We start from the raw sequence: 121896 nt of genomic DNA, 5'->3' as shown, positions 1-121896 counted from the left end.
TTATTTCAAATACAATCACACCAAATAACCAAATTACATACAAACATATTTTTTCAACTTTGCTTTAAAATATATATAAATATTTATATATATATATATATATATATTGAAAAAAAGTAACATTTACACACATACGTGCATATAAATACATTTACATGTGTAAACAATTTTTGTTATTATTCTCATTGAATTTGCTTTTGCTACAATAGTATATATTTGCTATGTGTATAGTCTCTTGGTTAAATCAAATATCTAGTTGCAGGTTAAGCATACCTTCATTGATGGAAATATTAATAATCAATGATAAAAAAAAAAAATGATATCATATAAATATTGACAAAAATCATTTTAAAACAGAATGGAGAATAGAAGATATAGGATATGGGTCTTTATGTGCCCACTGATTTATCACATTCTGGCTGTGTTTCAGTTTGGAACTGGAATTTTTTATTCAGATTTATTGATTGGCCAGAAAAACAAAGACACACACATTTCTTTCTTCTTATAGTATTTAAAATGTGACATTCGTATACTTTTATAAACATAGAAAATTGATGATCAAAACCGGATAATAAAAGTTTTATTACTGGTGGAACTTTTAAAAAATAATCAATAAAAAACAGTATCAACTGTGATATAGTTCATCTGCCATAAAAGTTAGCTCAGACATATCTTTTCAACTGTAATGAATATATTCATTAGTTCACGTATACTCTCTATGCCATTAAACCTTTGCTCTAAAATATCGTATTAATTGTAATATATGCATACTCCATGTGCAGGCGCTAATGCATTGTTCCTGCATTAAAATTAAGAGTTCCTTATTACGAATCTGACATTAACCCCTTTTGCATAAAGTTTTGATCTAAACTGATCCTAATGCATTTGTCATTGTCGATTTCCAAATGTAAGTCAAGATATGAAGCTGACTTAACTAACTGTATGTTTGTCATCTATTATTCGAATTTCGATAGGATACATCCATTCAACATAGTAATCAAACTTTAAATTATTTAGCAAAAGGACATCAACTATATAGCTGATTTTGAACTTTTTATTTTTCATAGAAGCTCTCGAATAAAGGACGAAGTCGACAAGATTGGGGGAAACATTCCAGTAGGAATTGCAATTGATTATTAAAAAAACATCCCTGCAAATGTTACAATTATACATTCAATAAAAAAATCAAACCTTTTGATGAGGAGAAATTCGAACTATTTCTTGATTGAATCAGAGTGGATTCACACGAAGCATGATTTATCTCGTCAGAAAACTACATCGTTGTATCTACGTTAGTAATTTTGTTACGAAAAGAGGTTGGACATATTCTTTGCATCTCTACTTAAATATATAAAAAATAAGAAGATCATATGATTGCCAATGAGACAACTCTCCATCAGAAACCAAATGACATAGAGGTGAACATCAATAGGTCCCTATACGGCCTTCAACAATGAGCAACATTCATATTGCAAAGTCATCCATAAAAGGCCCCGAAATGACAAATGTAAAACAATTCATACGAGAATACTAACGGCCTAATTTATGTACAACACAATGAACGAAAAAGAAATATGAGATAAACAAACGACAACCACAGAATTATAGTGTTCCCGACATAGGATTAGCAAACACAGGTTGTGGCTGTGTTAAACATATATGCGGGCGCCCAATCCCCTCCCCATAGCCTTGAACAGTGGTGAAACAGTTTAGAAGAAGAACAAACTATAAATAATCACTCGAAGAAGGCCTAAATTATCAGATCCATACACAGCAGAAAAGCAACTAACAAAAACACAGACCGGACTTAGCAAGGTGTTTATACATTCTCACAGTTAGAAAGACCCTTAGGACAGATCTGAGAGTACTCGAAGTTACTGACAGCTAGTTCAAAGCCAATACCAACTAATCAAAAAATCATGTTTCTTAGACTAAAGTATCAATCAGTACACCTCCAACATTAAATTGATTTAGTGTAAAGACGTCATTAGCTGTCAGAGAAAAACACGACTTTGTGCAATGCTTGAATAAAAGTATCGACTGATTGTAGAACCGTGAATGTGCATGTATATAACAATGTTATAAGTTTGGTTTTAAATTAATGATAACAAAGTCAATATCTATACAAATAAAAACAATGTTTAAAGATCTAATTAGAGTGTTGAATGTGTGACCTTTTAGAATAAGTTTATTTAAAGGATCGATTTACTCGGTTTGTATCTGAATTTCCGGACCCGGTAAGCAACATCTCCCTAAAAAATAGGATATGCTATCCTGTTTGAAATAAGTTTTCTACATGAACAGCCAAGACTTAGTTCATAATAGGGAAATTCACTATGTTCGTAGACTTAAACTGGCATACAGTATATTATCAAAATAGAAATATGTAGGACTCGAACCGCTATGGTCACGCTGAAATGCAATAGCATAAACGGTACCAATGTTTCTGCTCCAGATGCGCATTTCGACAATCTATGTCTTTTCAGTGATGCTCGAGGCCAAAATATTTGAAAATCCAAAACGTATTAAAATGATGAAGAGCTATAAACCAAAAAGGACAAAAAAGTATAGCCAAAGCAGGGCAAGGAATCAGAGCTTTGCAAGAGGGAGATACATTCCTTAATTTTAAATAATTTCAAAAATTTTGAAGCAGGAAATTTTAATAACACATAATCCGTATTTTCATGCCAGTACCGACGTAATGTGGCATTGTGATGCTATCTTGTTGTTTGCTACACCGAAGTGCTATATAATACATGTTTTCTATATTTTGCAAGTTCTCATGCCGATGTAGAAATCGATTTGTTTGTCAGTAGTAGCTTCTTTTTTTAAGTAAAGCATTTAATTTAAACAGTAATGGTAAACAGTCATTGCATTTCCATTCCCAACTGTAACGTTGGAATGTACTCAGTGAATAGTTTAGAAAAAAACCTTCGTTCATAAATTGATCACTATAGAAGCTACATACAAAGGTTATTTTCCTTTTAAACCAGTACTAATTACAATGACTGAAAACGTGGAAGTTGTTGGAAATGCAAATACTACTTGATTAGTCAAAACGAAACAAAATTAGCTAAACATCTTTACGGCTGCTGTCAATGAGAACAAGGAATAAGATAGATCATCAGGTTAATTGTTTTTTCTTCAACTGGAGAACATTTTGAATGTTAGGTATCTATATATACAAATTAATAAAAAAAGAATTAAACTCTAATAAAAATTGGTTATCTGTAGATTTAAAACTCGTTTTATAGACTATCGCGCATCAGTAAAAGGACCATCGCCAGAATATGGCATGTCATGGGGACCATCGCACTTCAGCGTCCCGATCGAACCTATATATAAACACAAACAGTATAGGCCGGTTAAAGATATCATTTCCGACCTGTTAAAAAATTTCTATTCCAAATGATTTTTTAAAACTTTGAATGTTGGGCCAAATTTTCCGACCCTATAAAGGGCTTTAAGCAGTCTCAGAACTGTCGGTTTTGGAAATTTATTCTGCCTCCATTTGATGAATACTTTTCTATTCTGTTCCAGAAGTTTGTTTTTAAGATCATGCTGAATCTGCTGTAAATAAGATAAATCCACCTCTAACTCGATGGCAAGCTGCATTGTGCTGTTCCCGATGTGGTTTGACAAATCATGAAGCGCATCGACAGACGGAATTTTGTTCAGTTTCTCGTCTGCCATATCTAAAACAATAAAACAGACAACTGGTATTTTTTATAGTGTTTATATATTAAATTATAAAATAAATCAAAATCAACACGAATGCTACAAATTGTACTTTACCAGAAGCACATTTCGACAATCAATGTCTCTATTCTGATGCAATTATTTGTAAAAGAGTTGATAAATAAAAATAGGACCAAGTAAGTTTACAGGACAACCGTAAAGGTCTATGGGTATAAAAACTTCTTATACATCTTCGATGCAATGTACTTAAACACGTTGTCGTATCTATCCATTACGCTCTTAATCAGGTCATATTCAAACACTTAAGAAAAATATTTTCCTTATCATTTGTAAGTTATCTGTAATTTTGGAATTCGTTTATAGATATAAGAAATTCTGATGAAGTTTATTTGAATAATAGAATTAAGTTCAAAATTCGTTTTTGTTTTATTCCTGTTTAGGAATTATTTACCCAGTTGCACTTGATCGCGATGGTCTCAATTTTCATGACTTTCTGGAATGATGTAAAATTGAGAATGGAAACGGGAAATATGTCAAAGTGACAACAACCCGACCAAAGAGCAGAAAACAGCACAAGGTCACGAATGGGTCTTCACCACAGCGAGAAAATCCTGCACCCGGAGGCGGGCTTCAGCTGGCCCCTTAACAAAAACGTGTACTAATTCAGTGAAAATGGCCGTCACACTGAACTACGAAACATATAATTTAACTAAAATTAAAAACAAAAAACGTACAAGAGGCTCCTGCGGGGTTAAACATGTTTTGAGAGATCTCAACCCTCCTCCTATACCTCTAGCCAATGTAAAATAAATAAACAGACAGCAATGCGCACAGTAAAACTCAGTTTAAAAGAAGTCCGAGTTCGATGTTAGAATAGGTAACAGAAGAAACTTAGCAATATGACAATGATATATAAATTAACAAAGAACTACTAGCAGTTACTGACATGCCAGCTCCAGACCTCAATTAAACTGATTGAAAGATTATGTCTTCATCATATGAAAATCAAGCACAATCCCACTCGTTAGGGGTTTAGTATCATACTATCATAAAATATATGAGAAAACATAACCCCCTATCATGCCAACAGCTGGTTTTAGAATAAATGTGTTTATTTCCGATGCAAAGACCATATTAGTGAAACAATATTAATTCCAAAATAAAAATCATCATTAATGACCTAAAACAGTATCGTTACTATAGCCCTTCTAAATAAGTCTGTTTAAAGGTTTGGTTAGCTTTTGAGGTGAATGACGACATTTTTGTGCTTTGTTTAGAATATTACCATGAAGGATTGGATGTGAAATACCTGAAAGTATAATATGTCTGCATGCTGATTTATATTTACGACTGATTTCCTAGTATCGATGATAAGATTAAGTAAATGTTTTGACTAGTTTGTGATATCGAAAACCCTGGTGTAATAATTTGTCAGTAATACATAAATTTCTTTCGTTAAAATAAAATACTTTGTAACATACACAAGCGAATCGAACCCTTTGAGATATACAAACAACATAAGATGGTGACAACGGAACGTCCCCATCTAAAAATGGATAATCAACAATAGGAAATGAAAAATCATATCTTTATCGTAAATTGTTCTATTAAGCTTCCCGCTAACGAAATAGATATCAAGATCCAAGAAAGGGCATTGATCATTGTTAGTCTTAGCTTTATTTAAAGTTAGTTCAGCAGTATAAATCTCTTAAGCGTAAAACCTGAAGTCGTCATTATTGAGAGCCTATATATCATCCAAACATCTAAAAGTATCAGATGTTGTTTCGATGGGTCTTTTCTGATTTTAGTCATAAGTTGTAACTCAAGACAATACAGACACAGGTCCGCAATAAGTGGTGCACAGTTAGTCCCCTATGTCTACTTTTAAATACAGCAGTCGGTATTTTAACATAAGTGACAATAAAGCCCTATCATCAAAGCACGTTTTTTTAGCTGTCAGTTTTTCATTCAAGTGTATATGATATTGTTTGGTTTCTAGTGCTTTATTGATTTTGTGTACTTTACAAGCGAGAATTATCAATCCGAATAAAAATAGTAGGACAAATATCCGGTATCGATTTCTTGTTAAAATGCGTACAACTTTCCAAAAAATTACAACAAGAAAAAAAGAGTTGACTTACCAGAAACATCTATCACCACATCTCTGAACACCTAATAAAATAAATGCAATTTGTTCATCAAATAGGCATTTCAATATCAGATGCTATGAATTAAGTAAATTATCTATGAGAAACATTTAAAAAAACAATCCCACAACTTAAACCGAAGAAAAGAGAGGCTTTCAACAATTTTTTGAGAAATAAAATTGTTCACAAAGATACCAGGAAAATATGTTTCAAAATCTTGGCAAAATATGTTATTGTCTTAAGCCAAAATACCGCGTTTCTCATGGGAAGAAACAAACTCCAATTTGAAATATTCGCTCTAACAAATAAGCATATATACAAATACAAAAGCTCAAGACGAGCATGCTACAATAACAATACGACGAATGTTTTCTTGGTCATTTTAATATCATGACATTTCTCCACTTTAATTTTTGTTTAGCTTTCATTCTTGTTTCTCTATTTGCCTAATGTAAGGTTCCGTTTTTTTTTTGTATAAAAAAACAAAGATGTTGTTTAGAGGTATCAGATTGATGCTATCAATTTTAATATAACTTCATTTCTTTAAACGTTCAAGATTATACCTGACAGAGTAAATGAGCACTCAGTCCTTTGTCTTCTAGAACATTTTTCAGGTCATGGAAACTACAATTCTTTCTCTTAAGTATACTAGACCATAATGCCATAAATTTAAGGTCATTTGACGTTTGGTGCTGGAATTGGTGTTCTAAATCATGCCATTCTTCTGCCTGAAATCCTAACAAAATGGCGATCTCACGGATCTCCACAGGAGAGAGTCGGGCAGCTAGCCTCACAATATGCTGTGGTAAAGGACACTGTTCACTTTCTAATCTCCCAAGTCCTAAAACATTGATTAAGAGTCTTGTCATATATTACATATAGAAGAAGATTAAACACGATCGGATATATATATTTATGATTAAAAAGGAATTAATTCCTCATACTGGACACATTTATGACATTTCTAGTACGTAACGAAATGAAGTAAATGAAAAAGTACTCAGTTTATATTACCACATTTGGATTCCTCGGAAAAACCAGATAAATCTATGTTCGTATGTTTTATTGAATATGTATAAAGATCCTATTTCCATGATTGCATCCTTATATAATGTTTATGATATGCTACTATAGAAGTGTCTAATTAACTTTTACTTAAATTACTTTAATTGTGTGTCTTATGGCATTTTTGTTATTTAGAGATTTTTGTGTTGATTATAGATTTTGATTGCTATTTTAGCTAAAAGCAAATGTTAATTTAGCTCATGTATAAGAAACGTTGGTAACATTTAATATCTATCTTTGTTTCTTATAGAAACTACAATTATATATAATCTGTATTGAAATAGCAAGTACAATACAGGCACAACTGCATAATACTTTATCGTGATTTTATTTAAGAAAGGCATTATATGTTTAAACCCGCTGCATTTGTTTGCACCTGTCTTTAGTCAGAAACCTGATGTTCAGTAGTTGTCGTTTGTTGATGTGGTTCATAAGTGTTTCTCGTTTTTCGTTTTTTATATAGATTAGACTGTTGGTTTTCCTGTTTGAATGGTTTTACACTAGTCATTTTTGGGGCCCTTTATAGCTTGCTGTGCGGTGTGAGCCAAGGCTCCGTGTAAAAGGCCGTACTTTGACCTATAATGGTTTTCTTTTACAAATTGTGTCTTGGATGGAGAGTTGTCTCATTGGCACTCATACCACATCTTCTTATATCCATTTACACTTACCGTCGCATGATATTTTACACACATTACATGGTTCCTGTAAAATAAGTAATTTTGTTGATAACAATCACAAATAAAACGAATTAAAAAACAATGCATTGCGTAAAACACTTACTGAATTAATCATGACGATCATAGAATCCCGAAATCATCAATTAACTTAGATGATATTAATTGCCAAATATCTCTCTCTCTCTCTCTCTCTCTCTCTCTCTCTCTCTCTCTCTATATATATATATATATATATAAAGGCTACCAATATAACTTTACTCAAATCATTTATCAACACCTTAAGAAGCACAATCATCCTATTAAATATTTAGCAGTTCAACCTTTAGAAGTAGTAAATAAGCAGCCTGGTGAATTTCATTCAAAGTTTGTATGATCGCGGAAAATAGTTGAATTAAATTGGATTAAAAAATTACAGACAGTCTACCCTCTCGGTCTTAATGATAATATCATGGGAATTGGTAATATATCAAGAACCGATTCTGTTAACATTTTGGATATAGTTTCTAAAACTGTTCGTAAAAACCGTTCTCATGGTCGTAGAAAAAATCGCAATCAAAGAAAATTTCAGACCAATCATACCAATATTTCGGACCTAATTTCTATTTCAAAAAACAACGGCAGACATTATCTGTTAACAAAGCTCTGTTCATTACCGGTTAATAAGTTAAATAAAATTTTAGAGGATTGCAACACAATTTCATATAGCAGTCCTAAGTATGAAATCGTTCAAATTATAATGGCATATTGTTATTCTAAACTGTTTCCCAAAATTGATCGCCCTGAAGATCATAAAAAACAGTTTATTAAAATAAAGTATGTCAATACTGGTTTTGATTTTGTAAATATTGACGGTATTTTTAACGACCATTCTGTTAAGGAACAAATTCCGGGATATTTTGATAATACTGAGCTCCCTCTTATTTGTTATATTTACAAGAAATCTACCCGGAAATTTGTGTTTAATTATAGCCAATTGTGTAAAGATGTTAATATCAGTGAAAATACACCTACTTCATGTAATTGCAGTAATTCCGAATACATTTATGGACCCATTTCCCATGTTATCACAGGAGATCTTAACATCGTTCAAGACCGAGAGTTAAAATCATTCCTCAGTAAAGGACCTAAATATCGTCCCCCGTCAATTATTAATTGGAACGAGTGTCGTAATATCATCCACGACTCACTCCATACTTACTGTTTGAAATGGATAAAACGGGAAAAAGCTGACAAAAAATCTTTGGACTCTTTTTTTAAATCAGTAATGAACATAGTTGATATACGTATTCAACATTTCAAAGAACATTTTACTCTTAACAATAACCACAATAAACCTATTTCTCGTATCAAACATAAACTAAAAGAACTAGCCAAGGAATTTGTTTTTGTCCCGGCCGATAAAGCTGCTAATAATATTATTATTGTTTGACGTAAATTTTACATTGAGGTTCTGAAAAAAGAAATCACCAATTCACCAACATTCCAACTGACTCCATTTTCAGAAAACGACATCTGTAACAAACATAAACTTTTAGCTACCGCTTTACAAGCAGAACCAAATACAATGAAAGTCCCAACTATGTATTGGCTTCCGAAGCTACACAAAACACCTTACAAATATAGATTCATTTCGTCTTCAAGCCATTGTTCCACTACTAAATTGTCTATTCTTCTTACCAGTACACTTGGTACAATAAAAAACCTGATAATAAATTGTTCAAATAAGGCCTTCGAAAATAGTGGAATTAATTACTTTTGGAGTGTCAAGAACTCGTTGGAAGTACTTGATAAATTGCATGCATATATTGGTGATTTTGAATCTGTTCAAAGTTTTGATTTTTCTACCCTATATACCACATTGCCTCACATTCTCATTAAGAAAAAATTCACACACCTAATTAAATGGGCATTTAAAAAGTCAGAATGTGAATATATATGTTCAAACTCTTTTAGGTCATTTTTTATTGGCAATAAACAAAAAAACTATGTCAATTGGACATGCTTTGATACTATATATGCCCTTGAATTTTTACTAGATAACATTTTTGTTCGCTTTGGAGATTCCGTATATCGTCAGGTTATCGGAATTCCAATGGGGACTAACTGTGCACCACTTATTGCGGACCTTTTTTTGTATTGCTATGAGTTACAATTTATGACAAAAATCAGCAAAGACCCATCGAAACAACATCTGATACACAAATTTAATAATACTTTTATTTATTTGGATGATATTTTGGCTCTCAATAATGACGACTTTAGTATGTAAACTAAAGAAATTTATCCTGTTGAACTTACTTTAAATAAAGCTAATACTAACAATGACCACTGCCCTTTCCTCGATCTTGATATCTATATCATTAACGGAAAGCTTAATACTAAAATATATGATAAAAGAGATGATTTTTCATTTCCTATCGTTAATTATCCATTTTTAGATGGTGACGTTCCCTTGTCACCATCTTACGGTGTTTATATATCTTAACTTGTACGATTCGCTCGTGTATGTAACAATGTTTTAGATTTTAACGAGAGAAATTTATGTATTACTGAAAAATTATTACACCAGGGTTTTCGATATCACAAACTAGTCAAAACATTTACTAAATTTTATCATCGGTATAGGGACATCATTCGTAAATATAGCTCAACATGCAGACTTCTTATACGTTCAGGTATTTCACATCCAATTTTTTATGGAAATATTCTTTATAAAGCACAAAAATGTCAGTATTCACCTCTGAAGCTAACAAAACCTTTAAATAGACTTATTTAGAAGGGATATAGTTACGATACTGTTGTCAGGTCATTAAAGATTGCATATTTTGGCGTTAATATTGATTCACTTATAGGGTCTTTGCATCGGCACTAAACACATTTATTTAAAAACCAGTTGTTGTCATGACACGGGTTATGTTCTTCTCATATATGTTATGATGGTATGATACTAAACCCCTAACGGGAAGGATTGTGCCTGATATTCATATGATGAAGACATAATCTTTCAATCAGTTTAATTGAAGTCTGGAGCTGGCATGTCAGTTATCTGCTAGTAGTCTGTTGTTATTTATGTATTATTGTCATTTTGTTTATTTTCTTTTCTTTTATTGTCTTCTGACATCAGACTCGGACTTCTCTTGAACTGAATTTTAATGTGCGTATTGTTATGCGTTTACTTTTCTACATTGGCTAGAGGTATAGGGGGAGGGTCTCATAAACATGTTTAACCCCGCCGCATTTTTGCGCCTGTCCCAAGTCAGGAGCCTCTAGCCTTTGTCAGCCTTGTATTATTTTTAATTTTAGTTTCTTGTGTACAATTTGGAGTTTTGAATGGCGTTCATTATCACTGAACTAGTATATATATTTGTTTAGGGGCCAGCTGAAGGACGCCTCCGGGTGCGGGAATTTCTCGCTGCATTGAAGACCTGTTGGTGACCTTCTGCTGTTGTCTGTTCTATTGTCGGGTTGTTGTCTCTTTGACACATTCCCCATTTCCATTCTCAATTTTATGATAAAATTGAGAATGGAAATGGGGAATATGTCAACGAGACAACAACCCGACCAAAGAGCAGACAACAGCCGAAGGCCACCTATGGGTCTTCAATGCAGCGAGAAAATTCCGCACCCGGAGGTGGTCCTCAGCTGGCCCCTAAATATAATTGTGTGCTAGTTCAGTGAAAATAGACGTCACACTAAACTCCAAAACATATAAATGAACTAAAATTAAAAAACATACTAGATTAAAAAGGTCAGAGGCTCCTGACTTGGGACAGGCGCAAAAATGCGGCGGGGTTAAAAATGTTTTGTGAGATCTCAACCCTCTCCCTATACCTCTAGCCAATGTAGAATAAAGAAACACATAGCAATACGCACATTAAAACTCAGTTTAAAAGAAGTCCGAATCCGATGTCAGAAAAGGTAACAAAAGAAAATAAGTAAAATGACAATGATACATAAATGAACAAAGGACTACTAGCAGTTACTGACATGCCAGCTTCATACCTCAATTAAACTGATTAAAAGATTAATATATTTTAAAACCTTCAAATACTTTGCAGATGAATTTATTTTCTACTCATACTTTACCTTTGAGGAAAACCAAGCACTAAGGTTTTTAGTTGCATGTCGTTGCTTGTGCTTTTTACAAATCCATACGGCTTCATCAGTTGATAAATGCATCTCATTGTGATCAAAGAAACACATTTTTGATTTGCAGAATACTCCAAATTCAATGTTGAACGGTAGGACTGTACTTGCATTCGCAGATGTTATGTCTTCGGATAACACTGAGTAGAATTCGGATATTCTTACTATTGCCGCTGTAAGACATTCTTGAAGAGAAGAAGCAAGAGTTGGAATTATATCTTCTTTTGTCTTGGCATGGATAAGGGAGACAATGACTCTATTTGTTTCCACTTGGACTGCTACGTCATGAGAGCTATCAATCGTGACAATAGCAAGATCACTGAAAAACATTCTTTTTTCTCTGTTTCTTCCTTTATAATTCTTTATATCCCACGATGTGATTAAAGAACTCAAAAAGCGATATGACAAGGCTGGAGGTATAACCTGTTCAGTAAACGAATAAGCTAGAATGATGGAATTATTCGAATTCCGAAACTTTTTAAGGTACATGGTGTCATTTCCTTTTGTTACCATACAGGGGACCATAAAGCGAGAAACATCGTTTATCGGAATGTTTACACCTCCAAAGCTAGTCCTAGGTGCAATTATAACATCAAGATGTACAAGGATTTGAATCATATATTCCTTGTATGGCAGAATTTGGTTGAAGTCGTCCTGTTCCCAGAGAAAGTAGATATCATTCCGTTCAATCATTCCAGTTTCCTGAAGATTACTCAAAATTCTAGAAAACAACTCTCCTTTAGGCCAGAACTGGATTTCTCTGACTATAGATCGCAGGACTTCTACTAAGTATGCTGGTGATATAATGATAAAATGACGTAGGTTTTCTAAATCAAAGTACAACAGTTTCCCAAGTGAATGTTGAACCTTCAGAAATGTTTCTATCTGCTTATCTGATAAAACCATTGACTCATTTTTAGAATTTAATGCCAATAGTTGATCACGGGAAATAATATTTGTGCCTTCTGCCGATTTCTGGGCCAACTGTAACTCCAATGGAATCCATCTTGTTGGCATTGATTCGCCCCATCTAGGATGTTCTGTTGCCCTTTGCATCAGCCTTTCTCTTAGATCTTCAATTTCAGGATCTTCTGGGTTTGTGGCATCAACAAATATCAACGGTTTAAATTCCAAATGCTTCAAACCAGAATGTGTTTCAAACAACTGTTGCAGCTCATCTTCGAGTTGGTTTCTTCGAGCTTCTTGTGTCCACTGTAAATCAGACTATATATTGTTACCAGCAGAACATGTTTACGAATTTAAAACTCATGTATAATATCACTGTATACATCAGGTACATACATATAAATATATTGAATTCAATAAATTATTATGAATCAAATAAATATAATGAAAGTCCTGCCATTAAAACGGGTCTGCATTTAAGGACAAAGGTGTCAATACAATACTACTTCATCTAGCATGTTTTTCTCATTTATTTTTTGTTTAGTTACATACATCTGTTTGTGCAGTATCGTCAATTTTGTACGATACGATAAATAATACATTTGCAGATTGATTCCTATCTTAAGACTCTTGCGTGTGTATATATATATATACGCATAAAAAGTGAACAAATCAACACCAATATTAAAAAAAAGAAACATTAAAAGTATTATCTGTAAATCTTTCGGATAACAGATATACTTCATCAGTATGATTATGATGTAAAATAAACCATATCAATCAATCTATTCTAATTTAACTATAACAATCTTGAATTTTATACAACTAAAACCGAACACAACAACGCTTGTACAATTCTAAAATTTCAAAAATGACATAGGTAAGGCATTTACAAAAGAGTCTGCACAGATATGCTACTAACAAAAATAGTAATGTGCAATATGAACAGGTATATTTCTAAAATTTCAGCAGTTTGATAATGACTAAAAAGAATAATAACAATTTTGAAACAGGTTAAGTAATTGAACGTGGCTGCGTACTTAAACATCCAAAATGAATACATCTTGCGATTTAAACTGGTACAATTCTAGAATTTTAGAGTTGACAAAAGTAAAGGAATAGCAACAGAGACTGCGTAGTAATATGAAATATAATCCAAATAAAAAATCGTTCGCGAATTAGAACTACACCTGTTCATTGATCCCATTTGGTGCCAAAGTATTTGATTTTCTTATCCAAAATCTTTCCCGAGCGAGTATATCTTCCCAAGACAAAGCAGTGTTGTGGTCTATGATTGCAATGATCAGTTGATTGAGATCTGCCAGAGTGTGACCAGGGGATCTCAGGGGATCTCGACTGAGAGGAAGGTCTGGCTTGCATTCATAGCCGCTAAGATGGCCGTTCAAACATTTATGAAATGGCTGTTCTGACTCGCCAACATAATGTTTACCACATTTACACTGTAGGAGATACACAGCATTTTTAGTCTTGCAATTAACATTGCAAAATATGGTGTAATCCGTACCAGTGGAGTGACTGTTAAAAGCCTAGGTATTCAGTATGTGCTTGCAAGTCAGACATCGTTTGTTTCCGCATCCCTTGGAAGGGCCCACAAACGAAGAGCCTTATTTAAAGGATAAATCAGCTCTCACCAGCAGGTTTTTAAGGCTTTTGGGCTTACGGAATGCCAGTACAGGTGGCTCGGGAAAGATCGTGGATAGTTTGGATTGAAAAGGTGTAGTTCTAATTCGCGCAGTGCTTTTCATTTGGGTTATATTTCATATTACTACGTAGTCTCTGTTGCTATTCCTTTACCTTTGTCAACTCTAAAATTCTAGAATTATACCAGTTTAGTCGCAGGGTGTATTTAGAATGTATAAGTATGCAGCCACGTTCAATTACTTAACCTGTTTCAAAATTATTATTTTTTTTAATCATTATCAAACTGCTGAAATTTTAAAAATGTACCTGTTCATATCGCACATTACTATTTTTGTTAGTAGAATATCTGTGCAGTCTCAGTTGTAAATACCTTATACCCCCATCATACTAGGACTACGATCCCGATACGATCTCAGAAATGATGAAAAATTTTGAAAGTCGTAGTAAGATCGTGGTGGTCGTGGTTAGGTCGTAGTAATGGCGTGCCAAGTCTTCATGATCGTGGAGGTCCACGAACAACTTTGAACATGCTCAAAATATTCATAGTACAGTCGTCGCCAAAATTCGTCGTAGTAGAAGCGTAGGAAGGTCGCAGTAAGAACGTAGTAAGATCAGGATGGGCGTAGAAGCATCGTATTAGAAACAAGGTGCAATCGGAGAAGCCAATGGAAAATATTTTGCTGCGACCTAACTACGATTTCAATGCGACTATCCCGATTTCACCACGTCTTTATAACGCTTCTACTACGATATTGATACGATTATACTACGATGAGGATGACAATAATACGCTGCTACTACTCGCTCGTCGTCCTCAGTACGACCTCACTACGATTCTACTACATCCTAGCCACGATAATTGCACGACCTTATTCTGTTGATACCTCTTTTTTTAGCACCACGACCTCAAAGGTTTTAAATACCTTTAGTGGCATATTCTCTCAAGGAAACTGATGTGTACAATAGGAAAGTCAAGATATTTATAGGGACGAGGAGCGTAGTGACAACGAAGTTGAAATGTAGTGGAGTCGTGGTTCGATCGTAGTAGACTCGTATTGAAATTGTAATGCGATCGGGGAGATCTTCTACGACAACACTGCCTAGCATTGCGCAGACGCCTTAGTTGAATTTTAGGCATTTTATTAATATTCTAACGCCTGGTATTTCTTAATCATAAGAAATCCGATGGACAAGGTATAATTTACAGTTGTCACTACACATAGGCAGACATACATATATATAAATTTACAGTGATTGTATGATCTAACAATAGAACAACACCCTGTAATTATACTCAAGAGATGCGTAGATGATCATTTCTGTACACTTAAAAATACTTTATGTATTGCGTTAGATGTCCTTGTTTAGTTCCTATGAGAAGGTAACACCTCCCGAAACGAAAGCTGATTTTTATCGGCTATAGCTAGAGGTGGGGATAACGGTTGCAATAGATGTTTTTCATAACGAGATTGTCGGCTTGTGGGACCCCGCCTCTCTGTACGGATAAACCAATCAGAACCCTCAGTAAAAGATCGCCGTCGGAAACATGCTTGTGGTTTACAGAATGGAAAGCACCTTGCAGCGGAAATTATTTTAACTTCTACGTGAAAATCAAACAAGAAATATAAGTGTAAGACACCTGATATGAAAATTTTATGAAACATACGTTGTTTCTTTTGTTAATCATTCGTTTCAGAATGCAAACAAAATGGCACATTATAAGAAAAAAAAAACAAGTTCAGTGTTGGTAAGCATGGAATACATGTGGTCAAAACGAGACTAGACTGCAAAAAATATATGAAATTTGAATAATTATTAGAATCCAGACAGTAAATAAACAGAGTATCAAATGAAATAAGTTCACTGCATCTTGTCTAGATCCATTCTCATCATTCACCCTGAAATTCGTTCATATTTTACGTTTTGCAGGCATCCTGTCGGGGTAAATTTTAACACTGCCACTGACTCCACAGTTCCTTGCGAGCCCGGAGCCCACGTTGCTGGAGTCAAAATTAAAAAGAAAAAATAGGGCACTGAAATTCAGCAACAGGATTTATTAACAGAAAAGGTCCAGAGAAAGCGTTTGACTAGTATTGGGTAAACCAATCTTTCATCTTTTTAATGTTGGGTGGTGGGGGTAGGATCTATCTAGATACAATCAATTTTTATCTGGCTATATATACAATGTTAATTTCTTTTTTGTCGAATCACGAAGCAGAGCTACATGTACCACCCTGTTAAGTCTCAGCGTGAATACGAACAATCTAGGCTTGCTTTATTTTGGGTAGCTGTAAATTGCTTTTAGTTTTTTCTTAATTTTATATAGTTGTTGGAAAACCCAAACTCTATAGGCCACACAGACTGACAAATTTACAGAATAAATTTATACAAGTACATAATATACAGTGACATACATAGTTGCTAACATCTACATTATTTTATCTCTAGTGGATAGTTGTCTCATTGGTAATTAAACCACATTTTATTTTTATATTAAAACAAAAAACCTGCGCGCTAAAATTTCCTAAATCATGAGGCCTTGAAATATCCTTAAATTGATTTTGTGCTGCCATATAACATGTATAAAAAAACAAAAGTCAGAAAATTTTGGACTTTACAATGAATCGTAAAATTTGTGCTTTAATTTTTTGTTGAATGGTTTTAAAAAAATGTAGTACTTTTTTATAAATGTTTATAGGGGCTTGGAGTTTTTCCTTAAATCTTAGTAAAGATTGTTTCCTTAAACGTGCTAATTACTTTGGACACAGGAATTTCAAATTTCTGTGTGTGTTTTTGTATGCCCCACCTTAAGCAACGGGGGCAAGCCAAGCCCAGTTTTAGTTACCGCACTAACTAGTTTGTTTCATGCAAATTGTATGAAACTCAACAACACTTACCGTTATCTTGATGATATTTTTTTCGTTAAATAATCAAGAATTTTCTAAACATACTGCCGAAATTTACCCAAAGGAACTTACTTTAAATAAATCACATATAAACGGTAATAACTGTCCTTTCCTAGATTTAGATATTTCAGTTTTACACGAGAAAGTCCACACTAAAATTTACGACAAAAGGGACGAGTTTTCGTTCCCATTGTGATTTTTCTTTTTTTGGATGGTGATGTTCCTTTGGCACCATCTTATGGTGTTTATATATCGCAACTCGTTCGCTATGCCCGTGTCTGTTGTGACGTTTTGGATTATAACGAACGTAATCTATGATAGGGATTTCGTAACCACAAATTACTTAAAACTTTACTTAATTCTTTAATAGATATAAAATTTTGGTTTTGAAGTTTGGTTGTACCTGTAGAACACTTATTTCAAACGGGATAGCCTCATTTTTACAGAGATGTGCCAGGAAATTTAGAAACGATCTTGGTAAACTTATCGACCCTTTAAACAAACTTATCCTAAAGGTTACCAATTCAACACTGTAATCAGATCTTTGAATATTGCTTTTATTGATATTAATATTATTTTGTTATCAGTAAATTAAAAGCAAAATAAATATTATTGTTATATAACAAAGCATATTAATGGTTCTAAATTCTGTCGATACCTGTATCTTGGCATTGCACAAGGTCATATTTTTCTCTGACTGTTCTTTTCTAAACCCATTGGATGTTGGATGTGTACTGATTGATAATTTAGTCTTAGATGCATGTTTTTTTTATTAGTTGTTATTGGCTTTGAAATAGCAGACAGTATCTGCGAGTACTCTCGGATCTGTACTTAGTGTCCTTTTGTCTTTGGGATGTACAAGTACCCGGCCACGTCCACTCTGTGTTTTTGTTAGATATATTTCTATTTGTATCCATCTGGTGAGTTAAGCCTTTTTCAACTGATTTTTATAGTTTGTTCTTATGTTGTACTGTCAAACCACTATCCCAGGTTAGGGGGAGGGTTGGACACCCGCTAACATGTTTAACCCCGCCACATTCTATATGTGTCTGTCCCAAGTCAGGAGCCTGTGTTTGAGTGGTTGTTGTTTGTTGCTGTTGATCATATGTGTTGTTTGTTTGGTTTTTTTTTGTACCCCGCCACATTCTGTATGTGCCTGTCCCAAGTCAGGAGCCTGTAATTCAGTGGTTGTCGTTTGTTGCTGTGTTACATATTTGTTTTTCATTCATTATTTTGTACATAAATTAGGCTGTTAGTTTTCTCGTTTGAAATGTTTTACATTTGTCATTTCGGGGCCTTTTATAGATGACTATGCGGTATGGGCTTTGCTCATTGTTGAAGGCCTTACGGTGACCTAAAGTTGGTAATTCCTGTGTCATTTAATCTCTTGTGAAGAGTTGTCTCATTGGCAATCATACCACATCTTCTTTTTTTATATGTAATGCTAAAAACAGTTTGTTTCATGCAAATTTTTTAAAACTCGTACACTATGTTAAAAACAACAACACGCAGACAGAGTTCGAATTTGGGTTGTGGGTCATTTACCGTTATGGCCCTTTTTAAAACTTGGAAAATTGCAAAGCTTGAGCAAGGGCATTCTTGTCCTCAGACACATTCTTTTATTGTAGATTGATTTTTGTTCCAAAATGATCTCTAGTATAGACATGGTTCATGTGAACAAATGACAAATGAAGACGGGACATATTGAGTGTCTACCAATGTCTATCTGTCTGTCAACACTTTTGTAAGAAAACTTAAATTTGATGTAATGTGATCAAAACAACAAAATTTTGGCTGTGTCATTCCAGACTTTAAGAGGGTAGAAAATGGGGTACCCCACATGACGAATGACAATAACATATTTGTTTAGATAACGTTTAAGATAAAAAAATTCCTCCATTGGACGCTAACCGTAGCTACAAAATGTAGATATGAGGATGAAAAATTAAGGCTCATTTGACAGTAACGGTAGCAAAAAAAAGACGTTTTACACTTGAAGATAAAGAGCATTCATAGCCTCCTTTGACAGTTTGAATTAAGGCTAATTTTTCACATATGTACCAACTTCAGTATGCTCAATACATGTACTTTACCGTGTTTACATTATTGTTGACATTGATAAAAAGAAGCTCCCTCTCATTTGTTTTTATTTTCTGCTCTTTATTTGCAGAGTTACACAGCATTAATTGTCAATATCAATTTCAATTTTATATGAACCATGAAACGTGGTAGAATAATCATGGTGTCAATGTTACATTATATTTACTCACTAGTCTATTTTTTTAAATATAAATATAAGAATAAAATTGTTTGTTCAAAAACCATTTTTATGATTACTTTGCATATGTCGTATTAGATGTAAGGTAACAGAATAGAGCTTGAAACCTCTCATTCTGAAACCATATTGGAAATATACTGAATATACACAGGATTTTTTCTAGCCAGTATAAACAACACAAAAACTAGAATCAACATAAAGCATGTTGAAACCTTACTGTTTTGATTAGAAAATTATTTATACTTGCCGTGGTTTTATATCAAATATATATTTTAACAAAGGTTGGCGTAGAGTTTAATTTGTACAAATACTAAAACGTAAAAATACAACATATCTCAAAAAGTGATTGACCGAAGGTTTTGACCACCAATAAGTTTTAAAGGACTAACGCAAGTTTTGTATTTTGAAATAGAAATAAAAGTGAAAACCAGCAGATTGTCTTTAAGGACCACCAGGGAAAAAAGATTTCTAGAACTGTTTCCCTTGTCCAGTTGTCAGTGTCTAAATTAAACCATGACAGCCATGCAATCAGATTCTGTCAATTCTTAATGGACAAATTGGAATATTTGAAACGAATCAATTAGAAATGTTCAAAATAAAGCCTGCAGTCATTATACATGTACGTATGTCTTTAAAGACGGGACTTATTATAGTATAGAGTTGTCTGTCCGTCCTTCTGTCGTCAACACTTAAGACAATAACTCAAATCGCTTTCACATATTATGCGATTTAATCATAAAAAATGGGGAATTTTCCAGTTTTCTTACTATACCTCAAGCATGTCAAAAATACTTTCATCAATTTTCATTGTGTGTGCATATTTGATTTTTTTCTTTTTTTTTTGGGGGGGGGGGGGGGGGGGGTTGAGCAGTGCTCGAAGTATTTATTTTTAGTTAATTGTATAAATTGATTTAAAGCATAAAGACGAGATAAAAGGACGGCCTGCATATCATGCATTCATAGCACAGCACTTCATTATGAATATGATAAAGCACATGTTCTACAAAACCAAGAAAAAAATGTGCATAATTTCTATGAAGGAAACCCAGATATCAATATAGGGTTGCTGTAATTTCTTTATTAAATATATTATATTTGTTTATGTGTGATTCATTTTTAATTAATCTGCCCATTGTGTAAACAAGAAAGTATCTGTTTTTGTATTAAATAATTACTTCTCTTGTTTGTAGTTGACCTGTCAAATACAAGATACAGAGTGTCCTTCCGGCTTTGATTAAATATAAAGCAATAGTTGGAATTAGGAAGGTTTATTATTCAAACAGGTAAATTGATGCATTTTTTAAATTTTTTTTCTTTTAGCTCCTTAATAAAACTGGTTATCCTTTGTTTCTGTATATCATATTTGTATCGTGTATTGTACTGTACATAATAAATCAGGCTGTACAGTGACCTATATTGTTAAGTTCTATGTCAATTTGTCTCTGGTAAAGAGTTGTCTCATTGGCAATCATACGACATGTTCTTATTGTTTATATATGCATATATGAAGCATCACATTCATATAAAAATAGTTATATAAGAAAATCAAGAAGACCACCAAAGACCAAATGATGTAGATGTAAGCATCTATATATAGGTTGCTTTGCTGTCTTCAACAATAAGCAAAACCCATGCCATAGTAAGCTTTAAAAGGCCTTGACACAAATGTAACCCCCCCCCCCCCCCCCCCCCTCCCCTATTACTTTTACCTTGGACAGTTGGTCACAGTACAACATAAGAACAAACTGTAAACAATGGTAAAAGTTAGTGAAAAAGGCTCAACCTCTTCAGATCAACACATAGCACAAAAAGGCAAAATTTACTTGCAGTTACTGAAAGCTAGTTCAAATATAACTATAACTTATGGAGAAGTCATGTTTCTAAGACAAAAAAAAAATCATTGGTACACATTCAATGGATTTAGTTTAAATTCAGAAGCCCATAATAATATTATTGAACTTATTACTATACAAAAACAGGTGTACAGATAATCTGAAGGGATAAACATATAGTATAGGAATATATAATCTAATGGTATCCTGCTTCTGCTTGGAAACAGTCATGTTCAAATTGCTTTTTATTTTAATTTTCAATCATGGGTTCTCTTTGCAATCCCCATTAAAGCCAATGCTATGAAATAGGAGAAATGCTATGCGAGCATTGTTTTTCTTCCTGTTTTATAAGTTGTGTAAATACAATGTATGCTGTAAGTTCAGAAATTTTTGTGAGATTTTTATAAATGTGAATAATGCAACTGTATGAGAATCACATTCTGATATCCAATACATATAACTATGCATATTTTCCTGAAATAGCAATAATAAAAACATTGCATTTTTGTTCTGGTTCAATAGTTGCAATAATTAAATTAATGCAATTAAATTGAATTTACATTATTATATACATAGGCTCCTCAAATAGGAATGCTCAAATCTGGTTTAGGATAAGATTTTTTACAGTTGTTTGCAATTGCAAATGTATCTAAATTGTTTTTTTTTTATTTTAGGAAACGGATATGAATGAATGAAGATTTGTTTCCCTCTTCAATTATTCTGAAAGATGAAAGGCTGATGATTGAACGGTCTTGAAAAAAAAATGTTCATAAGGAGTCAGATGTGCTAGTGCATTCATTTCCAGAATCTGGACTAAGTAATTGTTTCACGGTAAGAAAATTAATAGTTCTAATTTTATGGAAAATTAAAAGAAAATCAAAATCATTAATATATATCAACTATGTATCTGCATGTATTGTTAAAGAACAAAGTAGTAAAGTTCTCATTAAAAAACTGCAACCATGTGAATGACAAACCATGTACATGTAGCATGAATAAGTTCACCAAATTTAAAACAAATGACAAAGTTCAAATTCCGGTCATTTGAGGAAAATATAAAAAAGAAAATGAATCCTGATAAAACGTACAACAGCAACATATTTATTTATGCCTTTTATAATGTAAAAAATTCTAGTCTTAAAAACGAAATCTTGCTAAATGAACAAACCACCAATCCTTTGTAGTACAATACCCTATGACTGACATTGGTAGAACAATTACTTCTCTCTCTGACTCTTCTTTGAATGGGGCATAACACTAACAGTTTTGGTTAATTTTTTAATGCATTATTGACACAGTTCGTCAGTTGCCTAGTTTTTACTTTTATGTAAAGACTGCTGTACTTATATTCTGGTTATTGCTTGTGTGATAATGTTCTGTGTTCTAGTTTATGTGATTAATATTTTTGTTTCTATTTCAGCTTTATTCAATACCTGAGTGTACCTTTCCAGTTACTATTTACAATGATTGATGTGTTGCCTAAATTTTATATTGTTACATTTTTTCGTCACTGGTCAGATAGAATTAGACATATCGCCAGAGAAGAAAAAAATGTTTGTAACATTCAAGACAGAATTAATGAAAAGGATCAAGAACTAAGACAACTTAATGCATGTAGTACAGATGAACATTTTTATGAAATGTTTCATACTGAAGCTTCACTTTATAGCTTTTCGAAAATATATTCAACCAGGAGACATATTACCTACAATTCAGTTTTAGGATGACACTGGACATTCTTAGATGATATTACTCAATGAATAATCCAATAGCACAAGTTATTGTTACCTTATTCATCTGTTCTTATGATAGATACTTCATTGTCAAAAAAGTGCATTAGAATTTGTTTATGATCAATGCTTCAGAAAAACAGTGTTTGTTTGTTTTCGTTAGAAAATTTGAGACCAAGAATCTTTGAAATGATTGAAGACTTGAAATAGAAATCCATGGATATTCTTTTCTTTATGGAGTAAAAGGGTATATCAAGTATATGTTGTATGATGGCCAATGAGACAACTATTCACAAGAGACCAAATGACACAGAAATCAAAAGCTATAGGTCACTGTACGGTCTTCAACAATGCGCAAAACCCATACCTCTTAGTCCTGCTTAAAGTATATCGTCTTTGAAATTTTTTATTGATATTGGTTGGGCATGAAAATAAGAAGGTTATATGAATGTAGCTGAGTTGTGATTGTTAAGTTGCTCAAGATGTGTAGTTGCTAAATATACATTGAAGTATAATATAAATATATATACATAGTCTCAAAATGAAAAAAAAAAAATTTGTACATGGCATATACACAGGTATAATTTGAATTCTGGCCTGCCATTTCTATCATGTTAGAGCTGAGTGACAACAACATTATGTTTTGTTCTCCATATACTGCAAAGGTTAAAACTTCAAAAGAAATTTTTGGTCAGAAATCAACAATTTTGAATTCGAATCTGACAACATTAAACTATCTGCAAACCTGCATTGTCTCACAACATCAAACATAAAACTTTACAGAAGCACATCAACATCACAAATAGTATAAAAAGAAAGAGATGTTACGTCATTGCCATTGTAACAACTACCCAAGCCACTAGAGTTCTAATATAGTAAATGTAAGCTATTATACTTGGCCAGCATATAGCCTTCAACAATGAGAATAACCCATACTGTATAATCGACTATAAAAGGCCCAAAACTAGAAAATGTGATACCATTCCAACAAGACAGACATTAACCAACGACAACCACAACTAACGGCACGTGACTTGAGACAGACACATAAAGAATGTGGCGGAGTTAAACAGTTGTGTGTGCTCAACCCTCCTCTAACCTATGACTAATGCAACACAGCATACAACAAAGCAAAAATCAGTTGCTATATAAATTTCACTTGCATTTTGATACTTATTTTCAGTATGTGAATGAAATTCCTGAGCAGTGTAAATTTTGCTGGATCAGTGGACTAAAGAAAAGAACAAAAATTTGCTCCCGCAAATTTGCAGATTTAACATTGCTATGCTGATATTTAGAGTAATTATAAATAAAATATGTGTTTTCAGCCGTGTATCACCTTCACTGGTGATCTAATGGATAAATATGTCGTATAGTTGTCACTTGTTAAGACGTATTTATATAATAATTAATTCTGTGACTGAATCTTACGATCCTTTACGACAGATAATTTAGCTTATCTGCAGTCAATTTTATCTTCATGCCTTATATATTATGTACTGTGGTACAACTCTAGATTCTACTGACGGGGAAAGGTAACAGTAGGCAACCGAAAGCTGAATTTTTAGTTCAGTCTAGGTGGCCAAGTGGTCTAGAGCGCTTGACACAGTGCAGGCGGTGTTGTCACGATATCCAAATAGCATGAGTTCAAATCCCGGCGAGGGAAAAACAAAATTTTGCTTCCTCAAATTTGCAGATTTAGCATTGTTGTGCTGATATTTAGAGTAATTATGTATATATATTTATATATATAAACGCCTAAAAAGTCTACAAAACAACACCAATATTAAAATAAAAAGGAAACATGAAATGTAATTATCTATAAATATTTCGGATAACAGATATCCTTCATCAGTATCATAATAATGTAAATTAAATCATATCTATTCATTCTGATTTAAATATAACAATTTTGAAATTTATACAATTAAAACCGAAAACAACAACGTTTGTTCAATTCTAAAATTTAAAAAAATGACGTAGGTTAAGTATTTACAACAGAGAATGCATAGATATGCTTCTAACAAAATAGTAATGTGCGATATGAACTGGTACATTTCTAAAATTTCACAGGGGACGAAAGTTAACATATTACAACAAAGACTTCGTAGAAATACATTCCCAATGAACAGCAATGACCGATTTCAGCTGGTGTAATACTCGAATTAAAAATTTGACGACGGTAAAGTAATTACAATAGAGGATGCGTATTTACATATCCGCAAATAAATAGTTTTGATAATGATTAAAAATTTTAATTTTGACAAAGGTCAAGTAATTGAAAGTGGCTGCGTTCTTATACATCTCAAATGAATAGCACCCTGCAATTTAAACTGATATAATTTTAGAGTTGACAAAGGTAACGAAATAGTAACAGGGACTGCGTAGTAATATGTAATATTACCCAAATTAAGAGCACTTTGCACGAATTGGAACTAACTTTTCATTGATCCCATTTGGTGCCAACGTTTTTGATTTTCTTATCCAAAATTTTTCCCGAGTGAGTCATTCCTTTCTAGAACAAGCAGTGTTGGGATCAATGATTGTAATGGTCAGTCGATTGAGATTAAATTTTTATTTACCTGGAACCACTTGTCATCTTTATGCGTAGCTACGAAGATTATTCGCGGAAAACCACCATCTGTCCTCTTGCAGTATGTCAAAATTGAATTAACCCAGTGCAGCAGATAAACTGGAAAAATTATAATGATATATTAGAGGCAACAGTAGTTTACGGATGTACAAATCTCATTAATCCAGTCACAACATGAACTATGAAAGAAGCGCGACCGGGTGCGTCGACAGGTTAATATAACATGAAATAAGTTCACATTTTAACGATAAAAATATGTTGTTTTTATTACACCTCAGTATGTTTTTTCTATATAAAAAAGAATGAAATAGTTGTGCTATTTCATTTCACAGACTTTACCAGTCAATAGTTTTAAAGGCTATTACCCCGGTCAATAGTTTTATAAACATATTTCTCGTACCTTTTGATACTAATTTTCATTGGATAACAATTCCGTCAATGGCTATTCTGCTTGGATGTGTGCGCTTGGCAACGTTAAACTCTGTATGAGTTTGTCGACGTTATTTCAAATTAGTATATTACTTACCAGAAGCAATTAAAAAAGAAAACGAAAATCTACGTGACATATTCTAAGAACTAAAACATAACAAATATGGGTGTGTCGTCGTCTTCATAATCTGGGATTGAGTACGGCGGTAATATATGATAGCTAGCGTTTATTATTATATGCACGGGAATTTATGCACAAGGATTCCTGGTCTTGATTACGGTAAATGAAATATTGACAAATACCACACGAACAAAAAAAAAAACCTGATAGTTCACATTGTGCATGTTTATTTGACTATTTATTTTTTTTCAAGTGGTATATGTAGCTTTTTAGAATGTTGTTATGTTCGGTAAAATAAAACACTTAATGACTGGTTATGAGTGTAATAGCAAGTTTGTTGTCCCTTTGAAACTAACTATTGCTCGAGTCACCCTTGGCAGTTTGTTTTTGACCACTTTACGATTGTAACGATCTATATGATCGATAACGATTGAACATCATTTGTCGAATCAATCAACTCAATTTGTGTATGATGAAGACTCAATCGTAACTATCGATACGATCGGTAAAGACTGAATAACATTTGTCAAATAAATCAACTCAAATGAATTACTCGTTAGTAGAATCAATCAACTCAATTTGTTCGTGATGAAGACTCAATTGTAACGATAGATACGATCGATAACGATTGAACATTATATGTCAAATCAATCAACCTAATTTGTTTAAGACGAAGTCTCAATTGTAACTTGTGTATTTGTGTTAAAAGTTAGGTTAAGTTAGAGTTAGATTTAGGGTAAGGCTGTATCAAATATGCCATCTAGCACCAAAGACTATGTCAATGTGCCTTCTAGCATCATAGGCTGTGTCAGTGTGCCATCTAGCACCGTATGCTGTGTCAATGTGCCTTCTAGCGCCGTATGCTGTGTCAATGTGCCTTCTTGTGCCATATACTATGTTATTTTGCGACATATATATATATAGTGCGGTAGTCTGTGTCCATGAGTTAGAGTTATGGTAGGGTTAGAATTAAAGTTAGGGTGAGGATTAGGTTGTATCAAATATGACATCTAGCGCCGTTGGTTGTGTCCTTGGTTTCATGTTGTGCAGTTTTCTTACACAAAACAGAATTGTCTCAGTTGATCAATCGTATACCATCGTTTATAATATGAAGATACAGTTGATTATATTGATCTACCGTGGTAAAATCGTATCATTGAATACTTGCCAATTACAGATCCATTAATGTACAAACAAAAAACTAGATAGTAAGATAATTTTTGGGTTCCAATCAACTGTATATTTAAATGTTTTTAGGTTTTATTCTGTATATTTGAAATAGTTCTTGTCTTTTATTAATACAAATAAGGAGATATAATATGATTGCAATGTGAGACAACTATCCAACAAGAAGCAATACTGTAAACAGCTAGTGTAAGTTTTGTACACATACATTGGTGTTCCACAAGAATACTTTTAAGATATAGTTGATAAGATCGTGCTCCATTCATAATATTGATATATAGTTAACTGACTTGATTAAATTTGTTTGTTTTTGTATTTTTACTTAAACCGGTTGTTTTGTCATTTATTGGAGATAAACAAAAAGCAGGATATATGGCATACGTTCCATTACATACAAACTGAAACAAAATATAACAATCGAAAAAAAAAGTTAAAATTTTGTTCAATTGAGCTTTATTACATCAGAAGTTACGGTACCAATTTTACTGTACTAGATTTGCAATTTGACTATTAATGTCCTTCCTTAATACTTGAGGTAAACATAGGTAAATATCCAAAACCTTATACAAACGTGGATGAGCTGATAAAGTTTTGATCAAAATAGTAAAAGAGGTACATGTGTTGAAATCGAAAACAAATTAAAAAACAAGCAACAAACAATCCACTAAGTCATCATGAAAAACAAAAATTGAACAAAACGAACCCACCCATAATCGGTTGAGAAATTAATCTATCAATGACAGACACTGAAAAATGAAAACAAACAGTGAACTATGTCGATGGAAACAACACTAACATTGATCAAATAATTTCCAACTTTGATTGAAAACATCAAATATCGTATCAATAAATTTATCATAAAGCTTATAAAATAAATGACTTTTTCAAACTCCACAGGAAAAATATGGCAAATGTTTTCTAATAAGCAAAATAGCAGGATCAAGTGTTACTTGTTGTGTATGGGGGTAAAAGCTATGCTTTCGTAAAGCGGACGTATTAATAGTCAATCAAAGGTTACATATAGAAAGTATTTTGTGCGATTACTGTACCTGCAACTGTTGGTTTTCCAAAATGTCCTGGAAGAAAGCTTAGGTCTGGCATATGTTTGTTAAGATCAACAGACCCATTAAACATCAACACAAATATTCCTCTGCTTGTGATGAACAACTGGTGGGTCATATAATAATCCTTCTGGCCCCCAAAGTCCCAGATGTCTATTGGTACAACCATCTGTCTGTATTTACCTTCCTCAACTGCTTTCACAATTAGCTCATGTATTTTGTCTGCAGACATATCGCTTGTTATTTGGTTCCTCCATTCACTCGCTGAATCATCAGATACAACCAGGACACGTTGTTTTTTCTCTTTAGTTATTTTAATCTCCGACGCATCTTTATGTTTTTGATTACTTAATGTTTCAAAATCACATTCTGAAGAAGTATTATCATCGATGTGATCTGCCGATTTGGAATTGCCGGATAATTTGAAAGTTTCTGTCTCTTCTTTAAAACTAACTGTTGAACGTTTAACTGTTGTTATATTTTCATTTAGAGGGACATCATCAAGTCTATCTTCGGTGGAATTTCCTTTTTCATTTGTTGACATAGACATCAGCATGTTTGTCAGTACCTCTGTAATTGCGTTACCTTTAAAACAATATATCATGCAATTTATTGAAAGAGAATAATTTTACAGGCTTATACGAAATCTTCAAAAGTTAAGTATTGTTCAATATGTAAAAGTTATGTGCACGATATATGACATGTCAATAACAGAAGATGTTGGCCAATGTGAATGATAGCATCTCGTCAACACAAAAATGACAATAAACATCTATAGAGCAACTTACGGTCTTCATAAATACATAAATGTATATACCGTGTAGACATTAAACCAAGTTCTAACCGGTAATATAGATCAAAGAGCAGAAATATATAAGTACTTCCATTGTAACTTTAGAGGCATGTTCCAGGGACCCAGATCACGCTAAAGATAAAAATAGGAATGTGCCAAAGTGAACACCAACACAAATATGATAGTGAAATTGATTAGTAACATTGAAATGTTTGTCAAACACACAAACCTTTTGGGAAAAATACCCATTCCATCTTGTCAATGTTCATTCCAGCTTTTCCCCTGTATATCCATATACCATCAGTAGACTGCCTTATTATTGGGACTGGTTCACCAACAAGAATTTTTGCTAAACAGCTTTTCCCGACAGAATATGGACCAACCAAATAAACCCGATTCCAAAAACACCTCTGGTAATTTTCGTGCAAGATCTCTTGTAAATCAATAACATTTTCAAGACCAAGTGCTCTCAGCTGTTCTTCGACTTCTTGTTTTTGCAACCTTTTCGCTGAATCGACAAAAAATATAGGTAATGTACTGGTAATTGGTAACTAAAGTAATAAAACAATAATTTAAGACTGAACAATTAATCCAAGGTACTTTTCTTATTCAGTACGCCAGACGAAAAAAGATAAAATAGGACGCATCTGAAGCCCTTTAGTCAAATCCGCTTTAATAGCCAAGTGAATTTTGAAGTTGCAGTTGAAGAATGAAACATATAAAATCCTTAAGGTTTGATCAAATTTAGCTTTCATGTATGGTTGATAATACCTTCGGTAGAAGCGTCGACCGACTAGCTCGTCTGTATACATTTTACGTGTGTTTTCATCTCCAGCACACTGAGTAACTATCTGCCTTTTTTGTGATTAGTTATGAATATTATTTTGGCATTGGATTAATCACATTAATGACAAAAGTAGTTTACAATTATCTCATCAAACAATTCAGAATATACAAATCATGAAAAGAAACAAAATAAACGAGGAACCCAAATTAACTCCAAAGGGACCGAATAAATGTGTCCTCGAATATCTAGACGACCCGGCTATAATCAATTGTTCATTTAGAATAAAAGGAAATTTTCGTCGTTCTTTTTCATTTTAATACGAAGAGAGAAAACTATATTCTATAGAATCTTATTTTTCTTGGGTTTTTGATAAAGGCACATACTTTACCGTTTATATATGTACAGTAACCATAACAGGTTTTTGGAATAAAAATATCTTTCGATATAAGTATGATGGCATTTTTTTTTTGCAACTCAGGGTAGATTTACTAGAATAATCATGACAATTGAAAGAATTTATAATGTACAGTTACGAAAATTATGGTCGGCTTTAATTCAGGATGCCCATATGACTGTTTACTTTTATTCAAAATATCTAAGGATTGATTGTATAACAAATATGATTTGATTGAGTAATGCAAATGACAGCCATATTGGTACGCAATAACTACAAAATCTTGTCTGAATAAAATAATAGCGCCAACATTTCCTCTTTTGATTCAAAATACTGAGCTTTCATTGAAAATCTGTAGTTTTCATATCTCTAGCATAAGAACAAACTATAAAAATCAGTTAAAAAGGGATTAACACATCAGATTGTTACAAAGTTTTGTTCACATCAATTAAGAATGCTAAAATTTCATCTTTTTTCATACCAAATACTGAATCATCATTAAAAACTAGTACTTTTCATATCTCTGGAGATTTTGTCACTAAAATTGGAAAAAATCGACCTATTTACAAACTTGACATACGGATTAAATTTTCAAGTAGTTTTAGAGAAAAATGTTTTATAAATGTTACTCCATTATTGTTGTCTGTTTATATTTTGATATTGCTATTTAGTCATACCACTTTTTTTGGTGTGAAATCGCAATCATGATAATCCTATATTTGCTTAAGAACGTTCAAAATGTCGAACGTAATCTTCCATAAGGAGAAAAAAAAACATTAAAATAAATCACCTCCAAGATGAAAACATCAAGATGAAAAATAAATCAAGAAATAATATATATTTCGTAATTAAAGAAGCTCACAGAAAGTACACAACGACAACCGAATTTTATCTGCTTCAAGTTAGAACAGAATGAATTGTATGATATAAAGGACAACAGAATTGGAACACATTTACTACCCAATTTTGTTCTCAAAAAATGATTATATACCAGATGAATCACTATATGGGTCATTATAAAAAAAACATGCAAAACTGTGTTATTTTGGTTTTTTTAAGTCACAGACATGAAAATATATCAAAATAACACTTGCATATGTTAGATATGAATGTTTTGTGATACACTTTATACAGTTTACAGTATAAAATGTTATAAACACATCCTTAATGTTTTCTTAAACCCTTGGATATAGCCAGAATTTACTGTTAATTTTTTTTACTAAAATACCTTTCAGACCTGAAATAGGACTATTATTCATATCATTTGTTCTTATGATTTATCACTATTTATTGCATTTTGATACATACGAACATTTTTTAATGATTTGGGAGGTGTATGTTTGTTTTATAATAAAAATTTTCAACAAAAAGAAGAGTCTCATTCTTTTAAGTCACTGGTGTAACCAAAAGACAAATTGGTTGGGTAAGAGTTATCTTTCTCAAGATTTTAGCATTTGCAATAGTTTCTCCCCTACCAATGTTAACTGTAAGCATGTTATGAAAAAGGAAAAATAAAGAAATGTTGAAAATTTAGTGAAAAAATCTTTAAAGTAAGTAAAAGCTATATCGTAAAAGAAAATAGTGTCCATGATGTACCCTTATAAAAATCATTTTCCGAAAGATTTCCTGAACTTTGATTTATGAAAAGATATTGATTGTAGAAACATGCACCAGGAACAACCTATAAAATAGGGGAATGTAACACTTATTTTGTAACTAAATCTAAAAATACACCTGGAAATCATTGGTGTTACTGTCAATGGTTAGACCACTTTAATAAAATAACACAACTTACCAGTTTAGTAACACCACTGAATATATTATGACAATCAGCATTTTTTTGTGTTTCTTTCATGTTTAACAAGCGAAAAAGCATATCATTTATGAAATATAGCACTTATTTATGAATGTTTTAACAATATAATGTATTACATCTACAAAGTTTTCACAAACTGGTGTATGCTGGTAACACCAATGACACTATTTAGTAACACTATTGACATTTTTAGTTATTGATGTTATGTTATATAATTTAAGATTTTTTAGCCTAAGAATTATTTTTTTTTCTTTTTCTTTTGCTCAATTTTCTTTGTTTTGTGTTCAGTACTTAATAAAAGTAAAATTTGAAATGTGTTGTCAATGGTGATACTTTTGTGTAATTTTAGTTACGGAAGGGTCAGTGGTGTTACTATATAAAAATTAATTAACTTTTATTTCTTATTAACAAATGAAAGTGTTTTTCGGACGTATACGAAGGATAAAGTATTATCTAACCATTCAGTCTTAAACATTTTACATTTATTCAGTTTAAGTGTATTTTTAAGCCATAATTAGGACAGCAAACTTTTTTACAACAATTTACTATGAAATTTATATTTAAATAGAATGCATACCTATGAAAACAATGTCAATAAGTAGTAATTTTAACCTTAACAACAAATTGGAACAGTTGTTTGATATCTAACAATATTTTTCTAGTAACTAAATGCATGTTTTATATTGGTAACACCATTGTCATGGTTCTATCAGAGGATGACTTAAATTTGTTAAATTTGAAGGAACTCTTCATTTTTCCCATTGCATATATCTGAATATAGTTGCTACCATATTATTTTTCCAAATTTTCCCTCATCGAAATTTGAATGTTTTTTTGATAATGACCCATATATTAAAACATGATAATTTAAAGATTATGTTATTCCTTTACTTGCTTACTTTGTAATTTGTTGATCATCCATCAAAGACATACGTAACATACATACTTGAAAAAGGTTTACCATACTATTCTTACCTTCCGCTTGCTCTTCCTACAAAGCAATATGGTATACAATATTATATGATAATCTCGTCTACATTTCATGCTGTAACTCATCGTAGAGTGTGTTCACGGAGTCTAAATGAGCACATAAACATTGGAAAAAATGTTTTTTTTTATTTTATTTAATAAAGTGTACATAATACATTGTTCCTTATAGTTACACAATCAACATATCTAAGCAACATAAATCGAACTTTTTCTACTAGACCCAGAACATCGTATAACTTCTCCAACGTTAACCTTGGTTAAGGCAGGAGGATTGAACTGGACTGAGGGTAGCGTCACTATGACTTTCTGTTATTTTCCCTAAAGTTATCTAAATTACCGAGGAATTCTAAAAATTGAATTTTTTATACAGATATGAAACCACACTGCTTGTCATATTCTGTTGTTGGCTTAATATTTTAATGACTTCGTTTCTCCATTTTGTTTAGAATACCCTTGAAAATTGTTTGTTAACTATATTTGTTCTAGTTACCTTAGATTTATGAATAACATCAAATCGGGATGTTGAAACGATAGTTGCGTGCTTCACAGTGGAGGGTCAATCTTCGATACCGTATTATTGCTAAATAATCTCCTATACTTAAGGTCCCTTTTTCGGTAATATCAGCTTTTTATTTTTATTCTAAAAACATTTTAAATGGCTAATGCTATTTAGCATGAATGTGCATTCTGATAAGTCGGTGTGTTGCCAATCATCATGACATTCAAATGGCATTGAACTTTGACCTCAAGATCAAACTAATTGATTTATTTACATTTTTGTCACATGGGCTTTTGATATTTGACACATATTGCAGCACCTCAACTTGATATGTCACATATTTTGAACGCTGATATTTACTATGGAATTTCAAGGCCAAATAAAAGTTCTCAATTACAACATGTTTGAATACACCATGTATGTGTTAGCTGGGGATCATGTCCTTTGTAGACACTGGTCAGATCCTAACCCCTAAACCAAATATATGTATATGTGTCATGACAAGACCATTAGAGTGCACCACGTATTTGTCCCTTATATCATAAAGTATTAAATATTTTGATAACAGTTCAGATCACCATGCCTTGTAATACAAGTGAGAGGTTTAGCTAGCTATAAAACCACGTTTGATCCACCATTTTCTACATAATGACATGCCTGTATCAAGTTAGGAATATGACAGTTGTTTTTCATTTATTCAATGTTTTTGAGCTTTTGATTTTGTCATTTAATAAGGGAGTTTCCGTTTTAAATTTTCTTTGGAATTCGGTATTTTTGTTATTATTCTTTTGACCATACAAGGACCAAACGCAGAAATTTTATGTTGATAGTCCCTAACTTAACTTTTTAGTGTAAGTAACACATATATTTTCAATAATGCATGAAAATGAGTTGTAGGTCAGAAAAACCCAGCCAGACAGATATGTAAACCTATCAATAATTCCATACACCAAATATAGTTGACCTACTGCTTATAGTATACAAGAATAAAAACATGAATACTTAACACTGACCAACATGACCAATGCACCATGAAAAAGAGGTCAAGACAGACATGTTCACCTTACATGAATTCCATACGCCAAATATAGGTGACCTATTGGTCTGAGACGACTCTCTGCCAGAGACCACATGACATAGAAGTGACAACTATAGGTCACCGTATGGCAATTAACAATGAGCAAAACCTATACCGCACAGTAAGCTATAAAAGGCCCCGAAAGGAAAAATGTACAACAACTCAAACTAGAAAACTAACGGCCTGATTTATGTACAAAACAATATACAAAAACAAATATGACACATACAGAATATTGCAGGGTTGAACATGTTTGAAGTCGCAAACCCTCTCCTTATCAGGGACAATCGTGCAACGGAATAACACAAGAACAAGAACATGGTGTTAAACATGTTTGCTGGGGTCAAACCCTCCACGTAACCTGGGACAGTGGTAAAACAGTACAACAGAAGAACAAACTATGAAAACCAGACCAAAATGAAGTATTATGTAACATTGTTTTTTTTTTCAGTGCTTGGTCCTTAGATTAAGCATGAACTGTACATTTCAGTCTGACAGTTGAAATCTCAGTTTGACAACATTTTGACAGTTTAATAAATCCTAAAATTAAGAATGGAAACGGGGAATGTGTCAAAGAATCAACAAGACGACCAAAGAACAGAAAACAACCCAAAGCCAGCAATGGGTCTTCAATACAACGTTAGAATCCCACTACCGGAGGAGGGCTGCAACTGGCCCCCTAAAAAATAATGTGTACTAGTTCAGCGAAAAATGACGTCACACTAAACTCCGCAACATATAAATGAACCAAAAATGAAAAAACGTACAACACTAATAAAGGCCTGAGGTTCCTGACTTGGGACATTTGCTAACATGAAGCAGGGCTAACATGTTTTGGAGATCTCAACCCTACCCTGATACCTCTAGCCAATGTGGAATAAACCAACACACAACAATACGCACAGTAAAACTCAGTTTAAAAGAAGTCCGAGTTCGATTTAAGAATAGGCAACAGAAGAAACTAAGAAAATGACATTGATCAACGTAAATAATCAAAGGACTACTGACATTCCAGCTCAATTCTCAATTAAACAAATTGAAAGATTATGTCTTCATCATATGAACATCCAGCACAATCCCTCCCGTTAGGAGTTTAGTTTTACCATCATGAAATATACGAGAAATACACAACCCATATCATGCCAACAACTGGTTTTAAAATAAATGTGTATTTTTCCGATGAAAAGACCCTATAAGTGAATCAATATCAATTAAAGAATAAATCCATCTTCAGTGACATGACAACAGTACCGTAACTATGTCCTTTCTTGATAAGTCTGTTTGGCTAACTTTTGAGATGAATGACGCCATGTGTGTTCCTTGTATAAAATATTACCATAAAAGATGGTACGTGAAATACCTGAACGTATTAGATGTCTGCACGTTGATTAATATTTACGAATGACGTTCTTGTACTGATGATATATTTTAGTAATTTTTTGACAAGTTTGTGATATCGAAAACCCTGGGACAATATTTTTTCAGTAATACAGACTTTTTTTCAGTTAAAATCAAATACTTTGCTACAAACACGATCGAGCCGAACATGTTGGGACATATAAACACGATAAGATGGTGCCAAGGGAATGTCACATCTAAAAATGGTCTACGTTTTGTATAATTACCAGGTTTTCATCTAATGAAAGAGATCGCCCAATTATTCAAATATAGTTTCTGAAATAATTTACACTGTAGGAACATGTAGATTTTATATCCTTTTCCTTTGTTTTATTTACCTGCCTTAACAATACCCCTCGCAAACAAAGTTTGTGGCGTATTTTGGAATCACCATGTCCATCTGTCTGTCCCTCCGTCACGCTACGTTTCCGTTGCATAACTTTTGTATTGTAAAACTTAGGTGAATCAAATTTGGTATGGAGTTGCATCGCTGGCTTAAGCTTGTTTTGTGATATATACTAAACTCAAGTCATTCTGTCATTGACCTCAACCTTTTACCACTATTATAGTTATTGTTTATTCAATTCGTGTCCGGCTCATAACATTTGTACTTAAAGTTTAACAAAACTTGGTATGCAGCTACATATGCATTGGTTATGTTTCAAATATAAAATTTAGGTTACTCTGACCTTGACTTTGTCTTCTGATCCCTATCATAGTAAAAACTTATCTAATTCGTTTTCGGCTCATATTTTTATTGCAACGTATAAATTAAATTAACAAAATTTGGAATACTATTGCATCATGGGCTTTGGGTGTGTTTTATACTAAAGTCAGGTCACTCTGACATTTCACCCCTATGATAGTTGAACCTTGTCTGAGTTGTGTTCTGTGCATAACTGCTATACCATATAACATAGGTTGACCAATCTTGGTATGCTGATACATCTAGGGATTGAGTGTGTCATATAACAAAGTATGCTCACTCCTGACAAGGGGCGCGTAAACATTATACAATTAGGGATGTGTTATAATTGCCAATCAGACAACTTTCTACTAGAGCCCAAATCACTAGTATTGAACAGCCTTCAACGAGAACCATAACCCATACCGTAAATGCAACTGTAAAAATCCCCGATATGACAAAAAAAAAAAAAAAACAAAAACAAAAAGCAACGGTCTGAGTTTTGAAAAAAACAATAACTGAAAATAAAGCAAAAATGACAGACAACAACCAGCGAAAGCATTTAGATAAAGGCTTCTAACATGGGAGAGGCATATGTAGAATATAGTTAGATCTAACATATGTGTGATTCCCTAACCACCCCTCTTTACCTGGAACAGTGGTGTAACCGCACAACATACGCACAAACTGTTAATAGCAGTTTGAAATGACTTGACTTATCATATAGGCCCTAACAACTAAAGGCAACTAACATAATGACAAAAGACACAAAGAAATGTTTTACGAGTTCTCGCATTTACTTTTGGATCATCAATGCTCCTAATGGTCTTCAATTACGTTTTATTATTCGAGCATCATTGATTAGTCTTTTGTAAACGAAACGCGAGTCAGGTGCACACAATGTTAAACCTGGTATCTCTGATAAGTTATTTTTATAGTTTGTCGCTAATGGTTTCTTTATAAAAAGTATGTTGTTTTCCTAGGGGACTATTTGTAAGTTCCCAAATAACCCATTTGAAACCCTTGTTAACTTGTCTAAAATAAACTTCAGATTTTGTGATGACTTTTTATTCAATTAAAGCCTACATGTTATTTGATATTAAGAGTTGCAAAAGTGTTTGGATTCTTTGGTACCACAACAATTCATTTCCTATGATAGATAGGATTTTCAAGAATACAATTCATTTCCTATCATAGATAGGATTTTCAGTACTACAATTACATATCAACCAATTATACAAATTCGTTTATTTTATGTATAGATTAAAATGTTTTTAACAAAAGACCATCGGAGGAATAGAACTATACATTTGCTATGATGGTTCAATGTTATGATTAAATTAGTTGAATTTCATCCATCTTCGTAAAATTTGAAAACAAACGTTTTTGGATGAGAAAGATTTGTTATAACAGTACAAAATGTATTAAAACATTTATATTTCAGTCATTATATATAATGGAATTTGACATAACTTAATCCCTTAGCAAAGTAAAACATAACTGCGGAATGGAAACCAGACCATCCGAGAACAATATCATTATATATTTTTCCAACCGTTCCAGCATTTGAAGAAAAAAGACAAATCAGCTTATTCCGTATTTTGATGGCGTATAATGTATATTTTTTTCTTGATGAGACAATTATAGGTTAAAATTTCTAATTCAAAACTGTTCGCTCAGATATATATCTCGCATGTCTGTTATTTTGATAGTGAAATACAATGTTGAAATGAAAATGACAATAAATTAACATGTTTAACATGGAAACCATGCAAATATTAGCATTAGCATGCAATGAACCATGACCGAAGTGCTTGGCCAAATTATATTCCCCGGAATAAGCCAGTAGCCCAAGACTGAGGAGACATTCATGTAGCCACAAATATCCATGGAAATAAGATATGCCAATGATGAAACAACTGCACAACAATTGTTATTGACTCATCGAACCTTAAACCTTTACATGCAATTCTGGAAAGTTTCAAAGTCAATAACCAGACTCAAGGGCAAATAATAATACAACTACATCCCACATATCATTGACTTACCATTAGTTGTTAATCTTACACTGACTTACTTTAAACTATGCTAAAGTTTCAAAATCAATGAACCATGACTATGGGGACGGAGTCATAAAATCTCCATACATATGATATAGCGTATTTACCTGACGATATTAGGATATAGGAAGTTGTGATAATATTACAAAACCGACACGGATAAAAAAATAAACAATGTCAAGCTTTAATTAAATCTTTATTTGGATAAGTTGATGCAAGTATACGATCTCTATTGTGTCGTGTCCTGTAAGAGGCTTATAACGTTTAACAACCGTATTGTATTAATGTGTAAACACGTTAATTATTAACTATGAAAGTCAAGAAGTTCGTGCATTTTCCCCGAGTAGGTTTAACAAGATTTCAAACAAATATACTTTACTGTGGGTTAGCATTCATAAGCTGTCACTATCCTATAGATTAACAATTGTTGGTTATATTGATTATTTTAATTTGTCATTGAAGATGGAGCACGAAAGTTGTGTTAATTAATTCGTTTAATGTGTCATTTGTATGCAAGAGTGACATCCCTTTGTACTATGTTAAATTCCAAAAATCTATCGATTTAATGCGTGTATTGTCTCCCTTGAACATGTTTACAGTTTCATCTTCAAATTTAATTGATTTGAATTTAAATCATTACAAAATTCATAAATTTAACAGATCTAAGTATTTTTCAGTGGTTAATTAAAGACATTTATGTATACCGATAATTTTATTTAATTGTTTTGAAACGTTTAAAATTATTATATACTAATATAAAGAACACTTCATAATTATATAAATATTATTTAGTTACATAGTAGGTTACTTTTTTTTGCCGACCGTGCAAGACCCTCATGGGTAGGCAAGGACGTTAATTACCCCCCCCCCCCCCCCCCCCCCCCACCACCCCCCATAGTCGTAAGTTACTTTTAAAACCGACCATGCAGGACCCCCATGGGTAGACAGGTTAATTAAAAACAGAATTTTACAGTTGTAGTTCTATATTTGAAAAAAAAAACTTGTGGATAAAAGAAACTGTGTATCCGAGTTAACAGTTCGATACTAATCGACTTCATACAAATTTTGGAATCTGGTAGTAATATAAATGAAAAAAAACAAACATAGAATTGAAACTTTCATATGAAATGTTCATATTAGATAGAAATGACAAAAAAATCAAACCTAAAGAATTGAAACTCAAATATATTCAAGACATGATTAATAAAGATATATTTCCAAAATATAAAAACAAATTGCAAGAAATTTTTCGGCACGAATCTAAATGTTAAATAGTATGGGACAATCTGAAAAAAAAAACTAATATCGGCAATGAAATAAACGAATTCCAATGGAAATGCATTCACATTATTATATATACGGAAAGTAGGCTTAAAAAATTAGATTGTCAAACTGAAAATGTCATTTTTGTCAAACGGTTTATACTACTGAAAATTTGCAACATTCATTTTTCGATTGCACTACAACCACATTAATCATTAGTAAAATCAAAGATATTTTCATATTATCGAAATTTCAATTAAATTATGAAAATTTAGAACATTTTATGCTTTTGAGAGATAACAGTGGTCAATCGAACCAACATTTACTTGTATGTATATCTCTTTTTTATTTTGACAAAATGGTCCTTGTGGAAACTAAGAAACAAAATAAAAAATGATGGGATAAAAATGTCATCTACAGTTATTTTGAATCTTTGGAAATCATATATGATACCCAATCTGAAATCTGAACCCGTCTATTTATCTAATAAAACAATAGGCAAAAAAAAAAATATACACATTAATTAATAATATATAATAATAACTAACCTTATAGGAGAAAACAGTCACGATGTTATGTGGTCTGCCTTTTATGTCTCTTTTAATTTGTATTAGGTAATCTATTGTTTACAGGTGCACTCGATTATGTTATAATGTTATCTTATTTATTATCACATTCTAGAAAGATGTTCATTTTCATTAATTGTCAAATAAAAGAATATTTATTATTATAATACTATTTTTTCTGGTAATAAAGTGAAATCTTTTTTAGCCTCCTGCTTCCCGAGAAGTGGGTTTTATTGTAAACGGGGATCCGTAGTCTGCATCCTGGGCAACCGAGGAAATTGTAAACAGGACATTTTTTGAATAAACAAGTATCGATTTAAAAAAAGGTCATTGAAAACCCCTCTCGGCGGTAAGATACTTAGTTTAATGAGGCAAACTACTGCAAAATACAGATAGTGCATCTGCTTCAAATTAATACTGATCCTGGAATTGTTTATTTTTAAAGCCGTATTATGGTTATACAATATATAAAAAGCAATCTGTCTTCTTTTAATTTGAAGTAAAATATCAAGGTGAATGACAAATAAATGTCTGAAGTGTAACAACCCCTAACACAAACACACAAAAGATATACATACGCACAAACACAAAATCAGAACACCATAAACACAACTTTATTCCAGAAACTTAAAACTTATGTCAAGTGCTTTATTGAGAAATTATGATTGTAACCTAAATAAAACATTTTAACTTTTTGGAAAAAAACAATAAATGAAAACCGAATTATATTATCTTCCCATAATGACAACATGTTGGGAAAATTAACCAGAGTTATCTTACATTAATCACAGAAAGGGCTAGCACATAATTTCTAATTAGAGCTTAATTAACATAAAAAAAAATTCCATTATAAATGAATGTTACTTTAATCAAATATAAGGATTTAGTTAGCCAAATCTACTAATTTTATTTGATATTATGAATTTTCATGACAATAGATAAACATGCCATATGATACGAGCTGGTTATCCTACTCACTTACATATAGCGAGGTATAATCTATATCATTACAAATTTCCAACACCAAATTATGAAAGAAAATTTAAATCAATACAATTCATACGTAACACCTATTGTTGGTATAGGTTATACTAAAACATTTATGTCATTTTATGAAATACCAACCTGGTTTTCAAATACCCTTTTAAGTTTGGATCCGCTTTTAATTAATTGACGAACTGTGATTGTATATCCATCTTTAGCGGCATAATCAAGTGGTGTACTTCCCTGGAAGAAAATACTATTTCAATAATAGTCCTAAATATAATATTTTGAACGTTAGCGACTTCATGAGCAGTGTATTTACATTATGCTACCCTTCGCTACCATTATCTTACTTTGAAGCTAAATCAGTTATTCTGGTTCCTTACGGAAAAGGCACACATACTTCTTCTATATAATTCAATAAACTTTTATTTGATATTTCACTGAAGGTCTTAGTTAGGTTTTTATGAATACAAGTTTTCCTCATTCCATAGTTTCCTTTCCAAGTATTCTAGTTTCAAATTAATGTCAGTTATTAGATTATATATATATAGGTGTCTGAATCAAATATAAACCTTTACCCCATTTAACTAATTTCATTATGGTTTATGAAATGCATGCATGAAGTGATCTCCTTAACCGTAGAAATATCTTAAAGTAGATCTACTGTCAAATATAGAAATATAATCTGGATGTTTTGTTTTGTTTTTATCTCTATCTCATTTCGAATATTAAATGATTGTTCTATTCTCAAATATGATCTTGTGTCGAATTCAATACAGTTTAAATCTGAAAAATCCAAAAAAACTAGTTTTACTGTACAATGCATATGTTACACATAAAAAAAAATATTAACTTCAATTATAGGTCATTGTCTTATGCTGAGTATAATATTGGCATGACAACAGACTATAAATGGTTGAGTCTCTAAACTGTTCAATCAATAAAAATTATAAAAGAAAATAAACATTCCATATTGTGTGTATACATTATACATGTATATGTTAATGACTGTTGTATCCTTAAACTCTCAGTAAAAATTGTAGTGTGCTAATCCAGTTCTTGAATTGACATGCACATGTTTAGTTGGTTGATGCATGGTTATGGAAGAGAATTTACCTCATAGTGAATAAGATTGCTTTTATTAATCTGATTTACAAGGTTTGGAAATTGCATCAGATACTTTACGAATTCCTACTGGAAGCAATCCTTATGATATTAAATAATGTCCTCCCACATTTCATCCTCAATTGTATGTACTGATTGGTCATTTCATGACTGTATTATGCTGTATTTTATTTAATATTTATCATTGGGCTCATGATTGGTAAATAAATAAATTCTATTTGTATAATTTAAAAAATTCGTCAAGAACATAATTAACTATAAACATGGTTATTACTTAGGTTATTTAATATCATTTGTCTAACTAACTGACTTACACTGTTATCTTCCACATTTGGGTCTAACCCCCTATTGAGTAATTCAGAAACTATGTTCAATGATCCTTTCTTAGCTGCGCAGTGAAGTGCTGTCTGTCCCTGTTTAAAAGTACGATTTGTTTGACAATGTATCAATACTTTAAAAGTTTTACTTTTAAATATGAATAAACTGTTTGTCAATATATACTTATACGCATGCACACGTATAAAAATTGCGGTTTTTATCCAACGCAATCATAGGTTTGAACGTTGTTTTCAATTTAGACTTGTTTATATTTTTTTGTTTTGGGCTTGTATTATATTTTCCTTCGGGTTTATATGATCCGTTCATCCTATTTCGACTCTTTAAAATTCAAGAGTCTATCCTAAATTGAGGTAAATTGTATGACCTTTCAAATACCGTTTCGATCCCTAACATCACTGAGGAGACATTGATTGTCGAAATCCGGATATGTTGTACAAATTTTTGCACCTCATGTTTGCGGTATACAATCTTTTTCGCAAGTTTATTGTTTTCTGTTTGATATTAAATATATTAAGATCCATTTCGTTAGATCTGGTGATCAATTTATTTGGCAATCGCCAATGGCAGTCAGCAGGGTTTAAGAACATCAGTTGTTCCACCTGTTAGTCAAATGCGTTTTGTTAAAATATACTTTTTCACTTTTTTGGTCTTTTGGAAAATATTGTTTGTGCTGTATTTAGACCCCTCTACCAAGAAATTTGTTTTACATGCATACGTATAGAAATTGCGGTTTTTATCCAACGCAATCATAGGTTTGAACGTTGTTCTCAATTTAGACTTGTATATATTTTTTCGTTTGGGCTTGTATTATATTTTACTTCGGGTTTATATGATCCGTTAATCCTATTTCGACTCTTTAAAATTCAAGAGTCTATCCTAAATTGAGGTAAATTATATGGCCTTCCAAATACCGTTTCGATCCCTTACATCACTGAGGAGACATTGATTGTCGAAATCCGGATATGTTGTACAAATTTTTGCACCTCATGTTTGCGGTATACAATCTTTTTCGCAAGTTTATTGTTTTCTGTTTGATATTAAATATATTAAGATCCATTTCGTTAGATCTGGTGATCAATTTATTTGGCAATCGCCAATGGCAGTCAGCAGGGTTTAAGAACATCAGTTGTTCCACCTGTTAGTCAAATGCGTTTTGTTAAAATATACTTTTTCACTTTTTTGGTCTTTTGAAAAATATTGTTTGTGCTGTATTTAGACCCCTCTACCAAGAAATTTGTTTTACATGCATACGTATAGAAATTGCGGTTTTTATCCAACGCAATCATAGGTTTGAACGTTGTTCTCAATTTAGACTTGTATATATATATATATATATATATAGAAGTCTATAAAAAGGACGAACCAGCAAATTTACTATGTACCGGATCGTCTAGAATAGACGATACTGTGCAGATAAGGAAAAAAATTATATAAGTCTAGAGATTTGCACAACGATACTAATATAAGATTGTATTATACGAAGATGTTGTTAATAAATCGTGTTGACAAATATTTCGGCTTAACAAATAGCCTTCTTCGGTGTCAATTATTTTAACAATACTGATAATATGTATAAAAATAGCTCAATAATACAGGTAAGTTTTGGTCTATTGATTTAATCCAAAATCCTGAACATCATAATATAAAACAAAACTCAATACTCAAATATACGTGATTGTGTATATTTACAACCCAAAATGAGTGAAAAATAAAACTTAGTATTTTTTATTGATGCCGTTTGGATGATGTACATTTAGTTCCTTTATCCAAAAGCTTTCCCGAACCTGTCGCTGGGCATCACTCCAGTGAATGTTCTGTTCAATCACTAGGATCTTCATGCGGTTAAAGTCATCAAGTGTGTGACCAGACTGTCTGAAATGCTGAGAAACTGGGAGACGTGGCTTCTTAGAGATATCCCTAAACCGAGCAAAAATGCCACCTTGGAATCATTTATTGACAATTTTAAGTCGGACATTATTAGAAATACTAGAAATAACAATAAACCTTTTGACAATCTTACCAATGAAGAACGAACTGCACTGAAAAACTTACGATCTAACGACAATATCGTCATTAAACCTGCAGACAAAGGCAGTGCAGTGGTTGTCATGGATAAATCTGCCTATATTCAAGAGGCTGAACGACAACTTGGCGATGCAAGGTTCTACCAAAAACTAGACTCTGATCCTACAACATCTTTTAGCAGAGAAATAACTGATAGTTTGGTAGAAATGCACAACGATGGTTTCATCGATGAAAAGACTCTAGAATATTTGAAACCAGAAAATCCAAAACCGGGCAGATTTTATCTTTTACCTAAAATTCATAAGGCCAATAACCCAGGAAGACCTATAGTTTCAGCGAACGGTCATCCGACGGAAAAAATATCGGAATTCGTTGACTTCCATCTTCGTCAACATGTTGAGGACTTACCATCTCACATCAAAGATACTACCGATTATCTTAGAAAATTGCAGGCCTTAAATCCACTCCCCTCCGACACGACACTTGTCTCTATGGACGTCACCTCCCTCTACACGAATATTCCACATGCAGATGGCATTGATGCATGTAAAGAAGTTTGGAATTCCCGACCAGTGAAATATCCACCTACTGAATGCCTGGTCAAAATGCTCACGCTGGTACTCAAAAACAACAACTTCACTTTTGATGGAGACCATTATCTGCAAGTTAATGGAACTGCTATGGGCACCAAAATGGCTCCATCATATGCCAACATATTTATGGGCAAATTAGAAAAACAACTCCTTGAATCTTCCATCGAAAAACCGCTTTCCTGGTTTAGATTTATAGATGATGTGGATATGAAATGGAATAAAAGTGACGAGAATTTAGATACATTCATCACTCATGCCAACAACATACATCCAAGTATCAAATTTACTCATGAGAAATCTGAATCCAAAATCACCTTCCTCGATACCTCCAGCTCGCTCACAGATGGCATCATATCCACTGATCTATATTCTAAGCCTACTGACACTCACCAATATCTGTCCCCTAAAAGTTGCCATCCTGCTCATTGTACTAAGAGCATCCCGTACAGTCAGGCACTCAGAGTCAAGCGAATATGTTCCAACTCAGAAACAACTAAAAAACAACTACGTCAACTCGAAACCCGCTTGAAGAGAAGGGGCTACAAACACAAAACTATCCAAAAAGGCTTTCAGAAAGCGGAAACTATTCCAAGGAGTAAACTGTTAGAATACAAATATAAAAAGAAAAATAAAAGGACTCCATGTGTTCTTACTTACCACCCATCTCTCAAAAACAGCTTCGGTGTCATTCGTGAGCATTGGAAAACAGTTGAAAAGAATTCCAAACTATCCAAGATTTTTCCCGAGCCTCCCATGATAGCTTTTAGGCAACCCAATAGTCTGGGTAACCTGCTGGTGCGGGCTGAAGTGTCTGATAATAGAAGTAATTCTGGAGAATGTCGTTCGTGTGATGAAAAACGCTGCAAATGCTGCCTGCAGATGCATCACTCATCAACTTTTCACAGTAAGGCAACCGAAAATAACTATAAGATATTTTGCAATGTTAACTGCAAAAGTATGAATGTTATTTACATTCTAGAATGTTCGGTTTGTGGCCTCCAATATGTTGGTGAGTCAAAGCAGCCTTTCCACAAACGCCTCAATGGCCATAGGAGTGATATCTCTAAGAAGCCACTTCTCCCAGTTTCTCAGCATTTCAGACAGTCTGGTCACACACTTGATGACTTTAACCGCATGAAGATCCTAGTGATTGAACAGAACATTCACTGGAGTGATGCCCAGCGACAGGTTCGGGAAAGCTTTTGGATAAAGGAACTAAATGTACATCATCCAAACGGCATCAATAAAAAATACTAAGTTTTATTTTTCACTCATTTTGGGTTGTAAATATACACAGTCACGTATATTTGAGTATTGAGTTTTGTTTTATATTATGATGTTCAGGATTTCGGATTAAATCAATAGACCAAAACTTACCTGTATTATTGAGCTATTTTTATACATATTATCAGTATTGTTAAAATAATTGACACCGAAGAAGGCTATTTGTTAAGCCGAAATATTTGTCAACACGATTTATTAACAACATCTTCGTATAATACCATCTTATATTAGTATCGTTGTGCAAATCTCTAGACTTATATAATTTTTTTCCTTATCTGCACAGTATCGTCTATTCTAGACGATCCGGTACATAGTAAATTTGCTGGTTGGTCCTTTTTATAGACTTCTATATATATATATATATATATATATATATATATAAGTCTAAATTGAGAACAACGTTCAAACCTATGATTGCGTTGGATAAAAACCGCAATTTCTATACGTATGCATGTAAAACAAATTTCTTGGTAGAGGGGTCTAAATACAGCACAAACAATATTTTTCAAAAGACCAAAAAAGTGAAAAAGTATATTTTAACAAAACGCATTTGACTAACAGGTGGAACAACTGATGTTCTTAAACCCTGCTGACTGCCATTGGCGATTGCCAAATAAATTGATTACCAGATGTAAAAAAAGGATCTTAGATATTAATCTAATACCAAACAGAAAACAATAAACATGCGGAAAAGATTGTATACCGCAAACATGAGGTGCAAAAATTTGTACACCATATCCGGATTTCGACAATCAATGTCTCTTCAGTGATGTAAGGGATCTAAACGGTATTTGGAAGGCCATATAATTTACCTCAATTTAGGATAGACTCTTGAATTTTAAAGAGTCGAAATAGGATTAACGGATCATATAAACCCGAAGTAAAATATAATACAAGCCCAAACGAAAAAATATATACAAGTCTAAATTGAGAACATATCTTGAAGGGGCTATAAATACAGCACAAACAACATTTTCCAAAAGACCAAAAAAGTGAAAAAGTATATTTTAACAAAACGCATTTGACTAACAGGTCGAACAACAAATGTTCTTAAATCCTGCTGACTGCCATTGGCGATTGCCAAATAAACGGATCACAAGGTGTAATAAATGGATCATAACTATAAATTCAATACCAAACAGAAAACAATAAACTTGCGGCCAAGATGGTATACCGCAAACAAAGGTTCAACGATTTTTTGTACACCATATCCGGATTTCGACAATTAATGTCTCTTCAGTGATGTTAGGAATCGAAACGGTATTTGGAAGGCCATATAATTTACCTCAATTTAGGATAGACTCTTGAATTTTGAAAGAGTCAAAATAGGAAGAACGGATCATATAAACCCGAAGGCAAATATAATACAAGCCCAGACGAAAAAATATAAACAAGTCTAAATTGAAAACAACGTTCAAACCTATGATTGCGTTGGATAAAAACCGCAATTTTTATACGTGTGCATGCAAAACAAATTTCTTGGTAGAGGGGTCTAAATACAGCACAAACAACATTTTCCAAAAGGCCAAAAAAGTGGAAAAGTATATTTTAACAGTTTGACTATATCTTGTTTCTGCTATCACGCTAGTTACAATAATCATGATAATGTATTGGTGTTGAAATAACGAGAGTTGATTTGTTTACAAATTGTATTGCTGAAAGTTGCTTTGATTACTGTAATACAGTTAAAAGTTAGGAAAGTCGGGAATATACCAATGAGGTTATGAATAGTTGAAGGAAAAAAAATGGGACAAACAGAGTCAACAATACAAAACATGTAAAACTAATAATTAAGCAACTAAAACTGTAAGCAGCAAAAATAGTAAACGATATCAGATTCCCTGACAGGACAGCTTTTACTTGTTTACAAGTGCGTTCACGTGTAGAAAATAACAAGTCGTTTTCCGGTGTCTAGTCAATTTATATGATGTCACGGTGAAGGAAATGAAGATGGGAATTTGATTGTGTCCATGCCCTTGATATTCTATCACCGTTAACCGCACAATTGCTTAGCGACATTTTAACGTTATAAGTAAACTTGTGATTTATTTCGTATCGAAAAGCAGACTTGTAATCAAATTAACTTGAACGACGTAAGCCTTGGTGAAACAGACATTTTCTCAAATTAGTTGTTATCTAAAATGGTGTTGAAGATAACATTAATGTGCTTACATAAATCATAATCCCTGCATACACATTTTAGACAGACAATTTGATAGATACTAAAGCAACACTTGATATATACTCAGTAAAAATTTAAATTGTTCTACATTAACAAAAGAAATATCTCAACCCCAATTCACTTTCATTTTAAAGCTAATCTAAGAATAGAAAATAAGTAAAATATTGTATCACAATCATTATTGTAGATTTTTTAAGCTGCAGTATAAAACACAAAAGCCATTTCAGTAAGATGTAAACTTTTGTTTGGTACAGATTAAGGAAGGACTTTGTTAACCTCGCTCTCCGTGGTTTTTAATCTTCATACAAACACTTGACACGATATTGCATATATACAGCAACGATATTTAGAATATTGCTCTTTTTATAGATATTATCTTATTATCAAAAATATATCAAACATAGATTAATTGCAAATTTTGCATTCCGCTTTAGAAAGGTATACATGTTTCAATAGTACAGCCGCTACTTTCAGGGTGTGGCATTCTGTACTTGAGTATGCCTATGCTTTCTATTATATCGTTATTTTGAGTATACTCATTTTATACTAATTTTATTTTACTTTTTTAGGTTTTCTTCCTAGTTCGTCGATCGAGACCCAAAGTTGTGTTGATTTAAAAAAAAAATTGCCCCCTAAAATGTTCGTATGCTTTATAAAAGTCGTGGCCTTTTCGAGTAGATGTTATTCGTTATTGATATTATAAAATAATCTAAACGTTACGTACATTTTTATCCATCAGTCCTAGAGATGATCCTCTGTTTAGTAATTCAACAACCACCTCTGTTGTTTTATTCATTTCTGCTGCACAATGAAGTGGTGTCTGTCCCTGTTGAAATCGAAAAAGATTTGGGTTTGCCACCTTCATTTGCATAACAGGCCGAAACTCAATGTTTATTTTTCAAGTGTATGGTGTACGAATTTACAAGGGGTCATCTATTGAGACTAAATAAATGCTAAACAACTTTAAACCAGAGTGATAAATTAATGAAACATAGACATGATGGATAATTACATCTTTTGGAAACAATACAACAAATCACACGAGATATGAAAATTGTCTAAAACAGTACATCACGAACGAAATAATAATGGAACAAACTAAACTGCATGCATACACCATGCAAATTAAGGGAATGTCTGCAAGAGTAAATATTGCCTGCTTGACCTTTTACCTTAGTCTTGTGCATGTTGTGGATTATGATAAACAAAAATTCGCATTATTTGATGCACAGACATTGAAACTATAACACGGTTGTGAATACGCAAATCACACAAAAAATCCCTTTTAAGTAAGCCATATGCTCTTTTTACTTGTATGAATACACTATTTTTTATAATCATAATACAATACCCACATTTTTGTCTGTGGTGTTTGGATTTAATCCTCTGTTAATTAGTTCAGAAACTGCGAATATAGCTTCATACATCGCTGCATAGTGAAGATGTGTCATGCCCTGTAATGAATGTTAACTCATTACTTGCATTTACAAAATTACAGATAACAAACCATTTACCTCTTATTTAAAGTCATTGCTTTTGTCAATCAATCTTTTTGTATTTTATCATTTGTTATGCATGGGGGAAAACAAATCATGCAAACTATTTGATTTTTGTTTTATATGTCTTAATTGGAGTAGTTAAACGTGTTGAATTGCATTGTAGGTTATGTTTAAGATATTTGAACCAAGTCGAATTTCTGTCCTTTTCATGGGATCTGATGGTATTTACTCTATTATGAACGTTTTTTTTTCTAAATTTCTAGTAACGTTGTGGTATGTATGTTTCTGATCGCTTACAGACCAACACTGGCCATCAGTTTATACAGCATCTATATCATCCCATCCTATAGTAGTCGTTGTTAAGGTTCATTTATATGAAGTCGGTACATTTATGGACTTCACGGTAGTTTCTTTAAGGAATAAAATTCCTTATTCATGTTATTTTAGATTAAAAAAAAATCCATATGATTAATTGTAGAATAGTGCAGATTTAATTACTCCACTAAATCAAAGCAATGCTATACAAGAACATTATTTAAATTCAGGTTGTTGTTTACCGAATAAATAAAAAGAATTACGTGTTTATCTACGACACTTGGATCTGATCCTCTGTTAAGTAGTTGAGAAACTATGAGGTTCTGATTATATATAATTGCGTAATGAAGTGGTCTCTGTCCCTGATTATATAATAAAAAAAAGATATGGTAAATATATTTATGTTAACTTGGTATTGTTTTATAAACTTAAATCTAAATTCCGATGTAACATTAATTTTGTTGAATATTTCTTGAGGTATAACCTTATAATTGATGTTCAGTTGATACAATAGCTAAAATCTTTTGTTGAATGCTTGACACTGAATTTGTTAAAGGAAGTAAAGTTTTACCCAAAAAAGTATTCTATTGACAGGAACTTCAACGAAAAAGTAATAAATTTCCATCCCCACTGATTTCTTTAGAAAAAAAAGGTTCCGATTCAGTTTGTCAGGTACGTTATAACTCTTTGTGGGGTATCTTTTATTCCGTCATCGCTTGTTCCGTTATACGAAGCTATTTTGATCACGTGGTTTTGATGTCGAATTTCTTATCTACTACAAATGTAAATCAAAACACGGAAACTCCCTTTTATATTTTTGTTTGATATGTTTTAATCCTTGGAACTTTTAAATCGATAAATGTCCGATAATAAACATTACAGGTACACGAAGAAGAATGTTTGCAGGAAATAATTTGATGAACATTTAACGTGCAGGATGGCGAAGGTTAACTCAAATTTAAATCAAATGTTGTCAATTTTTATCGCGAGTTACGAAAATATAAATGTTTTTCTCTATCTTCACATTGTAGAAAAATGTAAACGTGTTTTACTGTATAATACCCACACGGCAGGACCTTTACATTACACTTTGGGATTTTATAACACAAGGTGGATAACATTATACACCTATTTAAATCACAGATAGTTATAATCATAATTAGGAAATTTATATTATTTATTTTTTTATTTAAAGAAAATATTTAATGTGGAAAAATAAGTAAACGTGCCTCAGCTGTTTTTAGGTAAATATCAAAATCATAAGACAAGTTTAAAGCAACTTCAAACTATGGATGGTTTAACGTTTATTTTAAATTTAAATGCTAGATATATCTGTTTTGCTAAAGGATGGTCATGATTAATGGACCACAACTTTGTAATAAGTTTTGGTTCTTTTGATTGTATCATGTTCACCAGAGGGATATATCCACGGTTCCGCGGAAGGGCTGACGTAATAGGCCAAAATGGAAGAATTAAGCCTATAGCAAAGCAAAACGAAAAGTTTCGAACCATTTTCATTATGCCAAAATATTTGTTCTCAATCAAAGACCTTTAACAACCCCTCCTGAATGCTCTACATGTAACCAAATTTTGAATTAAATTTTTTGTTGAAGATTCATGAAATATTTTTGCGCTTGACATTCAGTAAACACTTAATTTAAATATCTGTCAAAATGAGCAGTATTCCTCAATGATAATTGCAGATAATAACTTTTCAGTTTACTTTTTACAAGAAATTAATGATTTGCAAGACTAGCATGTATACATGCATGTTTAGCCACCCGCATGAATAAAAATCTGACGATTACAATTAATTGTCCTAAAACTGAAATGTTCATGGTTTGTGAGAATTTCTTCTTCTTAGTTTTTTGTTGTTGTTCGGTTTTCTTTTCTATCTTTTTATTCGTTTAAACGCAGCAAAACCCGTAGAAACTGACATATTTCATGTATTTGTCATTTAGTGACATGATCGTTTAAGGTTATTTCCTTGACAATTAAGAACACATCCGGTTATTTCTGTATATTAGGCAATTACGATCATTGACCAGGTTAAAAAAGAAATGATGAACCAATGCATCGATTTGACATGTCGAGTTGATTAATTAATTCTTAACGATTTTGCGGCAACGCACTATAAACGTTTGAAGTTGGTTTATTGGAGTTCCTGTCAATATAATACTTCCATGGTTTGCATAACAAAAGAAAGCAAGAACAAAATATTTATTGGTTTAAATTGATGACTTTATTTCTCAATTAGACATAGGAATAAAAACAAACACGTATGCCTATTAAATCATGATCAACCTTTAATTGTTTGGTAAAATTAACGAACAATTTCTAGCCTAAGACATAATTTTGAAACGTTTTTATTTATTGTTTGAGATAAAACTCCAGCCTGAATATTACATTCATTTTCAGGATGATGTTGAACGAGAGGCGAAAGATACCTAAAGGACATTAAAACTCGAAATCCGAAAATACACTGTCTTAAAAAGAAAAAGAAAAAGACAAATAGACAAACAACAAAGCACAAAACACAATATAGAAAACTAAAGACTGAGCAACACGAACCTCATCCTTAAATGGAATAATAACATGTCTATTTTGGTTCAATACTGTCACAATCAGTCGGGTCTTGATTATGCGAATATATGGATCCAGTATTCTGACTCAAATCTTCCAAGTCGTTTCTCTTACTCCAGAAGTCCTCATGCTTGAGGGGAGAATCAGCAAATAACCATCTTAAAGTCATTGGCTTGATCTTTCCAAGAAAAAAACCGATACCCTTCCGCATCTAAGGCGAGGACAAAAGCACCCCCTAAGTGAGACGTGTTTTCCATTGTTCTGACTATTTTATCGTTGATAATACTTTCAGTAAAATTAATAATATGTTAAAATATGTTGTACTGCTCCCGTGGTTATGGTTATGATTTTCACATAAATATTGTAACACCTCCAAATTAGACTTAAATGCAACTGTATAACTGACATGACAAAACAAGACACTACTCCTTTTTGCCTAGAATAAATGGCTTTCTTTGAAATGTACACGCATATATTTTAACTTAACAACATACTTATATCAAATGATCATATCCAACAAGCATCCACGTCTCTTTGAAATATAAGTTGCCCATATTTAATGCTTTTAATTGCTTTTAAAAGAGGGGCGAAAGATACCAGAGAGACAGTCACACTCATAAATCGAAAATAAACTGACAACGCCATGGCTAAAAAAAAAGACAAACAGACACACAATGTACACACAACACAACATACAAAACTAAAGACGAAGCAACACGAACCCCACCAAATACTGAGGGTGATCTCAGGTGCTCCGGAAGGGTAAGCAGATCCTGTTCCACATATGGCACCCGTCGTGTTGCTCATGTTGGTACACACCCGGTAAATAGTCTAATTCGGTAGATCACATTCGTGAAAAGGTTTTAAGTTAAGCAACATTATTCATTATTGTTTAATAATTAAACTGCATTCATGATGAAAATAAATAGAAAACTTAATGTTTACGTATATTTTTTGTCAATATTCTTAATATAGATAATATCTATACTCGTACTAAGTCAGGAGCCTGTTGTTCAGTGGTTGTCGTTTGTTGGTGTGGTTCATAGGTGTTTCTCGTTTCTCGTTTTTGATATAGATTAGACCGTTGGTTTTCCTGTTTAAATTGTTTTACACTAGTCATTTAGGGGCCTATAGAGCTTGCTGTTCGGTGTGAGCCAAGGCTCCGTGTTGAAGGCCGTTCTTTGACCTATAATTGTTATTTTGTTATACATTGTGACTTGGATGGATAGTTGTCTCATTTGCACTGATACCACATCTTCTTTTATATAATAAAGATATAGCTCAAGTAATACATAACTTACGAATATATCTTTCACATTAAGATTTGCCCCTTTATCCAGTAATTCAGAAACTATGTTGGGATGTTTATTTCCAGCTGCATAATGAAGTGGGGTCTTTCCCTATGCAATATTAATATGTAATTAAAACAAATAATGGTGTTAATATATATATTGTAATTAAAGACATGCAAAATGTTCAAACTTTCTTTCCAAGTCTTCAGTACATGTTAAGTAAAATATCGTATACGAGTACAGTGGTAATATCATGTTCTGTGCCGTTAGCAAAATATTAAACCCCTTGTGGTAAGGGCAGTTCTGTTCTGTTCTTTCAAGCTTCCGGAAAGTATATTGAAACAATATTGTAATTTTTACAACCTTGGTATTTTCTCAGGTTTAGATTGTACTTCACTTAGACTAGAGGAAATTGAGACAGCTGTTTTCAGTTCTAAGTACTTAACTGTGATAGAATTTTCGAGCAACTATACAAATAATGTTATTAATCATATTAATCTTAGAAAAAGCACTTTTGATACATGTATTTTTATATTGTTTTATAGAACTAAAAAAACATTCGTTATTATCAATTTAATATATTGAGTTAATTAAATACCTTAATAATAGAATGTCAATCATTTAAATCATTTAACCTATGTAAGTCAAAAGACATAAAATATTATCCGAACGACCCAAGAGAAGTGAATTTTGGACCAAATGCTAGATTATTTGGTCATATGCTTAGGAAATAACCGCATACTCATTAATTGCACTGAAAAAGGTGTGGTACTGTCAGGTTTAATCACGATCACAAGAAAGCTCCCAAGAAACAAGCAAAAAAAAAAAAAAAAAAAAAAATGGCGTAAAGTACCGATCTAAGAGTAACAAAAATAACTGTGTTATCAAGCAAATAACAAAGTATGTAAGTAATGTCAGATGTCGTTTTTTTTACTTACAGTATTTGGTTGTCCTTCGGAAAAGTACATACACGAATAAAAATTAAAACCCGGGGATATAAATAACATTTAATAAACATATTTTAGATAACATAATTAGATAAATATAACTAAAATCGGTACAAAATAACTCCAATATTGTAATATGCGCAAACTGCACGAAAAAGATGCATTACGGATATTGCACACATAATTAACGATGCACCGCCAGTTTCGATATATGAATCTTTGTTGATAGTCTTTTAAACAATACTTGTCAGGTCCCATCAAAAGCGTGGGCATACTGATAATTGTACACATACTCTTTAGTTGAAACGATAGTTATTTTTTCTGTGCCTGCAACTGAATTGTTTTAAGAAAGAAATGTTAACCATACATAAAGAAAGCAAGGGGAAACAAATGTATGGTTAAAAGTGATGACTAGTTTACTGTGATCATAGATATAATAGCCATAGATAAATTACTCAGAATATTAATGAATATGTCCAACTAAGCCCCATGAAGTTTCCTTTGAAATATGAAAAGCATGGCACTGCGCGTAGTGGCCTGTGATGTAGATGATATTTGCCGACATCCTCCCAATGGACTAATTATTTATCATAATTATATTTAAATTATCAGACACTCGTCATATCAGCCGATTATTAATGTGCGTTACCTGTCTCAAGTAAAAATGTTGCCAGGAGGTGGAAGCACAAAAGGCGTCTAGTTGAAAAAGTTGTTTGGTTTTAATTTATTCGGAGAAAATTGGTCAACAAATGAGAAGGTTATGCCGTTGTTGAAATAATAAAATAGAGAAATCAAGGAAAATTTAAATGGACTTATCAAGTATATAAAATTAAATTGTCATAGCACTTGCATCGGTTGCACTCGGGAAATAAGACCTGTATGATTGACAAGAGGAGGCATATCGTTTACTGATAGTATACGTGGTTAAGAGGTCGAACCGAGTTGAATTTTTCTATGGCGATTTAGAGAAAAAAGTTTTTATCGAGATTCAAAAGAGAGAAATCATATTTTATGTCAGAAAGAAGAAATTAACATTTTTTTCAAGTAAAGAAAATAATTTTTACAAGTTTTGAAACTTTCTGTCGTTACGGTAACACGAAGTTTTTGAAAATAAAGAGGAAAAAAGAAATACATTTTAAACTTATTAAATGTCTGCACTGTGGATTATACAAGCTTGAACTAGCTGCTTAAATATATGTACATAAGAAAGTTCCATGTCACTTGATTTTACTGAATGTTTCGGTAAAACCTGGGACTATTTTACTGTTAGTATAATTACCGAAGAATGAAATATTACTCTCCCGATTCACAATTTATTAGATATTGATCGACAGCAATTGCAAATGAAGGCTAATTAACAGCAGGCGTAATATATATATAATGTGGGCTCAGTACTTTATCTATGGCTATTATATCTATGCGTGATATACATGTAATCTGTATTTCTCAATTAGACCTTAGAACATAACAGGACACTTATGCGGAAAAATCGTGAGCAACCTTTAATTGTTTGGTAAAAGTATGAGGGGAGAACTTATAAATGCATAAATTCAATTACTCTCTAACTTTACAAATACAATTATATTAAGTTAATTACACATTAATTACACAAAATTATGGGTGGCCTATATTGTTTAATCACTTTTATGTTATGTCCCAATTATTTTTACTTGTAAATTAGATAAAACTGCATTCAGAAAAGTAATGCAATTGAACAGAAAACTTAATTTATATGTATACTTCTTATTAATTTTCTTAATATAGAAAATAAAATGTAAGTCAAGTAATCCATAACTTACGAATATATCAGCCACATTAAGATCTGCCCCTCTATCAAGCAATTCAGAAACTATTTTGGCATGTTCATTTTCAGCTGCATAATGTAGTGGTGTCTTTCCCTATGTAATATTAATATGTAACAAACATATAAAGACATGAGAGAAGTGGATATTACCGAAAGGTAGTCCAAAGCTAATTATAACTAAAACATACAATTCATGTTTTCCGAGATTTAAAAATCAATCAGTACATGTCCATTTGATAATCATTGAAGACTTGCAAAACAGTCGTAGAAAAAAATGGTCGTTGGCAATGCAAATACATGAGTATCGATATGTTTTAGGACCAAACGTGTCAAAACGTGTAAGCTATTTTATAGCAACACTTACTTAGTTTATTTTTTTTTCACTTAATTTTGAACAAAATTAATGTTAGTACCGATAAAAATCTTACACACAGACTGAAAGATTTTGCTAACCAACGAGTTTCTTCTAAGAATCAACAACATTTACGTGGTTTATTAAAAATTTCACCGTACAAATGAGGATACGATATTCCGTTTGTTATAATGTCTACAGAGAACAGGAACAGTCTAACTTTCAACCTAAATATTTTTATCTACACATACAATTTGTTAAAATATTAAGTAATTCGTTATAACGAAATTCCTCACTTAGTAACTTTCTAGTGATACACAGATGAAGTATATATGTGAAGTTAGCGATCGGTTCGTTATTCGTTTTTCGATATTCAATATCCAACCGGCTGCTAGCATTCGGTTCGATATTCAAATTTTCTTAGCTGAATGTACGTCCGAAAAAGAAAAAAAAAGAGCAACAAAGGAACACGAAAGCGTTTGTTTTGTCTTAAAGTTATTAATAGACTTTTCCATTTGTAATTATATTAAGGAAATGTAGATAAGAAAAAGCATGTTGTAAACATTAAAATGCATTACATCTTATACATATATATATTGCCAATGGTTTTAGCCAACAAACAAGTATGACCTCGCCATATTTTGTATGTGTTGTCCCAAGTAAGTAGCCTGTACTTTAATGGTTGTCGTTTGTTGTTGTATATCATATTTGTTTTTCGTTCATTATTTGGAACATAAATCAGGCCGTTAGTTTTCTCGTTTGAGCAGTTTTACATTTTTTATTTCGAGGCCATTTAAAACTTACAATGCGGTATGGGGTTTACTCATTGTTGAATGCCGTACGGTGACCTATAGTTATCAATTTCTGTGTCATTTGGTTTTTGTTGACTGTTGTCTCATTTGCATTCACACCACATCTTTTTTATTTTTACATTGGCATTGATGGTTGGTTAAGAATAAAAAAAATTAGCAAATAAAATCATCATAGATACCAGGATTGAAATTTTGAACGTCAGACGCGCTTTCCGTATACAACAAACTCATCAGTGACGCTCGAATCAAAAAGTTTTAAAAAGCCAAATATAGTAAGAAATTGAAAAGCACTGAGGACCCTACATTTTGCAAAGTTTTACCGGATACAGCTAAGGTTTATCTATTCCTGTGGTAGAATATCCTTAGTATTTTGAATAGTTAAATTTTTACTTATGACCATATTGATGATAATCCAAGTCAAATCAGAAGGGCTGACTACTGGGCTGGTTATACCCTGGGGGAGCAAAACTCGACCATAGATCATTATCTGTAACATTCCGGCAGCACGTGCATATGGAGTATATATTTACTAGTTTAAAGCTTGCGCTTGCGTTCATTATGATCTTCTTTTACTTTAGAGGACTTGATATTCATATATTTTACTTTGGGTGATTTTGTCCATAAAAATACATTTTTCGTAATTATCAACCTTGTGTAATGGTTTTGCATTGTTACTGTCAATTTTATGGGAGCCGTCATTTTAAGAACCGTCAATAACAGGTGCGTAAGAAAAACGCTGTATTAATTTTTAACGAATGACGTTAATACTGTAACGTTCATGTGCGTTAGAAAACTTGGGATTTATTATTCACTGTTCGACGTATGATCATTCAATCATTTCAATGCAAGTTCGCCTCATCGAAAAAAATATACCACATGACTAAACATCCTCATGTTGCAACACATCTCCGTCGACATTCGGGAGCTGCGACACCATTTGGTGGCATCGAAAAAACTTATGGTATAAGTATTCTATAACCTTCTGCAATTTATACAAAAGCCGTTTAGAATCATCACATTTGCACAAAGATCTATTCACTGTCCCTGTACTGTCACTGTTATAAACGTCATTCTTTTTATGACTTATGGAAACCTCCATTCAAACCCATACAAACTTACAGCTATCTCGGATATTGCCAGTCAAACACTTTACAGACCAGTTCGCATTGGAAAAAGTGAAAAGGAGATAAGATTCTGTCTGAAACTTTCCAATGCCAACAAAGGTCTCGTTGTCATCAACTTGGTCAATATCATTCATCATAAATCAGTTCACTCGAAAACATATCCCCTTTTTTAAAGATCAGTTTGTACCTATCATTTCTTATTCCTATACCAAACCTATTGCAACTAAGATTATATAACCTTTCCGAATGGATTAAGGCTGTGAGGTCGTTGATACAAAAATTACAAAGTTTAACCTATATTTTTCAATTATTACAAAAAGAAACATATTTTTAAGCGTCCCCTCATATTTTAAATGTGTAAAGTTTCGTTTTAGTAAACGAAGGCATTTCTTATAATGCCTTCTTTAATAGAGGTCGCTGGTTTCAAGAAGTCCTTGAACCTTCTATTTCTGCGGATGAAGTAAAAGTCCTCGCACCAAAAGTTTCCGAAACAGTTGGTTTACCATAACCGAATATCTGTGTCACATATGACCACGGATATTATCTAATTGTTGTAATTACAATCCTGTCCTCTTTTCCTCGATTGTCACACTGTGACACCACCAAATGAGACTTATCGGCGGACCTGTATTTTCATCAGCAATACTAAGGATGACACATATGAAACAGGAACTGCTTACCCTTCCGGAGCACCTAAGTTCACTCTCTTTTTTAGTGGTGTTCGTAATTGGCAGTCGTTTTTTCGTTATAGTAGCGAGTTGTATTTTCGACATATGATATTTTTATTTACCAATATAAAACATGTGTCCATGATAGACATGTATATACTACTATTCAAATCGATCAAATCTACAAAGTTTATGTAAAAATAAACAGAAATAAAAACAAGTCATAACATTTATAACAACCAAACAACGATAAAAACACTCTTTTGCATTTCAAGTCGTGTTTTTTCGTTGTAAATCAAAAAAACATCTATCTTTTTTTATTAATGCAATCGTGATTGCTATGTTTATCGCTGTTAATAATTTTATAAAATATTTTAGTACATCTAACAAGCAAAATTAATAACGAATATACTTTATACATTTCATTTGACACAGAAAACATGTTCAATCCTTAAAATTTCAAATTTAGATCATTTTTGTAACATATACAAGACAAAACTCACTAATTGATCAGGCAGATTTGTGTCTGCCCCTTCGTCGATTAATTTTAATACAACTTCCTTGTGTCCTCCTTTGGCTGCATAACGAATTGCTGTTGTTGCCTATACAATATCATAATATTGTCAATACATACAATGTTATTGTAAGTAGTACGTTGATTTTCAAATGCATTAACAGCCGAATAATAACATCAGAGAGAGAGAGAGAGAGTGAGAGAGGGAGAGAGAGAGAGAGAGATATAGAGAGAGGAAAAGAAAGGAAACTTCATAACAATGATAATTTACAATATTACAAAGGTATTATGTGTATCAGTTAGTGGTATTGATTTGCTTAATCGTCATTAAAAATTAAACATTATGATTGTTAAGCTACAATTTTCTTATTATCTGTTTGTTTTTATTAAATGTACACGATGCCATTATTACAATGATTTCATGGAGTTGACTACCAAGGACTACATAGGACATATACGATATTTCCAATATATATAGAATACAGAAATTTTTGTTTTTGATACTGACTTCGGGCTCACATGATATTTTACCGTGATAAAGTCAGTATCAAAAACAAAATGTCCTTTATACTATATATACATATACATGTGGAGCAGGATCTGCTTACCCTTCCGGATAATCTAAGACCAACCAAGGTTTTAGGGGGAGTTCGTGTTCCTCAGTCTTTTGCTTTCTATGCTGGTTTTTCTATACTGTTTTTTTGTCTTTTGGTCTTTTTTGTTTGCCATGACGTTGTATTTCCAATATATATAGAATAAAGAAATTTTGGTTTTTGATACTGACCTCGGGCTCACATGATATTTTACCGTGATAAAGTCAGTATCAAAAACAAAAAGTCCTTTATTCTATATATATTGAAAATATCGTATATGTCCTATGTAGTCCTTGGTAGTCAACTCCTTTATTCTTTTTAACGGTAATTATGAAAAATAAAAATCAGTTTAATAAAAGAGAAAATAACAAACGAACTACTTTATCTCGTTGAATTACGGCAAATCACTCTTGACGTTACAGGTTTCATTGCGTCATTTGAAAAATTGTCACAGTGCAGTTAACATGGCGTTCTCTTGCAAAACGTATTGAAAATGAATAATTATTGCTTGCGTTTCATTATTTTGCTTTGAACATACATTAAACAATGCAGAATATAATGGTAACATACTAGTAAGTCCAATTTCTTTATTTTTTACATAACAAAGTAAGTATGATACGATCTGAATCAGCAGAGTTGACATTATTTCAGAAGTTCAAGTCAATCTTTTTCAAATGCATCAACAGCGGAATAATAACATCAGAGAGAGAGACAGAGATAGAGAGAGAGAGAGAGAGAAAGAGAGAGAGAGAGAGAGAGAGAGAGAGAGGGAGAGAGATAGGAGAATAAAAGAAACTTCATAACAATGATAATTTACAATATTCCAAAGGTATTACATGTATGCGTATCAGTTAGTGGTATTGATTTGCTTAACCGTCATTGAAAATTTAACATTTTGATTGTTAAGTTACAATTTCCTCTATATCTGTATACGTATCTCTTACATATATAGATTTTGCCACTGCATCGAGTGTGGTACGATATTTCGCTACTCGAGGCAGTGAAATTTTCAAATTTGAATATGAATTCTTTAATTGGGAACTCTTTTACATGAAAATCGAGAAATTTGATTTATTCAATCAAATGTAATTGATGCAATACAAATTATATTGGCCAAACAGGACAAACATTACTTAAAAGATTTACTGTTTACCATGAGAATATCCGACACTGAGAAACTAGGATGATTCACGTTAGTGTACACCTAGATTTATTTTGCAGCCAATGAATTACCAAAATACCTTTTTTTCCATTTACTCATGTGAGACGACCAGTTTACTGAAGAAATGCGAATCAATAAATAAAACAAGTACGAACCAAGCTTAGATCGATAAAACAGAAGCAAATTATAAAAGGTTGCGTCTCTTTCTATGTATTATTATCGTGACGTTACGTTACCATTGACTTTATTTACGATGTCATCCATAATTATCACAAAGTTGTGAAAACGGTTGGAATAAAATGTTGTTAATCAAAGGAATTTTAGTGTATTTTGATCTTTTTTTTTCTTTATTTCTCCTTGTGTGGATGCAGATTTGTCTTTGATCAAAAATAGTATTATCTATGGTTTGCCAATTTTTCATAAACGCCTCCAAATTTAAAATGCTATTTCAAAACAACGGGACGAATGTATATCTAAGGACACACCAAAGGACTAAAAGTTCAGACCTATTGTTAACAGACCACATTGTCAAAATCAGGGGAAAAACTAGGGAACAAAACTTGGTAAAAAACCTTAGTTTTGTTAAAAGATCACAATTGTTTTGCCTTTTGTGCTAAGATATCAACAACAAAACATGATATATAGTTACATGAGTTTTAATATGCTATTCCAAATTGTTTACTGGTTTCACAAATGTACACTAGTGAAAAAAATGAAACAGATCGGCAATAATGTATACTAGTTAAAATTAAAGTAAAATCAATTGCAAGTGCCATAAATTAAACAAAACAAAAACTGCGTATGAAAGAAGCATTAGCTACGTAGTTGATGAAAAATCAAAATATAATCTTTTTTGTTTCAAACATTTATAAAAGCGGAATTGTGAATTATATTTCGCTATAAGCAGTTACTTTGGTTCAATTTTGTCAAAAAAGCTCAAAAACATTGGCTTGCACGTCAATATTTCAACTTTGCTGTAATCCGAATTCGTGCGACCTGAAATTTGACCCTTAATTTGGGATGGATTACGCATATGCTATTGGTGTTTTGTAATTAAAAAGTGAATAATGTCAACTTGAAAGTGAAACAATGCAGCCAACGTGAAGAACACATTCTTTGACTGGTTTTGCCCGCCAAAAAAAAATCATTCTTAAAACAGGTAAAACGATTATTTACACATTTCTCAACCTATGAGAATTTATGTAAATTTGACGGACGCCATCACGAGTTGGTTAACCGTTATTGAATATCTGTTTCACAGATGACGACGGATATGTTCCAATTGTCGTTATGGGTTTGTAATTACGTGAGCAACACGACAGGTTCCACATGGGGCAGGATCTGCTAACCCTTCCGGAGTACCTGAGATCACCCCCAGTTTTTGGTGGGGTTCGTGTTGCTCAGTCATTGGTTTTCTATGTTGTGTTCTGTGTACTGGTGTGTCTGTTTGCGTTTTTCTTTTTTAGCCATAGCGTTGTCAGTTTATTTTCGACTTTGAATGTCCCTTTGGTATCCTTCGCCTCTCTCTTTTTTCTTCTATGACATGGAACGAAAAAATCAGAATTCTGATGGATGTTATCTCGATGTTTAATAAGATGTCGTCTAGTCTAAAATACACACGCAATGTTGATACATAAAACTTGTCCATGCGTTATTCATAGTGTCTTTAGGACGTTATGTAATTTGGATAGACGTTTTAGTATGTATTAAATCAAATATAAGAATTTGAGTCGAATCGGCATGATTGTGAACATAAATTTGGCATGTAATGTTCTTTGATTATTTATTTTTAATTTTTTAGAAGAATCTTTCAATGTCCTCAACAACTCTTGATATGTAGGTGGCAGGATGAGTTTGGAAATTAATATTCTGACAAAAATGAGTCTAAAATAATCGCGCAAAAGAAATTAGACATACTATCATTAAGTGAAGTGAATATAAGGTCAGAAATAAAAATAATATCAAATGATCAACCTTTAAATCAGACGGTTCGGACGTCACATTATGCTATTCGGGGCCTTTTGTAGCTACCTATACGGTACGGTATAATTTGAACTCACTGATGAAGGCTAAACGGTGACCTATAGTTGCTTATATCGACATTTTCAGTCCCTGGTAGAATGCTGTCCTATTTGTAATCATATGTCCTCTCTTTAAATCAATCAAGTAAGGCGTGAGTAACAAAAATTTGCCAGAGTATGGTTCCTGGTGACCCATAAGATCGTATGCTAAACCCCGATTTGAAGAGTAAACTAGCGGAGTTATTTTTGGAATTGATCTAGATAACATTTAACACATTATCATTCTGAATATTCGTGTAATATTGGCTGTTGTGCCTAAGTCATCAAATATTATAATCTTAGATTTCCAACCATTTTAAAGTTAATAGTATAGATCATGCAACCTTATTGTTAAGATTATTAGAGTCTTTTTCATTCGTCGAATGTATCTCTGATTCGAATAGAATTGGTTTGAAAATCATTCTTTAAAAATTAAAGGGCGTCCTAGTTTTCCAATCAGTACTTACCCTCCTTTTTATGGAATACAGTATTAATATCCTTGTTTAGCAATGTTGATACATTATAACTTGTCCATGCGTTATTCATAGTGTCTTTAGGACGTTATGTAATTTGGATAGACGTTTTAGTATGTATTAAATCAAATATAAGAATTTGAGTCGAATCGGCATGATTGGTGAACATAAATTTGGCATGTAATGCTCTTTGATTAATTATTTTTATTTTTTTAGAAGAATCCTTCTTACCCTCCTTTTTATGGAATACAGTATTAATATCATTGTTTAGCATCTGCGGTATTTTTCATTGTAAAATATACATTTTTAATCCTTGAATACTTAAATTTAACATATTTTCTATTATAGATACTAACAAGAAAATTTAAAACTCTTTATTTCATTATTCACCTTGAATTATTCAGAAGTCATGCAGTTAATTTTTTCCATATTAACTTCGTAATTGAAAACTGCTTTACACATTAATACAACAAACCATGCTGACATTATTCTATTTCTATGACTATGAAATAAAACATGCAAACATTGTTATTTTATGAAATGAAAAATACTCAGTACTGAAAAGAAAATTTTAATTCAGATAGAATAGAGAATGAAGACGGGGAATGATTCAAAGAGACAATAACTCGATCATAGAGCAGAAAGCAACCCAAGGTCACCAATGGGTCTTCAATGCATCTAGAAAATCCCGCAACCGAAGAGACAGGCTTCAGTTGGCCCCTAATCAGTAATGTATGTTAGTTCAGCAAAATGGACGCCACACTAAATTCCGGAACATACAAATGAACAAAAATAAAAATAAACACAAGATTAACAGAGGCTGGAGGTTCCTGACTTAGGACAGGCGCAAACATGCGGCAGGGTTAAACATTTTTTTTCGGGTGATCTTAACCTTCCCCCTATACCTCTAGCTGATGTGGAATAAACAAACACACATCAATACACACAGTAAACTCGGTTTAAAGAAGTCAGAGTCTGATGTAAGAATAGGTAACATAAAAAGATAAAAAAAATGACAAAGATCAACATAAATTAACAAAGAACTTCTAGCAGTTACTGACATGCCAGCTCCAGACCTCAGTTAAACTAATCAAAATATTATAACATCTTTTTTCGATTTAGTTTGATAACATAAAAAGTAAAAACACTTTTTGGTATCTAATTAACCAAGACTGTGAAAATATGCCAGTTGAATGACAGACACATCGTATTGGAAAACCCATTAGTCATGATTACCGTAAAACTTATGAAATGTCGATTTTAGTCGTAAATCTGGAATAGCAGTGTTTGTGCCAAATCAAAATATGTGGCGATTGCTTATTGGAAATGAAAAACAGATGATATCAATTGTTTTACACAGTATATATTTAAAATAAGCTCACGATAGACTCTATTTAAAGTTGCTACAGTTTACTAAATAACTGTTTATGTAAAACCAATTATATATAAATATTAAGACTAATGGAAAAAACACATTCGACGTTTGCTTTCTAATAGTGTGTGTATTGATTCAGATGTAGCAGGTAACAGTACACCTGTTTCAATAAACGATACGCCATCGGCAATGTTCGATGAACATGGATACATAAATATGACCATTCGACCTCAAGTGGCGTTAACGTGGATGCCAACTAGTGGATTAAGGTAAACAACGAATTTGAATCTTAAACGAATTATCAATTTTCTATTGCTTTGTATGCAGAATCTGGCAAATTCACGAAAAAAAAACCATATCAACAAATACAAACATTTTCCTCAATTCACGGAAATTGGTAGCCACGAAAATTAATGAATTCATAGTAAGTTGTATACATATCATGAGTTACTCATGTTGTTTTCACCTTGGTTATTAAACTTATCTTTATCAGCAATAAGTGTTGTATTATAGTTATCAGATTCATAGATGATGATTTCATTGTTGTGTATGAGTTTTTACGGTCTTGATTTGTTTATACGATACTTTAGTTCTTTTCTGAAATATTTGTGTATATTTCAATTTTAAGTCTTTTATATGATTTTCTAGAGCTGCATATCTTGTGTATGACCTGTCATGGAAAACAAACTTACGAATTTATCATCGATACTTGAGGGTTTAGCTTCACTGATTAAGTCCGAAACTATATCCATGTGTCCTCTCTCAGCTGCAAAGTCAATTGCTCTCTTTTCCTATTCAATAGTGGGAAAAGTATAAATACAATGATTATAATCTCTTAATGTCTTATACTTAATAAGAAATGATCGTTGTACATACTTGGGCATACATAACAATACAAAAAAAAATACTTCTTTTCGTTGTTATCAACAAAGGTAGCAATAGTTTAAAAAACACCAAACCAAACCCGCACACACAAAAATAAAGAACGTGTTGACGTCAACAAATAAATGATCAATACCAAACCAATGTTAATGACAATAACAATGTCACAACCGCGCAGAGAAAATAAAGGTATTAAAATAATGATAATAAAAAAAAAACAATATGTCTGAAACTTGATAAGCTTTTAAAAAATACAGAGACAAAAATTGTAATATATCGGTTTAATAAAAAGATGTAGACACCCCTTTTGAAAGTGGTCGATAAAGCATAAAAAGAATTGCAAAATATACATATACAACAAAAAGAGTAAGAGTCTGTTGCATACATTTGTACTACCTCCGGAATAACGAAGATATACAAATATGAAATTCATCAGATTGGTGGATAAAACTCTGTTTTAAGATTTATAACCAAATACTAAATACACACACACAGGTTAGGGAGAGCACAAACATGCAAACCACATTCTGTATGTGCCTGCCCCAAGTCAAGAGCCTATATTTCAGCAGTTGTTGTTTGTTGCTCTATATTATATTTGTTTTTCGTAAATTGTCTTGTACATAAATAGGCCGTTAGTTTTCTCGTTTGCATTGTTTTACATTTGTCATTTCCGGGCATTTTATAGCTGACTATGCGGTTTGGGTTTTGCGCATAGTTGAAGGCCGTACGGTGATCTATAATTGTTGAATTCTATGGCAAGTCGACTCTGGTAGAAAGTTGTCTCATTGGCAATCATACGACATCTTTTTATTTTTCTTCAAACTATAAATTCATTAAAAATTGATACACTTTTTTTTGGAGACTTAGAAAAATCAGAATATAATAAAATAACATAAAAGCTACTTGAAGGTCTTTCTACCTAGTATATAAATGTTTATTCATATAGTATGCCGAAAAACTAATTTTAAATACAAAAAAAAAGAACACTCGTAAACAGAAAAGAAGATAGAAGATAACTAATCTAACACAGATTACACAAATATACAGTTTGTAGTTCTTTCATTTGAAATAAGGGAGAGTATCATCTACTTCCGGTTTTAAATAATCACTTTTGGTGTCATCAGCTTACTTTTTACTGATTCAAAAATTTTATGTTTTTTTTTTTATTTACCTTTGCAATAAGGGAGATAATTTGCTAATCCTGGTATACAAAATGTTACTTCCGGTGTCATATGATAGCTTTCATTTCACGGGTTCGAAAGAAATATATAGTTTCTATATACTTTAGCTTGAAAAAAGGAGATAACTGACGACTTCCTCTTTTAAAAAGTTGATTCACACTGATTTTGAAAATATATGGTTGCTAGGTTCTAGTGCAAAAAAAAACTACTTTCGGTTAACACAAGGTCACTTTCGGCTGACTTTTGCAAGGACATGTGTCGTCTAGCCAAATACAATAGACCTTACGGCTTAATAATATACTATTATGAAGTTACAGCTAAGGACAAGTTTTAGAATGTCAAATTATTACTTTGACTTTCACTTCGATTTCTAGGTCAACGGTTTTTTATCTTAAATAAAAAAACCCATAATAAAAAATAAGGAGATGTGGTTTCATTGCCAAGGAAACAACTATCCACCAGAGATCAAATGAAGAGGATATTAGCAGTTATAGGCAACCTTACGGCCTTCAACAATGAGGAAAAAATCATACTGTATGAAAAATGTGAATCAATTAAAACGAGAGAACTATAGGCTTAATTTTTAACAAACAATTTACGAAAAACAAATCTGACAGACGTGTACCAACGACAACCACTTAACTACAGGCTCTTAACTTTGTTCACGCACATAAGAATGTTGCGGGATTAGACATATTTGTGAGCGCTCAATCCTCTCCTTACCTGAGACAGTGGTAAAACAGAACTACATAAGAATAAACTGTAAAAATATGTAGTAATTGGCCTAATTCAAAAGATCGGTACGAGACACGAAAAAACCAAACTTAAAAATAATAAACTTGTACATGTACGCACAAAATGAAGTTCACGGATGGAACATATTCTTTAAAAAAGTATACAGTTTGATTGAAGAGCACGACCTCCGTGCATTGATAGTAGGAGGTTATATGAACGACCTTTTTTCAAGTATGGATACAAAAAATCAAAAACTTCATATAAATTAAAAAAACAGTAAATAATATTAAAATATTTAATTGAAACAAATAAACCGATAGACATTTGAAGACTTTTAAATAAAACCACAAAACAATACACTTGTAAAAGAAAACATTCTATAAATGAGGCCAGTAGAATTGGTTTTTCAATAATAAGCTCACAAGTACGCATGCTGTCACAAACCAACTCAAATTTCAAGCACAGACCACCAGGCTATTTCTCTTAAATCAAATGTTTATACAATTAATCGTGGGAAACATTATTTCAAAATGAATTATAGCATACTAGCTGACTTACACTATCACGAAAATATAAACAAATAAATTGATAAGTACGAAAACAAATTTAATAATAAAAACCTTCTTACTCAGTGGGACTTGTTTAAAACTTATAGAGACACTACAATTTAATACTGTAAATCTAAAGCCAAAGAAAAGAAAAAACAAAATCGATGTTTTGGAAAACAAAATTAAGACTCTAAATGAGAGGCTAGATACATTATCTATTGACACAAATAACTATCTTTCTAATGAAATAAAACAGTTAGAAACAAAACTTGATAATATATATTTGTTAAAGGGAAAAGGGGGCCAAATTATATAAAAGAATAAAATGGGTTGAGAAAGTGAAAACATATCAATTTTTTGTTTATCTTTTAAAAAGAATAGGCAATTAAAAAAATATATTAATACATTATTGTCCCAAGATTGGGAGGTTACTGTAGATAAAAAGAAACCTTTGTCCCTGGCTAATTACCGCCAAATTACTTTATTGAATACAGATAAAAAAAAATCGTTATATAAGATTTAACGTATGTCAAATTTAAGACATTATAGATTACCTTGACATTTTTAATATAGAAGGAGCTATATTATACATTGACTTTTCTAACGCATTTGGTTCACTAGAATGGGATGTTATGTTGGAATCATTAAAGAAATTTGGAAGTGGGTCAAAACTCTATATCATGACATAAAAGGATGAATCTTAAATAATGGGCGGATTTCTGAAACCTTTGACAGTGAACGTAGAATTCGACAAGGATGTCCTTTAAGCGCTTTATTGTTTGTTTTATCATATGCGTTTCTTGTTTGAAGAATGAGAGACTCTAGTGATATGAAAAGAATAGAAATTAAAATCGATAAAAAAATCTCATAATCTAAAACTAGCAGATGACACAAATCTTTTTTTTTTATAATTCTAAAGATAAAATAAAGCATGCACTTCATATAATTGAAACCTTTGGATCTTCTTTTGAAGTAAACTCATAGAAACAAATCAGACGGTATTTTGCTAGGTAAACTTAAACACTGCAAAGACAAATTTGAAAACATTAATGGGAAAGATAATGTAAAAAGCCTTGGAATTTACGTGGGCTTTTACAAGAAAGAATGGCATACAAATAATAAAGAGAAACAGACAGAAAAATCAGAAAAAATGATAAACGAATAAAAAAACAGGAAATTAAGCATGATGGTAAAATCAGTGTCATAACATTTGTTTTATACCTGATATATCATACGTTGCATCACTGATAAATCTGTGCAAAGAAACTATATCTAAGTTTTAGAAAATGGTATATAATTTTTTCTAGGAGAAAGTGAAACGCTCAGTTATAAGTAAAGATTATTTAGAAGATGATTAAAAGTGACGGATACTGATACATACATTGCAGCAATGAAACAAAATTGGATGAAAGATTACAGAGGAAACTTTGGCAAAATGGAAAATTGGTCCAACCTACTATTTCAGTGAGTTTGGGGGAAAAAGAAATCTGCGTTCTCATAAATCAAAAGAAAACATAAAAATGCTTTCGACTTTTTACTAAGAAATCATCAAATGTTATATTAAAAATGGAAGCAGGTAAACAAAAGAAAACCTAAAAACTATGTAGATGTAAGAAAGAGTCCAGGCAAACGTTTATATTCTAGTCATTGGATAGAAGAAGATATAAATTGTTTTAACGACGAAATTGATGAAAAGGCGAACTTTCGCAAACAAATCTTAGATAAACTAAAAAAGAACCAAAACTGGATAGCCTAGAAACATACTCTATGAAAAGCCTTACCAAAATCTTTGAAAGAGAAATTAAAGAGTAAAACATCAATAAATACTAAAATTCACATTCAGCAAGATATGAAGACGATTTGCTATGGACTGTATTACGATCTGGACAAGGTTACATTCAAAGAAATATATAATATTTTAATTAGATATAATAAAGAGCTTCCAGTAGGGTTGTGCTTATGAAAAAATCATTTCACTTTTGAAAATGTTACCTATTTTATAAAGAAGAACCTTTCTTTTACATTCCGTTTTTTAAAAGATAATAAAATGAAAATGTTCAGATGCAAAAAAAATGTATAACAACAGAAATACCGATCTGCAAGGAAAATTCAAAACGAAAAGTCCCTTAACAACTTGCAAACAAAAAGCTCAAACACATCAAACGAATGGAAAACAACTGTCATATTCCTGACTTGGTACAGGTAATTCCTTATGCAGAAAATGGTGGATTAAACCTCGTTTTAATTACTGCATATTGTTATAGCAATCAATTATAAATTGTATCATTGGAAAGTATCAAATAATCCCGACTGTGAGATTAATTTCAAATGTGATAACTATAACATTTTTTTCTTTGAATGCACATGGGTTAACACTTATTGGTCAATAATTAACACCATATTTATGTATTTTAAAATTGATTAACATGTCTTTTGTCTAACAATCTTGTACTTGGATATAAAATTGAAGATATTGAATATAACACACTTAATCATAGTTAAACACTGATTTATTTTGTGATTAATAAATATGTTAATTTATCAGAAAAGAGAACCAGATTTGTGAATATGTTGTCAGTTATAAAAAATGAAATTGAAACATAAATTTTAAATCTTCCAGAAAGTTCATTTTTGAGAAAAATTTCAGAAGAAAATATTAGAACTTTGATTAAATTTATCTTTTGTATGAGAATTATACTATAAATATATTATATGCTATAGTTTTTAAGCAACAAACGATCAGTCAAGGTGGAATCAATAGCTCCTTCATTGATATCTTGTTTGTACGTAGCAGAAATGGCCGGTCATATTATGTTTACAAATTTTCACATTTCTTTCGTGTCCGAATTCTTTGAATGACGAGATATTATTGAAAAGACAATCATGAAAAATGCAATAACTACTAACCTTTTCATGAAATTATTTTTCAAGCCATGTGGTCAACCATGCTTTTTCTATTTGTTCTACTTTCTGATTATAAACTCGAATTTAATATCAAAACAGAAGACGGACAAAAATCCTTTTTTTTTCCTTTAATCGTTTAAGTGTCACCAAATATGTATATATATATAAATTTGTGTTCGTAGAAATACTTTGTAAAATGCAACTAACATAGACAATAAATGTATAATAATTTTGCTAATAAAATTCCCTGCTGTCATTAGGAATTACATGCACATGGAGGTACCTTAGCGTCATTGTTGTAGCGATAAGGGACATTGTTCACAACTATTAGTGCAATAAAATATTTGAAGTTGGAAAAAAAAGACACAAAGTACCGAAATGAGGGTACCTGCAGTTACTGAAAACTAATAAATAAATCATGTTCATCAAGATTCTATCAGTACACATCAAACGGATTTAGTGTATAGACGTCATTTAAAGTCTGAGAAATGCACGAGCTTGTGTAACGTGAAAATTCAAATAATGAGTATGGATAAGCTGCATCTCATTACTGTACATATATAGCAATATATATTTAGTAATGTTTTAATTTTTCGAAAACAAAATCATTATTAGTAGCAATAGAACAACATTTGAATAATTTACTACTGTGTTAAATTGATAACTTATAAGAATAAATTTATTCAAATGATCAATTATTTTACATGGATCGTATCTAAATTTACGGGCTTTATACATAATATCAGCGTCAAAAATATTGATTACGGATTATTTAATTAAATATGAAAAGTTCTGTTTGATAAGATTGTGTGTTATTGTAGTAAACAGAGAAGAACCTAGGAAACATCCTAACTGTCAACTTAGTTAAACGGACCATCAAAAGCACGTTTTTGACACTCCAAAATTAGATAACTCGAATATTTTCATATGCTTTATTATAAAAATTAATAACTAGTTCTTCAATAGAAGTAAGATAACGTGTTAATAGTACAGAAAGATTACTCGTAGAACACTTACTAGAAGCTGATGAAACAGTTTTTTGTGTAGTTAAGGAAGCCAATACATAGTAGGGTCTATCAAAGAAGGCCTTAAGCTGAGCTGTGGTAATGACACGATTATTTACTAATTGACTTTCTGTTGAGCCTTGAATGTATATGAAAGTAAAATTTCATTCTTAAGGACTTCCATGTATTATTTATGTCATATCAACACCCCACTGGTGACTGTTGTCGGTCGGAGGAACATTAAACGCTCAGCGAATACTTGAATTTTGTGTTAAATCCTATAAATTGGCGTGTTACTTACTCTTTTATTTATTTCTAAATCATTTTCAAAATGTGATACGTACGCGAATATCAACACTATTCAGATTTTTATTATATAGGAATTAAGTGGCGTTCTGTTCGATTTCTTTTGTGTACACACATTTTTACAATAGGATGGCAAAGCATCTTTAAAGACATGACAACACTTTTTCTTATTTATTTGTGACAGTGGACAATATTTTGGCCCTTTTTTGAAAATTGATAACATCTCGGTCTTGAACGACGTTTAGGTCCCCTGTAATGACATGGCCATAGGGATCATATCTAAACTTCGATAATGAAGGAGCATTGTTTTCCATATTGACGTCTGATGTAACAGATGTATAAATAAAAGTTAAACATTTACTTATATTTATATACGTGTAAGAAGTTAAAGTTGGCTCTTTGTTATCAAATAAATGGAGGCATACAGTTTTAAACGGAAGAGTAATTAAAATTACTAGACAAATTATTAAAATCGATACCTATGTTAATGTATTTATTTTTAGAAAATAACTTTTATAATCTTCAGTTTCGTCAATTCTAAGGAACAGTTTATGGTGACAAAAAGCTGGTGTAATAATTGTACACTCATATTTTGGACGGACAAATGATATTGAATTATACTCAATATAAATATTCTGTAATTTACTAATTGATATTTAACAAAATTTGCATAATAATTAATGTCTATCATCGTTTTTAAATATAGATAAAAGATCATCAAGTGTAACATTAGATCATTTTTTCTTTCGTTAATTGCGGTCAATGCGATTGCCATTAGACCTATGATTACGTTGTCTGTTATCAACAAATATTCGTAATATCCATAGAGAAAATTTAAGAAGTTCTGTTTGTTGTCGTTAAAAAGGTCTTCAATAAAGAGCAACACCAATACCGACATGAACAAAGGTAAAATATTTTAAATAGGAAAACAAACGTTCTGACAGACAGCTACTGACGACAACCAAAAGGATTCCAGAGTAGGGTCAGTCAGATTGAAAATGTGACTGGGTTAAACATGTTTATGAACGTTAACCCATTTCAATAAAATCTTGGACGGTGGTTTAGCATCAATACATAATGTAAAAAAATAGGTGGAAAGGGATTGCGTTACCAGATCGGCCCGACGAATACAGCAAATAGACAAAATCACAAAGCATTGATCTAAGAACACTCGAAACTATTCATATTAATTTGAAATATAGTTTCAACCAATAAATAACAATGTTGAAACTATGTCTTAGTTCACATCCCATGGATTAAAATTTTACACTGTTAGTCTTGTTTGTACAGTATCTGTATTTTTACGATTTTTTTAGTAACAATACATCACCTAGTAATCACAAAGTTATCATCGTGTCAACTTCATACAACCAAATGAAATTTGTGTTTTAAAGGATACAGTTATTTGAAATGATGACCACTTCATTGTCTTGTATATATACAACGCAAACAAAAATGTTGGTAAAAATTTAGCCATCATTTCACCTTATATCAATCTTTATTTTTGGTCTTGATTACCTTTAGTCATCATGTCGACATTGTCTATATCGACATCAGGTTTTGTCATTGATGTCGTCATCGAAATCGACATCTGTTTACGTCATGAGTGTAGGAGTTCATCGATATCGATTCGATATCGTGTCGACATAATCGCTGACATGTACGTTCTTAGGAATGGGAATAAAAGTAAAAGTAAAAAGTTATTACATGACCTAGACCTGAGACCTTGACCTAATTTTCTTTTTGTTGGACATAGAACCTTATATATAAAAACACAGGACTTTATCACTTTCATTTGGTAAGTTACAATAACATCTTCTTTTTGTTGAATACTTTGAGAGGAATAACTTTCAAATTGAAGTTCCAGGTCGTTTCGTTTGAAATTGTTTTCAATATCCTAAGTATTAGACGAGTAATTTGGAAAACAAATGTCGGTTTCTTTTACGGTTGCAAAGGAGTAGTTATAGCATGAAAAAAACAGTTTTCGGGGATATAACTCTTACAAAAAGTAATTAGTTGAATATGATAAGTTTAAAAAGGGAATAACTGTTCAATACCATATACTTAATATCTAACCAACATCTTGCGAAACAAAAATATTACCCAAGAAACAAACGTGGCGGAAGGTACATAATAATAATCAAAATAAATCCTACACGTTTTTGTCACGAAAGGTGGAAAGGAATGATAATCAGAAAAAAACCGTATAGGTCTTTTCACGGAAAAAGTAGAAAGATCTTATAATCAGAACAATTCATCAAGGTCTTTCAAAGCAAATGTGGAAAGACTTAATACATGTGTAATAATAATATTCTTAACAACATCAAAAGTTTTTTGCACTGCAAGTGGAATGACATAATAATACATCAAAAGTATCTTGTTTATTTCTTGAATACAATACTCACCAATGTATCAGCCAAATTGGAGTCTGCTCCTTTGCTAAGTAATTCTAAAACTAAGTTCCGGTGACCATTTGCAGATGCAAAATGAATTGCAAGCTTTCCCTGTACAACAATAATAATATATTACCAAAAACAGATCTAAAGACACCCTTTAGTATTATTAATTGTAAGTAATACGCTATATTCATAATGCATTTACAGTGGACAATAATTAACATTACACCTTTTAAAAACAATATTTATCTAGAGTATCATAAAGAAATTGAGTAATCCTTGTGAATAATATTACTCCGCTTTGTCGGTTTTTGTTCAAAAAGATATACTTGTAGGTAAAAATTGGGTTTTTGTCAGTTTTTTTTAATCCAACAATTTGTCTTTAAGTAATTTATAGTGCAGTCAACAAAACACAATACACAATAACAGATTAAACAACACGAAAGCTGTTGCCCCAACCCGCCCAAATTTTATAATAAAAACTAAAAAAAAACTTAAAAAAAAACAATTAACAGAGTTTAAAAAATAACGAGTAGAAAAAGAAAAGTTCACCATGGGAAAAGTAAAAATTCTCTAGAAGTGATTTATTCCGACCCAAATTCTCAATATATGTATTTTGAGGTTAAAAAAATAGGAGAATCTACAGTTCTTGACAAACAAATCACAACATGTAAACAGACGAAAAACAAAAATAAAGGATCATTCTCTTCCTTTGCACTTTTTGAAAATGCCACATTAACCGTGTGTCAAATTTAAATAGGAGTTAATTACTTTATATATTGATGCTTGAAATAATTGTCTAGACGTTGCTAGACTTTGTCTTTTTTTAGCACCTCGTGTTTGATAGGTTCACAGGATTGTATTACATATAAAGAATATAATATCAAGTTTTATTTTGTTTTCGAGTATTTCCTTTAAAAACAAATGCAAACCACACATACTTCTAGAAGATACAACTGAATGAGATCACGTTAGATTAGTTCTCTCGTGTACGGTGCAGAAACATGGCGAACAAATAAACAAATTGAAAGTCGAGTTAGAGAATTTGAAGGAAACTTTTTGAGACTAATCATGAATATCATATGGACATAATACCAAACCAGTGACCTATCGAAAAAGTAAAACAACGTAAAGAACCTATAAAAAATATATCAAGAGTTGGACATAGAAATAAATTCGTAATATATTAAGTATAGGTAACAACCGACATATAAAACAAAAGTAATGACATGTACACCCCACAGACCAAGGAAGCAAGGAAAATCATAAGACATCTTGAGAAGAAACACAACTGCAGAGAAAAGAATACATGGCTACACCTTGAAGCAGATAAAGGGATATATTTTGTTGGAAGTCCCTTGCTGACGCTTTACAGTGAATATGTCTAAGAACATGAATACAACTATGTTATAAAATTGAGAATGGAAACTGGGAATGTGTCCAGTGACAATTACCCGACCAAAGAGCTGAAAATAACCCAAGGCCACCATAGGGTCTTCAATACAGCGAGAAAATCCCACACCCGGAGGCAGGCTTCAGCCGACCCCTAAACAAAAATGTGTAAGTACATTTGAATAGGCATTTGGAATTTAAGTTATAGAAATTCAAATCAATGGATCTGAACAGATGGTCAAACAATTATTAAATAATGTAATCGATATAAAGATTTCATGACAAGCCTATGTGTTTTTACAATTAAAAACACATCAATCTAATTAACCGTGTTTAATGTAAAGGTAATTCAATCTGCGGTTATAAGTGGACAGTTGAAGTCATCCTTATGAAAGTCACATACATGCAATATAATATTGACCAATAAGGGATTACTGCGTCAAAAGTGACCAAAAATATATTCCACTTGTGCATGTTGTTGCACCAATGTTCAAGTCACCTTTTATCTAGTTGTGACATCACATCATTTTTTTTTAAATTGCTAGCATTTGATGCATGATATTTTATACAGGTTTTTAAAAATTGTAAAAAATGCAAACGAGAATGTTAACTGACTGCAAAAAGTAAAAAATCATATGAACTACTTTCCATCATCAATTATACTTGCTGTTTTATGACATCTTTTTTTCTTTTTATCCTCACCCTGTTACGCAGAATATTTAAGATTATTTAGAAGTAAATATACCCGAATAATTACAAAATAACACTATCAAACATCATTGTAGTTAAAAAAAAAATACATTTGTTATTCTCCGAATTAAAAACTTACAGACTCATCAGCCAAATTTGGGTCTGCTCCATTTTTAATCAGCTCACAAACTATATCTGTGTGTCCATTTTTAGCTGCGAACAAAAGTGCTGTTTCCCCCTGAATATAACAAAATTTAATATTCACATAGATCTAAAGTCACAAGTTCTACGCTGTATATGTTTTTTTTTTTATTTGAAATCCATTTGCTTAAAAATACTATGCTCAATATTGTAATACTGTGAAACATTACTCGTGTAAACTTCATGGTGCATGTATCAGATATTTGTTTGCTTAAATGACCTCATATATGTCTAATGACCATGATGGAGGACATCCACTGTAGTTCTGGTGTGCAATTAAAGCGTATAGTAGAATGGAGTTTACATATTCTTACAGTTTAGCAAGAAGTAAAACTTTAATACTATCTGTATTGCATTCTCTTGATGATCCATTACATTTGAAACACTTGATAAGTAACAAAAGATCATTCAAAATAAACATACAGATGTTCCAAAAATTTAAGTACAGTGATTAAGTGGATTCTTCATTACTTATAGTAGTAGGACAACGCAACAGCTATATCCACAAGCAAATTTTGTTAAAGTAAAATTGTCGTGTAAATTTAATGTTTATCAAGCTTATATGAGAGATTAATGAGAACATTGAAGTAAGTACATCATTCAGTTCTTCCACTATTTTCTACATTAGAAGCAACTTGTACCAAGTCAGGAATATGATAGCTGTTATCCATTCGTTTAATGTGTTTTAATTTTTGATTTAGCCATTTGATTAGGGATTTTCCGTTTTGAATTTTCCTGGGAGTTCGGTATTTTTGTTATTTTAATTTTTCTATGTATCATAACATTAATTTTCTCGATTCTAAACAATATGAGATGTTATTTTAAATCCGCCTTATAAACTTAAAACCACTACTGCTTCAATGCAACAAATAGAATGGTTGAAGACCCACTGATCAAGATACAAAGGAGGATAGGATTGAGATCCCAAAAACAAGTTAAAGACCAACTCATGCATATCCATGGATTGTGTCTGTCCAAACTCAGTGGTTGGTTTTGGTGAAATCTTTTTTTTTTAATGTTATTTCAAGAATGTGTACTGACAGAATATCTTTGATTGTTTCTTTTTGATTTATTCACAAATTATTACATACATATATTAAGACTTCTAATCTTATGCATTTTTTTGAATTGCTGATAATGTTTGATTTAGAAATATAAAATCTATTGCAACCACCTCAAAACATATTTCCTTTGACAGGTTTGACCTCCCATGCATATAAATTCTCTTTATTCATGAACTTTTTAATAACACGTAATATATTGGCCTTGCTAGAAAGATTCCAATTTGTCATTTTTAACAAGACTATGAGTGGACTAAATAGAGTAATGACAAAAGTTCACATGATCTCTTTAAATTCTGATATTTATGACTCCCACACAATAGGAAAAAAATGTAAGAATAGACTTCTCAGACTCAAGTTCTCAAAAGATCTCATTTTGGGGGCCATATTAAGCCAAACATTCTTGTTACATGTATATAAATTTTAATACTCCATTTTATAGCTACATGGCGTCATACTTTTTCACATAAAAACATTCAAATTTCTGTTCGATTATTTTCTTGAACTATTTTCATATACATTGTATCTGGTTGAAAAAATATAAAAAAATAGTCCAGGTTGTTTTTGATATCATTAAAACACCACTGTATTGTTTAACTTAAGTAGACTCCTGTATAGAATTGTCCTTTATGCCAATGAAATCCTTCATATTTTTGCACTTATCCTTGTAGTTGTTGGCTCAATGCTATGATCCAGTCTTTTATAATCAGTAATCAGACTTTTGGAATATTTCCTAGCTATAACGTAAGAAAAAAGTTTTGATAGGATTACATATACCCATGACAACTTTAGGGTGTAGCTAAATGTTCACTTAAAGATTATGGTTAACGTTAAATTATAGTTTAAAATAATTAAGGAAGGGGATCTTTTAACAGTTTAACAGTATGTTTTTTTTTGTTTAGACTATGATAATTGATTTATTGGTCTAAAGCTGTTACAATAACCTTATTGCTACAGCTTTCACAAACAAGGTACCCTGATATATTAATATCTTTAAGAACAGGGTGTCTTGAAGATAAGTTTTACTTTATAATTGTTAGCTAATTACAAATACAAATATATTATAATATAAACTTATATAATTGCAAATCATTTAAAATGCATTTACGTATATTTTATTCCGGATTTGACCTTTACTTTTCCATCCTTATACAATCTACCTGACACATATTTTACTCGTTTAGAAAAATCGTGCGTGTGTCCAGTGTGATCAAATAATCGTAACCTGACATGATTGAAGGATAATATAGTGCATGTGTTAATCTTATTGATTTTAGATTATAATCAAAAGGTAAGGTATTATATGTTTCTTGTTGTCCAAATAGAATGTTTATTGTCTTTCATAATATTTCGTGAATTTTGTTTTTTGATTTAAAGTTTTAAAATTTAAGTGAAATTTTAGATTTTTCTTAACGGACGCAGAGGTGTCAATTTTAAATTTGCACGTGTAGTATCTCATTTTATAGATACATTAGTTATTATTCTATACATTATGCTTCACAACTATATATGTATTTATATATATATATTTTAATCTGGCACATTTTACAGAAATTTTTGAAATTTGCGAATTAGATTACTTTTGCGTTCTTTCACATGTCTGTTTACTTCAAAGTAAAATTCAAATTCGTTTTTAAAGATAGTGTATATGTCGGCGGATTTTGTTCTTTGTTCTGATGTTTGACAGTATGTTATGGAAAAGTAAAATCACAAAAATACTGATCTCCGAGGAAGATTAAAAAAGGAAAGTCCTTAATCATATGGCAATATCAAAAGCTCAAACACATCAAACGAATGGATTAAAACTGTCATATTCCTGACTTGGTACAGGCATTTTCTTATGTAAAAAATGGTGGATTGAACCTGGTTTTATAGCTAGCTAAACCTCTCACTTGTATGACAGTCGCATCAAATTCACTTATATTGACAACGATGCGTGAACAAATCAAACAGACACAATAGGTAAAAATGTCAAAAATAGGAAAAAATGTGAAAAGCATGACAAATGGGGGATATCCAATTTCATTTTATGACATCTTGTGTAAATACATTTTAAAATCACCAAAACTTCCCGACCAATCAAGCAAAATGTTATTATTTATTAGGTGACTCAGAAATTTATTCAAGACAATATATTTGTTGAGAACGAACTTAGATATACATGTATACATATATAGATATTTATTGTGCTAGCAAGTGGACTACATTGTAATAACAGTAACTTTATCCTAGAGCTACTTTGCTTTATGCCACACCTTTGGTCAAGTCAGGATCTGAATGCCCTACAGAAACACCCAGGTCATCCCACGTTTTTATTTGGGTTTATAAGCTTTAAGTGTTTAGTGTTGCTTATAATTTAGTTTTCTTAGTAGTGTTTAATAGCTGTAGCATATCTTTTTCATAGTTTTTTGGTTAGCTACTTCTGTTTTCAAAAGACATTAGGTGTCATTAAAATATAGATATCTGCTGTTGTAGGTTTCCTTCCTTCTCTAACATATCTCACAAACGGCGCTATCTGTGAATCCATGGCTTGTGCTTGTTTCCAATCGATGATATCTTCATCTTTGTATTTTTCTTCATCATCATCAGATTGCACAACATCTGGGTTAACAGCTAAACTCTCGATGAATGTGTTCGGAAGCTGTGAATTGCAGATAGCCTGTACGGACTCTATCGATATGATTTCTTCACTATCAAAATCTGTACTTTGTACATCTGGAATTCGGCTGAGTCCATCTGCGTCTCCATTTTTCTTTCCAGGTCGGTACAAGATGTTGAAGTTGAAGTCTGCAAGGCTGTTCAACCATCTGTGACCGCTGGCATCGAGTTTAGCTGTGGTCAAAACATATGTCATAGGGTTTTTGTCTGTCATGACTGTAAAGTTGCTGCCTAAGAAGTAATCCCTGAACTTCTCACAAACAGCCCACTTTAAAGCGAGGAATTCCAACTTGTGTGGTGGATATCTAATATCCCACCTCCGGTTACGAACATGCCATTTCCGGTCTCATATGATAGATTACTTTCCACTGATTTCGAAAATATACGGTTTTAATATATTTTTCTTTCAAATAAGGGAGATAAGTAACTACTTCCGTTTTCAAAAGACATTAGGTGTCATTAAAAGATTATTTTGTATGTTGATTCTAAAATATATAGTTTTTAAGTACTTTTCCCGTGAATTACTGCAAAAATAGTTACTTTCGGTTTGCACAAGGTCACTTCCGGTTCATTTTTGTCAAGGTCATAGGTCACTCAACCCTTTGCAAAAGAAACTTTGGCTTTAACATGTACCTGAATGAAGATATTTTCGCAAGAACAAAGTTTGGCGGAAGAAAAAAAATATATAAATCAATTGTTTTAAAAACAATTGTTAACGGTCTTTCCCCTACGAAACATGATTGATTTATTGATTTTTATTGATTGATTGATTGAGTGGTAGTTTAGTCGGTTGGTTGGTTGGTTGACTGATTTACTAATTAAACACATTAGATAGGGTCTCTTGGAACAAGCGCAAACGAAACAAATGAGATCTTGGACCCCGAATTAAACATATTGGTTGGTTGGTTGGTTGGTTGGTTGATTGATTGATTGATTGATTGATTGAAAGTTTGCATGGCACTCTCTCTATGCGAGGCATCGGACGTAACGTCGATATTCTGACCGAAAGTGGCTGCGTATTTATACATCCCAAACAGCCAAACGGAGGGCCTGGATTTCCTAATGAATAAATATCCTGACATCTTCCTTTCATAAATTTGCTTTATTTTTTTACGGGCACGCGGACTTCATGTTTTTTTTTATTTGTTGTGTGTGCATTTCGTTTGAATGTTTCGGAAAACTGAGTAACATATTGTCTTTGTATTTGGATATTTGGATATGGAATGTTTTATTCTAAATTTAGGTCCGCGCGCACGATGGTGTTGTGAAGTCACGCGACGCTCGATCATATATTTCTGGAGTTAGAATATTAATATCTCTTCAGGGGAGACCGTTGAACAGAGCACTTGTGTATTGATAAGAGTAACACGATAACTTTTGATTTTATTTTTTACAGGTCATTGATGTCGGATCATGCATGTATGTTTCGTACACATATTTACTGGAGCACACATTTGTATTTTAATGCATGTTAAGAATTTTGATTGTAGGATTTCACTAATATTTATGAAATTGGGAGCGATTTCTACGTCATTGATTTTAATTTCTCAATCCAGATCAGGCCGTCAACATGGTCAAGCGCATCCCACGTGTATTTATAGTGTTAACGGGAATATATTTTCTTAATTCATTTTACAGGTAAACGATTGTCTAATCGTTGATCACGAGTCTTCATGCATTGCATGCACACAAAAGTAATGCTGTTGTTATAGTACTTTAACAAAACGTTTATCGATTAATTTCAGAAAAATACATAAATTGGAGCAGATTTTTGTAGGGATGGATTTCTATTTCAAAAATTTGTACATAAGAAGGATTAGCTTTTTTACAGTAAAATGTACGGGACTGAAGGCGATTTTCTTTTCATAGAAATGGGATAACTATAAAAGAAAATCCTCTTTCTCCCTATTTATTTATAATTGGTGTTGAAATACTATCTTTGAAATTAAAAGGTAATCCTGATATAATGGGAATTACTGTCAATGATAATGAATCACTTTTAAGCCAGTATGCAGATGACACATTCCTTATGTTAGATGGAAGGGAAATATCATTGAGGGAAACACTTTCATGTTTTGAATCTTTTTATAAAATTGCAGGTTTAAAAATAAATGCTTCAAAGACAAAAGCACTATGGGTCGGAAACATAAAGTATTCAGATCTGATTCTTTGTCCTGACTTAAAACTTCATTGGTCACATTCAAATTTTAAACATTTGGGGATTGAAATTTCTTTAGAATTGAAATATATCACAGAGATTAATTTTGCCAAGAAGATTAAAGAGGTCTCTGCAATCCTGAAGAGCTGGCAACTTCGTAAACTCACGTTATTGGGAAACATTACAGTAATTAAATCACTTGCTCTTTCGAAATTGGTTCACTTAATGACTGCATTGCCAAACCTATCACAATCCAGGTTAACAGAGCTCACTTCATTAATTTGTGATTTTATATGGAGTGGAAAACCAGATAGAACTAAGCGAAACACACTTTTTGGTGATATTTCACAAGGTGGACTTAATATGGTACATCTTCATTCCTTTAATATCTATTTGAAAATTAGTTGGATAAAAAGACTGCTGTCAAACCCTAGCGGTGGCTAGCAGCAGTTGTTACTGGCAGACCTTATACAGTATGGGGGTGAAAGGGATTTACATCTTCAGAAAAAAAAGCTGATTGAGATTTCTAAAAGATGTAAAAATTATTTCTGGAAGGATGTTTCACTCTGCTTTTCTATTGCAAAACCTTATACCGAGAATTCTGTCAGTAACAGTTTATCCTTAGATATTTTGAACTTTTCTTCTTTGGATGATTTCCCATATTATATTCAATGGAAACAAGGAGGTGTGCAGTCAGTAAGTGACCTTATTAAGCAAGAAAATATGATTTTTTATAAATTTGAGCAATTTCAAGAAAGAGTAAAAATCAACAATTTTATCAAATATTATGGTCTGATCTCAAAAATCACTATTACAAAATGCCTTTAAGAGAACGGTTTAAAGCAAGATTTGGATAAGCGTGATAATGGTGATACTTTCTTAAAGAGAATTATAGGTAATGTGAAAGCCAAATTTGTATATAAAAATTTAGTAAATAAAGTTTTTGAAATGGGAAGAACTGTTGGTTATTAATACAACAGAATGGTCAGCATATTTCATGATAACAAAAAAATCCTGTAGAGATGTTTATTTAAGAACCTTTCAATACAAATTTTTGCATATAATTATAGCAACTAATACTTTTTTATACAAAATTAAATTAAAAGATATAAAGTTATGTACTTTTTGTAAGCTTGGCGAAGAAACCATTGAACACCTTTTTTTTTAATGCACAATAACTTTTTAATTATGGCTGTCTTTTTCAAATATTGTAAAACAGTTTGTCAGTGATGTATATTGTATACTGAACTATTTCGTATATTAAACCTCCTGATACCCCCGTCAGTGGTAGTGTAGGGGTTATGTAAAGTCCTGACTATTGAAAAACAAATAAAAGATGAAAAAAAAATATCAAAAAAATCAGTTGGAAAAGTACATTTACAACATGATAGCTGCAAAGTTTGCAGCTTTGATTAGTCATTTGTTGATTTTACCATTTTAGGGGCATCGGCCCTGCAAAAAATCACACGTGCCATTTTGACAAAAAATTCTCAGTAACGACATGTCGCAACAAACATTTTGGTTAATTTATTTTGTCTTTACCTATAACTCTTTCTGAGAAGACGCGACATAAACTTAGCGTACACAAACAGAACATGACCTTGACCTATGACCTTGACCTAATTTTTTTTGGACCAAGGACCTCAAATCAAAAGACCCTAGGTCTCTATCACTTATGGTTTACCAGTTACAAATGCATTTCCCTTATATCAAATACATAAGGGGAAATAACTCTCATATGGAGTCTCCGGATGGCTTCGGTCAAAATTATTCTTCAGATCCTGAGGATATAACGAGCAAATTGGTGAAATAATTTTGTCGTAATCTTTTACGGTTGCGAAGGAGATGCGCACACAAGAAAAACAGTGTTTGGGGAGATAACTCTTACAATAAAAAGTGTATATTTGGAGTATGAAATGATTGTAAGGTGTATATGTTTGTCTGGCAGGTATCATCTGACCGTAATCCGATTTTTATGGTTCGTTGGTTAATGTTCAGTTTTCCTGATTAACTTTGTCTGTTAGATACTATAAGCAATGGGTCAACTATATTTGGTGCATTGAATTATTTTAAGGTGTATATGTCTGTCTGACAGGGTTCATCTGACCTTGACTTCATTTTCATGGTTCATTGGTGAATATGGAAATTCCATGGTTTGGTCTGTTTCATTTACATCAATATTCTGTGTATGGAATGATTGTATTAAAGGTGTACATGTATTTACGGCTTGGTTTATCTGACCTTGAACTCATTTTCTTGGATCATAAATGTTAATGTGATACTTGTAGTAAAACTTTATACTTAGGACTATCATCATAAAATCAATGGTCAGTATAATAGGCGAGACATTTCAGCGTTTGCACTCTTGTGTCAGTTTTTATGGACAGTCTGAGTTGTACTCTGACCAGTCAAGTCCTTTTTGACTGATGCTTAGGGTTTATTCTGAATTGTTGTACTGGGTGACCACTAACAACATAAATTATCAATTTGTTTAAGCGAAGCATACATTATATTGATCTTTAACATTAACAGTAATCATGCGATTCATGGTAATTGAATTTCTCATTCTTCACTGGTTTATACAATAAGAACCTTCTTTTTTTCACTGATAAAATGTCATTTAATTTGGTACTTATCAAATAACAATGCCTTTCAGAACAATTTGGGATCCCTTGTCAAAATCATTACAAAATGGGAAATACTTGTTTGTTAAATAATACTAACCCAATTATGAAGAGGGGCGTCCAGGTCAACTGAAGTATGCGGACTAATATTTTTAAAGATATGAGTTATACGGTTAATATAAACCTAACTTGAGATCTGCAATTCAAACAAAAAAATATGTGCATACAAAGGTCGACAAGTTGACGTTAAAAAAAGTATACTTTGAAAGTTCGATAGGTAGACAGGTTGACGTAACAATAAAATGGTCTACATACGAAGGTCGACAGGTCGACAAGTTGACAATAACACCAAAATATTATCTGCTTTTATAGGTCAATGACAAAACATTGTTTACCTACAAAGGTCGACAGGTCGACAAGTTTTATTTCAAAGGTCAATATGATATTTTATTTTTTTATTTAAATTGACAACTTGTCAACCTAGTAACTTGTATTTTCCATTTTATCACTGTATACCTCTTAACTTGTCAACTTGTGTATTGTTATTGTATTTTTAAATATATTAAATCGTCAACCTTGTATCTATTTTGTCAAATTGTCGACATATAAAAAAGAAGATGTGGTATGATTGTCAATGAGACAACTTTTCACAGGAAACCAAATGACACGGAAGTTGATAACTACAGGTCACCGTTTGGCGTTTAACAATGAGCAAAGCCCATACCTCATAGTCAGCTATAAAAGGCCCCGAAATGACAAATGTAAAACAATTCAAACGAGAAAACAAACGGCCTAATTTATGTACAAAATAATGAACGAAAAACAAATATGTAACATAGCAACAGACGACAACCACTGAATTAACGGCTCCTGACTTGGGACAGGCACATACATAATGTGGCAGGGTTAAACATGTTAATGGGCGCCCAACCCTGCCACTTATCCTAGGACAGTCAACTTGTCAACCATAACTGTATTTTCATTTCTATAAAATTGTAAACCTGTCCACCAGTCAACTGGTATTTGCAATTTCATTGATTAGTTACAATGTCAACTTGTAGATAAAAACTAATAAATATTTCTAACATGTAATCAAGGACGTTTATAAGTTGCGTTGAGTTCATAAGTTGAATAGATAATGCTCATTTTGTACCTGCTTTATTTCATTTATTTTTCATCGATCATTGCTTTGATTGTCCAGTTAATCCACAAATGAAATATGTTTGTCAATCTTTTAAGCGTCCATTGTTTCTCGTTCCTTGTCGTCAGCAGATAACATCCGTTTTAAAATTAAACCGATTCCGGACAGAAGATTCACGGATAGCTGCACGAAGACTATTTGCCCAAAGTACCTTATGATATTCCGTGAAATAGATTGACTTTTAAATGTTAAACAGTAAACTGAATCAAAACAACTGTTTTAAAATGCTATTTACTGTTTAAAGTCTGTGCCTGGTAAGGCATATTTACACAAATGACAAAAAAATAAATGTGTTTAAGCAGTTAAGCCTCCCGAAAGTAGGAGCACCTCCATGTATTCCATAAATGAAAAATAAAAAAAAATCATTGTGTGGAGGACAGCAGTGTTTTTGTATCCAATAACAACAATATACTAGTGTAAGTTTTAATTGAAACTGTCAATGAAGAATTATCAATGATATACATAACATCATGACTCATAATCTGGGAATATTAGACTACTGAACAACACTACATGTATATCAGACTATAGATTCCAGAAGCAGATTTAAGGGGAGGGGGTACAGGCGCACAGGTCTCCACTTATCGAGCTACATATATAAAACAGACTTTTTATAAGTATCACTCCAAACTTTGGCTTGCTGCACCCCCGTTTTTCAAAATCCTGGATTAACATCTCATTATATACATTTTGTATTAGTATTGCTAGGTAGTTAATTCATCCTGTATATTTAATAAACTAAAGATATCAGCTACACGTCAACGGTAAAGTAGCAAAACGTCACCCAAGCATCATTCTAGGAAAATTAATGAATTTGAATTTTAGTTAAGCTTGAGGTCGAGATCATAAATGATGGAAATGCCTGACTGATGTTGATGAAATTTCTATCCTATCTCAGCAGGGGAAATTTTTTTCCATCAGGTACACGTAGTAGGGGAAAATTCACTTGCTCATCTGAAGTTGTATACCTGAGTTGCAATAATTATTAAGGAATTCAAAACTTATCAAAGATGTACATTAACATTTTCAAAATTTAATGTTCTTAATCTGCCACTGAAAATGTGTAGGACATAAATTATTGCTATGAAGTTGACACATTCAACACTATATTTTCTTTTTTTCCTTTCTTTTGGAGGGGGATAAACATAAGGGGGTATTCTGCTTCCTGACTTGGAGTTTTGGTACTTGTATGTCCTACTGTTTTAACATACATGTATATGGTGTTCAATGCTTATGATATTACCTGTCTTATCAGTTTGGGGAAAAAAGAACAGTTCTTTTAACATAAATCAAGAGAGATAACTCGTTTTAAAAAGTAATTTGTATGGAATATACATTTTTCTTTGAAATTATGGAAACTCCAAGGATTTATTATGGCAATAGATCAAGCTTTTCGTCATTTGAATTGACTTGCCATTTTATAATATTACAAGAAATAAAAAAGCCAAAGTATGTGTGGCAAAAATATATCTTAATTCAATAGAATAAAAATCTTATTGATCAATTAATGAATCTGTCCAAAAAAAATTCTTGGTAATATAAAGTTTGTATAACAAAATGTAAAAACCCACTCTACCACAGTATATAATTTATAAACAGGAATAGAATGTATAATTTAAAGACCAACCTTTTTTTGTAATTGCATCTAATCTACCTCAAAGGGTGATAAACTATGAAGTTCACTTGACTATTTTCACACTTCTCATAATAAGTAAGCTTAGACACATGGGACATATTCAAATAAGTATGTTCATATGTGTTTTCAAATACATGTGTGTATCTGCGATTCACATGTGTGTGTGTTTTCACAAAGATATTCATATATAATTATACAATAATGGAAAATTACATATATAGGACAAATGCTAATAACGCACGTGAAACATGTGTTTTCAAATCAATTTGTTGCACATGCGTATATACTATGTGTCACATGTGTTTTCAAACACGTGCGATTCACATGCGTGGCCACGCAAATGAACGCATGTGTGCCACGCATGTGATACATATGTAACACATGCGTGACACATGTGTGGCATTTTTGCCCTAGTAGGTTTAAACAAATATTCATGCATTAATTTCCCGAAAGTTTTTTGTTACAGAAAAAAGTAGTTTACTAACACCTTTAATAATGATAACATGCAATTAATTGAATGATTATTGAGAATTAGATAAGGAAAATTAACAAAGATATACCCGCTGTCTCGTTCTGTAAAACTTAGTTGGCTGCGTATTGTAGTTATTTCATTGAAGTCGAAACTACAATCTCAGTAAACGTCTTCAACACGATATTTCAGGAATAAATACTGTCAACTATTTTGAACAATAGATACCAATATTCCTGCTGTAACATGTCTTTAGATATGACAGTATTACTGTATACAATGCCCATGCATCTATATAACTGCCAGATAAACACTACATAACGCTTGGCACTCATATTACTTAAAATACAGAGTATCGTTGTAATTAATGAAATAAAATAAAACTCACAAATACATTAGCCAAATTCGATTCTGTTCCTTTGTTAAGTAATTCTAAAACTATGTTTTTGTGTCCATTTTCAGCTGCCAAATGAATTGGTACATTTCCCTGTAGAACAACATTATTTACCAAAATAAAACAAATATATAGACATCCTTATTATAAATATAAGCTATATTTTAATTGTATTTACAATTGAAAACAATAAATATTAATGACATGTTTCATATTGTCATCTCAGATAACAACATGTCAGCTGGCGATAAAAACCCACACACTGTTTTAATCATAATACTTATTTACAGTATTCTAATTGGATTATGGAATCACTGTGGATCATATAACTCGGTTTTGTTTAATTTAAAAAAAAAAGGTGCTAGTTTGTTCTTCGTATTATCTTTTTTGTGGAGAAAAAACAAACATTGATGTTTCAACAATTTTGACGTCTGCAGGTTATTCGGTAATATTACACGTAAAGGAACTGTGAAATCACTGTAAATGATATTACTCGGCTTTGGCTGTTTTAGATAACAAAATTATATGTTGTAGTTTGTTTTTTTTCGTAATTTTTAGTTTTCAAAGGAAAAGAACAATTTTTATGTCTGTAAGTAACTCTGCAGGAATGAGAAGTAAATGATTGATGATTCTTTGAACTCCAGATCGTCCTGACTTATTTTACATATGTGTCTTTACTTATTGCTTTAAATAAAATGATTATATATATATATATTTTTTTTCCATTTGACAGATATGTCTGATATCTGTTGTAAGTTGTAAGCAGATTTTAGATGCGCAATAACAAGACTTAGTCCGAATAAACACGGAGAGAAAACAAATAAGTGTTACGGTCAAAACAACACTTTACACAACAACAGATTTATGAACCAAAACATTTGTACCCTGTACAAAAAAATAAGAAAGAGAAAAAAAAAAAAAAAACCCTAAATACAACCTCTCGCCATAAAAAAAAAAGAAAAAAACTCTCAAAACATGAAAACATGAGAAAAGCCCGGTAAATTCGAAGGGTTAGCAGTTGCTTTACCACTTGTGACATCTGTCGGATAAATCGTAACATTTTAACAGACGCTGAACAAAAATAAAGAACCATTCCCTGCACCTGCTCTTCATAACAATGCAAGACTTATTTTGTGTTAAATTCAAGTTGGATGAAATCAATTTTATATTGATTATAAAGATATTTTTAAACCGTTTCTTAACCTTTTAATGTAAGTGCCATTTCTTTTTATCATTCAATGATAGATACCTTTTAATCTATTTAATAAATATTTCTTATTCATTTTTGTGGATAGCCACGTGCTTTAAGGGGGCTATAATACTTTATCCTGATTTGCAAGTTTTGAAGAAAGAAAACACTCATTTTGAAAAGTTTATTAAAAAATAATCTGCTTTTCCACGAAAACAATGTCACAAAACATCGAATCCCCCTTTATTAAAGCTTATATAATAAACTACTGACAAGGTGACTTGTATTTTTCAAACATCATAACGATTCATTTGCGTCTTGCTTCATGTAATTACTGTAACATTTATATTGTAACTAGAGAGTGGTTGCTAAAGTTTATATCTAGATTAATAAGTGAGTTTTATTTCACATTACAAATGAGCCGTTATGCTTCGTTATACCTAAGCGCATAAGAAAAGAACAATATGCATTATCTATAACATGTTAAATATAACTGATAATAATTACGTGAAAAAACACTGATTTTATTCAAATCGCTCGTGTGTAGACAACATCGTCACACATACAACATTTATAGAACAGTGCCTCGAATTGATATCATCTGTTTATATATATATAATGCGATCTTCGAGAAAGCATTTGATTGATTAGAAAGACACGTATAAGGTACTTCATAAATATGTATGGAATTCTACAAAATATAATACATATACCAATGGATATGTAATGCGGTAATTGATGTACAGCAGTCATAAAGGAAAAGTATCGAACTTGCTACGCATCATACACACCCGGAGTTAGACGGTTAACTATAAGGAGGAAAACAACTACAAAGAACAAACACAGCATAACAGTAAATTGGAAAAAACTATAATAGCAAATAAAATCTTGTACATTTCTGTGTAATAGAACTAATACAGAAAATAATACCGAAGGGGAAGTCAACATCAGTATTGGAAAAGCATCTGCTACATTCAAAAGCATTCAAAACAAATGAAAAACTACAACAATTCTAGAAAGTATAAGATTTGACCTAAACAGGGTGCAGAAACACGACTAACAACTAAGCAAGTTGAAGTCAAATTAGAGGATTTAAAGGACGTTGTTAGAGCTAACTATGAACATCAGATAGTCAGACATAATCTTTAAGACCAATTAGGAGGAAAACAGCTGTAAGGACGTAAATATATTGGTCATATATTGAGAATGGGTAGCAATCGACAAATGACAAAAGAAAGATCAAAAGGCACATTAGAAGAGACAAAACCGCAGAGAAAAACACATGGTTACACATGGAAGCAGATAAAGAGAACGGCACAATATATATACACTTTGTTTTAGTTGGAGTTCCTTGCTTATGCCTTACAGTGTATATTTCTAAGAACATGAAGACGACTAAGTGATTGGTGGGAGTTATGAATTTCACAAGAGTCTGATGTGTTTGGATAGTGAAAAATACATCCACCTTAATATTTGTATTTAGTTTTTTCCTGCCTTCCATTTAAATTTCATGCAACCTAGGGTGAAAGCGGACAGTTGAAGTCATCTTTCAACGTTTTATGGATGCCATAATGTATTGATGGATCGTTTTTAAATGTCTGTTTAACAGCTGACAATATGATTGATCCACTTGTTTGTGTTGTTGTAAACATGAAAAAGTCACCTGTTGTCTTGTTGTGACATCACGTCATGCTACGTTCGTTTGCTAGTACCGGCTTCATAATGTTTAAAATATCATTTTTTTTTCCTAAAGTTCATTTGAAAGTTAAGTACATACAAACAAAATTTATACTGATAAAATAAAATCTCAAAACTCAAATGGATTCATCAATTATTATATTTGCTTTATATTATCCTTTTTTTTTTAAATTTTTTGTCCTCATCCTGTTACGCAGAGGATTTTAGATTATTAGGAAGCAAATGGAAATGAATGATTATATGATAACACTAGCATCAACCATCGTTATGGTAAAACACGATTGTAAAATTACGTCTTCCATAGATTATAAACTTACAAAACGATCAGACTTAATTGGGTCTGCTCCATATTCAAACAGTTCATCAACTATAGCTGTGTGTCCATTTGTAGCTGCCAAACTAAGTGCAGTTTTCCCCTGAATATCACAAAATTTATTTTTCATATAGATGTGACTTCACGAGTTATGCGCCGTATATGCAATGTATTTCAATTTGAAATTTATTTGCTTAATAATAATATGCTAAATATTGCAATTTCAGGCTTGTACAATAATTTGAAAACAATACCTTTACGTCTAATATCGCAATTGGGTTTTTCAAATTTTTTAGGTTGAAAAGAAAAATTCATCAATTTCCGGAAAGTGTTTTGATCAAGTCAGGCCACTTCCTATCAACTTAAATCATGTTAAAATTCAGTTAATTGAACGATGAAGTAAACATTAGATGGATAAATATAACAATGTATAAATGTTTAGATATATACATTCTTCTCATTTTTCGAAACTTATCAGGGTTTCTGAGTCCGTTTTATTTCACGACGTTAACTCCTCTAGGCCTCGTCAACTAGATTAGATTATATAAAGGATACATTTGGTCAACCTTTTTGACTAATTGATGCCATATCCCTGCTGTGAAATACATTTGGATATGACAATATTACGTTTATACAATGCCCAGACATCTAACCAGCTGTCACATATATATACTACATAACACACATCACTCAAATTCCAAAAAAATACAGATATATTTGTTATTAATAAGATATAATACTCACATATATATCAGCCAAATTGGAGCCTGTTCCTCTGTTTAGTAATTCAAAAACTATATCCGTGTGTCCATTTTCAGCTGCGAAATGAATTGCAGGCTTATTCTGTGCCAAAAAATGTATTATCAAAAACAGATATTATTAATATCCTTATTATAACTACATAGTGTAATTATAATCGAAGATGAATTTACAGTTGACAATAGTGATCATTATTGAAATATTCATGATGACATCTTAGATAACTACACGTCAATTTGCGATAAAAACAGTTTGTAAACAATAATACTTAATAATCATGAAATCACTGTGGATTATATTACTCGGCTTTGTCTATTTTTGTTAAAAACAATAGGTGCTAGTTTGTCTATTCGAAGTTATTATTCTGTGATTGTGTAACTCAACAGTGTTGACGTCTGCCGGTTATTCGGCAATCTGACACGTATAGAATGAGATGTGAATGATCGGTGTTTCTTTAAACCACAGATATGGGTGAGTTATTATTCATAATAACAAAAAATGAAAATGGAAACGGGGAATGTGTCAAAGAGACTACAACCCGACCAAAGACCCAAGGCTAACAATGGGTCTTCAATACAGCAAGAAAATCCCGCACCAGGCTGCAGGCTTCAGCTGGCCCCTCAATAAAAATGTGTACTAGTTCAGAGAAAATGGACGTTTGTTATTTAATCTTAAATGCAAAACCAATCGGTATTTGCCAAAAATTTCAGCCTTTACTAAATGTGAAAAACTGAAATAAAAACAGAATTGTCTAGAAAAAAGGTGACAAGACTAAAACAAATACAGTAAATAACGAAATGGAAAATGCATAGGAAAAAGTACAACAATTAAAACAACATTAACCCCTTTTAAACATGTTAAAAAAAGCAGAAAATTGATCCTCTTGAAAACGGTTACAAATTTTTGCTCCACCATTGTACCCATCGTGCTTCTCATTCCAAAGAATTACTATTTAAGCCGCATAAGGTAAATAAGATAAATAAAAAGGACAGGTAGTGACTACAAGTTACGTATTCGTGGTTTTCTGCGACAAAGATATTTCATAACGTATCATTGAATTATTTACTACACATGGTAAAGTTCTGAATGTATTTTCATAATTTTTTCATTCATCTAAATAGCGTCTTTGTAAACAGCACTCTCTATTAAAGACATCATATTATGAAAAGTAAGCCTTGCATTGAATCGTATCAACTAAGATATATATGTTATCCATGTACATGCCTATATGCTGGAATACTGTTCAAAAGATTAAAAACTCACCATGGAAAAATCGAAACAACTCTTGTTGTCATGAATAGTACTTTACCAACCTCAATAGTCAATATATATAAAAACCAATTTTGTGAAGCAAATCATAACATGTTAAAAAGACGCGAAACAAAAATATGATTCATTCCCTTTACCATGTTTACATGCAATTCATCAAAATTCCGATCTGACTCTCTAGCCAATCCAAGCAGTAGAAAATTTATTTTATATTGATGCTTGAAATCATTTTCTTGCCGTTTACTTTTTCATTTCCAGGTATTGCATTGGTTTTCTTTTTGCATCTCATGTTTGATACATTCACAGAAACAGAATGCCAACAAACTATGATATAGTAATTGTGTATGTTAATTATTATCTTTTTTATTTAAAGTTGCACAATGTACATGTATGCTATGGAATTAATGAATCGAATTTTGAGATTTTCCGTTTTATAACCTTTGGATTGCATTACGCATAACCAATTCCAAGTTAAAAGGTACAATAAGTGTTTAAAATAAACTTTAAGGGTACACATTTTTAAAATGTCTAAATATTTTTGAAACGCGATCTTTTACGGTAAATATTAAAAATAACAGTATTTATTTTGTTCTTTTAAGCGCCTTGCTTTTATCAGGAACGCCCAAACCCAAACATTTGAAACCCAAGGATGAATAAGACCTACACAGCATAAAGAGCTGTATAACCAAAGGAGACAATAGGCAAATTCACCAACGTTCAATATGCCCCAGGAAGTTAGTATAAATGTAATCATTCATAAAATGATCCGTTCTGTTCCAAATTTGTCACTTGAAAGGGGAAAAAAAACCGCAAAAATCTCTGATTCATATTAACTTAGCAAATGCAAAATAGTTCATTTTGTACTTATCTGAATTGAAACCACTATTGGCACTATAGAGAGAAAATGTCCACATTTGCATCATACCCATGCGTACAGAAATCAATACAAGAGTTAAACACAAGGAGAAATGCAAATGTTGTTTCATCTTGTGTTTTCAAAATTGAAATCTAAGTTGTGCTAATTGGTTAAATCAGATTTACCAATGGTTCTGAGCCAGGAATTGTACTACAGCACATTTTATATGCACTGATTTCTATTTCTTGAGTTTTAACCCCACTTCTATCTTTGAGAACATAATCAATTTCGAAGTTAAGACACTTGAGTTAACATTGACAATTGAATATATACTGTAAAGATAACAAGAAATGATTGTAACAGGATGCTGTTACGAAGTCTCCCAAACGAAGCTCCCATAATTCGTAATTCCCAGGGTCGCCTGACATTGGGTAACGTTTAGTGAAAATTGGTTTGGTCCAGTAAAGTTATATGCATTAGTGATGCCTGGGGATTAACCTTGTATATCATTCAAATCATCTTGGCATGACAAACCAGAATATATATGGTTTAGGGGTGGGGATCTCTACCATTTACAAGATACTAGAACATTGGGGGTGGGGAGGAACCCCTGGGGACTGGCCCTATACTTCATTTAAATGTTCATTACATGACGAACTACATGACGAACAGGAATAAATATGGTTTAGGGGTCGGGATCTCAATGATTTACAAGATATTAGAACATTGGGGGTGGGGGGAACCCCTGGGGACTGACCGTATACGTCATTCAAATGTTCGAGACATGACAAATAGGAATATATATGGTTTAGGGGTGGGGATCTCAACCATTTACAAGATATTAGAACTTTCTCAAATGGCAGGGGGTCGGGATGACCCCTGGGGACTAACCCTGTATATTATTCAAACCATCTTCGCATGACAAACCAGAATATATATGGTTTAGGGGTGGGGATCTTGACCACTTAGAAGATATTAGAACTTTCTTAAATGGCAGGGGGTGGGGGTGACCCCTAGGGACTAACCCTGTATAACATTTGATGTGCTTTATCATGACAAACCAGAATATATATGGTTTAGGGGTGGGGATCTCGACCATTTACAAGATATTAGAACTTTCTCAAATGACAGGGGGTCAGGATGACCCCTGGGGACTAACCCTGTATATCATTCAAACCATCTTCGCATGACAAACCAGAATATATATGGTTTAGGGGTGGGGATCTTGACCACTTACAAGGTATTAGAACTTTCTTAAATGGCAGGGGGTGGGGGTGACCCCTGGGGACTAACCCTGTATTTCATTTGATGTGCTTTATCATGACAAACCAGAATATAAATGGTTTAGGGGTGGGGATCTCGACCATTTACAAGATATTAGAACTTTCTCAAATGGCAGGGGGTCAGGATGACCCCTGGGGACTAACCCTGTATATCATTCAAACCATCTTAGCATGACAAACCAGAATATATATGGTTTAGGGGTCGGGATCTTGACCACTTACAAGATATTAGAACTTTCTTAAATGGCAGGGGGTGGGGGTGACCCCTGGGGACTAACCCTGTATTACATTTGATGTGCTTTATCATGACAAACCAGAATATATATGGTTTAGGGGTGGGGATCTCGACCATTTACAAGATATTAGAACTTTCTCAAATGGCAGGGGGTCGGGATGACCCCTGGGGACTAACCCTGTATATCATTCAAACCATCTTCGCATGACAAACCAGAATATATATGGTTTAGGGTAGGGGATCTTGACCACTTACAAGGTATTAGAACTTTCTTAAATGGCAGGGGGTGGGGGTGACCCCTGGTGACTAACCCTGTATTTCATTTGATGTGCTTTATCATGACAAACCAGAATATATATGGTTTAGGGGTGGGGATCTCGACCATTTACAAGATATTAGAACTTTCTCAAATGGCAGGGGGTCGGGATGACCCCTGGGGACTAACCCTGTATTTCATTTGATGTGCTTTATCATGACAAACCAGAATATATATGGTTTAGGGGTGGGGATCTCGACCATTTACAAGATATTAGAACTTTCTCAAATGGCAGGGGGTCGGGATGACCCCTGGGGACTAACCCTGTATATCATTCAAACCATCTTAGCATGACAAACCAGAATATATATGGTTTAGGGGTCGGGATCTTGACCACTTACAAGATATTAGAACTTTCTTAAATGGCAGGGGGTGGGGGTGACCCCTGGGGACTAACCCTGTATTACATTTGATGTGCTTTATCATGACAAACCAGAATATATATGGTTTAGGGGTGGGGATCTCGACCATTTACAAGATATTAGAACTTTCTCAAATGGCAGGGGGTCGGGATGACCCCTGGGGACTAACCCTGTATATCATTCAAACCATCTTAGCATGACAAACCAGAATATATATGGTTTAGGGGTGGGGATCTTGACCACTTACAAGGTATTAGAACTTTCTTAAATGGCAGGGGGTGGGGGTGACCCCTGGGGACTAACCCTGTATTTCATTTAATGGGCTTTATCATTTAGAACATTTTCAATTAAAAAGATTGTGTCTATCACAAACGGTTTTCAATTTATAATCATTTGAAAATTTTAAAAAATAAAATCCCATAGGGTTCTATAGTAAAACCCTCTTTTCTTTTTGCCCCTCAAAGTACCCCTTTATAAACCCCATTGCACAAACAAAACCCTGATTGCACCACTAGACATGTTAGTCTAACATATTGTGAAACCCTAAGTTAATCTGACAAGCGGTTTTGGAGAACGGGTGCGGACAAGTTCAAAATTAAAAGCGGCGGAAGAAGAAGAAGAAGAAGAAGAAGAAGAAGAAGAAGAAGAAGAAGAAGAATAATAATAATAATAAGAACTGAGCAAAAACAATAAGTCTTCCCAAACTTCGTTTGCGAGACTTAATTAGCAAAATATATAGAATTGGGAAAGTAGTCTGCTACCAATAATTATACACACTTTTTAACATTCCTTAGACTTTTCGTCAATCGTGCATGGATCGGGTCATATCAAATGTGCAATAACAATATTCAATATTTAAAATTGCAATCAATATTAAATAAAGATTGATATCATTTTGATTATCTTTATGTAAAAATACCGGACTGGCTAAACATCACACTCACCAGGAGGTGGACATGGATGCTTACTATATACCTTTGTATGTATTATATCGATTGACTTCGTAATTAAAAGGCAACAACAAACATAATTGTATACAGTCGGATTTAAAAACACTTATTGCAGACATTGACTGTGATGATGATATCAGCCCCCTTTCCAACATATTTGATTTAAGACTCATTAAAGATACCAGAATTAAATTTTGTTTACTCCAGACACGCGTTGCGTCTACAAAAGCCTAATCAGTAACTGGTAACACTCGAATAAAAAAGTATAAAAAGGCAAAATAAAATACAGAGTTGAGGAGCGTTGAGGACCCAACATTTCGAAAGATTTTGTCAAAAACATCAAAAGACTGACAAAATTACATCCGAGGAGGCAAACGAAGGTCTGATAATAAATGCTTCGTTAATTAACTTGATGAAAATAAGTTTAAAGAATAAAAACAACAAAACAGTGAACGGAGAAGAACTGTAGCAGGTTAAAATCATATAACTATCTGCGTGATAGAACCAATGCAGAAGGAAATATCGAAATATTAGTATTCAAAAAGAACTTGCTGCATTCAAAACTTTAAAAAAATGAAAAAAAAACCAACAACATATATAGATATAAAAAGATGTGGTATGAGTGCCAATGAGACAACACTCCATCCAAGTCACAATTTGTAAAAATAAACCATTATAGGTCAAAGTACGGCCTTCAACACGGAGCCTAAGCTCACACTGAACAGCAAGCTATAAAAGGCCCCATAAATGACTAGTGAAAAACCATTCAAACAGGAAAACCAACCGTCTAATATATATGTAAGCGGCAATAAGTGAAATAAGGCATTAAGCTTAAATCCTAGGCAATAAGCTAACTCCTAGGCATTAAGTTATTGCCTGAAATTTTTAGGCATTAAGCTTATTCCCTGAAATCTGATGATGGTTTTTCAACCTATTGTCAAACATCATTTCAGGCAATAAGTTAACTTTGGTTTTTTTTTTATCTTCCAATTACATGTACATTCGGTTAAATTTTCTGATGAATACTATTTTGAAAGTTATATTCCAAAAATGAATATAAAGTGATTTAAAAGATCTTAAATTTTTGTTGATTTTTCGTATACAAAACAGAATTTACTCGTATGTCTTTGTGGTATTGCTCTTCAATGGTCGAATCGGTTTGAGCTGCTCAAAAATAGGTAACTGAAGATATGAAATTTTGCCGGTCACATCATCTTTCCATCTGTTTTATTGGATATGGGAATTTTCTTAAAGTACCATCTTGTTTTTTCACTTCTTAATCTTGATTATTAGCATTTAAACAAGAACCAATTTCTCTAATCTTTGCAGAATATAAATTTGAATCAGGGAAAACAAAGATCATATACCCAAAGCAAAAGTACAATAATCATTTGGCAAAGATCAAACTATCAAATTTAGAAAATAAGGCAACTATAGATAAAGGCAACAGTAGTATAGCGGTGTTCATAAGTCATAAATTGATTGAGAGAAAACAAATCCGGGTTACAAACCAAAACCGAGGGAAACACATCAACTATTAGAGGAAACAAAGGAACAACAAGAACACCAAAGTGCAACAAAAACAAACGCCAACACACATAGCAACGAACTATTTGATAAAAAAAGCCATATTCCTGACTTGGTACAGGACATTTTAAAAAAAAATGGTGGGTTGAACCTGGTATAGACTATTACAATTTAAAATAGTATGACATTTTTCACCACTGGAGGTTTGAAAGACTAATAACTAAAGCATAAGAGAATGATGAGGGAAATTTCAACGTTTATGTTTTTCTAGAGAAAGTGTATGGTATTTTGGGAAAAACACATACAGAATTATGTCGAAGTGGCCTACTATTATTATAGACTGTAGAATTTAACAACATAATAATGGCTTTGCAAACATTTTTCATGATTCCATTGTACTATTTCTTCCATTTTGTGAAAAGTGTAACATGATAAAATGTGCATAGGGAGTAGTACTAAAACACCGTTATATCCAAATCTTTTTGCAGAAGAGGAAAGGTTGATTTAATCGTTTTCCAATCAAAGTAAGATGGAAACTATATTTTCTGATAGTTTACCAAGATCACCTAAAACATTTATATTACTAGAGCTTTTACGACAAAATGTGCTTCAAAGGTGGCTTCTAATTTAGTTTTTGTTTTCACAATATTTGGTGTGCCACATAACAGCAAAGTGACAAAGGTCATGAATTTACAGCTAAGGTTATTTTGAATAAATGCTAGTGTGGCCAGAACTAGTTATAGTTCACGGGAAGCCAATACATCTCCATCACAGGGTTGTACTGAGTGGTCAAACGGAAATATTCATGACATGCTTACTGCATTGATGGGGAACAACGAAATAACAATAGTTATTGGAATCAAATTCGTCTATATACAAAAGAATTCTGCTCTACACAAAGGTATTGGACGATCACCAGGAATAAATGGTAGAAAAATTAAAACTGTGAAATGGTCTGTGCTATAATTCCGCACCAATTGTTAACAAAAAAATTTCAATACGATTTTCTATCAATATAAAAATAAGGTGGTGTAGTATGATTGCCAATTAGACAACTTTTCAACAAGTTTACATATAATTTAAGAAGTTTATTCAATGAGTTTTAACATCAATATTTTACTTATAATTTTATTTCATGTAATTGACATTCAAACTTTGGCTCCTATTATTTTATTATGAACAAAATGTATTTTAACTTTGAATATTTCTTTTTATTTACTGCCATTTTCATTTTAGGCATTAACATTAATGCGTGGGCATAATTTTCAGCATTTAACTTTAAATCCTAGGACTTAAGAGTGATGCCTAACATTATTTAGGCAATAGACTTACTGCCTAGGCGTTAGCTTATTGCCTAGGATTTAAGCTTAATGCCTAATTTCACTTATAGCCGCTAACATATATATATAAAAAAAAATGAGAAACGAGAAACACTTATGAACCACATTAACAAGCGACAACCACTAAACAATAGGTTCCTGACTTATGACAGGTGCAAACAAATGCAGCGGGTTTAAACGTTTTAACAGGCGCCAACCTTCACCCTTACCTGAATTAATAGTGTAACATCACAACATATAAAGACACACTATAAAATATCAATTGAAATAGCTTAACTTAATCAAAAGACATATTAACAAAATCAAGTAAACATACACTGAACGAATAAATTTGATCTCTGACAAAATATAAATACAAAATTAATATAAAAGGGGGTGATATGTAAAAAAAAAACAGAAAGGCAACTATGACCTTGAAAAAAATAACGTTAAATAAGATAACGTACGCAGGTAAATAAAACTAATTTTGTAGTAAGGAGTACATGGAGTACGGAAATATTTGTTACAAAATAAATCAATTTATTGTTCATAGTACGAGAACAGAAGTGAACATTTATCGTCGTACTAAATAATTATCAAAGGTGGTAAATATTAAAAATAGTGAGACGAGATATAACATAAAATAAGTAAACATTTTATAACAAAAATGCATTACAAATTATATCAACAGGTAAAATTAACACAAAGTACGATTTGAGAGTACTCGCAGTTACTGAAAGCTAGTTAAAAGCCAAAAACAATTGATAATAAAAAATCATGCATCAGAGACTAAAATCAACTTAAACACATCCCAGGAATATAGTGTTTTAACGTCATGGACAGCAAAGAAGACATGAATTGTGCAATGCCAAAAAAAAAGGGATCGATAGGCAGTAGGATAGTTAGGATTTAACCATTTAATATATATGTATAATGTTATATATAGATAAAGTAATCTCTATATATAAAATGAACGTGGGTGTGTATTTATACATCCCAAAAAAAAAAAAAACATTTGAAAAGAATACAAATTTAGTCATGTTTTAATTTGTTGATGACAAAATCGATATGTGTTCCAATGAAAACAATATTCAAAGATCTAATTACAACATTGATAAGACAACCTTTACTAATAAGTTTGTATAAAGGTTCGACATGTTCGATGAGTTTACACGGATCACATAGCGATTTCCGCGCTTTAAGAACAATATTATCGTAAAATTGAAGATGTAAAATACCGTTTTTTATAAGTTTTCTTCAAGTAAAGCCACATTTATCAATCAAATCTTTGTATCTATGAAAGAATTTAGTAAAAGTTTTAAGTAATTTATGGTAACGAAATCCTTGATTCAATAATTTACCAGTGATACATTGATTACGTTCGTTCAAATCTATGACATCACTACACACACGGGCATAACGAATAAGTTGTGATATATAAACACCGTATGATAGTGCCAATGGAACATCGCCGTCTGAAAAAGGAAAATTAACAATAGGGAATGAAAAATGTCTCTTTTGTCGTAATTTCAGTATGGAGTTTCCCTTTAGAAATGTAATGTCTAAATCTAGAAAAGGACAACCACTGCTGTTTATGTTAGATTTATTCAAAGTAAGTTCCTTTGGGTAAATTTCGGTAGTATATTTAGATAACTCTGGAATATTTAACGAACAAAAATCATCAAGATAACTGTAGGTATTGTTGAATGTATCAACCAAATGTAACAATGACGTGTCTTTACTGAGTTTGGTCATAAACTGAGATTCATAGCAATACAGGAATACATCTGCTATTAAAGGGGCACAATTAGTGCCCATAGGAATACCTACTTCCTGTCGATACACTTTATCGCCGAAACGTACATATATGTTGTCCAGGAGAAAATTTAAAGCTTCAAACATATCTTCACATCTCCAGTAAGTGTATCTAGCATACTTTCCTTTTTCGTTACAGAAAAAGCTTTAAACGAGTTACAGCAAATAAATTAGTAATGAGATTTTTCAAAAGACCATGTAATTAAACATGAAAACGTTTTCTTGATAAGATTGTGTGCAAGTGTAGTGTAGAGAGTAGAAAAATCATAACTGTCAACAGAATTAAAAGGACCATCAAAAGCACGTATTTTATCTAAAACCTCTAAAGAATTTTGAACACTCCAAAAATAATTAATACCATTATATTCATAACCTTTATTACAACAGTTAATAACAAGTTCTTTGTTAGTAGTAAGGGAGGTAGTTAGAAGTACTGACAGATTAGTAGTAAATCACTTACTAGATGCGGACATGAAACGAAATTTAAATGGTTGTTTGTGTAATTTAGGTTACCAGTACATAGTCGGGACTTTAAAATGTTCGGAAGAGGCTTTAAGCTGGGTAGTGGCAATGACATGCTTGTTTACAATTTGACTCTCTGTGAAGCGTAACATGTCTGGAAACTATATGATTAGACTGAACGAGGGCACATGAGATCAGTTATCTTGTGTACAGTGCAGAAACTTTGCGAAAAACTAATCAAATGGAACGTCGAATTGGATGATTTGAAGGACGCTGTTGGAAATAAATTATGAACATTATTAGAAGGCCAGACATAATTCTGAATAGTTACCTATCGGGAAAGAACCACTTAAATAACATATATAACATGTATTTACAGAAGGACATGGAAATATATTGGTCAGATATTGAGAATAGGTAACAATCGAAATATAAAAAAAGTGCTGACATAGACACCACACAGGCCAAGGAAGCCAGGACAACCTAGGGCAATAAGTGGACTGTTAAAATCATATCAATTTGGTTGCAATAATCTATTGAAAGATCGTTCAAGAATGTCTGTGTCACAGCTGACCATATGTATGTTTCACTTGTTCGTGTTATTGTTATCATGATAAAGTCACCTATTGATTTGTTGTGACATCACATTATGTATATTTCATTTCCTAGCCCTGGTTGCATGACATTTACATATTTTGTTTTCTAAAATTTATTCGAAAGTTAAGAACATACAAGCGAAAATGTATACTGGCAATGTATACAATTTAACAACTGAAATGAGCATTTTTCTCATCGATTATAATATTTATTTTATGTCATTCCTTTTCATTCTTTGTTTGTCTCGTCCTGTTACACAGAGGATTTCAGATTAATAGGAAGCACATATACATAAATGATAAAATCATAACACTAGCAACAGTCGTCATTGTGGTTTAAAACGATTGCATACATTTGACTTTGAATTAAAAACTTACAAATCTATTAGTTAAACTTGGGTCTGCTCCATGTTGAAGCAGTTCAATAACTAAGTGAGTGTGTCCATTTCCAGCTGCAAACATCAATGCTGTTTCCGCCTGAATATTACAAAATTTAGAATTCATATAGATCTGACTAGATGTTCAACATGTAACATAAAATAGGAATATACAGTAAGATTACCAATCCGACAACTATCCCACAGAGGCAAATAACGTAGTGTTCAGCAGTTATAGGTCAGCTTTAAAAGAACCTGACAAGACAAAATGTAAAACTATTACAAAAAAACCCACAAAGTCCTAATGTATGACTGAATTAAAAAAACGAATATAACAGACTGATGACAAACACTGGATCACTAGTTCTTAACTTGTGACAGGCATACAAAAAACAAGTGGCGGGATGACCTATAACCTGCACTAGAAAACAATTTTGATCTGAAACGGTTAAATTAATCTGAACAGTTCTTAAAAGACTGAACAATAAATTGTTTATATAAAAAAAAGGAGGCGTGGTATAATTGCCAATGAGACAACTCTCCACCAGAGTTGAAATGAAGATTGTTGTAAACAATTATACGCCACCGTACGGCCTTCACTAATGAAAAAAACTCATATCATATGATGGACTAAAAATGGCCTCGACATGAAAATTGTGAAAGAATTCAAACGAGAAAACAATTCATAACAACACAATTTACGAAAAACTAATACCAATCAACGACATCCAATGATCTACAGCCTCCTGAAAGGTAGTTCAAAGCCAAGTTATTTTCAGTCTTTTAATTAATTTTCTGCGGTATATTCAATACTGTTCAGGTCTGTGTAGTCTATTAAGATCTGTTCAGTTAATGTTCAGTTAATGTTCAGATTGTTTAGTCGTTATGTACCTGTTCACATCACCACCATACTGAATTGTATGAAAAGCTACTGAATTAACTGCAAGTGAATTGTTTTAACAGTTCTGAATTTACCACGTTAAACTTAAAGACTTAACAGGAATGAATTATGTATTTTCTAGACTTTTCAGGTGATGGTAAGTTTAAAATGACCGTTTAAGACTTATATTCATTTACTAGTGCTGGGACGATCGTTTTAAAGTACAACATAAGAACAAACTGTAAAAAAAAGTCGGTAATGGTTTGACTAAGCAGATCGGCACAAGGCAAAAAAAAGGGGGAAAACAAAAACAAAATATTTAAATACATAAGACACAAAGTACTGATCTAACAGAACTCAGAGGTACTGAAAGCTGATTCAAAGCTAATAAATACTATTAAATAGATCATATCACCCCAGACTGGCGTATCAACAAGTATATATCACACGGAACAGTCTTGGAAAAGTGCGACCTTGTGCATCGTCAATAGATAAGTACATAATATCGACAGCATGAAGAACCACATGTTTTATCAATAAAAAGCAATACATACCAGTTAAGTTTTAAATTATCAGAAGACAAAACCAATATTTGTAACGATTAAAACCATTTGCAATGATCTTAGTAGGGTGTCAAAAGTTATATCCTTTAACAACACGTTTTTTTTAAAGGATCAATAAGTGTGCATGAATCATTTTCAAATTTGCATTAATTTTTGACAACATCGCCGTAAAAAAATTGAAATTGGTATCCCCGTTCACATAAGATTTTCTACAAGAAAAATCAAATCTGCGAATCTATGTGCAAATTTAGTTAACATTTTCAGTATTTTTCGTCTACAGAGGCCCCTAGATTACGTTAAAAACTTCATTGCAACTTAAACCGTGACTTTAGAGACGGATAACATTTATTCGGTGTAAAATCTTTTAAGGTTGCATGTTTCATCCCTTTGTTGAAATTTATGATTCCATATTGTTTATTATAATTGGTACTTGTTTAGTATACTGTTATTATACAGTTATGGATTTCTTCTGTTATTAATTTTATTGTATTGGCACTTTTTATCCTTTTGAACCTTTTTAGTCACTTGATTATAATATGCAAGTTGGATTCAGATTTCTATTACCTGTTCATGTACCTGTTACGAAGTATATAATATTCGGCAATTGCTTTGTTGCTGCTGATGGCTAATTTCTTTTGTATATTTTTTTTGTTTCCTGTTTGGAATACGTTGGTTTATTGCCTCTTAGACGTAAACTTCGCATCCATTTTCATGGATGTTGGATGTGTACTCATTGATAACTAGTCTTAGATACATGATTTTTTTTTATCAGTTGCTATTTGCTTGAACTAGGTTTTAATAACTACGAGTTCTCTCAGATCTGTACTTTGTGTCTTTTTTGTTACTGTTAGTTTTTTTAGTGCTTTGTATCGATCTGATGAGTTAAGCAATCCACATTCTTTAGGTGCCTGGCCCAATTCCGGAGCCTGTAATTCAGTGGTTGTTGTATATCATATTAGTTTATCGTTTATTATTTTGTAGATAAATAAGACATTGAGTTTTCTCGTTTGAATTGGTTAACATTCGTCATTTTGGGGCAGTTTTTAGCTAACTTTGCGGTATGGGTTTAACTCATTGTTGAAGGTCGTACGGTGATCTATAGTTGTTAACTTCTACGTCTCTGGAGGAGAATTGTCTCATTGGCCATCATACCAGATTTTCTAATTTATATATAAGATACCAAGGTTGCAGTTCAAATGGATATTTACACAATCGTAAAACCCCTGTAAGATATGCCAAGTACTGTAAACATTAAGAAAAACGTCAAAATATCCTATTTTTATATACTAGCAATTTAGATTGCACCGATTTGTTGGATATTTAACGTTGTATTTAGGCTTTCTCGCACTTTTCTGCAGCGAATCTTACATTATCTTCTTCGGCGAAGTTGACATATGCTCCTTTCTTTAGGCATTTCCTCACATATTTTAGATCGCCAATCTTTGCATATTTTATCAGACTCTGAAATATAATTTGTTTATTTAAATTACATAATTAATAAAGTATTGTATATTATAATTGAGTCATTCCAACCATAGAACTAAATTGAATTGTGTTGAGCTGTTTTTCGAAATATTCGAAGAACTGGCTACTAAGTTAATAAGACCTTTGGGGACTAGCATTCCACTAATTGAGATATCGACACGGTGGTAATAATAACATACACAGTGCCAATTTACTGCACAAGACGCAAACTTCTGTTCATGTTTCATAAAATTCCATGAGGACACAATAAGTTGATGTTTTCAAATAAATTGTACCACACATCGCACCTTTGATATTGATGCCGATAACCGAATACGACGGATTGTAGGATCTCTGTGTCTCGCTTCTGCGATATTCGTCGCAGGCTTAACAATACTAAATGGTCCATGTGCTTATAGAATTCAGACATTTTTACCTCGTCCAGTTCTTCTTTACTCTCTTTTCTGGTAAACAAATCCATTCAATAAACTGTCACAACCAATTGCAACGATATAGTTGATAATGGTCTAGGATGGGAACCCTGCAAAACAATCAGTTCAAAGTGCTTAAAACGAAAGTTTACATTGATTTAAACAAACAAATATTTTTTATTATCAAATATTGGATTATATTTTTTGAGTTATCTGTGATTAATTTTTAAATTCCTGCTTCGTATAATCATGAAAATCTGGCCAATGTTGCAAATTCATGAATTCTTTTCGTCATTATCATACTAGCTTTTATCACATAAGAACAAAAACAGATGATTAATATAAACGACAGTTAGTTAAGGAATATTATGGAGTGGTCTGGCATTTGGGACTGTAAAATAGTAGATCACAATAGGTCTTATTTTGAACCAAGTCAGGAAATTTCGATTCAGGAAATCAAATTTCTAAGAATGTTCATTTAAACTTAATATGTGATTTTTTTATCTTAAAATTACTTATATTTTTACAAAAAAAAATATCATCTTTTAACTTAACATATCAAAAGGAGATAAATCAGAAATAGTATAATTTATAAAAGAATCTACATGCTTTTTTGTCTATTTTATGTTACAGCAGGGAAAACGTACGATTAAATATTTTTTTCTTTGAATATTCTGAAAGCATTGAATTAGAGCTATCTTCTCAGACATGTCTGGTGTAATATTCACAGTAATACACTGTTCATCACCGTGGCTGTTGGTTTTGTTATTTTGGGAATAACGGAAGTGCTATTTATAAATTAAATTCTATACTTAATTTTTAGTTACGCCCCCTATAAATATCTGACCATTCCGGTAAAACAACACAGACGCTATATTTATATTGTTGTCTAGATAATCGAGATTATGTCATAAGATAGCTTTCTTTACACTATTCCAAATATATATAGTTTCTATTTAATTTCTTTAAAACAGGACATACTATGCTACTATTACTAGTGCTAGGTCATTCCCGGCATCATTTAAGTTACGAAATGCAGCTTCCGAATTTATATTTTTTTTTTATCTCTTGATAAAGTGCAAATACGGCTACTTCCGGTTGATATTTTTTCAAGATGTCAGTAGGACAAAATAATCAATTAGCCTTCAATTTAACCATTTCAGGAACTATAACTCTTGTAAATGTCATCAGATAGATTTGGACCGAATGTACCATTTTTTGCTCTCAACAATCCAAACATTTTGCATCAGATATGTATACAAAGCTTTTAATGTTTGAGAGATGCACACACTACCAAAGGTCAAAATTTTGAATATGACGTTGACCTCTGACCTTGACTTCATTTTCCTAGTTGTGAGTTAAGGATCTCAAATCAATAAACCATAGGTCTTAACGGCTAAGGGTTAATTAGTAACGCTAACATGCGGATTAATCATATAATGACGGCATGCGGATTAATTATATAATGACGGGTAGATAACTCTTGCAAACTTTCACTTGATCGCTTCGACCCAATTTGACAATATATATGTAAGGATATGACAAACAATTTATAATTTTTTTTAACAATATTTTTTTTTTGTAACAAAGGATATGCAACCACAGCGTACAGGTAGATTACTCTTACAACGAAATTTTGTTAGCTTTGCATGGTGAAATTTAAAAGCGAATAAACTGTACGATATAAAATAAGAAATATCTAAGCGACATATAGCAAAACAAAAACTTTATACAAAAAAAAAATTTGGTGAAAAAAAAACATGAAAAAACCAAAAAAAATAATAATTTAAAACCAATTGTTCAAATTTTCTAAATAAATGATGAGAAGCTACGTCCGGTTTACTCAAAGTTACTATTGGTGTCTAATCATAGGTTTCTTTCCACTGATTCAAAACATAATGGTTTCTATATATTTTTGTCTGAAACACTTCCTTCTTCCGGTTTCGAAAATGTCATTTCCAGCCACATATGAAAGGTTTATTTACACTTATTCCTAAAATATATGCTTTCTGCATACTTTTGCCATACATATGGGAGATAATTTGCTACTTTTGGTAAAGAAAATATTACTTTCAGTGTGATGTGATGGCATTCTTTGGATTTATTCTTAAATATATGGTATCTATGTACTTTCAGTAAAAAAATGGGAGATAATCAGACACTTCCGGTAAACCGAAGGTCACATTCGGTGCCATTAGATGGCTCATTTTACACCGATTCCGAAAATATGTTTTTTTTTATACTTTTCTCAGAAATCAGGGAGATAATTAGCTATTTTCAGTTTACAAAGGGTTATCTCCGATGTTTTTTGAAGAGTACTGTATGATGATTTTAAAAATATATACTTTCTAAGGATTTGTGTGCAAAAATAGCTACTTCCGGTTTGTACAAGAACACTTCTGGTTGATATTTTCAAAGGGCATACGTTTTGTATCCTTTTTTCAAAAGACCTAAGGACTGTATTATGTACCAGTATGAAATAATAATCAATTATAATAAAATGTCATTACTGCAGGGGCAATAACTCATATGAAATGTCATCAGATTGCTTTGGACCGAACGTACCATCTCTTCCTGTCAATTACCCAAACATTTTACATCAGTTCTTTCGTATATTTCTTTTATAGTAAGACAGGTGATGCACATACAAGCAAAGGGCACAATTTAGGACATGACCTTGACTTATGACCTTGAGACTATTTTCTTTTTGGTAGACAAAGGAAATCAAATCCAGATACCCTAGATTCATGAGTTACATTTATATATCACTTATGTCATATACAAAAGGGGGAAGAACTCTCAAATGGAATCCCAATATCGCTTCGGTTAAAATTGAGCGAATCATCCTTAGGATATATCAAGCAATTTGGAAAAATAAATTTGTCGTTTTCTTTTACGGTTGCTAAGAAGATGCGCACACAAGAAAACATTTTTTAGGGAGATAGCTCTTAAACTTAAAAGTGTTCGGTGAAACAGGGGGAGTTTTGCAATAACTGTTTGATATCATTTGCACAAAATCAAAGCAAAATCTTGTGAAACAACTATACCCACAAGAAAAGAAAAAAATAATTAAAAACCAATTGTTCAGAGAACAATTAAAGGTCTTTCCACATTTAATTTCTAAACATTTGATAAGAAGTTACTTCCAGTTTACCTAAAGTTATTATTGGCGTCCAATCATTGGTTTCTTCAAGCCAATTAAAAAAATATATGGTTTAAACGTACTTTTGCCTGGAATATGGGAGATAATTTGCTACTTCCGGTTACGAAAATATCACTTTTGGTCTAATATGATAGCTTTTCATGCACTGATTCCAAAAACATATGGTTTCTATTTTTTTCACTAAAAATAAGGGAGGTTATCAGTCACTTAAAGAAAACTGTTCCAAGTATACATTCTAGTTAAGTTTAGCTTATATATATTGGAATACCGCCACTCTCTATACGTAATCCCTTGTTGTAGACTACTGTTCTGCAAGAACAGGGACCATAGTTACGATTTTGTATTCTTTCCATACATTTGTTTTGATGTTTGGCTTTAGTATATAAATGTGTCATACATTTGGTATTTTAGAGCACATAGTTTTACTGAAGGTACGTCAACACGAAAACTTTGTACCTGATATAAGGGATGTTTGTTGATTTTGAAATTTTTTGGTGGCCATCTTGGAAAATGCCGCCATGTTAAAATTTGTAAGTTGGGTCTATTGCCAATATTCGTCGAAGCACACAGCACTACTTCCATGCCAAATTTGCACTTATATAATTGATATTTGTTGATTTTTATATTTTATTAGGCCGTCTTTGAAAAAACCATCATATTGAAATTTCAAGATAGGTTCGTTGCTAATATTGCTCGAAACACCCAGGACTGCCACCATGCAAAATTTGACTTTGAATTTGACCTTATATAAGGGATGTTTGTTGAATATGATATTATATGACGGCCATCTTTGAAAAAAACAACAATACAGTGTAAGAAAATAAATTAGGTGAAAAAAAAAAAAAAAATCAGAACAAAAGCAAATTAAAGTTCTTTCCACGGAAAAGTGGAAATACCTAATAGTGATCATGGTAATTAGAACAAAATCAAAAGGTCTTTCCACAGAAAATTTGAAAAACCTAATCAATTTACTGTTTTGTGGATAGCTCATCAAGCGATTCTCGTCTTAACAGTTGTATATTGACTTTCATAGATCTAACTTGGATCAAACACTTTCAAATAAAATAAATGTATTGAACCAGGCTAGCAGATCGCCTAACCTGTAATTGAATTGTCAGTCATTTTTAAACAATTGCCATTATGATAGATATAAGAAGATGTGGTATGAGTGCCAATGAGCAACTCTCCATCGAAGTCACAATTTATAAAAGTAAACCATGATAGGTCAAAGTACGGTCTTCAACACGGAACCTTGGCTCACACCGCACAGCAAGCTATAAAGGGATCCAAAAATTACTAGTGTAAAACCATTCAAACGGGAAAACCAACGGTCTAATCTATATAAAAAACGAGAAACGAGAAACACTTTTGAACCACATCAACAAACGACAACTACTGAACATCAGATTCCTGACTAAGGACAGGTGCAAACAATTGCAGCGGGTTTAAACGTTTTAATGGTGCCAAACCGTAACCCTTATCTGAAACAATAGTGTAACATCACAACATAGAAAGACACACTATAAAATATCAATTAAAATGGCTTAACTCAATCAAAAGACATGATGCTTGTTTAATTAAGTAATATGCCGAAAAGCTGAATACAATAATATATTCAAGAAAATAGGAATTGGCAATCGTGTCTGAGATTTTCAAATATTTGTGCATGGTTAATAAGTTTCTTGCCTTCTAAATAGTTCTAATGTTTGCTAAAATTTTACTTTTTTGCAGGTAAGAACAGCATCCTAATGTCACAGAACGAATCCATAATCGATATGACATGTTGTGCTGCAATTGTTGTGTCGTAAGTTGACTTGCTTTTATTACTTGTTTTGCAGATTTCTTACATGTTAAGTTTGTCCAAATTGTCTTTAAACAATAAAAACGAATTAATATGTAGATTAAACATGCTTCTTTTTCGGCATAATTGAAAATCAACTGTAAAATATATTCGAAAAGTTGTATCTGAGTAATCTGAAATGGTTCCCGAATGTTATACATCAATGTCGTACATTTTGTTTGTTATTGGACACAGTCGCTCCTGATATCAATTAATTAACACAACAAACATAATATTCTCATTAACCATTAAATCACCCTATAACTTTTATGTTGACGTTTTATAGTCGCAGTCAACCTAAACATGATGGAACAAATATTTACTGGATCATCTACCTGAACTTTCGAATTAATTAGTACAAGTTTTCTAAGTTACCTTACCTGGATATTTGCTTCAACAACATAATACCTAATTTATTATATAACTGGAAATTTGTAATTAACATGAACAAAACCTAGATAGATTTTTACCATTCATTTCGCACTTAACAGGATGAAAATACCTACTTGGCGGATACTTTTCATCATAAAAGGACATGTGCTGTTGATATTTCTCCTTGATCTTTAATAATTTAAATGACACAAATAAGTGATGCAGCGAAATATCATACACAAATATTTACCGTAAACAAATAAATGTTTACACACAAATTAGATTCAATTTAGAAGCAATGTTATATGTTTATACCAACTGTTTATTGTTAAAAGGATAGTGTATCTAATGTATGTTAATTATGAAAAAAAAACAGCGAAAAAGATTACAGCATCAACTATCAATTCACATACAAAGCAATTAAATGTAGACCTTCAATACAAATTGAATATTTGATACTCTCAATTGCGACATTCAAGACATTGCATATTTTATTCTATCGTTCTGTCAATATCATTTCTGGAAAAGTATGCCGATGAAAAAAGGGGGTAAAACAAGTCTAACAGGTCAAAGAAACCCAAAACGATATTTATTACAACATATGCAACATTCGTAAAAAAAAACACACGAAAAGACATAAGTCAGCAAAACACAAGAAGGAAACATTATGATAGACGAACACAATCATAAGTAAGTATTAGTTGCTCTTACTTAAGAAAAATACAAGAGTCCTCGCAAATTGGGTGTAGCAAATCATGCTGAAGACACAGTTACAAGTATTGTAAAGCCGCCAACACTTTCATAAGCAAAGAAACTAAGCAACGATACAACATCTATGCAATATCTGAAAGTAAAACAGAAAATATAATTCATATTCTTACTTGCAATCTGCAATATGTTGGCGAAACAAAAACAAAGTTTAAAATCAGGTCATTTTATACCAAAGGGAGAAGTTCCCTTTTCACGTGACAGCTAATTCTAAGAATTTATTCTTTTGAAAACATCATCTTTCAAATGAAAGAGGCTAATCAAAATTGGAACACGGTAGAACACAGAGAGGGATTTTGAACGCACCATCATCGTACTCTTGAACCTGATGCATTCAATAAGAGAGATATCAAACAGTTTAATCAGTAAGCTTAGAAATACATTTTGAACTTCATACAAGTAACAAAACATAATTAGTTCTGTTTGTACGAAATGTACGATAAGCTGCACAAATTGTCTATCAACATCCGATTTGATTCGGATGTTGCAAGCGCCTCATGAAGCTACTTTTTTGGGGGTGAATCCCGACAATATTCTTATGACACTTATTAGTTTATAGATGTAACATTCTTAGGCATCTATACATATGTCGGGCTAAAATTGAAACCAAGTTTATTTATATGAATTGCCGAATTAACCTGTATATTCATTGGTTATTCGTAAAGAAAGTCAAACGTGAAGTGTCACATATTAAGACGATTACAATGAAATAATATTGATGTGAATGCAAAGTAAAAAGAAAACGCAAAGCATATTCATTGCAAGTCAAATTAAAGCTGTCAAATATGTCAAATCAGCTACATGGAGACAGATATTAATGTTGCGAGCGAAGAACATTTAAAGACATCGTTAGTCCTGAAAGTTTCCCCGTTAGTACGTTTCGATTAACACCGTTTAAAACGGAACTTCAAAAAATGTTGAATAAACAGAGTAAACAGGTGAAAATATCAATATATAGATAATTGATGACAATGTAAACCGAGATTTTATGAAATTGGCTATGACAAGGACAACACATAAACAAAAGTCAATCCTAAATGATGAAAAATGTAAAATAGCCTACATGCACATTTTAGTAGTGATTCTGAAGATGACTATTCAATTCAAAGACATGAGTATACACGACGTACACATTTGTGCATTATTTCGTACTGTTCCCATGTCACAATGCTTATGCTATTACGTCACAGTAAGAACAAAATGTTAAAAGACGTCATGATAATTTACGCCGATTGACAGGTGAAATTCATTAATAAAAAAAAACAAAAACAAAAACAAATCTAGGTAGGTCTATTAGATAAAACCATCACTTATTTCCAGTAACTCAGGCTTCAGAACAGGACTCTTACAGTTTTAGGGCTTATTCCTCCTCCCAAACATCAATATTGAAATCAGCGTATTGATTCGTGATAATTTGGATAACGATCAAGATTATTATTACAGTGTGACTACCACATGTCAAGATGAGAATCATTTGACATCTTACTTACTGATTAAGGATATTAGTTATCCGACATATTTAACATTTATTCATGATTTTACTTTTTTTGGTGATGTTGTACACTTTTAGACTTGCTTATTATCTATTATATTTTGTAGTGTACTATATCATAATTATTTGATCCATCAACCCGTAAGATGTATCGCTGGCTATTATTCATACATTTTATATATTTTAAAACGTTGTTTTCAATTTAAACTTGTTTATATTTTTTCGTTTGGGCTTGTATTATATTTGCCTTCGGGTTTATATGATCCGTTCATCCTATTTTGACTCCTTCAAAATTTAAGAGTCTATCCTAAATTGAGGTAAATCATATGGCCTTCCAAATACCGTTTCGATTCCTAATATCACTGAAGAGACATTAATTGTCAAAATCCGGATATGGTGTACAAATTTTTGCACCTCATGTTTGCAGTATACCATCTTTTCCGCAAGTTTATTGTTTTCTGTTTGGTAATAAATTAATAATAAGATCTATTTTGTTACATCTTGTGATCCGTTTATTTGGCAATCGCCAATGGCAGTCAGCAGGGTTTAAGAACATCAGTTGTTCGACCTGCTAGTCAAATGCGTTTTGTTAAAATAGACTCTGCTGTTGTCTGTTCTATGGTCGGGTTGTTGTCTCTTGACACATTCCCCATTTCCATTCTCAATTTTATTTTGCACTCATTTGGTCTTTTGGAAATGTTGTGTGTGCTGTATTCAGACCCCTCTACCAAGAATTTTGTTTTGCATGCACACGTATAAAAATTGCGGTTTTTATCCAACGCAATCATAGGTTTGAACGTTGTTTTCAATTTAGACTTGTTTATATTTTTTCGTTTGGGCTTGTATTATATTTTCATTCGGGTTTATATGATCCGTTCATCCTATTTTGACTCTTTCAAAATTCAAGAGTCTATCCTAAATTGAGGTAAATTATATGGCTTTCCAAATACTGTTTCGATTCCTAACATCACTGAAGAGACATTAATTGTCGAAATCCGGATATGGTGTACAAAAACCTTTGCACCTTTTGTTTGCGGTATATCATCATTTCCGCACGTTTATTGTTTTCTGTTTCGTATTACATTTATAATTAAGATCCATTTATTACATCGGTGATCCGTCTATTTGGCAATCGCAAATGGCAGTCAGCAGGGTTAAAGAACATTTGTTGTTCGACCTGTTAGTCAAATACGTTTTGTTAAAATAGACCTTTTCACTTTTTTGGTCTTTTGGAAAACGTTGTTTGTGCTGTATTTAGACCCCTCTAACAAGAAATTTGTTTTTCATGCACACGTATAAAAATTGCGGTTTTTATCCAACGCAATCATAGGTCAGAACGTTGTTTTCAATTTAGACTTTTATATATTTTTTCGTTTGGGCTTGTATTATATTTGCCTTTGGGTTTATATGATCCGTTCATCCTATTTTGACTCCTCAAAAATCAAGAGTCTATCCTCAATTGAGATGAATTATATGGCTTTCCAAATACTGTTTCGATTCCTAACATCACTGACGAGACATTAATTGTCGAAATCCGGATATGGTGTACAAAAACCTTTGCACCTAATGTTTGTGGTATACCATCTTTTCCATAAGTTTATTGTTTTCTGTTTGGTATTAAATATATTAAGATCCATTTCGTTAGATCTGGTGATCAATTCATTTGGCAATCGCCAATGACAGTCAGCAGGGTTTAAGAACATCAGTTGTTCGACCTGTTAGTCAAATGCGTTTTGTTACAATAGACTTTTTCACTTTTTTTGGTCTTTTGGAAATTGTTGTTTGTGCTGTATTTAGACCCCTCTACCAAGAAATTTGTTTAACATGCACACGTATAAAACTTGCGGTTTTTATCCAACGCAATCATAGGTTTGAACGTTGTTTTCAATTTAGACTTTTATATATATATTTATATATACAATTCTAAATTGAAAACAATATATACATATATTTTAATTCAGTATATGAGAAATTCAACTACACGGAAGAACACTCATAGACGCTAGAGAGTCATATATAAAAAAAAAATAAAATATGTATTTTCATAATGACGCGATTGTACTGAACTGGAAAACAAATGACAGACCTACATTTCATTATTACACTTTTATAAGATAGAACGTTCAAGTTCCCAATTTGAGAGATTCTAGTGCAAAATGACATGATTTTTTACGGGAAATGAACAACAAATATCAAAAGCCAAGAATTAAGGAAACTTAACGAGACTGTCATTTCGATAAGCATGCGTCTTTAATGTCACAGATGCTCATTCATTCTATTTAGTTTTTCATCGCCTACCATTTAAAAGAATAGGCCAATCATTTTTCAAAATGCTTTCTTTATAACAAAAAAAAAAACCAATTGTGCTGTGTTTATGCTCTCACTCCTCGGGAATTCAACCAACATATAAATAAAGGCAACAGTAGTATTATGCTATTCAAAAGTCATAAATCGATTGAGAGAAAACAAATCCGGATTACAAACTAAAACCGAGGGAAACATATCAACTATAAGAGGAAAACAAAGGAACAACAGAAACACTGTAGTGCAACAAAAACAAACGCCAACATACATAGATATAATCAGAATCAATCAGATTATGATGTGATTACATGTTTTAATTTAATAACAGCGCGTGAAATTTTGAAATGATACACATAAACCAACAAATAATGTTGAAAAACTTACATGTGAGAATTTTATCGCCGTTTAATTTTAGATCAAAGACAATTGCGTCTTTATTTCGGTGTTTAAAATTGTTCTGTGTAAAACATCTGATGTATAGGTTACACTGTTGAACATTAAACAGTTGTCTTATTAGCAAATATTGTAATTTCTCAGTAATAAGAGACTTCAACTTTTTTATATGACTGTTGATTAAAAATATATATAAAGCTTTGAAAAACAGACCAATCTAAGATTTAATCACTTCTTATATTCTGTAAAAACAGCAGCCCAAATTCAAATGTATCGATGGCAAAATGTCATTTTGCTGAGTGTATGTACGACATGAAAATATTAAATATACAGCACACATAAAACTCATCAATGGCGCTGGAAATAAAATGAAGTTTGAACGATTAATAGGTCACCGTATTGAAGAGCATTTAATCCATAATTCAGTTGTGGCCGTAAAAGAAGGTCATTTTGTAATTAGAACATTAGTCTAGCTCAGCAGAAATCTTTTGTGTGATACTTTTTAGTTTTGAACAAAATAAACTTAATACAAGGAAGTCCAAGAGACGTAGATTATTTTCAAATGAACATCACTAATACGTTTTTAATTCTCACTCTGACATATCTTCAACAAAGGAGTTGTTCAAGCGTTGTATACGAGTATCGATAGATACATACAACAGTTTTATGTGACAGTGTTGTTAATGATAAACAAACCTAAACATGATCTTCATATGCGAAATAAATTACCACTGAGACGTTTAAATGTAAATAGTCGCTTGTAAATACATGTTAGCCACTCCTCGTCACTGTCGTATAAAAGAGGGAATTCCATGTCGTAAACGGACATTCTACAGTGTTTTAAATGAATCAGTACACAACGTTATTGATTTTTAAATAGTTTGTGACACTTTAATAAAATAAATTATTATTTATATTATTCAGTTGGGTGCAGGTTTGAACAAGTGTATTAACAAAGACAAGATAAATGAAAGCAAGCATTTCAGATTTTTGAAGTTTCGTATTTGATGGAATTTTGGCGGGTTACACAAGGTGTCACATATCAACAAAAATCAATGATAAAAAGTTAAATCATGTGATACCATGTTGAAATGAGTAGCTACACATCATTTTCATATTAGTTTGATAGTAGAAAGAAGGACAGTACACATGGCCACATCTTCACATTGAGTATGACGTTTTGCTTTAAGCTCAATCTTGTAAAATTGATAAAGTTATATGATTCCGTATTTTTGTAGACCATTATTTTAAGAAAAACGGTGCTTTACTATTGTTATTGGCTATCTGAGTCTCTTTAAATTAGAAAGTCAAATAAAATATCTTATTTAATGAAAAATCATAGAAAAGATTGCAGGTAAACAAGGCAAGCAAACGAGACAGGTATACGGTCAAAGTAAAACAAAATAATAACAAAAAACGACGCAGCTGTTCAAAGTTATAGAAAGGAGGTGAGAGAATGAACATACAGGTAAACTTGTATACTCAGTAATTACATTTAGCCAAAACATTTCGAGAAATGTTAACGTCTCACAACTGTCAAAGATCACATGCTGGATAATGTTATCAAACGGTCTTGTAATTAATTC

The 121896-nt window shown here is 32.2% G+C and overlaps 1 protein-coding gene across 1 annotated transcript; it reads right to left on the bottom strand.

The window, feature by feature from the left end:
• Positions 1-3124: 3124 nt before the first annotated feature.
• LOC127732857 (uncharacterized) lies at positions 3125-55092 on the bottom strand. Its single transcript, XM_052242041.1, has 15 exons — positions 55000-55092; positions 51379-51477; positions 50657-50755; positions 50026-50127; positions 43193-43291; positions 41892-41993; positions 33203-33218; positions 29460-29738; positions 28426-29022; positions 25631-25740; positions 11675-12946; positions 7580-7613; positions 6410-6687; positions 5841-5871; positions 3125-3695 (listed from the first exon to the last, which is right to left on the bottom strand). Exons 3-15 carry the CDS (start codon positions 50750-50752, stop codon positions 3400-3402), a joined length of 3312 nt encoding a protein of 1103 aa, XP_052098001.1. The 5' UTR covers positions 50753-50755; positions 51379-51477; positions 55000-55092; the 3' UTR covers positions 3125-3399.
• Between the last annotated feature and the right edge of the window lie 66804 nt (positions 55093-121896).

Source organism: Mytilus californianus, unplaced genomic scaffold (assembly GCF_021869535.1).
Source record: "Mytilus californianus isolate M0D057914Y unplaced genomic scaffold, xbMytCali1.0.p SCAF_29, whole genome shotgun sequence".
Lineage (NCBI taxonomy): Eukaryota > Metazoa > Mollusca > Bivalvia > Mytilida > Mytilidae > Mytilus > Mytilus californianus.
The sequence above is the reverse complement of the archived record's forward strand: the minus strand, read 5'-3'. Positions and strand labels throughout refer to the sequence as shown.

Bases quoted from the DNA above. Each gene is read 5' to 3' on its own strand.
- LOC127732857 (XM_052242041.1), bottom strand. From the start codon at position 50,752: ATGACACATCTTCACTATGCAGCGATGTATGAAGCTATATTCGCAGTT. The intron at 41,994-43,192 runs GTAAGTCAGTTA...ATTTTCTTCCAG, and splicing joins CAAATGTGGAAGATAACAGT to GGAAGTACACCACTTGATTA. The intron at 25,741-28,425 runs GTACAGTAATCG...TAATTTTTCCAG, and splicing joins TGGAAAACCAACAGTTGCAG to TTTATCTGCTGCACTGGGTT.